Source organism: Zeus faber (assembly GCF_960531495.2).
Source record: "Zeus faber genome assembly, chromosome: 2".
NCBI classification, from domain to species: Eukaryota; Metazoa; Chordata; class Actinopteri; order Zeiformes; family Zeidae; genus Zeus; species Zeus faber.
Window position 1 is genome coordinate 36,066,565 of NC_137189.1, and position 120,000 is coordinate 36,186,564.

General features: G+C 45.4%; 2 protein-coding genes across 6 annotated transcripts; both read left to right on the forward strand.

Annotated features, from left to right (window-relative positions):
• The first annotated feature begins 8,750 nt into the window (after window positions 1-8,750).
• Window positions 8,751-75,387, forward strand: LOC307247971 (semaphorin-5B-like). Its single transcript, XM_080024146.1, has 22 exons — window positions 8,751-8,809; window positions 31,141-31,318; window positions 39,110-39,209; window positions 41,194-41,239; window positions 42,962-43,024; window positions 43,883-43,981; window positions 44,189-44,402; window positions 45,078-45,363; window positions 48,602-48,737; window positions 49,492-49,699; window positions 49,854-50,061; window positions 58,152-58,269; window positions 59,877-60,061; window positions 62,074-62,217; window positions 62,672-62,819; window positions 64,391-64,616; window positions 66,284-66,505; window positions 67,761-67,931; window positions 68,759-68,908; window positions 70,410-70,448; window positions 71,117-71,328; window positions 73,127-75,387. The coding sequence occupies exons 2-22, from the start codon at window positions 31,180-31,182 to the stop codon at window positions 73,286-73,288; spliced, it is 3,276 nt and encodes a 1,091-aa protein (XP_079880272.1). The 5' UTR covers window positions 8,751-8,809; window positions 31,141-31,179; the 3' UTR covers window positions 73,289-75,387.
• A 31,753-nt stretch (window positions 75,388-107,140) lies between these two features.
• On the forward strand, window positions 107,141-116,500 carry enpp4 (ectonucleotide pyrophosphatase/phosphodiesterase 4). 5 transcript variants are annotated; one of them, XM_080024049.1, is made up of 8 exons: window positions 107,141-107,244; window positions 109,781-110,003; window positions 110,794-111,017; window positions 111,568-111,672; window positions 112,336-112,534; window positions 114,390-114,563; window positions 114,643-114,912; window positions 115,712-116,500. In XM_080024049.1, exons 2-8 carry the CDS (start codon window positions 109,814-109,816, stop codon window positions 115,810-115,812), a joined length of 1,263 nt encoding a protein of 420 aa, XP_079880175.1. In that variant the 5' UTR covers window positions 107,141-107,244; window positions 109,781-109,813; the 3' UTR covers window positions 115,813-116,500. The 5 variants fall into 5 exon arrangements, with proteins under 5 accessions (XP_079880175.1, XP_079880173.1, XP_079880172.1 ...); XM_080024047.1 differs by having other exon boundaries at window positions 107,147-107,244; window positions 110,794-111,087; XM_080024046.1 differs by lacking the exon at window positions 107,141-107,244 and adding an exon at window positions 107,629-107,799 and having other exon boundaries at window positions 110,794-111,087.
• The last annotated feature ends 3,500 nt before the right edge of the window (window positions 116,501-120,000 follow it).

Sequence of the window (120,000 nt, forward strand, 5' to 3'; positions counted from 1 at the left end):
CGTCCGCTGTCCGGTGACGGTATCCACCTGGGCTGCGGCCAGGTTCAAGTGGAAAGGAACCCCAACCACCCCCCACTGAGCCGGCGAGCGGGAGGGAGCTGATGGACGTGTGGCCGGGAGGCGGGGGGGGGGGTCACATCTCACAGTACCCGGCCTTGTGCGTTGGCCCACACTTGCTGGCTTCCACGCGTGTGTTTTGTTTGTGTGGCCACCGGTGCGTATTTTTTCTCCGAGGGCTTCCCATAAAGCCCAACTTTTTATCACTTCGGGGCAGGGACGCGAGGCCCGCCCGCCCCTCGCTGTCGAAAAAGTCAACACAGGCGTGCTTGTTTTAAAACTGGCGAGCTAAATGTTTTCAAGTATCAAAAGTCAATATTTCCGTGTCGCATGTGGGCCCCTGGGGGTCTGGTGCGCTGCGCTGGAGGACAAGGCTTCCATTGATGGCGGGCGCTGGGGTAGGGTGGCGGCGGGAGGGGGTGGGCGCAGCCAGGTGGGTTAACCGGGGTCCTTCCCGGACCGGAGATCGGTCCCGCTTCCCAGAGGTTATTAGATTGGATTTATAGGGGATTGGAAAAAATACTAAATATTTTGGGGCACTTTCTTCATGCTCAATCTAACGCTCGTCGTGGGTCGGCGTTTAGACGAGGATGTTGACTCAAATTCTGGCAAGAAAAATGAAGTAGTTGGAGACACAACACGCTACCACAGCTCAATCAGGGGAGACTATATTGAGGAATAAGAGACATTTATTAGACCAAGATTCCAAGACAGCGTTTTGGCATGAGGACTCCATGATGAATCGGTGCCAATACATAAATGAATATATGTTTATAAATGGATGGATCTCGGAGAGGAGCTTGAAGAGATCCCCCCCCCCCCCCCGTGGAGCCCCGACGCTGGCGGTGATGAAGACTATGCTGTTAGTTGTGGAGTCAAAATGTAAATGCCCTTTATCACCGTACAGACTCGAAGGCTTAACATAAAATCGAGAGCATCCCCCGAAACTACCGAAAAACCCCCCCTTGGGAAAACATAGGAAGAAACCTCGAGAGGATCTTCTGGGGAGCCAGGCGAGGCCGGCTACAGGCGGGGACGGGGCGGCGGTGGGAGCGCTTCGGTAGAACGCGATCATGCACAAGCTAACATTACTGGCCGACGGACCGCCGCACCACTGGTCATCGCTTAAGCGTGTTATTTTTTTAGTCGTCATTTCCAGATCGAAACAGCTCTGCGTGCGAGGGCCGTGGCGGCGGCTTATATCATATTATATTTCGTGCCTGTCGTCGAGCTTTACTGACAAAAGGCAAAAACCAAAACACCATTAATGACACAGGACAGGATTTACGCGTTTACGCACAGGCAGATCCACACTCAGATGACAGATGTGCAAACAAACAGGAAGCGGGCTTTGCTGCTGGACGCCGGCAGACTGTTTGGACTGGACCGCCGCGAGCTGGGACCCGGGGGAGGATTGCCTCGGCTCACCGAGATCCCGAAATTCAATAATGCCTTATGCAGACGGAACGGCTTTCTGGTTGAAATTTTTCTTCCCAGGAATCGGACCACAGCAATTTACTTATTTATTTATTTTACCCACTATTTTAATTGTTCCACCACTCCCCACGGCTTGGTAGAACAGCAGCAGAGCCCTGTTGCCGAAACCTCAGCCCGTCTCCAAGCAGGTCCCCTCCCGAGGAGCGCGTGCGTCATATTCGCGAATCTGGGTGGCTCGCTGGCGGCGGGCGACGTGTTGGATCCGGTGAAAAGCCGAGGTTCCGGCAACCGTCTCCGTCCTGCGGTGTGCGGCGCTGGCAGGACAAGGACTGCTTCCCTGGAATAGCGGCCGTCAATGTCACGGAAGACGCCGGGGATCGTAGGTGTCACTCGCTTAAAAAAAGAAATCCTCTGCAGCTGAATTGGTCATGCAAAGGCAGCGCTAGGCTGAAGGCTTGATTCCTGTTCGGGCCACCCATAATAATGATGACAATAATATTACGTCCAGACGCGAGAGCGAGGCGCCAACTCCACTGCGCACGTCTGCTGCGGCTGCCGGGGTTCACGGCGCCGGCGGACGCCGTTTTCTCTGCGACATCGCAATCAAATGGCTTGAATAAAAACCGTGGATTGGTATAAAAGTTGTTTTTTATTGTATTTATTAATTGCACGGAGGCAGATGGAGGACTTGGACGTTATGGGCTTGCGCGGCGCGGCGCGAAATAATTGAGTTGAATATATTTTATTACAGTCTTTGTGCAACCCCAGAGCAATCTCATCACGCGGGTTTCGTTTTGCCGTCGTACATCCCCCCTCGCTCCCCCCCTTTTGCCATTATCCCCTTCCGGTTTCCCCATGGTGAACGGTGCTTGTTCCATTCCATAAGGAAACAGAGTAAAATAAAGTAACCTACATCTGAGATAACAACACACTGTTTTGGCGCGCCGGTCGCGCCTGTGTTGGCACCACCGGTACCGGCGGAGTGCGGGCGCCCCATCGCTGGCGTGCTGGAGGTACCTCTGGTGCCGTCGAGGAGGGAGACAGGTGTGCAAATTGTGGCCAGATCGCTCCCTCTCCCCCCCTCCTATAGGCTGTGGGCTGCCTATAGCTGACCTTTAGCCAGCGCAAAATTGATACGACACAGCAGATCAACATCGGCCACTACCATCTCGCTATCTTATTTGCCGATAGGCCGATGTCACTGAACAAGGAAAACTCGGCCGACACAGCTGATAAATCGGTGCATCCCTCACAAAAGTATTTATTTTCAAAAAAATTCAATTATTTTATTATTATTACAAATGTTTTTACAAATGTATAATTATAATAAATATTAAACTACTAAACTATAAAAATAATTTATTATTATTATTATTATTATTATAATTGTGTAATAATAATAATAATAATAATAACACTGATAATAATAATTCATGAATATAAAAAAAAGGAAAAAAGCAAAATGCATTTCATGGAAAAAAAAAAAAAAAAGACAAATTTTTCATTTTGGGTCTTAAGTTTAGACCTCGACCTTGAAGGCTGTCATCCCTCAGCAAGTGGTCTTCAACCGTTATGTCTCTTGACTTCCTGAATTATTAGCACCCAACGACGCCATTCTCAAAACAATTGCCAAATGGATTCACCAGAAATCACGAAGGAAGATGGTAGGATGAAGCCAAAACGTGTTCTGCTTTCACCTCTTTCGTGGCATCGTCAAAATGAGGGTCTCCGGACCTTTCAACCCCCCCCCCCCCCCCGGGGCCGTGACACGGGGGCCTATAAAAACAGACCCAAGGGGTCATCCGGGAAGTTTGCATAAGCAAAGAGCCCCATCGCCCTCACGGGGGCTGTGGTGCTCGGGCTGTGTGAAAAGAGCCAAAGGAAGATGAATGGCCCGGTCTGTTTTTGGGGGTAAGAGACGGCAACGCACAAACACACACACACACACACACACACACACACACACACACAGAAGAACGATTGGCCTCCGGTGCTCCGCCTGGCAACACAGTAGGGACGACCCCTACGCTCCTTCTCTCTCTCTCTCTCTCTCTCTCTCCCGCCCATGATTTATGGTCGCCATTAATTTCTGTCACAGGCAGGGGTCCCTGCCCTCGTTCCGTGGCTTTCCCTTTTCCGCTTCCGCCCCCTCCTTCCACTCCCCAGGACTGGCACCTCATTTCCACCGCCTCCGTCAGCCCGGACCCGATCGGCCCCCAGACGCCTTCCCGTTGAGGTTCGCCGTCGCCGGCCTGTCACGCTGTCAGATGTCGAGCCGCGCGGGATCTCCGAAGGATCCGACGCGACCTTTTTTCCCCCGCCGGCCCCAACGCCCGACCCCCACCACCACCACCACCACCACGGCTGTTTGGCCAGGTGTACCAATGTTTGTCGGTGCTAATGGTGTTTACTGTCGACTTTGTCCCACTGATTTCATTTCACACGCAGGCGATAGCAACGGCTCCACTCCAACTCAAAACAATTTAGCGCTCCGTCCGAACTGGAATCCGAATCGCCGTGAGTTTGTTGCGCGTAGTGCGTTTAAAGTGCAGATGAAATTGAAAAAAAATTGAACAATAATAAATAAATAAAATTACAATAAAATACGCAAAAAATGAAATAGCCAAAATTCCAGAGGGAGAAGGAGCCGAATATCTAAAAAAATATATATACATCTTGCCGTCCAGGGCGGACTTGATAAATATGGACGCTAAAGAGTCCATAGTGATGGAGTGCGTTCTATATTACCAAACATGAGCGCCACTTGATTTATTGGCTGTGTTATCTGGGTAAGGGTGTGTAAAAGCAAAAAATGTCTCTGTATCTGGCAGGGTAAATCAAGTGTGCCTCAACTTGTTCAAATATTTGAAACAGCTCTGGTCCGTCAGCCGAGCAGGCGAGCGGAGCCGGGGAAGATTAAGCACTTATTTAGCGGCAGCTACGCCGGTAAACATCTCAGGGAATAATCTGGTGTTTTGCTTATATTCATATATATTTAGCATTTAAACATCTACCAGACGACGGTATAACAGATGAAGCATATAAGGAGGAAAAAAAACCAACCTCTGGCGATGGTTTTCCTGGGATGGATGTCCCGGGGAATGTCTAGCTTGAGAACAGATCCACACGCACACACGCACGCACGCACACACACACACACACACACACACGTGAATTCCAGATGTTAGAAGCCTTTTGGATCTTTTTTTGGAGTGAGGTTCTGAGGATGGGCTTCGTTCTCAGGGGAGGATGTTTTTTTTGGCATTTGGAGTCGCGACCCTGTGTCTTTGAACATTAATCTGACCTCGCCAACAGTGTCCGTTGAGCAGGTCCCCGCTTTGAAGGCGTACAGGTAAATATTTGAATTTGTATTTATAAGTCGGCGTGTGGCATTTAAACCTTTCCGATTCCACATTATACTCATAATAGCGCAGCTGCGCCCATATACACGTCTGCGGCCCTGCCCTGACGAGACGTTTGTTTGGATGAAGACAAATTTGCGCTGTTACGGCTCTGATGTCACTTCCTGTTGGTTTTGAGTCCGTCCCGTCTTTTTGGCCTTCGTTGATTGAGGTCCCGATAGGACGGCGTCTCAACGTCACGGTGATCAACTGCCGTTTGAAAGGCCAAGGTTTTCCGTTCAGTTATTCGGGATGGAGAGAGACCTTCGTCCTCGTGCCTGGAGACCTTCACAAAGCGATGAAGATATTCATTAAAGAAATCGCTCCGATTTATTTTTTTTTTGACCTGTGAGCTCTTACTTTTCTCCGCCCTTAGAAAACTCCGTTCGAAAAAAGTCAGATGACAAGCAGGTGGAAAAAGTGACTTTTTGTCGAGGTCATTTTTGGGAGGAAAATCCGGTCGATATCGTACAGATAGAAACGCACGGGAGGTCAACGCCGGGATTTACCGAGCCGAACCCACCAACATTCACCGGGAAACATCTTGGTCCTCTTTTTTGGCGTCCGCCAAACAACGTTGGTGATGCTTGTAATCTGCACCTTGAGCGGCTCTGGGTGACGAAGTGCCATTAATTTTCCTCTGGAGAAAGGGTGGAAATTAAAAAAAACAAAAAAAAACAAAACAGCGGCACTCTCATCAATCTTGGTCGTTCGTGTCGAGTGGCCGGGGTCATAATGGGTTTATTTTGATTTTTTCCTCCAGAGGAGTGTGTGTTTACCCATTATACACACACACACGCACACACACACACACACGCTGATTATATCAGCTCTTTTATGGAGGGAGCCTCACTGTAGCTTGAGCAACATGGGATAAAATGAGACCCAACTCACTCTCACAGGGCTGCTGCGATGATTTTACGGTGGTGACCAGAGTCTCGCCCTGCATTTTTTGTCTTGGAGTTATACACCTAAAACGTATTAAAAATATATATTTTTTGTAGTAGTTGTAGTCTGCCATCAATAACTTCTTTAAATATAATTGAAATGTGAGTTACCACTGTAATTGTTGAAATTGGTCGGTGGGATGCGTTTGTACTGTATTGCATATTACATACACTCAGAGAGCGCTTTATGAGGAACACTGGACTAATACTTGCACCACCGCCACCAGCCTGGACTGTTGACCCAAAGCAGGTTGGGTCCATGGATTCATGCTGGTGGCGCTAAATTCTGACCCAACCACCTGTGTGCCTCTGCATCAAATCGAGATCCTTTCGCTCAGGCTACGTCTTTCCGGTCTTCAACCGTCCACTTTTGGTGAGCCTGAGCCCACTGCCGCCTCAGCTTTCTGTTCTTGGCCGACAGAAGTGGCACCCGACGTGGTCTTCAGCTGTTGCAGCCCGTCCGCCTCGAGGTTCGACGCGTTGTGCATTCCGAGATTTTTTTTCTTTCCGCTCAGCGCAGTTGTACAGAGTGGTTACGAGTGACCGTAGCCTTCCTGTCAGCTCCGACCGGTCTGGCCTTTCTCCGTCGACCTCTCTCATCAACAAGGCGTTTCCGTCCGCAGAACTGCCTCCGACTGGTTTTTGGTTTATCGCTCGATTCTGATTAAACCCCTGAGACTGTTGTGTGTGAAAATCCCAGGAGAGGAGGAGTTACAGAAATGCTCAAACCAGCCCGTCTGGCACCAACAATCCCACGTTCGAAAACACTGAGATCCCATTTCTCCCCATTCTGAGGGTTGACGTGAAGATTACCTGAAGCTGCTGACCTTTATCTGCATGATTTTAATGCATTGCACTGCTGCCACATGATTGGTTGATTAGGTACTGTAATTGCATGAATAATCTTTATCTTAGAATAGAATATTTATCAATAAGCAAATCTGACAGCAGCTCTAGGTCTCTATATAAAACTCATTTAAACGTGTCGCGCTCATAAAAAAAACTAAACATTTCTATTGTCGTTTTATCTTGTGTTTGTATGGAAAAGGCGCCGCGTAAACCGCGCGCAGTTGAAAAACAAAAAAATAGACCTCTCGCGCAAAAAGTGAAAGAAATATAAAACGCTACGAGATGCTGAGAAATGCTACGTCAGGCGCGCGGGGGTCCAACAGCGGATCACCATGGATTCACTGGGAAGCGTGCGCCTACGGCACGCTGCGCCACGCCTGTACGCGGCGCCAGGCGCGGTCCTGCCGTGAGCGGCGGCGGCGGCGGCGGCGGCGGCGACGCCAAAAAGTCTGCTATTTTTTTTTTTTATTCCATTATTTTCTGCTGTATCCCAAAAGCCCCGCATGATCGATAACACGGACGCATTGACATTACCATTAGCCCCGCTCGTACGACTGGTTGTAAACGGTGGTTTTTTTGACGCGTCCTCTCTCTGATGAACACCTCTCTCTCTCTCTCTCTCTCTCTCTCTCGACACACACACACACTCGCCTCCCTTTCGTGCTCGTAACCACGTCATTCCCCCTCCAGCTGTATGCCGCTGTTATATTAAAAATCGCATACTGTAGCGTATTTATTAAATGATTTAGTGGTATTTCGGAAGGCAGCCACCAGTGCAGATCTGCGTGTGTGTGTGTGTGTGTGTGTTTCTGTGTGATTTTGAGAGAGGGAGCGAGAGAGAGCACTGTTTCCCGCGAGTGTAATTGATGAGATAGACATTTTAATCACGGCCTCATTATAGTGACTGTTGATTCCAAAACACTAATAGACATTAGTGTTTTGTCACTAATGTGTCTGCTCATTAATCCAAAGGACGAGCGATCCCTCAGCGCACCGCGTCTCCGCAGACGTGGCCGGGGTGAACAACGGGTCATTGTTCCTTTGGTTCCACCTTCAAAGAAATAAGGAGACGGGCGGTCGGGTCGGCAGAGGAGCAAATAGATGGACCTCAAAAAAAAAGACGGGCAAAGTATCCAAAAACGAAACATCCATTAGAGAGAGAGAGCAGGCGAAATTGTGAAAGGATGTTTGGGCTCGGGCCGAGCCGCAGATGTTTTTGAACGGCAAGAGATGCGCCCTCCCCCCCCCGGCGGCGGCTAAAAATGGACTCAACGAGAGTGTTTTTCGTGCACACACCACACAAACGCAGAATTTGTTCCCAAACACGATTTGTCAACAAGCACAATTGTGTCGCCAAACATGCGAACTCCACGTTGCGGCCAGATGTAGCCGGTGCCCCATTGACCGGCTGTGTCCGCCCGCCGGGGTGACGGCATTCACTGGCGACTTCTCACACAAATGTGGTAAAAGTTTCCTCCAGACGGAAAATTAAAGTGCCGCCGATTCATTGCATTTTTTTAAAGGTAGCACCCGCTTCCTCCTCCCCGAATGGAGCTGCATGGACGCTCCGTTCACATCAGTAAAAAGCATGAAAAAAAACCTCAAGATGCCGCTCCCGTTGAATCAGTACAGGGTGTGGCGCTGTGGTCATTGTTATTGAAAACTCCACCTGCTCCACCTTAAATGTCTGTGGCATTTGGGGAGGCTGTGGCGGTGGAGGGAATCGCCGGCGAATCGGGGGCCAGACCGCCGGCGTTCACTCGACCAGTGAGCTCGCTTTGCCTCTTTGTCTGCCATGTGCTGGGACCCTACGAGAGGGAGAGAGAGAGAGAGAGATGTTTGTTCTTCTGCTCATTCTTCATGCGTGGTTCAAAAACGTTTTTGTTTTTTTTCCTGCCGACAGGAGTGTTTTGGACCCCCTGGTACCCCCCCCCCCCCATGCTGTGAGCGGCTCGCCCGTGTGCGCTGATGGTTAACAAGTTCTCTCTCTCTCTCTCTCTCTCTCTCTCTCTCTCTCTCTCTTTCTGTCTCGTTCTACTCATTGCTCCTTTCCCAGTGTGTAAAGTGTTCGGGCCGAAGTCGCTGCTTGTCCAAACCCAGTCACGTGATGGTGTGCCGGTGAGTTTTCTTTCATGTTTTTTGTCTGTCTGTCTGTCTGTCTGTCTGTCTGTCTGTCTCTGGTGAAGACTGTTTGCTGTCTGTGTGTGTCCCATGTGCAGGTTGTCAATTAGTTCTCTCTCTCTCTCTCTCTCTCTCTCTCTCTCTCTCTCTATCTCTCTCTCTCTCTCTTTCTCTCCCCCTCTCTCTCTCTCTCTCTCTCTCTCTCTCTCTCTCTCTCTCTCTCTCTCTCTCTCCCCCCTCTCTCTCTCCCCCTCTCCCCCTCCCCTCAACCTCCTCCTTTTCTTGTCATTCTGTCTCTCTCTCTCCGGCTTCATTGCCAGGAGTGGATATGAACAGATATTGTCCGTCAGGGGCGTCCGTCGTCGTTTTTCGTGCAGAGCGTTTTCCAGGAGCGTGGTGGACGTTGCCTTTGTTCTCTGCCCTCCTGCGGGGTGGGGTGGGGGGTTGGGGGGGGGGGGGGGGGTAGGTAGGTGAGGTGGGGAAGAGGGTAGGGGGGGGGATCGCCTCCACGTGGATCCGCCCCCCACCAACGCTGGCTAATTTCCTTTGTCTGCCGAGGGTTGGTTTGATGGGGGTCAGCGCTCCGACCTCAAGCACAGGAGCGACCGGTTCCCTCGGCGATGGGCTCTTCATTACCTTTCCTTGCGGGGAAACGGTCGTCAGAAGCACAGACGTACGAAGGAGGTCTTGGAAAGGAGGGTCTCGGCGGGTTGTCGGTTTTTTTAGAAAGAAGCAACAGGCGGCTGGAGAATGTGTGTGTCCCCGTTTGCCGCGCCGCGCTCACCAGCGACCGCCCCCCCCCCCCAACCCCGGCCGCCGACGAGAAATAAGATCCACTCAACAAATATGTCATAAAATGGATGATGCTCAATCTATGGTTCAGACCACAGACAACGTTCACATTTACTTACAGAAAAAAAACCATCATCTTCATTTGTTCTGCATCGGTTGAGTCCGGTGCTCTACCACTCAGCAGGGGGTACTCACTGAGCTAGAAACGCAGGAGCCACGTGCTCCAATCTCCCCCATCGGATGGGAGAGGTGGAGGGAGCGTAGAAACACAGCAAGCAAGCAGGCAGCAAGGCAGGTATAGGGAAGGAGGAACTGGCTGCTTAAATGTGACCCACCACGTACTTTGGGGTCGCATTTTCGATTTTTTTTCCTCACATAATACGGAAGTGGAGAATCAGAGCAAGGTAACACTTGTGGCAAACAAGCAAACATTTAGGGAGCTTTGACTTATACAAGATGAAGGTTTTGAAAACAGATGTTCAGAGAAATCAGGCTTTAAAGTTTTAGAAACATTTCCAGACTATTGCAGAACAAAATACCCATTTAGAAACACAATTAGTGCTTTAGATAGTTACATTTGGATAGTGCTGAACTCCTTCAATACGATAATGTTGCATATGTTTTACTGAAATGAATCATTAATTTATTAAAATATTGGAAAAAGCATAATTCAAGTAAATCCTTAAATTTTTTTTTTCATTTTAAGTTCAGGGAGCATCTCTCCTCTATTATTCTGTAACTTATAAACATTCCCATTTCCTGCCTTTATTGTTTTATAACAATGATAGTTTGAAGAAAGTGACAGTTTTCAGATCGCGTGCATGAAAATCTCCAGGGGACAGCAATTCCCAGAATGTAATTTCCATTTGCATTCTGGGAATAACTGTTGCCGATATTTTCTGCGATTTCGGCGAAACGTCTCAGAGCGTCTGCCGCCCTCGTCTCATATTCCATAACAACACGAGGATCACATTTTCACTGAGAAGTAAGATTTGTTGCTTCCGGTGTTTATATGTTGTTTTGTTTTGTTGTTTTCTTTCAAACATTGCTTACGGAGGTGACGTCAGCTCTTCTTCTTCTTCACGCGAAGACGATGCGATGTAGTCATTCACGATTCGATACACTTTATAACCTTATTTTATTAAAACGGTTTCACTTTCTGACGTGACATCACTCGGAATATGAAAGGATGATCTTGATCTGCATGTTTGCATTAAAGGGAACTAACTGCAAGATCACCGTGTGTTCAACAACTTGTTGGTGAGTAACTCAGCTAATGCAGATGGAGCACGTGTCCTCGACTTTTTAACATTTATCTCATATTTCGAAATCATACTCAGTTTTGAAAATACATAATTTGGACTTGAAAAGGAATTTCCAATGTTTTTCATGCACAGCCAAAAGTACAACACTTCAAAATGTGCCAGGTTGGGACATGGTGGGTCACAAATCGGCCAGCCCATAAGGGATGGCAGCATGTGACGCTGTCAAGTTGTCTGACAGAACCAGCCACAAGCTACGTCTCTTTTAGTCCGCCGACAATAGCTACTGTTTCTCCTGATATTAATGTCTGACAAGGGTCTTCTCCCAAACCTGTTTATGTTTTACTGATTTGAAATATCATGTCACGCAAATACCACATACTACACTGGCAGGCATATCCCACAATGCATTGCACGCAAGACGCCGGTAAAAGTTTGGATGCAGTGTGGTCATCAACCCACAACATGCTAAAAGGAACAGGAGAGGCCATGTGATGACAGAGTAAGTCGAGAAGCCATCTTCTTTTACTCACCTATTAAAGTAAGCTGGACGATAAATATGTACATCGCCCATAACACCCCGAAACAGGCTCCACCCGAACAAGATGACATAATGCAAACGGTCAACATCCCAAGATCAACCCGCTGACACTTCTCGCCGGGTTTGCTCTTAATATTCGATGACTTCTAATTAATTTAATGCTTACATCACCAGCGACTTCACTTTTGTGTTTGAGAACTTTAATTTCTCTCTCTCTCCCTTTCTTTGCCACCTTTTCTTATCGGTCAGAACGCACGCTGATTGGTGTTGTCGAGGGACGCGCTTGCGGAGGGAATATTGATTCCCTTCCGCCGGCCGGCGTGTCTGCTGACGGGGAGATTTTGTAGCGGAGCGACGTAGGGATCCTCCAGTTTTTGAAAAGAGAGAAAGTTGTGAGAAGGAGAGGGGGGCGGGGGTAGTTAGCGCTCTTGGAGATAGGAACCTGATTGTGTTATTATTCCATTGTTGTACGCCTTCTTCAAGGAAGCAAAGCTTTCGGGGTGGCATATTCACTGATAAGAGAAAGGAGACCGAAAAAGGTTTAGGGGAGAGGGAGGGAGGGAACCTGAGCGAGCGGTGCGGTGTGGTGCAGCTGTTGGCCTGTTTAAGATTCCCATCCTTTGAGAACTCTCGCTTCGGGGGCCAAGGCGGCATCATTAGCTTTGGCAAATTACCCGGACCGCCATTGTGGCCCGGCCATGGCACGTTAGTGTGTCTTTTTAACTGTGGCTAAACTCAGTCCATTCACTTGTAAAAGAGAGTGGCCATTGGCAGATATTTGGCAAGCCACACAGGGAGGCCATTCACCCCGGTAGGAAGGAGCTGAGAACGGTGCATCGGAAATGACCCTCCCTGAATATTCCGATGGAGAGACTAAATGTGCCCTCTCGATGCCCATTTGCTCCTGCGAGCTTAAACCCCCGATACATGGACTTATCAGGATCACATTTTCATTTGGTGAACATGCAGTTAATCGGACTCGCGGGTGGCTCTGTCGCATGTTGTTCATCTGGATTTGGCTGACTTTGGCTCTTTTGTTTTCAAAGCTGTTGTTTTGTGACCCGTTTTTTATTGCCCCGGGTGGAATTTCAGAGAAAGAGGGGATGGGGGCGTGGCCCTCGCTGTGTCTCTCAAGGGGTAGCTGGACAGGGTCCAAGTCTTCTCCCCAGCGGAGGGAGAGTGATTGGTCAAAGCGTGTATGCGATATACCGGGGTCAGACCCCTAGCCTCCAGTCTTTAGTTGTCGATGCCAAGGAATGGAGAAATAATTACATTGACTTAATTACAAGAACGTGAGATTTGTAGAGAGCGCTACAAAGGCTGCCTGATCCCAGAAATGACCTTTGTCTAATGATGACGCCACCGGTGTGGCACTCGGGGTGACCCAGTATGGGACTTGATGGGAAAAAACCTTCTGAGATGATCAAAATAGGAGCTAGTGCTGCTTTGAGAGCTACTGCACAGTAGTCGAGTAATATCACGATCAACATCACAGTTCTTAACCGGGGTTTATTAAAAATGAGTAATCTGTTATGATGTTAGTCAATGAAAACAACTTAGAACGTTGACATCAGATTCAGGGATCAAGCTCGTATCTAATTGCAGGTGTGTTTATGGACTTCACTTCCCAGGGAGCAGTGTTGCCTGGGTGACGTCAGTCAGTTGCTTCTTTCCTCCCTCATGGTCGCTTTGCTTTTTTGACAATTTTTTGGACTTTTGTGACTTCATCTGAACGTCAAATTTGATTGCCGTCCCTGCCTTCTCCTTCGGACCCACGGAGAACAAACAACGCAGCCTTCCTCCTGTTAATAGCCGCAATGTATTTATAGATTATTACTCATTCCAGTGATAAAACACTTTTTATTTAAATATTATTACTCATTATAGCGATAACACTTGTATTTAAAGATGATTAGTCATTCCAGCGATAAAACACGTCGTATAAGAAGTACGGCGTGTTACACACAACACACACAAGTCAGTTGAAAAATGAGTCTGTTGCATTAGCTCCACCTACCCTCTCTGGTGGACAAACCACTTCTGGGTAATGGAAAGCGCGTCACAAACTTTGTGCCGCTTGTGATTTTTCCCAGTAACTTCGTTACCGACACCGAGTTCTTGATACTCACAGAATACTGCAAATGCGAGGGCTTTCATCAGTGGGCTATAGGCTCAACCACCCTTGCCTCATTCGGGGATAGATAGTGACTTAACAGACATTTGTTTTAATGAAAATCCTCGACATTTGCACTTTAAAATGTATTGGAATGTATTAGAATGTACATGTTTTAGAACTTCTAGTGACCTCGAGTCAAAGGATAGGCTTTTTTCAGCTTTCAAGTTCCGCTCCTTGAAACGATTCTACTAACATAGAGAAACTGGCAGAAGGGAGCTAGTTTTCGTCTCCTGCTGTTCCACAAAAGGGACATTTCAAAAACATCAGTACCACCTGGTAATGAACTTCCTCGCTATACGCTCCATACAAGGTAATGGGTGTTTGGGGGGGTAGGCGGTTGGCAGGTTGTTATTGTAAGAGCAGGTTAAGGATTGACCTGGCCCGGCGATGCTCTTCTCAGAGCTCAGCGAGTGATGTTAACCAGATACACACTGAGAATCAAACAGTTCTCTGAATCCAACATGGCTCCAGGGAAGACAGAAACCAACCAGGCTGGCTCCCACTGTTTCGGGTCTTCTAAATGGGAACGGAGGGTCTTGGACATGTTCCTACCAATTTCGAAGGACTGCAGAATCCCCCGTTTGATTGGCTGAGGCTTGAGATGAAGGAGGTTCCCATTGGCTGACATTTGTCCGACACAAGTTGTTGTTTTTTTTCCCCCCACATTAGTGCTAAGTCTCAATGGTCATTCAGTCGGAGCGACAGCTCAACAGGCTTTCTTCATCACAAGTGACCGCACACAGAGCTATTTCTCAGCTAACAGTTAGGTGAACAAACTTGTTTTTAAGTTTAAGGCCTACAAAAGGTTACATTGTTAAACATGCCATGGCTCAAGCATACTGTCAGTCCTTTTATAGAAGGCAAGGCAATGCGCTCCGTGGTGACGAAAATGGCTCAGATCTAATAAATCACTATGTAAACAAAAGCCAGCATCGGGGGGAGGGGGTCCAAGTTAGCCCCCGGGTCTGTTTGGATAACAGTCTTACAGGTTTGTTTCAGGCGGAAATAACTCTGTCCCCAACTGCTAACCTAAACATTCTTCTACTGCTCTCTTAACAGTGACATTTTGAGATGAAGACATTAAGAATGGTTGCCCGGGTGTCACCTATATGAATGGCAATTTTAAGCTGTGGTTCTTTTTTCCTTTAATGGTCGATGCATTGACAGTAAGCAAAAGGCCCTGGCCGCGGGCCAGAGCTGTGAAGTGTCGGATTGTTGGTGCATGTGTCATGAATCCTCCCTGATCTCCCAGTATCTATATTTGTTTTCATGTTTTATTTTCATCTGGTCATTTCCTTATGCCATGTCACTAACCTCCATGGTATTTCAGATCCGCCCAGTCTCTTTTGCTTTTCTGTCACTCCCTTTCCTTCACCTGGTTTCTCCCCTGCAGCTCATTTCCTCGATAGTCCCTCAGTATAAATTTCGGTTAACTTCCCTTTGTTCTCTGCCAGATTGTCTCTTGCGTTTTGCTGAGCTTTTCCACAACTACTACCTGTTTCCTGTACCTTCCGTCCAAACCTCTGCCTGATTCCCTGGAGCCTGATTCTCTGCCTGATTCCCTGGAGCCTGATTCTCTGCCCGATTCCCTGGAGCCTGATTATCTTCCTGATTCCCTGGAGCCTGATTCTCTGCCTGATTCCCTGGAGCCTGATTCTCTGCCCGATTCCCTGGAGCCTGATTATCTGCCTGATTCCCTGGAGCCTGATTCTCTGCCTTTTCCCTGCTGGATAAGTTTGCCTTCTCTTACCGATCTGGTTTTGTCTCTTGCTTGTTTTTTGGAATACACCTTGTGGACCTTGACTTCTTACCTGATTGTTTTTGTTTCATGCTTATTGGCTCACATCCATTCGGAGTCAGCTTACAGTGTGAGTGGGCAGACGTGATTTCATTCACTTTGATGAGTGCTATGGCTACGTCTGCTTCCTCTTCCTTACTGTCTGTGCTTCTCCTTCTCTGCCCTCCTGGCTTTGAGACGTTGATCTGGTCTTCACTATTTATCATATATGTTTCGGGCATGGGTTCAATTGGTATTTTGGAGTCAGATGGACCCTAATTTTAATATTTAGCAAACCTTTTCGAAGGTATTTCCCGATTATAGGTCCAACACCTGGAAAACAAAATGTCGGCCTTGGGGTTGAGGTTTTCCATCTTTTGCTATCGATCAAACTAGAGGTAAATGGACAGAATCTATAAAGATAACGTTTTACAGCACCTGTGAGAACCTCACTCACTCATGAATGAGTGATATTGACCGTATCGTAATTACACAAATAGTCATGCAACAGAAATTAAACGGTTGCTAGTAGAACAGCTCACTTTACTGTGGTCCATAAGGCCCATCAATATTGCTTATCTATTTACCACTTTAACCCGTGCTCCCTTTTCCGGGCTTCTCCTGCAATCCCATTTCTCACCAATCATCCATGCTGTTCTGCACAATGCTGCGCTGTGTCCAGACTGGCATACTAGCATACTTTTTAGTACGCCAAATTAGTGTTAAGGGTGTCTGAAACCATAGTATGCTAAGTAAGTAGGTAAATAGTACCAGGGTGACATAGCACATACTTCTACCCCTGGGATGGTTGTATCTGTATTGTGTAAATGACACAGTGGCTTTGGGTTGAGTGTCCGTATTTGCCTTCCATGTGTTTTGGCCTCAATAATGGCGGCCTCATGCACGTTTTGACTCCATTATACCGTTATTACCGCGTCCACTACTGTTCAGGGTTCAACGATTGGAATTGGTGTCCAGGATTGGAACCAGTGATTTGCTCGGTCGGAGCCATATTGGCATGACCCAAACTGGCTAACAAGGGAACATGTGAATTGTAAGAAGAACTTGTGGATTTCAATCCCAAAACGTCTTACTATGAGGCAACTCGTCCATGTTGACGTCAAAGACGGTTTTATCTCTAAAGTGACGGCAATTCCCGTCCGAAGCCAATCGTTGGAGTTCTTGCTTCAAAGTTAGGGATAGATAGTTCATCGTCAGTTGGAATGCAGCGTACATTTTAAAGTTATTATGATAGCATTGTCGAGGGACCAGTTCAATTGTGCAGAGCTTTTCCCGCCGTTGTTTCTTCGCTCGATACAATCTCTCTCCAAGGTGGAAAAAGTGAATTAAAAAGTAAAGTGACATTTTTGTTGAAATCATTTTAAATCCTTAATTAATTTGCATTTTTATCAGTATTCTAGACTATTTTCAACGCCGCATTTATCACTAAAGAAAGAAAAAAGAGAGCCAGGGATGCTCCTCTCTCTCTCTCTCTCTCTCTCTCTCTCTCTCTCTCGCTCTCTCTCTCTCTCTCTCTCTCTCTCTCTCTCTTCAATTCAGTGAAAAATATAATGAAAAAACATACAATAAATACACACAAATCTCTCTCTCCTCCATCGACACTGTGTTACCCTTACAAATGTGAGCGAAGGAAGCTACAGGAGAGTCTGAATGAAAAGGGTTGCTCCTCCACCTCTCTCTCTCTCTCTCTCTCTCTCTCTCTCTCTCTCTCTCTCTCTCTCTCTTTCTCCTTCATTCATCTCGCACTAAAGGGACAAAGGCTGGGACGTAGTGCCTCTCTGCAGCAGGCCCCGCACAGTGAGCGGCTTTCGGTCACAAAGGGCAGGGCCAAAGCGGCCCGGCGACGGTGGCTCCACGCTTGTCGCTTCATTAGGCAGCAATGCGTGGTTCTCTGCCACACACACACACACACACACACACACACACACACACACACACACACACACACACACCCACACAAGCACACACACACACTCACACACACACACACACACACGCACACACACACACAGACATCTTGCTCGATATGTAATTTCCTTCTCGTGTGTTTCTGTCTGGTAAGCTGCAGACTAACTCCAAAACATTCACATTTTCATTTTTCACATTTGGCAACCGTGACGAAACTGATTTTAAGTTGGATGGAAAAAGTTAGTGAGGAATTATCTTTTGAATTTGCGACTGGACGGCAAAATAATTTCTCTTTGGTTACTGGCAAGGAAGCGCAGAACATTTCATATCACCCTGGAAAACTTGGCACTCGTGCGAAGTGATGGCACACTACCACTTGATCAAGACAACGCCTCGGGATTTAGACTCTGCTCTATCATCGTTCCATTCTGGCCGTATGGATGTGATTGTTACCGATCGTTTATCTGAGTGATGATATCGTCTACATCGTGCTACCGATCCAATTAGACATTAGATTCATGTAGGAAAAGGTTTCCGTCTTATAGCTCAACACGTGCGACGGGTTGTCATCGGGTGTTGTGCTGTTGAGAAACGCACCCGCCCCCCCCCTATTTTCGGGAGCAATTCCAATCGAAATGACAGAAGAACCTCACACATTTTAACCATTGGTGACACACTGAATTGTTATTTCTGGTAGTTTACCAGTTTAAGTCGAATTTGGGTCTCGTTTAAAGAGTAAATGACAACGATTTTGTCATAGAAATAGCGTGAAAAGCGGCTGTGCTATACATCGAACATGCCGTTTTCCAGTGTTGGCTCCCTCTGTGTGAATAGTAAGATAAAATAAGACAACTCTTTATTAATCCAAGAAGTAGAAAGTATACCGAAAGGAAGAAGACGGACATCCGCCTCTGCTTCTTCCTCATCCCGCTTTCTAGGACTGCAGGTTTGAAGGAGCTAAATTAGTTCCGGTAATTGATATCCATCACATTGCTGTCTCGCATTTAAAATAATGGAAAAATAGCTTCCAGAAAAATAGAAGAAAACACTCTCCAGTATGCGAAAAATTCCTCTCTAGTACTTCCAAAAGAACATGTCATTGTTTGTTTTTTTTATATATCTTCAGATTTTTAAACTCAGGAAAAGTGGATTAATCGTGTAATTAGTTGATGTGCAGTTGGAATTTCACTTCTGACGTCAAGCGGGCCATTTATTTGTGCGGTCTCGCGCACCATTAGCCACTGCGGCAGTTTTTCCTCTTTCAGAGGCCATCAGCACAATAAGTGCCTCCCATTATCACCCTCTCGTCTTGTCTTGTTGTAAAAACAAACAAATAAGGAAAAGATGCAATGGTGCACATTCAAATGGTAAATGTACATAGCTCAATGAAAGTACACCAAAAGCAGGACATCTATTACTTAGGAAAAACACCATTTTGGATGGATACACTGTCGGATGATAGATAGATAGACAGACAGACAGACAGACAGACAGACAGACAGATAAATAGATAGATAGATTGCCCTGAATCACAAAACAGTCTTACAGGCTTCACAAACCCACATTCCACAGAGAAATCAACGGCACGCCCTCGTCTGAACCATCATCCGGGCAAGGAAAAACTCCCAGAAAATCCTTTGGGGAAAAAGGGGGAGAAACCTTGAGAAGGGGCCACAGAAGGAGGGATCCCCCTTCCAGGAGGACCAGGCTGCAGTGGAGGCCGAGTGGGCAACATTTATAATATAATACCACAAATCATAGGTTATTGTTTTTCTATACAAAATCTATTTGCTGGTGGAGAGTGCCTCAGGACGCCTCCAGGGAAGTGGTCCTCATCAGCTCTGGTCTAGGTTGGTCGGAGTGGTGGTTAGGTTGGTCACTATTGGTGTTCACTGCCTCCACCACCGCAGCAGAGCAGCATCCTCCACATCTGGAAAAGGTCAGTAATTGTAAGAATTTTGGTAAGGGTAAGAATTTTGAACGATTAATACTATCAGTTGAACAGTTTAAATAAGAATTATTACAAGTTTGTGTTGTTGACAAGTGCTGTGGCTGTACCCGACCTTTTGTCGGTCTCATCTGATTCGGCTGTTCAGTATGAATATTTGACTATTTGTCTAGATAATTATTATTTGTAAAAAAGAAAAAAACAAAAAATAAAACGTATAATTTTTTTTCCCGGGGGACAGTGCCTTAATATTTTAATCTTGTCTGGTAACGTTTAATGATCGGTTAATGAGGGCTATCGGTCAGTCTCCCCCTGGCTCCATATCCACAGCAACCCTCCTCTTAGAGCAAGAGAGAAGGAGAGAGAGGTAGAACACAGTGGGTTAACATCCAGATGTCAGATCTGTTATGTTGGACTAGATGTTAATATCCCTTAATTGCACACGTGAGACATCCGTTTTTCTTCCTCTGGAGCACACAGGAAGTACACAGAGTTGTTGCCACTCCTCCGCCTGTCCTGGCTCCCCTCCACTCCCTCCTCCCCTCGTACCACCTGGTAGAGATGGAGAGGGAGCCCGGTCCCTAAGTAGCTCACAGATAATTGGAAGAACCTCGTCATGTACCGCGCCAGTGCTAAGGGGTGAAGGCAGGGTGAGCGGCAAATGAACAGGACGGGCGTGGTTAACCAACTGCAAGACTGATTGATTTAAACATTTCTACAGAAGCAGCAGCTCTGATTTCCGCAGGTAGGCCATTCCAGAGTGGTGGGGCCCGGAGTGCGAATGCTCTGGAGCCTGCAGACTTCTTTGTAACTCTCGGAATCGCTAAAAGACGAGAGATTGTGCATATGGTGCCCCTAAGTCGGTAAGATAGGAAGGTGCTAGGCCGTGTAGTATTTTATAGTTCAGTAGCAAAACCTTCAAGTCGCATCTGACGTAAATGGGGATGGTAGCTCAGGCGGTAGAGCTGGTGGTCTAGTCATCTAAAGGTTGCTGGTTCGATCCCAGGCTCCTCCTGCTAGCATGCTGTAGTGTCCTTGAGCAAGACACTTAGCCCCTAATTGCTCCTGATGGCTGCGTCCGTCGGTGTTTGAACAATTGTAACTCGCTTTGGATAAAAGCGTCTGCTAAATGTAAACCAGGAGCCAGTGCAAGGTGGCAGTATTGGGGTTGTATTGTCAAATGTTCTAGTCCTCGTCAAAGTTCTTGCCGCAGCGTTTTGAACTCGCTGGAGGCTTTTAATACCAAACATCGGAGGGCCAAAGAGCAACACTTTACAATAAGCGGGATGTTACAAATGCGTGGACTATGGTCTCCACATCACTCATCCGTTGAATGGGCCGTATCTTAGCAATATTGTGAAGATGAAAAAATGTTGTTATGGTAATGTTCTTAATATGCATTTGAAAAGAGAGAGTAGGGTCAATTACAACATCTATAGACGTCACATTGCCATGAATTACACCGTGTGTCCTCTGAAAGATACGATCTAAACCAGGAAAGTGCCAAACCTCTAATGCCTATGCACGTATCAAGGCGATCTAGCAGTAGATTATGATCAACAGTATCAAAGGCAGCGCTGAGGTGGAGTACTACCGATGAGGTGTCGGTGTCCTTTGCTAATATACGATCATTAACCACTTTTGTGAGGGCCGTCTCAGTGGAGTGGAGCGCTCTGAATCCAGACTGAAAAAATCATAAATTATTGGTGGACATGTGATCAGCAGTCTGTTGGGCCACAATATTTGAGAATCGAAAATTTTGGATATGAAAGGGAGATTTGAGACTGGCCCACAGTTGCTAAGACTCTCAGGGTCGAGGTTGAGTTTTCTAAGTCACGGTCTAATCATGGCTGCCTTAAAAGCTGTAGGTACAGTGCCAGAGGAGAGTTGAGTTGAGATGAGTTTATAATGTTAAGAATAGAGGGTCCAAAGTTGGAAATAAGATTAGCTCTTTAATGACATTTCCAGGGAGTGGAAACTGAAACACACTTACCAACTGTGAAAAAGTTTCAAGAGACACTGCATCAATGTGTGAGAGGTTATCTACACCATCTGCCTTAGTGCCTGTTTCTGTTTCACTATTGGAAGGATTCGATTGGGGTGCCTTTAATCTCTTCTAAGGTCAATTTTCCGAGTAATGAATTGCATGAAGTCAGTTATAGTCAGTTATAGTGCATGAAGTCAGGCTGTTATAGGCTGTTGTTGGCTTAGCATAGCTATCATATCAAATTAAGTTTTAGGATTATTTTTATTAAGACAGAGTAACCTGGAGAAATACTAAGTTTTGGCTAACGAAAGAGAACTTTGTAGTTCAGCAAACAATTGTCTCATGCATGACGAAACACTTGCTTAAGTGCTCGGGTCTCATCCATAAACCAAGGTGTTGGTTTCCCAACACATGATTTTATTTTTAGTAGTGCCACTGTTTCTAAAGCATTACAGAGGGCCGCTTTCGATTCGTTTGTGAGGTGATCAAATGGGACCTCGGTAAAATGGAAAGGACGCAATAGCTGTGACTAAACAAGACTAGCAGATAACAGTGGATTGAAGTAGATTTCAGCAAAAGCCGGTCCGTACTCAAGACAAACACAAGCTTGGGAGCACTGAACACAAACAAGTAGGTAAACAAGTAGATTCAAAGTGGAATCAAGAGCTACCGTAATGTATAATAAATTAACTTTTGAAGCTGCGATTTGTAAAAATTGTGAGTGAATGTGAAGTAGTTTAAGCGATACAACTTCACCAAATAGCAGAAGTCTACGGAGCGCAGCACTCGTCCTCGCGGACCAGACAGTTACAGTCAGGGCTGCCGAAGTTAACGCGTTGAGGCAATTCGATTTAACGGCCCTAATTATTTTGATGCATTAATGCAACTGGAGAGACATTAAGTTGGAAAAGTTAGTGTCGGGCCCTGCTGTTGTCTTTCGACCCAATATGAATGAATGAATAAATGAATAAACTCTGATCGCTCTTTTCTTTCTTTTTTTTTAGAAAGGTTAAAAATATGGGACATTTACAGGAAAAGCTTCAAACGGGAGGACAGCGGAAGAGAAGGGTAAAATACGGGGGCATCCCGGGGGAAAAAGGGTTGACAGGTATGTGCGCTTATGCACGCACCATATGAGCCCCGAGCGTCATTGGCAGCCTGAGTGAGCTTGTTGCGCACAGCGCCTATGATAGACTCGCCATCGTCTTGACAACGACACACTGATTGATTGACACATGCAGACGAACCAGTGTTGAATTCAGACGCGTGGTGCATTGTAAGGTTTTTTTGATTGGGTTCTGTAATGAGTGGGACAGAACATGATAAATGTCTATGTAAACAAGTGTAATATTATTATTATTATTATTATTATTATTAATAATATTATTATTATTATTTAAATTGTGGTGAAAACCATGATTATTTGGTGGTGAATGTTTTAGTCTTTTAAAGATGTTTGTTGGGCTTGAGTTTGCCACGTTGTGATTTGAGCTTTTTTCTATGCTAAATGCAGTACCTCTAAGGGTTTCTGGACAATATTTGTCACGGTTTTGGGTTGTTAATTTATTTCCAATAAACATGCTTGCATAAAGCAATCATAAATGTGCACTCCCATGTGGATAAGCGTATGAAACACTTGAAAAATATCCCTTTAAGCTTAATTTTGAATAGATTTTGCGATGAATCACGATTAAATATTTTAATCGATTGACAGCCCTAAGTCATACATTATATGTTTTATAAAACAAGAAACTTGATTTTGGATTAATTAGTCCACCTAGTTTCTTTCGATGCGAATGCTATCCACTTTATTAAAAACTCTGCCACTCTCGCCCACTTCCACACATCTATTTTCCGTCTGTGATCTACTCGCGAACAACTCATTCTTTTTGTATGAATCGAAACAAGCGATTCATAACTCGACAGTGGAATTACTTTATTCAAATGAATCTGCATTACAGATCTTGCGGGGGGGGGGGGTCACTATTTAATTAATGTGATTTATGCAAGATGTGATAGGCTGATAAGCAGAATGACATGCAGAGCTTGGGGCTCGTGAGGAATTAGACCCTCGAGCCCCGAACTGATATTACTCAGAATTTTTTCAAGGTGGCTATTGATATGGAATATGAGGACGTGTGCTCTACAAGGGTATTTTATTTTGAATGTATTTTCTCATCTTTTTCTAAAAAATGTGGGGAGGGCTTAGCTATGGGTGGACAGTATAAACAGTATAGAAGGTACCTATGTAAGTATGAAAGTTTGAATTTGCCCTATGGTATGGATTTTAACTATACCGTGCTGATAGGTAGAGCCCTCACGGTTCTAAACTGTGGGTAAGTGTTGTCAAAAATAAAACAATTCTCTACATATAGACTCTGAATATTTGAAATGGTTTAAATACTCACTCATTTTCTGCACTATCGAGATATGCTACGCTTCCTCGCTCTCTCTTTCTGTCTCTCTTCTCTGAATGGAGCTCCCACATAGCCCTGCCTCCTCTCACTCACTCACCATGCTGTCAGTGTCTTCTTTAATGAAGCTGGCTCTCATGAGGACCGCCACAGGAAAAGAAGACCCAAGTTTATTAGCCTTCCCAGCCTCAGAAATCGCCAATTGACTGCACCTCAGACTACAGCCAAAGTAAAGTCCGTGTCCGTTCAGACTTCCGGTCTGAACGGACACATCTCAACATCAACTGTTCAGAGGCGACTCCGTCAATCAGGTCTTCATGGTCCAATTGCTGCAAAGAAACCACTACAGACGGAGACCAAGAAGAAGAAGAGGCTTGCTTGGGCCAAGAAACACGAGCAATGGACATTAAACCCGTGGAAATCTTTCCTTTGGTCTGATGAGTCCAAATTTGACATTTTCGGTTCTAACCGCCGTGTCAGTGTGACGCGGAGAAGGGGAATGGATGATCTCTGCATGTGTGGTTCTGACCGTGAAGCATGGGGGAGGAGGTGTGATGGTGTGGGTGTGCTTTGCTGGTCTGTGTTTCGTTTAGAATTCAGTGCACACCTTACGAGCATGGCTACTGCGGCCATTATGCCGTCCCAACCTGGTTTGCGCTTAGTGGGACCATCATTTGTTTTTCCACAGGACGATGACCCAAAACACACCTCCAGGCTGTGTACGGGCTATCTGACCAGGAAGGAGACCGATGGAGTGCTGCATCTTTTTGGGATTTGAGGACGTGAGGTCAGCGTATGTGGAAACTCCTTCAAGACTGTTGTCGAAGCAGTCCAGGAGATTACCTCTTGAAGCTGGAGTCCATTGGCGTCTGTATCGGTGCGTACTTGCGCAGGACCAGGGAATGAGGATGAGGAGGCAGGCGGAGGCGAAACAGCGCCGGTTGGCGTGTTTATTGTGTAGTTGTTTAAAATCAAACGTCGGCTCTTGGGCCGAAAGGAAAAACTTAGGGGCTCACAAGCCAATATACACATAGTCCACGCGGATCACCGCTTTCTGTTCTCCCACTGTCTGTCCGGCAGCTCGCCTGTCAGGGTGGACTCGCCCCCCGTGCGATTGGTCTCACAGGCACGCCGATCCTCACTGCGTGGACAACCAAACAATTATCCCTTGACGAATTAGCAGAGTCCCTCCGTTGATTCGCCCGATCCACAGCAGCTGAGCGGCCCCGGGATGGGAGCCTGCACAGCCTGTCCGCAGCGGGGGCTTGACCACCACAGTACTCCACAGGAGTCTTTTCAAATTTGGAAAATTCCTCTCAATTCAGACGATCGCCCGCGCGAGACACTCTTCTCGGAGTGACAGGGAAAGATTGAAACGGCTGAACCCAAATGGATATACGGTTCTCCAAAAAATTCACACATTCTCGACAATTGGTGTTGTGTAAGAGTATGGAGTATAGGACAATATATATATTTAATAATGTTTCCGAAGCTGTAAAACAAAAAGATGAAATAAAAATCGTAGTATCTGTTGTTGTGTAGGATATCTTTGTATTGATTCGCCGAACCAAGGGGTGTCACGATTCCGATTCGAAATCGAAAACCGATTCAAATGGGGGCTCGATTTCGAAACTCAGAAATCATAGTCAGGCTCGTGAAATCGTGCCTGGCTGCGGGGCATTTGCCGCCGGGTTGTGAGAACGCAGGTGGCATTTTTTCAGGAGCAATCTCGTTCTAGTCCGAAGTGGAGCAACAGCAGGAGACGGAGTAAATTAAATACATCTTGGGTTTTTATTTGCTTTGTTTGGAGAAAAGAATCGCTTTAGGTGAGTTGTTTAAATATTCTCATATGTTTGTTATTATTTATAATTTTTATTATTCAAATAAAAGTTACTTATCGAGAACCAAGTGTTTTTCTTTACAAGTCAAGACTCGATAGTCAGTGCTGGAAAAAAAAAAGTTTAAATTGAAAAAATTGAATCGAATTGTGTCCTTAAAATCGAAAGTCATATCGAATCGTGGATTTGGAGAGTCGTGACAGAGCTGAGGGTTCGGATTCCGTCATTTGATCAAAATATTCTGTCGGTTCTAGGGGCAGAGGTAAACATGTGCATTAAAATATCCTAGAAATGTCACTTTCACCCATCCAATGAATTTTTGGGATATTCAGCCCTTTCGGTTCGTTATCACTCCTCTGGTGAGGATGAATTGAAATATGACCGAATAATCTCAGTATTATTCGATTAAGTCTGTCAATCCTAATATACTCTGGACTTTATTTTTATGCTGTACGCCGCTTTGTTTACATGACTGCTGAAATTTTGGCAATATCGCCTCATTCGGACGGAAATTGGAACATTAGCGTGCATGTAAACGCACCGAATGTCCCCCCCGAAAAAACCCTCGCCTTCCCGGCGCTGCACAAAAGGAAAACATGTGAAATGTTCCTCGGTGCGACTTCAGATTTCCCCACATTGTTTCCACACATCTCTGGCCTACCTGCTGAGCTGGGACGGGGACGGGGGCTGCACCGTCAGCACATCCCAGCCTCCTCTTTTACCCGCTCCCCTCGAGGGAAATGAGGCTGGAGTGGGGGGAGAGAGAGAGAGAGAGAGAGTAAGGGGAGAAACAGAGAGAGAGAGAGAGAGAGAGAGAGAGGAGCGTAATGGAAATGCAAATGAGCGACGGCCACGGGAGAAAGCAATGGGACCGAGCAGCTCACGAAAGCCACGGGGACAAGAGAATGCGACTCACGCATCTCACTCTCTCTCTCTCTCCCTCTCCCTCTCTCCCTCTCTCTCTCTCTCTCTTCATTGTGTAATCGCCATGCCAAGGAGCCCGGGTGGAGAAGCTGCTATAGACAAGCACATTTGATGTGTAGATAAAAGGGATTTTGGCCTCCACACAAATTAGCTTTTGTGCGGCTGACAGTTCAAAGTTCAGACACTTTGGTGTCATCTTCACCACTGACACCCCCCCCCCCCCCTTTACACACACACACACACACACACACACACACACACACACACACACACACACACACACACACACACCCCTGCTGCCATTGGCCGAGGCTGGTATTTGAATGTCGATCCCTCTGATGGTCTGAGGGCTCCGTCAATGCGACCCCTGAGTCGGGGAGCAGGCATTAGTGCGATTTGGGCGGAGCCCTGTGTCCATTGAGTAAGATCAGCCATGACCAAGTCCTGCTGGGACTTAAATGCTGGGAGTGTGTGTGTGTGTGTGTGTGTGTGTGTGTGCGTGCGTGGGTGTCTGGGTTGTGCGTGAGTGTGTGTCAAACAGAATGAGCCGGCGGTGTCTGGCCAGAGGAAGGCAGCTTAAGTCTCCAATTGGTGAAAAAAGGGGAAAAAGGATGGAGGTTTGGGCACACGGAGCGTCAAGGGTCGTTGTGTCTCCTCGACCAACAAACTGTTCCAGGGGATTTGAAGCCCAGCTGCAGAAGTTTGTTCGAAACTGAAAGCGTCCACTGCCAGTCATGTCTCGAAGCATCTGAGTTTTGTGAATTCAGATTCGGGGGTTAGCGTGGGGGAATACACCCATCATCGATAAAGACACCTGTCACAATACCTGCCTTTTGTTGATCCAGTCAAGTTATTCCCATAGAACTACAGTAAATGGTATATGTTCGGTGTAAGTATGGCATCCTGTGGATTCTCTAGTGTTTTAAATAACTCTCAAATATTTCAGCGCTCATAAGTAAACAAACATATCATCACTTAGAACTATGGAAATGATGTAATTATGTTTCAAAATATCACAATATATGATTAATAAAACATCGCTAACAATGAGTACATATTGACATTGTACCTCAATGTAACATAGATGACACCTTGATTGCAAAACAAGTACCAATTTCCACCATCTGACAGTAGCTTTGGATTTAAAGGCCCCGTCAATTTGCAGACTTCACAACAAATGTATGAGCGCAAACCTCAAATATCTTTTCTCATCTGCATATACATACATCATCCCAGGGATTTAACTGTGCGGGGTCAGCAGTGTGCACTGACGCGTGGAGAGAGCCTGCACTGTCTGCGTTATCAGTTTCACCAAAATTCAAAAAGGACGGTCCAAGTTGGTCGCTGGGCACTCTGGTCACTTCAGCCACTTATTTTACTTATATTCCACAGCAACGACAACATTTGTGGCATTTTTCAAAGCAGTGGACGCTTTGAAAAACGCCACAAATGTCAATCATTTGTAAAGTGCAGTAAACCCCAGATTTTCTGCGCCCCCGTCTTAGCAAATGCCTTGAAGCGCCTGGCACTGTGAAGTTGTCTGACAAAACCAGCTCCTCCAAGCTGCGCCTCATTTGCTTTTAAAAGCTCTTGGAACTCCGGCTTCATTCTGTTTTCATCCAACGTTGTCTGTCCTATTACAGCACAACTCATTTCCGTGTTCACACTTCTAATTAAGAACATTTCTTAAGCTCCCTGTGCACTGGAATGCTCACTTTGCGGCCCTGCATTCTTCACGAAGCTACACGAGACAAGTCAATAACAGCTGCTGTTGGTCTCTACCTGTCCAATGTTACTGACATCCCAAGGATGGTTATTGGCCGTCAAGGTGGTCAAAGGTCAACGTTGGGGGTTTTACCGACCATGGATCGACACCCCCTCCGAAGACTTTTTTCCCCATCTTGTGAAATAGTTAAAAGTACATTTTCTCTTTCTCTTCTCGTCCTGAAAGCGGCTCTAACCACCAACCACATCCAGAGGTGACTGATGAAAAAACAGATTGAAAACCAGGATCACTAGCCGACCGCCCCCACCCATCCCCCATTTCTCTCTTCTGCCCTGTTTTGTGTCAGCGTCTGTTCAGTCTCCCCCACCACCCTTCCAGTGGTGTCAAACCCACGTCCACACACACACACACACACACACACACACACACACACACACACACACACACACACACACACACACACACACACACACACACACACATCTACAAAAACACATTGACAAAACACACACGGACATACACATTTTAGAAACGTAACAAGGCGCCCGTAACCCTCCTTCAACCTTCCTAAATCCTGTCCAGACAAGCGGCTCCTCCCCCGGGGCCTCGACCTGACCAAAGAGTGCCAGCGACTGGAGATAACTGGATTGGATTTAGGAGACGTGAGCGGATGCGCACGCATGTGGAGGTGTATGTTCAAGCCTAATTCATCGCTTGCAAAAGGGCCATTGGCAAAGCGACCCCATCCGCGCTCAGCAAACTGTCGCCGTGAGCTATTTCATCCGGCAAACCGCCACGATACCGAGCTGAAAGGGACAAAGTTTGTTAACTCACACTGCTAGGGAATCGGTTAAAAGGTGTTAATTTGGGCGACTGGTGATATCCACACACTGAACACTATCCAGACCATGTGGAAGGTGATGCTATTTGGAGGGATTCTACAGTAATTAAGGGAGGCGGGGCTGGTCATGATTTTGTAAACGGTCAATTGATATGATGTCTATTATTAAACGCTCACCACGATACTGGCCAATGACTCCTATTTGAGGTACAGCCATGAGTATGGCTTTAACAACGCCATCACCTCATTACAGGGCTGCAGTTGGGAGTGAGCGGGGCGCTGTGCCGGCCCTGCAGGGCTATTTTAGATAGAGGGGCTATTCACAAAGCATTTGAGGCTGAAGCCCCGGGCGCCCACCCTAACGACACCACTGTGTCAATATCTACGGTCGATTTGGTACAAATTATTGCTGTTTAATCCAAAAAGAAGTATAATCACACTTGAACTATCACCCACGAGTTTGAATGTGCGTTCTCACCCACAGAAGCAAGAAGACTTTCATGACCGCCAAAAATATTTATTTATTTGCTTTATTTATTTGTTTGTTTATTAATTACTTTTACTTGGTTTGCTTGTTTGTTTATTTGTTTCTTTATTTATTTTATTTTACTTTTATTTTGTCTTTCATTTCCTTCTCGGTTAAAACCTGAATTGATGTGGGACAAAAGGAAATGAAGGCGCACATACACAAAGTAATTGACATCTGTATGGCAACTGACTGCGATAAGTATGTATTTTCATTGTGGGGCTTTCACTTGAGGAGGAGGCAATGAACTGTCTTTGGCCAAAGCCTGGTCTTTAGGACTAGGGGACGTAGTTGAATACGTTGTGACCTCATCACCTCGACCCCCCGCGCATTGGTACAGTCATGGAGTATTGTGGTGTAATTGCATATTCCCAAGAGGTTTCAGCAACTCCACGTCTATCCATCAACTCCAAGTCTATCCATCAACTCCACTTCTTTCTATCTATCTATCTATCTATCTATCTATCTATCTGTCTGTCTGTCTGTCTGTCTGTCTGTCTGTCTGTCTGTCTGTCTGTCTGTCTGTCTGTCTGTCTGTCTGTCTGTCTGTCTGTCTGTCTGTCTGTCTGTCCGTCCGTCGTCGATAGAAACTTAGATAAGAATTTATGGATTCCTTTCAAACGGCTGAGGCATATAACACTGCTATCCAATTTATTGAATTTACCAGCAAAAGGAAATTGTTCCTTGACCATCATATTGTCCACTTTCATACCTGGTGGCGAAGCAGAGCAGTGGCTCCCAGTGAGGCGTTTGTTTGTTAGAATGTCAAAGGTGGAGTATTAACTCCGAAGGAGTAAAAAGGAACTTGTTTGCATTCAGTTTAAAATAGTAATTAGGTACCTTTTATGCTTTCCAGGTTCATTATTTTTGTTCTCGTGACAAATTAATTATTTAGTTGCTGTTCTTCTGAATTCCTGCAGACCATGATGCTGTCTGCAGTGTTGTGCTGCAGCTGCAGTCTTCCTTCATGAATATTCCTTATTTTTATCTTTGTCTTCAATGTTCCCTTCTTGTCTGCCTGATGGCTGTAATCTATGTTGTTATACTTAAAAGCCGATAGTCTCCAGTGAAGGCATTGGATTTAACACCTCATAGACAGAGACCTGCCTTAGACCCACCTCAGCGACCTGCCTTACGTTATTCATGCACCGTGGCCAAATCCCCATGTCAACAACAACTCAGAAAAAGTAGAAGAAGAAGCAGAAGAATCTTTAATTGTCACCTGACACACCACACTACAACACATGCATGCACACACACATGCACGTGCTTTGGATGGTGGCCGGTGAAATGAGGCCTCTGCATTTAACCCATCATGGCTTGTCCTTCCTCTGGGGGGGCAGCCAGGAGCAGTGGGCAGCATTCGACGATGCGCCCGGGGACCTGGTTCCAAGTGGCCATCGCTGGACACACGATGATGTTGTGCATGTTTTTAGTTGTTTTTAGTAACCCTTACTGACGTTAGATGGAGGGAAACCCATGTGAACACGGGGAGAACATGCAAACTCCACACAGGAGTCAATTTTCGCCTACATTATGGTAAACTCGTGCTCTCTCCGAACGCAAGGCCATTCAGGTGGTCGTCGTCTTCCCACATTGGCTGCTGTGAGCTGTGATTGACGGTCCAACCTCTCTGTGTTCCCACAGGTGCTTCACGAGGAGCGGGTAGAGGCGCGGCGGTAAACCATGGTTTCCTCTGGGTTGGGGGCGGCATCCCTCGTCCTCTGCCTCTCCATCGCTGTCTGTCTGTCCCAGCAGTCCTCTTCTCCGCCCTCACGGCCCGCCGACTGCACCAGAAAGGAGCACCCGATGGTGTCATACCAGGGTGAGTGCCAGGGTTTCAGCACCCATCCACACAGATCCATCCCCCGTGGTTTCCTTGCCAAATTGACCAACAAACAAGCAATTTGGGAGCATCTTCACCATCAAGTTTTTGTCCCCTGCTCTCTACCCCCTTGCTCTTTGGGCTCTTATCTGCCCTCTGATTCGTAGTCCATTCCCTCTTCTATCTTCTCTCAGAGCCCCCCCCAGCTCAGTGAACCGTTATAACCCCTGCGAAATAGCAGATCGATAGACACTTGGAAGCTGCAGCCATGCAAACAGTCCTTACGTGGACAGAGTAGAGAAGAGGCGCCGCCACTGCAGCCATTGTCGTCTGCCGAGTCGGGATGACTGCGCTCGCTGAGGATGAGGGACGGGGAGCGATGTGGAGATAAGCGGAGACAGAGAATGCTTCCCTCGCATTCCGTTTCTTCCCGTGTCGCCATGCCGACTCGCTCTCCGTCTCTGGTTTTCTGTCTGCACATTACCAACCCCCCCCCACCCCCCGGCTTTCTGAAAAGGCCAAAGGCGGCACACAGTTTGGGGAAAGAAGTTCCACCGTCAGCCGCCCAGCGCTCCCTGTCAGCAAGCTGTCAGCCGTCTGTCACTGGGCTCCACGTAACCCTTTGTGTGTGTGTGTGTCTGTGTTTGTGTGTGTGTGTGTGTGTGTGTGTGTGTGTGTGTGTGTGTGTGTGTGGGCGCAGAAATATGTGCAGTGTTTCCCCAACCAAAGGCACTAGTGGGAAGACCGACCTCTAGTTGTGAATATCGTCAGCGATATTTGTCAACTAACTCAATAGTGAAATATGAAAATTTGACCTCAAGGTTATTACGATAATAGCCACCTGATTGCATTATTAGAGCAGATGGCGATACACGGATTCCACAATTATATGTTTCCCACCAAATTTAAGGGGAAGTCAAAGGCCAATGTGGCCACGAATAGAATGCAAAGTTGGTGCATTACATCAATTGACTTTCTACGCCATTGTTATGCTCTGATGTCCAATGTCAGTAAATGTCACTTCTTCACAAGGTGGATATATATTATGAAGCATGTACCATGATAGTGGTATGAAAATTAACAAAAAAGACAATTCGGTTGTTAATTGGAATCTCTTGGCCTGGGGACAACTTTTGAGTTACTTTAAAACGATCTTTATTTGTTTAGCATCATTTGAGTTTGTCAGCTAGAAATCTAGGGGTGATGAGCCTGAATCCCCCCGTTGGATTGAAGAGTAGAGCCCAACAGGTGGATTTAAGCAATGCAGCAACACAGGCAGCAAAGCAGGTAGAGCAGGAGGGACTGGCTGCTTAAAAAAGCTGGCCCATAAGGGTGTGGCAGCATGTGGTGCCGTCGAGTTGTCTGACAGAACTAGCTCCACCAGCTATGCATCATTTATTTGTTTGACATTCAGTTGTCGTTTTCCCTGATGATTGCTTGACATTAAACACAGTAAAAGGTTCCAGCGAGTTGAAAGGTGACTCATCATGTGGTGAGAGTCCCATTCCTCTATCGACCACTGCATAATAACGGCGTGTGTGTGTGTGTGTGTGTGTGTGTGTGGTCTCGTTTCTGGCTGCGGAAATGTCAGTTGTCAAGGAACAACTGGATTTACTTTAGGTTGTGTTTTAAGCCCTATATTATTACTTCTTATTGAGTGTGTCTGTCTGTCTGTCTATCTGTCTGTCTGTCTGTCTGTCTGTGTGTGTGTGTGTCTGTGTGTGTGTGTGTGTGTGTGTGTGTGTGTGTGTGTGTGTGTGTGTGTGTGTGTGTGTGTGTGTGTGTGTGTAGGTGAGGTTGGGTATTTGGTTCGTAATCCGTATACTTCGAAAATGCACTGCCGATATAAAAATACCCTCACAGATGACCATTTACAGCACTTAGTAAGACACACTGGAGGAGGATTTATCTCAATAAGCAGAGCTTTCATAGGGATGCATGAATAGTGACTTTATTCTAATCATATAATCATATAATCATGAAAAAATACATATATGTATTTATATGTGTTATTATATGTGTATGTGTGTGTGTGTGTGTGTGTATACATGTGCGTGTATATATATATATATGTATGTATAAGTATATATGTATGTGTATATATACTGTATATATGTATATATACAGATATGTATATGTATATATGCATATGTATACAGTATATGTGTGTATATATATACTGTATGTATATATATGTAAATGTATGTGTGTATATACAGTATATATCCAATGCTGCAGTTCCATATGGGGATGATTGAAGTATCCATCTATTTAAAGGAATAGCCATTCTTTTAACCTAAACCTATTTTCTGCCCCAGTATTGATAGCCTGCAATACGTAGTACCGTGGGGCAATCGCGACCCCATTCTTCTGTGCTCGCCTTTGCCCCGCTCGGCTGAAGATATTTCTCTCAATAATGGATCATTTTAAAAGATTTGGATGCCAAACACTCACAATTGACTCCAAGTGATTGAAAAAAACAAGGGTCTAGGTTAAAAAATACCAGAGTTTTTCTCAAAGGTTAATGTAATATTAAAGACTCTTGAGTTGTGGAAACCATATCGCTGGCGCCAAGAGACGCTTCATCCAATTTTTCCAGTAATTTGATGGCGTCGGCAAAAACTTTGTTGACGGCTTCAACTAAATTCACAAAATCCCACCCTTTTTGCGATTGTAAAAACCTGATTAAAGAGCTTAGATGGGGTCGGGTTCGACTGGGTGTCGCGCTGGCTTAACATCAAAGCCTCCGTGTGTAAGCCAGGCTACCGTTACCTGGGGTTATCGTGTGGTCTGTAGCACCGGCTGGCACCGGCTCAGACAAGGTTTTATCAGCTGCATGTCGTTTTTTTTATTTTTTTTTATCAAGGTGATACATAAGTGAGCCGCAGCGGCACCTCCAGACATCTTTCATAGGGGAGGTGAGACGGGGCCGCTGAAAACCCTGGGGTGTCACACCAGAACCTTGTTCGCACGTTGTCAGGGGAGGCTAAGGCACCGTCCCACACGGGTATTTTTAAAAACGTAGTATTTTCTCTGCGTTTTGGCCTCCCGTCCACACCGAAACGCTGTCTCCTTCGTGTGAAGCGGCGAAATGGAGGTTTCGCCAGACGATGACTTCGTGAGCTCGATTTACACACGCGCAGTTGTTTCACGCATTGAGCAAGCTGTCATTGCTGAGGAATCGAAGGAAGGTTTTGGGACGTCCAGAGCGTCGCTCTTATGTTTGAGCGAGCTCCTTCGTCCTTACGTCACAAGGGGAATCAATTGGCTGATGACCAAGGTAGCCTGTACGCTTTAAGACAGAGAACACCTTTGGAATATGACCACAGACTGCCTCGAAAATAATCAAGTAGGGGTGGACCGATCTCATGATGGTCGTAATCAGATTCATATGCGAGTAGCCCAATAGACGTGGTCGGATGACGGGAAATGGAAAAACAGGAAGTTGTTTTAAAAAGGCAGTAAAAAGAGCTACTTGTATTTATTGTGGATATAAAAGGGAGGGGACGCTGGTAGTAGAAGGCAAATTAACTTGTACTGACGCTGCCTCCGTCTTCTACATGTACTAAAACGTGACTTGTACGACATGTACTCACCTTACGTAGTCGTGGCGCGGTAGCAGACGGACAGATGTTGTAATAATCCATAATCCATCCAGTGAGTAGTTTCCCACAGCACCACGTTCCTTTCATCCATGTTTGTGTGCGCGTACACTCGCTCCCACGTGCAGATAACGTAAAGCACCGTGACGTGAAATATTGACGTGAAGCAGTTCTGCGCGCAGACGTTGCGACGCGGGGGGCCGCGCGTTCCGCTGTCCTGCCGCGTGCGATCGGATCACATGACGTAGTTGTAGCTGACGTACAGCAGATGGACCGTGGCCAAATCGTGACAAAATCTCAGATGGCCGACACAAACTCAAAATGATTGGGCGACAATCGTAATCGGATCAAACACGATACCCGGAACGGCTGGTCGCCTCATCCAATCGATTCGGCCTACCCATAATAATAAGGCGAGTTTGTAAAGCTATCACAGTGTGCCCGGGCCCACGGTACATTAAGCTGCCTTTCACGCAACCCAAGGCAGAAGATATGTGACAGGGATCTTTTTTTTTTTTTGCCCATGCTGTGCCGCAGTGCGGGGAGGACATCACGGATGACATCATCAGGAAGGTTGTCACTTGAACGTGCAAGACACCTGTGACTACAAGTACAGGCGAAGTGATGTTGCCACGTTCACGACGCTCAGACGTTTGCAAATTCCCAGGAGCTAACTGTGGAAGACGAAGAGGCGCCTCTAATTGTTCTCCTTGGGGGACCTTACGGCCTTCTCTCATGAAGGAGTGCGAGCGAATGGTGTCTCGACCTCTAAAGAACAGTGTTTCGGCGTGTCAAGCGGTGTCAAGCCAGAGTGGTTATTGAATGTGCCTTAGGGAGACTGGAGGCGAGGTTTGGAGCCCAACGAAAAGCAATGGGCATAAACCTCAATGACCTAATTTTTGTCATTTATTTGTTCTTGTAACTATTGCTCGGCCAGTCAAGACGTAGTTGACGACTGACAAGTGTTGGCAGCCATGCAGCTTGACCAGGAACACCAGCCCACACAGAATAATCACTTCCGAACAGACTGGAACCCGAAATGGAATACTGGGACACTGCTTGTGACATGTAAATAATTGATCATTTCCTGTTTTATTATGCTAATTTCAAGTAACATCAACATGTTTTCTCATCTGAAACACATTGATGTGTTTTACCAAGGTCAAAGTAGGCCTAGTGCTATAATTTCCCAAAATAACAATCTCAGTGTGTGCCGTTGTTGAACCTACGACGATGTCGTCTCGTAACAGGACGCGCGTGAAGCAAACCTGTTCAAAACCTTGCCGCGGTAACGCGCCAGGTGTGGTGTGCGGTGGCAGTGGGGGTGTATGTATTTGCCGTTTGGTGTATGTATCCGTGCGATTAACGATAACTATCGCCGCCCCCGCGTTGTGCACGTGATTGAGTGTGTGAGGTTTGCAATGTTAGAGGTTATTTTATGTCAATTTTCTGCGTTTTGCATCATCTGCTGCATCTTCTTAATTTGTAGTCCTTCTTGAATCGAATACTTTTCAGTATTAAGGACAAACAAATTGAAGTCCCATTAAAACATTTGAGTCGAGAGGCATGTTTGTTGGTCATAGTTAGTCATACGTCATATTTGTGATTTTTTTTAACTTGACAATGGAGTTCGGAGGTTTTTGCACGAGCGTTGGCGATAGTCGACTTATAAACGAGAAATACACTGCGTAGTCAATGTATGTAGTTGTGTTTAACTTTAACAATGAACAGCCTGGATGGAGGCAAGGACCCGACAGCCCATACATACACACACTTGCGTGGTCTGAATTAAATGACATTATCTTCATGACAGTCGAGTAAAAACAAGCCAGCAGCAATGGAGTAATATCCAAACTCTATTTTAGGGTAGAGTAGCAAACATGCACTCATGCAATAGATGAAAATTTACCTCTGATGGCTTTTAATTGGAGGAGGCCGAGATATAAATATATTCTTGTCAGTGACATTATTCATGATAACCTTTAATAGTGCAGTACAATACAGCACAATAAAACACCATACAATATAACAGTAATCCCTAAATGATAATATTTTTGAAAAAACAATAATTAGGTTTGTTCTTATTGTTTATTGTTTATCATTAGGTTTATTGCCAAAATGTAATTATTTTCAGGTTTGTTTATTGCCATTTTTTCACTTTTTCTATCGATCTGTCCATCCATCCATCCATCTAGGAATCTATCATCCGTCCAAACAGGTTAACACATTATTATTATTATTATTATTATTATTATTATAAATAATAACACAACCTCAAGTAAATCCCGTTGTTCCTCGACGACTGACATTTCCGCATCCGTCACACCAGTTGCAGATGCAGGGGAAGCAGAATCCAGGGCGACAGGGGAAGCAGGATCCAGGGCGACAGGGGAAGCAGGATCCCGATGAGCGTGGGACGTGGCGCTGTCGTCGATATTGTCATCAATATCGGTGTCTCTAGACCAGATGATAATGGTGCTTGTTGCCGGCGAACAGCCCCAAATTTGCTGAGATGGTTCAAAGTAAAGTAAAACCACGCTCCCCTGTCCACTCCTGCGTCTATAACCGGTCTTTACTGGACCGTCAGGACAATGGCCGGCCCGCAGGGATGCCAGATTGACAGTCAAACCGTGGCCATCGCGCTGCCTTGCCACGGTCTTCGGGCGTTTTGTTCATGGAAACACTTTGAATATGCAGAAAAGGAAAAAAAAAAAAGTTTTTTTTTTGCACGAAACATGGAAGTGTTTAAAGGACCATACCGGTGTCCAGTTGCGTTTCTGTTTACTAGTCAGCGCACGCATTTTACATTACCCCTGACCATTCTGCTGCTGACGGCTCACGATGATATGGTTAGAAAATCGGGATGCAACGGCGCACGGTACGTTATCGAACCGTTCGGTGCGCCGCCTGCGGTTCAATACCCACAGGTGAACGGTATAGGTCTGTGTTTTTCCTTTTCCATAGAAACCGCAGATAAAACCACATAGAAATGTTTTTGTAAAGAGGGCAATCGATCAAGGTATCCAGTCGGAAAATAACCCGCTGTGATGGCAGTGTCCCTCTCTATTACGAACGTCTCGTCATCACGCCATTCACAAACGAGCCGGTTCCTTTGAGAGGGCTCTTTTGTGTCTCTTTTGAGCCGAGTCTCGCTGTGTGATGAGCCCTTCTTTCTTTTTGTTGTTGTCAAGTTTTACACTTTTATGTTGTGTTTGTTTAAGTTGCTGTCTCCTGCCGCCGGCAAATTGCTTCTATTTCAATAAGTTATTTTGTTCATACCTGTTCTACACAAAAATAACGAACTCTAGTACTGGTTTTATTTTTTATTGTGAAACATTTTTTAAATATTATATATATAGCTAAATCAATATTAATGAAAATTAATATTTGAATTATCCACTATCCTGGACACCTCCCGTCCAATCAGATGAACTTATGCAAATTATAACAACCCACCAATGAACTTGAACCCCCGTCTCCCCACAGTCATACACACAGAGCATTACAATATTTGGGCCAGACTACTATAAGGACATTTTTTACACCTTTTAACTTTTTTTTTTTCTTAAAAATAAAGATACCGTACCGTTACCGTGGCCCCAAAACCGAGATACATGCCGAACTGTGAGCCCGCTGTACCGTTGCATCCCTATTAGAAACCTACCTTAAAACCTACCTGTAATAACTAGAGCCATGCATATTTTTGTCTCCTGTAACTTGCTTAGTTTTAGCGTAATGGTATTTGTGTCTGTGCGAACTTGTAGATGGGTGAAAACTCAATTTAAGACGAGGACATATTGCACTTTTTCCTATTATTTACAGTTGTAGCTGCAATACGTTTGGCTTTAACTTGCAATCTTAAACCTCACACTTATAGGAAGCTGTGTGTGTGTGTGTGTGTGTGTGTGTGTGTGTGTGTGTGTGTGTGTGTGTGTGTGTGTGTGTGTGTGTGTGTGTGTGTGTGTGTGTGTGTGTGTGTGTGTGTGTGTGTGTGTGTGTGTGTGTGGCGAGGTAGTACCACCGGGGGAGCTGAACCGGGGCTTAAGCTCGTGCGCCAGCCGGCGTTTTTGTAACGACAATCGTTCCCGCACCTGAAAACCCAACGTTGACGCCACTTTTTCTCCAACCCCTCCCCCCCCCCCCCCCCCCCACCCACTCCCACACTCCCCCCTCTGCTCTCCCGTTCCAGCACTGAGGCCGTGGATGTCGGAGTTCTCCCGGGAAGGGGTGCGGGACTTTTCCCAGCTGGCCGTGGACCTGAGCCGCAACCAGCTGGTGGTAGGAGCCAGGTGAAGTTTAATTAGAAAGTTCGCACCGGAGCCGCTTTCCGGTCCATATCAGAAACCCCGACACTTTAAAAATAGTTGCTAAAGCTGGTAACCCTGCAGCGGCTTGCGGTTGCCCAGACTGTCTAAATGTTTGCCCAATTTGAATCCCTGCATAATTGTACGAGTCATAATGATCAAATACAATTCAAACCCATATTTCAGTGTCGAGGATGTGATACTTGTTATTGTCAAGCCCTGCATTTGCGCTCTGGTTGGGAGAGCTGGCTGGAATAGCGTTCGGCCTTAAGCGCTTTTTGAACTTAATTAACTAATTATGCAGTGTGTGCATAATTCAGAAGGTCCATTAATACAAAACTCCAGGTTCTCTGCAATAACTTGTTGTTTTGACGTCTACTGTTATAATAAATGTTGTTATTTAACCCCAGCATCTAAAATGTATCAAAAATAAGTATAAATACAGTATATACAGTGTATATATATATATATATATATATATATATATATATATATATATATATGTGTGTGTGTGTGTGTGTGTGTGTGTGTGTGTGTGTGTGTGTGTGTGTATATTTCAAATAATTAAGTGATTTTGGAAGTACAAATTAAGATACCGTTACCAAAATGATAATTAATTTAAATGCATGGCGCCAAATGTGACCCCTCTTACACGCTTCGGGGTTAAATTTGCTGGTATGGAAGTGGCAGAGGTGTCAAAGTCTGGAGCACTTCATGAAGATGGTCTCTTTATCGAATGCCAGGGTCACAGCGCCGCCACCGTCGTCGCTGTGCGGTCGCAGCGCCGCTGACGGGACTTCTGTGACCCTGGCGTTTGTGGGCGTTTCGGCTCAGAATGCGCCAAACATTTCAAACCTCTCTCCTTTTCCATATTTAATGTACATTATATAGATAGATGGTGCCGTGTCTACTAATTTTTTTATTTAAATAGTGTAGTTTGTTTACTTGGCAAAATTAATAACCTTGAGGAAAAAATTACGTAAATTATCTTGCCATCCGTCCCTCAAACTGCAACACTGGAATTTCCCTTCGGAGATTAATATATATACTGTATACATTTTTTATCTTATCTTATTTTATCCTAAAAATAAAGAATTGTCCTCGTTGGAGAAACATAGAACAACGTCTTCCTTATTTTATCGATGGCTTAAGTGACGTTTTTCAGTTAAAATAATAGAAACAACGCGGTGGTCCGACCATCTATTTTCCAAGGACCAGCGCCAATGAGAGTGTATCTTGCTTCCTATCGGCTGCCGCCCTGCGCTCGGCGCTGCTCATTTGCATGAAGTCGAAACCTTCTCAACTTTCTTCATCGCCGTGAAGCCGTCGTCACTCCGCCCCTGCAGCCGGATGAAGCTGCGCTCCGTTTGAGATGCAGTGCAGGCCCGTCGCTTTGCAGCGCCCCGTCACCGGCGCTGTGACCGTACCATTACAGTTGGTCTTGTTTGGCTGGAAAGCTTATTTTTCAAAACGAGGTCAAATGACGGATTCCTCACACTCTAAAGACGCTTACATATGATTAGTGGAAAAACGCTTCGCAAGGTGTTGTTGCCACTCATTTCCTACGGAAATGGCAGATTGCCAATCCCAGTCGCGGCACCCAAAGTTCGAATAGTTTGATCCTTGATTCAGGCAGCCCTGACCTTTCAAATCTCTGCAAATCAGAAGGGAACCGCTGGCAGGGGTCAACGTTCTGCAGTCAAAAGGAAAAACAGTTTTGAAGAACTGTAAAATAGATTGACAACGAGGGCATTGTTTGGATAGCCGCACAAAACATTGCATTGAACACCAAGTTTGAGTCTTGTTGTACTTCACGAGAACTAAGTATAATACTAGAGCTAAGTATACACTAAAGTATTAACAAAAAGTACCTGCAACAGACTACATTTTTCTACCTCTGACATGAAAATATATGTGTTGTTTCTCTCTCTCTCTCTCTCTCTCTCCCTCTCTGCTGTCCAACTCTTAGGAACTACCTGTTCCGACTGAGCCTGAACAACGCTTCTCTCCTACAGGTGAGAGCCGCTGGCTCACGTATTTACGGCAGGTGACAAGCATTAAGGCCTGAGTGTTGAAGTCAATGCGGAAGCACTGTTCGTCTCATGGTTCAGCTGATCCAGAAAACCTAAAGACTGAATGGAGGTCAATGGAAATGGTGAGCGGAGGAAGAGTCAGGGGTCTGTGGACGCTCAAGGGGTCGGTCCCACATTTAACCAGAGGTCACATCGCACAGGAACGGCTTCACCTAAACGCTGCACCTCCCCCATTAACTCAGTTGGTATGGCCTCCAACCTGCCTTGAACTGGAATTTAAAACAAAGTTTCATTCTCTACCCCAACGACAACTTCGAATACATACATATGAAAAAAGGATTTAAATGATGCCACTCAAACCAGAACTTCGCGGAGAGGCTCAGAGGTAAATGTGTTTGTCAGTTCGACGGGTTTCCAGGATAGAATCTAATCTCAGGGCTGCCAGAGCGGCGTTCAGCACGGGCCAGATGAAATGTCCCAAAAGACAAAAATAAAATAAAAAATAAACAATAAATTATCAGTATGAACAGTGCCCCGGAGGACACCAAAGCCTTGAATATTTGAGTGCCAAACTATTAATACGTGGTGTAGCGAGGGAAAGCAAATTGAAGGCCACCTCCACATCCTGGAAGCAAAACCAAAAAAAAGAAACAGACAATGCATCACAAAGAAAGTTGGTCCAGCCAACAACCTCGGGCCTTTTCCTCTCTGGTGAAAACAGCCTCCGAATGGAGGGCGGGGTGGGCGGGGCGGGGCGGGCGGTGGTTTATCACCGACGGGAAGGTTTGTCCAGCTGTGAACCTCGGATGACATGAGAGAGGTGTAGAACTCAGTGAAGTAGATAGATGGATGGGTGCCTTTGTGAAAGTTGAAAGTTGTTATATATGATATGTATTTTGGTCAATGCTATCGATCAAGGGGGTGGGGACTCTCACCCCTCTTTTCTTCAATGGGACTCGAGAGGTAGGAATGGGGAGGGGCGGGGGGATCCAGGCGGCCAACAGTTCAATCAAGCGCTGCATCAGTGCACAGTGCCATTATACCATGATTGAAATGGAAGGGCATTCGTTTTCCCAGTCCATTCAGATAGTGGGCCGAGCCTCACAATTGGATTGTCTGGGGTTTTGTTTATGTTTTCGTTTGATTGTTCCTCGTCGTCAGGGGCAACCGTCAAACAGCATCAATGGGTAGTGCATCGCATTCCGAATCCTCTCAGGTCGTACTATCTAACACTTCGTGTTGGGATTGGGTCTTAGCCCTTTCACTAGTCGGGGCACATCTTTTACATTCTACCCCATCGGAACTGCTCCCTCTGTCCTTTTAACCTTTAAAATAAGTCAGCAGTCTGTTCAAAGATGTCACGCTATGTTGTTATTTTTTTCTCTCTCTCTGAATCGCTGAACTTTGAAATATTTGTGCCCTGGCGCGTTTGCCATGACAGAAAGGTTGACTCGTTTATCAGTTGAGCATCAGCAGGCATCGGAGGCGTCAATGTGAAATGGCGGCGGGAGAAAGATTATTAGAGGCAACTCGATCCGTTCAAGGATAACAGTTTCCATTTTTCTTTATCGCAGTTTTTTTTTTTCATTGGCCCGCTCATATTTTGAACTGTTTTTGGGCCGTTGCGCCGAGAAAACCGCGGCACTTTATTATTGTTGTCGAACCAATTCCAATAAATGGTATCTCTGTATCTCTCTCTGTCAGGCGGCAGAATGGGGCCCCGACGAGGACACCAAGCGCTCGTGTCAGAGCAAAGGGAAATCTGAGGTACTGTCCAGATGAGAAGTAGTGGTAGCACATGCTAAATAAAGTAAGAGCTAAAACACTTAACTTTGGCTATTTTAAAAGTATGGGTTCAATATTTCTTACTATTTTTCCATTTTCTCCCGGGCCTTAGTCAAATGTTTGGTCCTCTGTTCATAGCCCGACTTTACTGAGCGATTCACTATTGGGAAACTGCCCGCGCTGCTGCAGCTTCTCACCATGCCCCACTGCAGTCAAGGAGCTGCAATAAGTCTTTTAAGGATTTCTTAAAGCAACTGCAAACTTGCATTATAGTCACATGTGTCTCAGTGTATTCGTTCAACATGTCTCGTTATAACAGAAATGTATTTAAACTACTTTTTGCAATCGCTGCAGTACGGCCAGAGGGTAAGGTTGGCTGCAGCAGGTTGCTGGTCGGAAGCGACTTCCTGTTTCGAGTCTCGTACGTAAGCGAGGATGTAGCCAAAAGCGCAGATTTGCGGTTTACGACCATAAATGCCCCATTGGACTTCATTTGAGCAAGTGAGAAAAGCTAACATTTTAATAACTCCCGAGTCTTTTTTTAACCAACCCTTCAATCAGTTGCAGCCCCTTAGGATATCCGGGGCAGTTACCATTGTCATACAGCCAAAGACAATGCTGGAGACAATGTGTCAAAACATCAGCTTTTTTAATGGAAGGGTATTAGTTGTATGGTGTTCGATAGATATCCTATTTTGGCAAAAGCAATATCCCGAATGATTAAACGTAATCAAATTCAGTCAGAGTGTTGCACAAGGAACAGCTGGATAGCACTGAAAACACACAGTATCAGCCAGACAACCGCAAACCTGTTGGCAAAGTCCCGGTTTCTGTCCACAGGAGGAGTGTCAGAACTACGTCCGGGTGCTGCTCATCAACGGGAGGAGGCTCTTCACCTGCGGGACCAACGCCTTCACCCCAGTGTGCAGCACCAGACAGGTCGGTCGCACTGACTCTCGCTGTACAGGGTTAGGGTCCCAGCCAAGGTGGAAAGGCACGGACACCGGTCAGACGTTGGTCATGCGTGTGAGCCGTCGGTTGTGCGGCTGAAGCACCGTTGCGTCATCCGGTGCAAACATTGTCATCCGTTGACCCTTCTTTTCCAGCTTTTCTTTAATATCTTTCCGCTTTTCCTTTTGCTCCCAGATCGGCAACATTAGCCGGGTGTTGGACACGGTCAACGGCGTGGCTCGCTGCCCCTACGACCCGCGCCACAACTCCACTGCCATGGTGACGGAGAAGGGCGAGCTCTACGCCGCCACCGTCATTGACTTCTCCGGCCGCGACCCCGTCATCTACCGGAGTCTGGGCAACATGCCGCCACTGCGCACGGCCCAGTACAACTCCAAGTGGCTCAACGGTAAAGACGGACGTTCATACCGCGACATGTATCACAAAGCACAAGTTCCGTTCTTACAATGATCTACCTTTAGGTTGGGAGCTAATTTCATAATATCCTCTTTCGATGGTATCATGTTGTGCAATTAAGATGTAGTCACATTGTGGTCCACTCTATATGACTCTATAGTATACTGTATAGTACAGTGAGATGAATCTCAGTTGTATTCTTTATCCACACTGGGACAAGGTTGCCAGCCTTGCAGTTATTGTTGTCTACTTTGGCTACTTTCAGAGAATCAGGTTAGAAATGAATGCATTATCTGGCAACCCTGTACTTAGTGTAACCAATTCCATAAATCAGTCTGGACACAATACAATTTGGGATTTTTGAAATGTGTGTAATAACTTGTATAATGACTATATAATAACTTGAAGTTATTTTACTTCAAATTGAAAGAGAATGTTGAAGTGCTGTTTTTTTGCACCTCTCCCATGTCAGCAGATTTTGTGATATCTATCAATATGCATCTTCATAATAACTTTCACCTTATTGCTCAGCCCTATATTGATGTTAAAGACTTCGATGGACAAAGATTGTGACCAGATGTAATAAGTGCCAGTGTTTTTTCGTTCTGAGGTCAAAATAAATTAATTTGTGGAACAGAATGAATCTCTCCATCCCTCTCCTCCGCAGAGCCCCACTTTGTGGCTGTCTACGAGATGGGCCTGTTCACCTACTTCTTCCTGAGGGAGAACGCCGTGGAGCACGACTGCGGCCGGAGGGTCTTCTCCCGCGTGGCCCGCGTCTGCAAGAACGACGTGGGCGGCCGCTTCCTGCTGGAGGACACGTGGACCACCTTCATGAAGGCGCGGCTCAACTGCTCGCGCTCAGGCGAGATCCCCTTCTACTACGACGAGCTGCAGAGCACCTTCTACCTCCCCGAGCAGGACCTCATCTACGGCATCTTCACCACCAATGTGTAAGTTTCGTTCCCCCGCTCCCATACGTCTGTGACTATTTTAATTCATTAATGGTTATGATTTTTTTTTTTTCTTGTTAACAATTTATTGTTTGAGAGCTGCTATAACCAATAATTTTTTATTTATTTCTTAGATTTTATGGTTTTATATGTCTTTAAGTTATTACCATTATAATTATTATTATTATTATCATTATTATCATTATTTACAATAATAATAATAATAATTATAATAAATTTTGCTGCGGGGTCCGCAGCACAATTTTCCTAGTTTACTTGAAGGCAGCGTGGGCTCCCCCCGGTCCGTCGTCTCCTGGCTGCTTCGTCTCGCGGCGCAAAGACTATGCGGTCTACACAGCGCAACCCTCCTGTCTTGCCCGTCCATGTTTCCCTGTAAACCACAACTTCCCATTGCTATAACTCAGCGTGTTGTCTGTGGAAATAGAGCTGTACTCTCAGAGACGGGTGGCCGTTTGGTGCCGTGTCGGGCATGTCGTTTATTTGTTGACTTTTTTGCTTGGATTACCCTTTCAGTAAGTTACTTTTCCATGAAATAGGAAAAAACGTTGTGGTATTTCCGTGGGTAATTACCGTTGCACGGCTTCTATTTTTCTGACACCTCGCTGGATCTTGAGCACATCACTCAGTCGCACATTTCAGTGTTTTCATGGAACGCACGGACTCTAAATGTTTAGGGATAAGTTTTTATTCTTTTTTTCATTCGTAAAGTAATATGGACCACGGATTTAAAATATCAATCAAACAGATCTGATGACATGTACCAAGTAAGAATCTTTATAAATATACACGTAAATCGATAGTTTGGTAATGTCTAAAGACTATGAAGTGACTAGAGTCTAGACCACACACTGGACACAGTCCAATTGGACATTCTCAATCGTAATCTGTACATTTATGGTAAATAATATGATGACGTCATAAAGTGTCTTACTGTGAATCTCATCTCGTTCATTTTAGAACGAGTCGTGTGACGTGTCAGTTAACCAAGACCAATTGAATATTTTGAACAATAACAATAAGGGGCTGCCCCTAATAATTAAAACAATAGTTGTTATTGTTATATAAATATGAATTATTATTATTATTATTATTATTATTATTATTATTATTATTATTATTATTATTATTATTATTATCAGAAGGAATATGTGTATAGAAGAGGAATATTCACGCACGTTTTGCAACAATTATTTTGGAATTTTACACCAATTTCATCAAATACACAATTCAAATTCCTTTTTCTCACTAGTGCCCTGTTTGAGTCCCCCCTTTTCATTCTATCGCAGCTTGTCGGCATTTTTACGTGAAGGAATTTAATGTGGTAATGTGACACGTTTCTGGACGTCAATACACATATAGTAAATCCCTAAAAGCAGTGACTGTTAAATCAGCCATATTTAAAAATGCCGGCCCTAGCTTGTGTTTGACAAATCAGCGTCGTTCGGTACTCCAAACTCCAAAATGGTTCCCGTTCCTCCGTAAAGCACCAGCTCAGTTTTTTGGGGGACCGGGAACAAGCCAAATGGTTCCTGGTTCCTGCGGCCGGAAAAGTCCCTGAAGTGTCAAGCAAAAAAAGCTGTGCTTTTTGAGGGGATTGACGATGAGATTGAACATTGTTCGCAGCATCAATCTCCCCCTAAACAAGAAAGAGAGTGAGAAATTCTGGGCCCCGGGAGAAGTTGGGCTTAACGATTGTCGGGGAGCGGGAAGACGGATATGATGTACCTCTGAGGATATGTTGATATGTTTTACCTCTCCTCCTTTCTTTCCGGGAACCTTTCTAACTAGTTCTGTCTCCCAAATGTGTTTCACTGTCCCGGCCGTTCACACATTGACCCTCGCCTGAGGACGCCCCTGAGTCTCCCTCACTGCACAGAAAACGCATTACAACGAAAGAGAGTGAGCCAATTGGGCGATAGACTCATGCAATTTCAAAGCTGTCGGCCTAAAAAAGGAGCTGCGGGAGTAGGGGTGGTGGAGAGTGTGTGTGTGTGTGTGTGTGTGTCTGTGTGTGTGTGTGTGTGTGTGTGTGTGTGTGTGTGTGTGTGTGTGTGTGTGTGTGTGTGTGTGTGTGTGAGTAGCTGGTTTATAGATAGGGAAGCCATACATACACACACACACACACGTACACGCCCACGCCCACACTACTCTTTAGCCCTACTTACTCCTATCGTATTTTAATATTGTACTATTATGGGACTTTTCACTCGGATGTGTCTGAGTATGTCTATGATCATTTATCTTTCTACACGCACACACACACACGCGTGCAAAATGTGAACACTGAATATTTTTTCTAATACGAATATGAACAGTGCAGTGTGCAGCTGCTTAAACGTTATGGGCCATGGAGGTCCATGAGAAATTTATATTCAAACCAAACACAAATTAGCTGATTCCACTTATACACCCCACCTCCACACACACACACACAGACACACACACACACACAGACACACACACACACACACACACACACACACACACACACAACACACACACACACACACGTATCCCCTCAGCTTAGAGAAAATGACATTTGTTAAACAGGAACAGAGTAAACAAGACCATTATCCAATTATTTAGCGTTGCGCTCTTCACAGGGAACCTTAGACACATTAGTCAAATTTATTCATGCTCTCAGAGGCTGCGGAGCGGTGCAGTCTTTGCTGGAGCAGAGCGGTGTGTTCCTGTTGGTGTAGGGGCGTGTGTTGGTGCGTAGGTGGTTGGAATAGCCTTTTCGGGGTCATCGGGGGTCGACATGTTTCGACGTGTTTTGTTTCTGTTATCAAATAATATCAAATCCATAATATCAAAACAGCCGCCTCTAGCTGCCCCACCCACCCCAGGCCCCGATCAGAGCTCGCTGAACAACGGCAACCAAACTACCAACACTGTTTGTATGATGAAGAGGTGTAGATGAGCGCTCCTACACCCCTGTGTCTTAGTGCAAACCAAATAGAGCAAAGTAGTACATGACATATACGTATCATCATGTCAATACTGCAGTGACATCAGCGAAGTGATTGGAGTGCGTTTCCGGATTGGGGCGTTTCTTGGGGCGCAAATTCTCTTTCTGGCTTCATTTCGCTCACATCAGTATTTTCTCCGTGTGAATTCCATCCCAGTATACTTCAATACTGTATATTTCTATGTCTTATTGATTCGTTCTGTTTCATCCATCCTTCCTCACCGCCTTCTCTCTCCCCGCTTCTAGGAACAGCATCTCGGCCTCAGCTGTGTGCGCCTTCAACCTGAGCGCCATCACACAAGCCTTCAACGGGCCCTTCCGTTACCAGGAGAACCCCCGCACCACCTGGCTGTCCACCCCCAACCCCATCCCCAACTTCCAGGTGAGTCCCGGGTTACATAATGAATTGAATAAAGTTGGACTCAAGAAGCATAATAACAATCAAATACCCTTTAACAATGTTAAATAATGCTTTTTTTTGACTGTGCTGCATACACAAGCATTTTGTAGGTAGTGAAATGTGGCATCAGGCGTGCAATTCAGATGGTGACGTAGAAGTATTGACTTTTTATATCTAATCCTTATCGCGTGTAGTCCATTGCTTATTACATCATTTGCAGTGCAATTTACACAATGGAAATGGCCTTTCCACAAATCTCTCCTCAAATTATGCACATATAATGCACATGCTCTGGAGAAATTGGAGCATTGGCAGCCAAATTGCCGGGCAGTTGCAGCAGAGTTGCGTTCGTGTCCTTGCTCGAGGGCAGTTGGCAGGAATGGTGGGAGCGCAAACACAGCACAACTTTCCATTTGACAGCCCACAAGCTGGAATTTGTGCGAGGGGATTGAACCAGCCGCCCTCCAGTTGCTGATAACCCGCCCTTCCTCCTGCCGTACGATCTTTATAAACAGTGGTTTTCAACGTGGGTCCGTGGGAACCCAAGCAATGCAGGTTTTCGTTCTAGCTGCATAGTAGGGTTGTTTTTTTAAAGCCTGTTAAATTTAATTAAATACCTGGTAGGATAGAAAACTAGAAGTCAGTGACGTCCTGAGGACTGGAGATGAATAGCACTATGTTCAACCATGTCCAAAGAGCGTTTTACACCACGGCCTTTAACATCTCGGCCCGGCAGTGTGGCACACTGGAGGAGCAGGGCCCCGGCGAGAACCTGACAGAGCGCAGCCTCCAGGACGCCCAGCGGCTCTTCCTGATGAACGACGTGGTGCAGCCGGTGAGCATCGACCCCTTGCTCACCCAGGACAACCTGCGCTTGTCCAAGCTGGTGGTGGACATCGTGCAGGGCCGCGACGCCCTCTACCACGTCATGTACATCGGCACAGGTGAGAACAAACGCAGGGGGAAGGAACGTGAGAACCCTAGTGGAAAGAGGGCTGTATCTTCGGAAGGCTCCATCGCAGCGAGCGCTCTGTACAGCAAACGCATTTCCCCGTTAGCGCTGCCCTCAAAGCCTTTCTACTCTTCCCGCCCAATCAGAATACGGCACCATCATAAAGGCCCTCTCAACAACCAACAAGAGTCTTCACGGATGTTACCTGGAGGAGATGCGGCTCCTCCCAGAAGGGGAGCGCGGGCCAATCAAGAGCCTTCAGATCCTCCACAGTGACAGGTCCTTGTTTGTGGGGCTTGACGACAGACTGCTGAAGATTCCGCTGGAACGCTGCTCCAGCTACCTGACAGAACGGTAGGACACTTGTAACCCTTTCACACCGACCAAATGGCTTAAACCTTGATTTCGGTAATATCCACTCATTTGCTCGGCTCTGAACCAATTCACACCAGCCAAATGCCAGCTAACCGTCCTGTGTAGTCACCGGTCCATCCACACCGTTATGATTGCTACATGGACGGATGCCATTCAGAGATGCTGATTTATAGAAATGCAAAGAAACTCAGTTTTTGCTTGCTCTCCAATTATCCAAATAATGGTTGTTCTTCCATGAATAGCAACGGTGTGTAACACGCTGTATCATCAATATAGGTGCATACTGGGAGCCATTGGGTGCCATTTTCTTTTCCTGCTTTTTCTTGTCTGAGGTACTGGGGGTGCTGGAGCTTCTCCCCGCTGATGTAAGGCAGGGTGATGCCATTAATGGGACGTCACCATTGACTGGGGCAATGGTATTGTCTCAAGACAATAAAGAGTCTACCGTTAGGCAAACCTGCATGTCTTAGGAGGTGGGAGGAAACTCGTACGAACATGGGGAGAACCCTAACCCCGAGATGATTTCAAACCCAAGGCTGTGGAGCTGTGAGAAAACATGTGACACAACCCTTAGACCACTGTGCAAAAAATACACCCCGGAAAAGGTGTATAAAGGGTCTTGAGGCGTCCATTTTGAACGGCAAAAAAATATATTTATATTTATTCAGTCCCCTGTCACTGGGTCTATCCACCCGGATGTGTCTGCATGTTTTTATTGCGGTATTTCCTCACCAGTCTCAAGGGCCCTCTCATGTCTCAAAGGCTCCATCTTTCAGGGAGGTACTTAAAGGTTTTTCCAAGAGTGGGGCCCCCATTTGTTTTCCGTAGAGTAGTTAAACCTTTGCACCGAGGGTGCAGCTGCCGTTTGCCTCATTTCTAAAACCCAGAGCACCGTACTCTTATTAAGGTCTCTAGGCAAAAGCTGCCTTACTTCTGAAAGTGTTCTTACGCTCCATGCAGTCACCATAAATCACGACTGCCAGCGCATATTGTCACAAGTGTATGCCATTACTCAGAATGGAGCGCAGTGAACTGCAAACATTTCTGCGCTCAATTTCAGGTCCTAATTTAATAAAATGTGAGTGATAGACTCAGTCGGGGAGTAACGGAATTTCGTGAAATGCCAGTTGATAATTTCTTAAGAAATGAATGGTGTCTTAAAGCATTAGTTACAGAATAAACTATGGTAACTATGGTAGATTAGGTATGTATCTAAAGTGTTACTTTTCATGGGCGGGATTGAGCAGCGAGCATTTCAGATGAAGCCCACGGCAAAGTATAGAAGAGGAGCATTGTATTTCATGTTTTACATATTTATAAGTCCACCTACGGACTTGGTGGACCACATGTGATGTAAGAAAAATAACTAATTCTTGCTTGTCGGTCGTCTCTGCCAAAGGCTCCCTCTTCCACTTCAACTCTCATCAAACTTTGTCCACTTTGTCCACTCCCTGGCACACTTCACACGCAGTGATTCACGTAAAAAAATTAATAGCTTTTTCCCCCGCATGAATTATTCAGCTCTTAATGCTTTGTCAGTGGCACTTCATTGCAGTTAATTTATTACCAGTAAACTTAGTTCAGTAAACCACATGTGAACCCCCCTCGGTGTCCGGCGTAGGCTGATGGCTTTGATCATGCGCGTCTGGTCATGTCTATAAATGTACATAATATGTGTATGTGTATGTGTCTATGTCTGCCTGTTGGTTTCATATACGCACGTTCTTCTGCGTCCGCTGTCGAGAGTCACAGTCTCCCAGATGCTTTTATTCGGTGACTCATCACTGTCAGTTGTCAATGTCCTCGGAGAACGGCGAGTGGCGGAGCTCAGACGACACGGTTCATGTCGCCAGTGTCAAGCTCGCTCCTTAAGTTGTCAGCGAATACGCCCCTTCCCCCGAAGCAGTAAGTGTAACCATCAGTGACTTATTTATCCATTTATTTATTTTTAGAATGACCCGATCCACCAACGCCGTTAATTCTTGCCCTGGAACGTAATGAGTCGTAGCACAGAACGCCCAAAATAGCTCGAATTGGAAGAAATCCTAGGGGTTTTAAGGGTCGCGGGTGGTGTCACGCTTTTTTACACATTATACATCGCAGGTGGATAAGTAGGATGCGTTCGGAGGTGAAATCCCTTTGAATGTGGCACAGTTGGTTAGTTGGAAGTGTCACCGTTTGTCGGCCGGAAAGGAATCACAGGATTACTCTTCATATTGCAAATTCCAACGCATTTTGTTCGTCCCGAATGGAAGCCCCAATGTGGTGAATAGCATGCTGTCCTTGGAGTTGTAAACTGAAGGTGATGCATACGTTCTTTCATTAAGACCTTTCTGACGATACAAAGGAGAACCACTGTAAAGACTGTGGTAGTATATAGTGGAGAAAGTACATAGTAAACGGGAAATATGAAAGTTTGAAGAAGTGAGAAAGTCTGGCCTGAAGGTTTGTTTTCTAATTACTGTGTGTGTGTGTGTGTGTGTGTGTGTGTGTGTGTGTGTGTGTGTGTGTGTGTGTGTGTGTGTGTGTGTGTGTGTGTGTGTGTGTGTGTGTGTGTGTGTGTGTGTGTGTGTGTGTGTGTGTGTGTGTGTGTGCTTACAGTAGGTAGTGGACTGTGTGAGTGGTGAAGTAGTACCACCGTGGGAGCTGAACTGGGGCTTAAGCTTGTGCGCCAGCTCCCATTCTGTATAGACAATCGTTCCCGCACCTAAAAACTCAACGTTGACACATGACATTCATAGACGTTGGCTCCCACTGTTATGGTAGTGAAATGGTAGGTGATGATAGGTGAATTCAAACGAAAAGTTTCTGTGACTAAGAAGGTCTGTGACTGTTTTCGCAATGCTATGCTCCACAAACTCTTAGATGGACAGATGTCATTATTCCTCCTTCCTTCTGCTTTTGAGGTGTTGCTTCGCCAGTTCACCAGAAAGGCATTCAGAGTCCCAAATCCAATTCCCAATTCCCATTCGATGAGAGCGGAAAGATTTGGGCACAAATTGGACGGCAAGATTCGGGAAGGCTTTCACGTTGCCTGTGGACATTTGAAATATAAAAATAAAATAAATTCCTGTCGCCTGAAACTACAATTTATTTTCAAGAAACGTCGGTCATGGCAGTTACTTAAAGTGGTAATCTGTAAGATTATTTTATGAAATAAAACCACGTTTGATACATTTTTTGAAAGAGCCATTCAATGCATTTGCGTTTTGCATGCGCTCCTCTATATGCCGTTTCAATTGTTGGCGGCGGGGGGGGTCCGCCTTTGCTGGCGGGAATGCAAAGATCAGGCGTGTGCAAGAAGTCAGAGGTAGCCGGTGAATTCGATAAAGCAGCGTAGCTAGTTGTGGTCAGTGAAGTGTCTATGGATTAACGTTCACGGATTAACGGAATCAGGCAGACAATCCAAGGGAACAGGCAGAGGTTTGGACGGAAGGTACAGGAAACAGGTAGTAGATGTGGAAATGCTCAGCATAATGCAAGAGACAATCTAGCAGAGAACAAAGGGAAGTGGACTGGTATTTATACTGAGGGCCCATCGAGGGGATGGAGCTGCAGGCAGGGAAACCAGGTGAAGGGAAGAGAGTGACAGAAAAGCAAAAGGGAGTGGGCGGATCTGAAATGACATGGAGGTTAGTGACATGGCATGAGGAAATGACCAGATGAAAATAAAACATGGAAACACGTGGCGTGTGGTAGGCAGAACTACCACAGCCAGGTATTACCATAATAGAACCTTGGGGATAAACGTCCAAAGCCTATCGTTGCGGCCTATGCGGCCACATGATGGGCGTTTGTTGCTCCGTCGATTCAAACTTGAATGCGAACGAGGCGCATCCCCGTGCCTCTTTTCTAACACACCGTCCTAATAAAGACAATGTGTCTTTATTTTGCATGTATTTTATTGTGTTCCGTTTCCTTTGTTTAAAGGTTTCCCGAAACAAAAACACTCTCTTACCCCACCTGCCCCCCCCACTACGTGGTACAATCTGGCGCCGTTGCCTCATAGTCATTGAAATGTCAAGGTCCTCACAACTACTGTAATCCATGCATGTGTGTGTTTGTGTGTGTGTGTGTGTGTGTGTGTGTGTGTGTTCGTGGATGGCCAGTATACAGCCAGGAGAGCAGCCCGACCGGCTCTCCCTCTGTTTATGTGAATAAAGCCTAAAATACAACCAAATAGCACAAGCATGCGGGACAAAGTAGTTTTTCTATAAGTCAGGTGTTCCAAAAAAACAAGTCATGGCATTTTTCTTTTCTAGATTTTGAGTCTATATCTAGGATGAAGTTTGAACTGTCAAACTCTCAACCTTCCCAGAGAACCCTTGAAATCAGAGCCAGGGGGCCGTAATATTTCAGACAGAGTGGGGCTGTCAACTGGGGCTGTATATTTCTCTGTCTCGCATCACTTGTGTGTTGGCAAAAGCGATACAAATGCCCAACACTCATTCAATATTGCTTACATTAAATTTGGCACATCTCAAATTGCATAGCTGTAGGTATTGAAGCTGGGTACATGACTGATGTCTCTAGATGCTGAACGCTACAATTTCCTTCCTTAAGCTTTGAGCACATTGCTTACAACTGGATGTTGCCCCCCACGCAGAACATATGCTGTTCAATAAGAGCCATAGACACATTTTCTCACTGTGCAAGGGCTTGAAATACTGTAGTAACAAATACACACGCCGTGCGGAGCCCTTTAATGGTCGAATAGATGTATGACTATTCAATTAAATGAACAAGGTGTATGTCAACATTATGTGTTGGAAATGTTCAGCGTGCTTTCTTCGGTCGTGCAGGAACTGTTTCTCATCTGGACGAACTGTTAACGTCTCCTCGAAAGAATGCATCACCTCGTTATAGTATTATTAAAGTGACTGTTTTTGGGTAAAACCACCGATCTGAGTGTTACCACTGCCTGTCTAAGCCGTCTGATAGGATCTTCCCCGCCTTCTCAGTTTTCACCTTCACCTTTTTTAGAGCCCACAGCAACCTGTTCATCCATTGCGGTGTTTGGCAGCTGATGTGGACTGGGTAATATATCAGACAGGAAGAGTAAATTCATGTCCGTCCACTCATCTTTAATGACTCCTCATTCCTTGACTGCTATGAGTCATTATTTCACACACTCTGAGCAACAGCTTTGATTAGCTCGGTCGCACCCGGGATTAAGCAACACGCGTTGGCCGGGGATCTACTCAACTCTGCTGTCTGAGCCATCTCAGCCCTTTGAAAGAAAATACACTAGTATTGTCTTATTATTAGTTTCTTATTAGTATATAAGTACTCTCTCTATTAGAAATTGTTTTGTGGGTCCAAACCCACAAATTTGTGGCACATTGTACATTTAAAAACATTGAAAATTGAAGCGTCTCTACTGGAGGCGTTACCTCCCATATGACTATAAGTTAGATGCAGTATACTATGTATATAACCTCGCAGTCTTCATATAATGATAATAACGTTGCCCACTGCTCATCCATAGCAGCCTGGCCGTCCTCGAGGGGGGACGGCCTCTGTGACGCCTACCTTTCCTAGGTTTCTTTAATTTTTTTGCCCCACTGTTTTCCTCCGGGATGCCGTGGATTTACATGTTAAATTTGGACTTTGGAAGCCCTTTGAGACTGTGATTGTGACTGTGATTAAGGGATACATAAATAAATTGGACTTGACTTGAGCCTTAGCTTATGTTAAACAGTGCTAATCTTTTGTACACGGTTGTGTACGTGAAATTTGGCTGAAAAGTGTGGTTCAGAATGTAGTGTTCAAAGTAAATAATGTAAATGTTTTGGTAATGGAATGACAGCTAGAAATTAGGTGTCGCTTGTGGAGCTGGCTCTGTCAGACACGCTTCCGCGCCCTTATGGGCCTGCTTATTTAGGCAGACAATCCCTCCCGCCCTGCCTGCTTTTTTTGCTTGCATTGCTGAGTTGCTGCGCTTCCTCCACCTCCCCTGCATCCACCTGTTGGGCTCTACTCTTTCCAACGGGGGGATTCATTACTCCTGTATTTCTAGCTCACTAAGTACACCTATGTGTGCTGTGCACCTCGCCAGGAGTGATTAGCAGCAGAGACCGGACGCCAGCCTTGAACGATGCAAAAACCATAAATAAAGATCATCATCATCAAGTAAATCGAAGAGTTCTGAGTCAGGAATAGGTTTTTGCTTAAATTTGAACTTCTTCCGTGTTGAACTTTGCTCACTTGCCGCTTCGACAAACACTCACTCACACTACTCATTCAAACACACCGCGACACCCCAACGACGAGCCCCCAGAACATCAAATGTGAAAAGGCACACCGCACTACTTCAGACAAGCAAAGATATTTCGACCTCCTCTGAATGATAAGTGGGTCAAAGCGAGGGTGTTTTGACAGACAATTAGATCGTACTTAGAATCCTTTGCCTGCTTTCTGTCCTCACAGAGGTTTGAAGAACAGCAGGGCAAAAGCTGAATTTCAAACTCGAAAAGTATAGGTCGCTGAGGCTGACGGCTGCGCAGCCAAAAACTGCTCATATATGGTGTGTGTGTGTGGAGTCCTGACAGCTTGCACTGCGTCACAGCCAGTAAAGACCCTTTCTGTCAGGCCAGGAATGCTAGGAAACAGTGCAGACCGAAAAAGTGTGAGTGTGTGTGTGTGTGTGTGTGTGTGCGTGCGTGCGTGCGTGCGTGCATGTGTTTGTGTGTGTGCGTGCGTGCGTGCCTGCGTGCGTGTGTGTGTGTGTGTGTGTGTGTGTGTGTGAAGGGGCCTAACAAACCTTAAGACAACATGTTATGCTTCCCCAGGTCTGAAAAAGGCTCACAGGCGTACAAACATGTGTACAGTATTGATTTATAGCATGTACATACACAGATGGAAAGGCACTCCCAAACGCCAACACATCAGAAAAGGACCCCTTTCATACGGCCAGTGCCCCTTACTTGCGTTTGTTGAAAATAAATTACATCTTTATCTCCATCTGCGACTCCCCTGCACCCCGGAGCGCTCAGTGGGTTTGCATTCATTGCGATTTTTGTTTAGACTTGTTTCATAACATGGTCAATTCTGCATTCACAGTGTTGGTTGTATTTTATGGAAATAACTGATAACATTTGTATTTAATAATTTTGCATTTAAGAAAATATATATATATTTATATATATATAAAATATCCGTAAATCAATCACTTAATGTCAATTTTGTTAAATCAAATCAAGCTTATTGTGCTATATTTACATTTTATACGTTAGAGTGCACTGCACTTTATATTATAAATGATATTTATAATATCAAACAGTTATCAATTATGAAGTACTTATTTAACAAAATTATATTTAAAAATAATAATTAATTACTAAATAATTAATAATAATAACAATAAAACACAATTAAATGGACAGCACCACCCGCTGAGGGACGCTACCTGCTGCTGCCACAGTGCCGGTCATTGAATGAAATTAATAAAACACTGGTCATACAACAAACTTTTGCCCAAACCAACCTTAAGTAAGGAAAAATGTATTTATTTAGCACTTTTTTAAAACATATGGCTACTAAGTACTGCACGTCAAAGTGGCAGAAAAAAGAAGATATAATAAATATATATACAGTGGTACCTCGACTTACGACTGCATCTTCTTACGATTAATCCAAGATACGAGCAGCGATAGTCGCGAAGATTTGTATCGACTTGCGACCGACTGCTTTTGATTATTTTCACCCTTCATGATTTCATCATTTATATGGGAAAAATTGCTTCGACATACGACTATTTTAACATACGACCGTTCTTATAGAGCCAATTAGTCGTAAGTCGAGGTACCACTCTATATATATATATTTAAACTATATATATATATATATATACACTGTATATATCTAAACAAAATAAGCATAAAAACAGATTAAACTTTATAAAAGGTCCCATGTATAAAATGCTGACAACACAAACACAATGAAAAATAAATTCAAAGACACAAGCATATTTAAGCAAAATGTACTTTTAAGATAAGATTAAACAAAACCCTTAAAGTTTCCTGTTTCCTGTTCCCGTTTCCTGTCGCATCCCCGGGGGCGGGCTGCAGGCACTGTCTGGAGGCTCGGGACCCGTACTGTGGCTGGGACCGGAAGCAGAGACGCTGCACCACCATCGAGGAAAGCTCCAACATGAGCCAGTGGACGCAGAACATCACAGAGTGCCCGGTAGGACCGCGCCTCCAGAGGCTCTCAACCTAGGGCTCGCGACCCCACCTGGCTTGCACACGGGGCCCGCGGGACGTTTGCCCGACTGATATATCGACATTTGATTATCATGGGAAAAATGAAATACTCATTGTGTTTTTACTTTTGTACTTGTTGTTTGTTTGTTTTCTTTACACTGTTTTGGTTTAAATTTTTCTTCAATCGTGTCTCTCTTGTGCCCCCCCCCAACTACTAGTAAAGCGCTTTGAAACAGTTTGTTTCAAAAAGTACTTCATAAATAAAGATTTACTTACTTACTTACATACTTACTTGCGGACTTACTTACTTACCTACTTACTGACTGACTTACTGACTTACTTACCTACTTACCTACTTACCTGCATACCTACTTACTTATTTACTGTACTTACGGACTTACTTGCCTACATACTTATGTACTGTACTTACTTACAGACTTACTTACTTACGGACTTGCTTACCTACATATAGTACCTACTGTACATACTTATTATGCACTTAATTACTTACCTACAGTACTTACTTATGGACTTACTTACTTATGGAGTTACTTACCTACACACCTGGACTTACTTACCTACAGTACATACCTACATACATACTTACACGCTTACTTACTAACTTACTTACTTACGGACTACTCACTAACTTATATACATACCTACATACTTACTTACACGCTTACTTACTAACTTACTTACTTACGGACTACTCACCAACTTATATACATACCTACATACTTACTTACACGCTTACTTACTAACTTACTTACTTACGGACTACTCACTAACTTATATACATACCTACATACTTACTTACGGACTGACTTACTTCCTTACTTATGGACTTATTTAGTTATGGACTTACTTACCTACATACCTACATACTGTACTAACTTACAGAGTTACTTACTTACTTACTTACGGACTTACTTACCTACATACCCACTGTACATACTTACTTACCTGCTCACTTACTTATTTACTTACAGACTTACTTACCTACATACCGGCTGTACATACTTACTACGGACTTACTTACTTATTTACTTACGGACTTACTTACCTAAAGTACATTCTGTACCTACATACTTACTTATGGACTTACTTACTTATGGAATTACTTATCTACATACCTGCGTACTTACTTGTGGATTGTACTTAGTTATTTCTTACTTACTTACAGTACTTACTTTATTACTGACATGAACGATATATGAACGATCTGATTCTTTTGAATGGCTCCAAATACTTTTTTTTTTCCAAGGTTTACAGTTTAATATCGTTGTTTGTTTAAGTTTCTGTCTCCACTACTGTTTTGTTCCCAATCACACTGGAGCCGTGACACGCCCTTTTTTCCGACGTGTTCACGACGTCGAACGTGACGCTCTGGGAAACGACCGCATTTCTCCTGGCAATGGCAAAGGTGTCAATTGCCTATTTTTAGCTGGCTGACCTGGGTTTTTTCCACTAATTGTGGTGTGAACAAAAGGTATTGGAGAACCACTGACATAGAGATACTAACCAAAGACCATCCCTGAAGGCTGCCGTTGTTAGCATTGTTTAATGTCATTTTTTTGCATTCTGTAGATGAGGAACCTAACACAGGACGGCAACTTCAGCCCCTGGGCGCCATGGCAACCTTGCAACCACGACAATGGCGAGGGGTCCAGCAGCAGCTGCGCATGTCGCTCCCGCACGTGCAGCAGCCCAGCTGTGCAGTGCGGCGGGGTGGCCTGTCGGGGTCCCACCATCCAGGTTGCCAACTGCTCCAGGTGGGACTTTCCTAAATTTGTTACGCCAAGTCACCTTGGAAAACGATGCTGTGGCTGAGGACCACCACTCGAAAAATAAAAAATGTTGTACATACATAATCTGACCATGATATACTGCTGTATGGTTTATGTTTTAACTTAAATTGACAAAAGTGACAAATCCTTAAAAAAAAAATCCATCATTAGTAGAGACGAGTAATTGTAGAAAAAACACATTATCTAAAATATTATTTTCAATACGTTTTTTTCACAAAATATATTTACAGCTAATATTTTTTTCAATTTTTTCTTTTCTTTTTGTTGATTTTTTTCTTCACAAAAAATACATATTAAATAATAATAAAATAATATTTTTTAAGGGGTAATAATAAATCTTACCCCTGGGTGTTAGGGTTAGGGCCCCCCCCCCCCCTGTACTAATCATCTAAATGGATATATCAAACCTTATTGATGTAATATATTGATATGATCTCATATAATGTTTATAACTGAGTACAGCTCTTTTCATTTATTTTTTTATTTTTTGGGCTATATATCCTTTCACACCTTGGAGACTTATCGCAGGATATTGTTGGTGCATTTCTTATAATTTGGTTCCCAAAATTTAATGGCCGACACCATTTTTTATCCTGCCAATATATCCCCAAAAATTCTTCCAGGAGAGGCATTCGGATATACTTTTATTCTACTTTTCACTTTTTGCAGTATTATCAGCCTTTCCCTCCCAAAATTCCATTAGCCATGGTAGCAATAATGTGACAAACGCACAAATTGGAAAACTCGGGGGGAAAAAAATTGTTTTTAAGGAGGTCTGCAAAGATTCTGACTGCCTGAAGCTATACATGAACAGCACGCGCACACACACACACACACACACACACACACACACACACACACACACACACACACACACACACACACGCTGATATAGTACCATAGTTACATTTTCTTAAAATCATCACAAAATTCAATATTATACACAATTCTAAGTCTTATAATGGAATTGACTCCAATTTACTTTATAATATTCAGCACACATCCAGGTTTTTATTTTTTATTTTTGGACTTTCTTGTAATATTTGATATTTTGGATATTTTAAAGGGTTTAGCTGTAAAACAAAAGAGAAGACCTGTTTCCCTAAAAGCATCTTTTATCCACCTTTTGCATTTTATTTTTATTTTCCACCACTCGGCTGTTACAGGATATTAAATGCATTCACTTGTGGCTTCGCACGTAATGGTCTGTCTTCGAATGACGCAGTGTGGGAGGAGGAGGAGGGGTGAAGGGGCTCAAACTCTATTGTGTCCTTTACAGGAAGCGTCGATTTAATTAAGGAGCCATCAGACAAGAAGCACTCAGACGAATTGAGGAACTCAGTATTGCTTTATTTTTTTTTATTTACAGCCGGGTTTTCCCATCTCGCTGTTCCTGGAGAGGCAGAGAAGAATATATATATATAAATATATATATAGTTTTAGTTGCAGACTCTTTTAGTTCAAGTCCATTGAAAGGAAAAAAACATTTTATTCAAATTGGGCGACTTTCCAGCGGTCAGGTTGAGGAAAATAAATGGTCTAGCTGATTTTTTTTATGTCCTTCAATGTCCATAAGTAGCTCTTCTAAATCCGGATTCGGAATTATTACTATTATTTAAAGTTTTATTTCATGCTGTTATTATATGCTGACATTTTAAAAAAATGTGTTCCAATTTGAAAAAAAAAAATGCTTTAATTTACAAAGACCTCAATTTTGAGATTTTCTCAACTTAAAATTGAGAAAATAGGAATAACTTCTGAGTTGAGAAAACCTTGAAAAATTGAACACGTTAAAGCACTAATTTTAAGTGGAACCGATAAAGACACTGTAATATTTTATTTGAGCGTGGCGGCATAAAATGAACAAAACAAAATGTAAATAGTTCATCGGAAGTCATCATCAACCAAGAATTTCTGATCGCCCCACTCCCCTCTCCCTCACCCACTTCCCTCTCTCGCCCCTCCCTCCCCTCCAGGAACGGGGGCTGGACCCCCTGGTCGTCCTGGGGCCAGTGCAGCACCAGCTGCGGCATCGGGTTCGAGGTGCGGCAGCGCTCCTGTAACAACCCGTCGCCGCGCCACGGGGGACGCATCTGCGTCGGACAGGGCCGAGAGGAGAAGTGAGGGCCGGGCGGGTGGGGTGAGGAGGGTGGGCGGAGGGCTTACTTTGTGCAGGTTCAGACCTGAGCTGCCGATGCTTAGCCTTTGATAAAAAAAAATGTGGTTAATGATTTTTTTTTTTGTTTGTTTGTTTGTTTGTTTTTTTTATTATTTTCTATTCCTTTTTATACACTTTTTTAAACATTTACTATTGGCTTTCATACTTTTTTTTTTACTTTTATATTTATATTTCCTTTTTCCTCCTTTTTACAGTATGTGTTTTTATATATATATTTTCAAATCTTTATTATTATTATTAGAATGTATTATTATTGTTTTTTTTTATCATCATTATATTATATACTGTTCAAAGGTATGTCTATAAAAACAATCTGCATGAGCTAAATACTCATCCCCCACCTCCCCACCCCTCTCTCTCTCTCTTTCTCTCTCTCTCTCTCTCGCTCTCCCCAGGCTGTGCAACGAGAAGACCCCCTGCCCCCAGCCGGTTAACTGGACAGTGTGGGGCCCCTGGGTCCGCTGCAGCGCAGACTGCGGCGGAGGGGTCCACTCCAGGACCAGAACCTGCGAGAACGGCAACAGCTGCCCCGGCTGCGCCATGGTACGCCGTCCATAAAGCCCTTAAAGTCCCCAAATTGAAAACGTTGACCCCGAACAATCCTGGGAACAACAGACTTGACTGGGATCAGCGGTCATCATATCAATTGTACATCTATAATTTGGGGGAAGAAAAGAGGCTGAAATACCTTTCTATACTTGTGTCTCTGGAGCTTGCCTTCAGCTGGTGTCGATCGTCTTTTAATCTCGGTGAAGATATTATGGATTCATCACATTTTGCCCACCTTTTTCATTCTCTCTATCTTTACAATTCCCCACAAATTATTTATGCGCATGAAGCAATCCAGTCGGATTTCTCTTCCTGCCTTTTGTTTCTAAATTAGCTGAGCCAGGAAGAAAAGTTAAGACTAATTGCTTGCTCAGACTGAGCAGCACATCTGTTTTTCTCACTCTGTGGCTGGCACCCAATTGGATTCATTATGTGGCTGTTCGCAGTCTGTCCACCCGATTCAGGACGCGCCAAATCCTACCAAATTGTGTTTGTGCTATTATTATTTAGTCATCCAGCTTGGCACATTTTTTATATATATATACCAGATACCATCGGTTTATGTGTATAATTTGTTATAAGGTATCTCACATCCAATGCACCTTAAAGTGACCTCATTCGTGCATCAAAAGTGTTGAGTTTTGCACTCAGGCCAGTTATATGTACTGTATACATATACATATACATATATACATGTATACATATACATGTACAATTTGTGTGACTTCTTTCTTCCCCCGAATAAATGGTATACAATTGCCCATTGCTGCTCACATTAAGTAACTTCCCCCTGGGATTATTAAAGTATTTCTGATTCTGATTCTGATTCTGATTCTGAATCGCATATAAATGCACATGTGAAACCCATGTCTAACCCTAACCCGAGTTTTTTTAACAGCTCCGTACATGGGGTTCTCATTTAATACACATGGGATCGACGGGTTTCACATTTTAAATCGTGTGACTTTTTTTTTGTACGGTACCAATTCCAATTGGATATTTGTAATTTTTACTTAGTTGGACAAAATGCTGACTATGACAATTCTGCTGTTATGGCAGTGTGGTGGGTCGTTTCTTGCCAAGGCCGGGAAATGAGAGAGGGGAGGCCGTCGGAGGCATTTACAGCAACGTTCTGCCGTGTATTGTAATAAATAAACAAAAATCGCCGCGCCGGGCGTCTCTGCGACGCAGCCAGCAATCCCTTACTGCGGAGAAACAGCGGTTATAATACTTCCTGGTTCGGAATCGGACGAATCAGGGGATTGAATCGCCCGGTTCCCTGCAGCTGGGCGGCCCTGGGAAGGGATCCTGCACCGCCTGTCGGCTCGACCACGCCCCCCTGGTCCGCCACAGGCTAAATATATGTGTTCTTTGCATCCTCACTGCGATCCAGACTCGCTAACTCTGACTCACGCCCTTAGAGTGGTGATTTTTATTTTCATGTTAGCCAGCTCTCATAATGTGTCCAGCGCTTTCGAGACCTCCCAGACACCACGACCGAAACGATGCATACCTCCCGTGGGACCTTGAGAGCATTTGCCTTTGCGTTTGTGTTCTTGCCGCAGGAGTACAAGGCCTGCAACCTGGAGGCCTGCCCTGAGGTGCGGCGCAACACGCCCTGGACGCCCTGGATGCCGGTCAACGTGAGCCAGGACGGAGCACGCCAGGAGCAGCGCTCCCGCTACACCTGCCGCGCCCTCCTCCCAGACCCCCACCAGCTGCAGATGGGCAAGAGGAAGGTGGAGACACGCATCTGCCCCAACGACAGCTCTGGGGCCTGCGAGACTGACTGTGAGGCCCGTGATGAGTGTTGTTTTGTTTATTTATTGATTTGTTTGGTTCTTTGTTTGTTTATCTATCTATCTATCTATCTATTATTATTATTAGTAGCAATGGTGGTAGTAGTAGTAGTAGTAATAGCAGTGGTATTTATTGTTATTATTATATTTATTATTTATTTTTTATTTTATTTTTTTTTATTTTTTTTTTGGTTTTTAGGAAATATCAACATTTTTAACACAGTGTCATCCGCTGTATGTCCCTGTGAGTAATGCGTATAAATTCAAGACCTCACTCTTTTCCACCATCCTCTTTTTCCAATTTGTCCCTTCACCGACACAGAATAACGCACGATGTGGCATGGAATGTGGTAAAAATCCAACATGAAATCCGACGTGACGGTTGTGGAAAATCTTAATTCCATATCAGCCACAACATTAAAACCACTGACAGATGACTGACAGTGCTCATCTCATTCCAATGGCGTCTGTCAAGTGGTGGGATATATTAGGCAGCAAGTGAACAATCAGTTATATATTATATATATAACTGATATATATATATATATATATATATATATATATATATATATATATATACTTTATATAATGACATTAAAACCCATCTAGAGCTGTGTTCTTTATGGTTAAAACTTCTTTATCTAGCACTTATATGGCTTTTCAAACAAAACAAAAATATGAAACCTGTACTGTTTGAAATATTTCTACCAACCTCATTTAAAACCACTGGGATTTACACTAGATTTCTATGCAAAAGATCTATATGACAAAAGTAAAAAAAAAAACTGGTTCACTCTCTTACGTGAGCCATATCGCATTTCACAAGTACATCTTTCATTATAAGCTTTTTGCTGAGCGGCGCAAGAAATATGATAATACTCTGCAGTCACGAAAACAACTGCAAACGTATCTGATATAGACTTTTTTTTTTAGTCACAGGCTCAGTCAGCAATTGGAGTTTGGCAAAGAATGTTGACCTCGATCCATGTCTAAGTACAGAGGAGCTATTTCTTTAACCTGACATTAACAAGGATAAGAATTGCGTTGTTATTTGAAACATAGGACGTACCGAAACACAAAGTGCAACAATTGCAGCACCATTTCCATTGCATTGAGCCCCTTGATGTCCTAATCCGTGAAATTACTTTGTTTAAAGATCACATATTTCATACTTAATTTAGTGGGCAATTTTTTTAAGAAACAACCATTCAATGTATTTGCATTGTGCATGTGCTCCTCTATATGCTCTTTTCATCGTTGGTGGTGGGTGGGTTCGGCCTTTACCGGCCGGAATGCAAAGGTTGAGAAGAGAGATCAAGAAGTGAAAGCCGGCCGTGGTGAATTTGAGAAAGCAGTGTAGTACGTTGTCCTCAGTGAACTGTGGAGATGGATGAACATGAACAAAAACAGAACAGCACCCTGGGTTGAAAAAGTATCCCCACCGACCGCAAGGAATTTTGGAACTTGTCGTTCAGTCCACCCAACACAGAAAATCTGATGGAGAAGCTCTTTTGAATTTGGTCTTCTTTGTCTCCTCTGGCCTATTTTCAACAGTATTCAACAACAGAGTCGGTTGAGAAATCCAGAGTTTCATAAATGTGAGGTAATCTACTGTATATTTACAGTACATTGGGGTGTTTGTGTGTGTGTGTGTTCCAGCTCTGGTGGAGGACTTGGTGAAGATCAGCGGTCTGCCCCTGGTCCGTCCCAAGGGAGCGCGCTGGTCGTCGTGGGAAACGTGGTCCAGCTGCTCGCGCGACTGTTCCGGAGGCTTCCGCACCCGCAAGCGCGCCTGCTCCTCGCCGGAGGGCAAGGCGGCCCCCAGCGCCTGCCTGGGGTCCCCCGTGGAGTACCAGGACTGCAACTCCCAGCCCTGCACGGGTAAAACGGTCGAAATGGAATCGCCACGATTTTCCGTTTTCCGCATCAACTCTTCATTTGACTTTAAAATTATCTTTATTTATTTTGCATCATTTGAGGTTGGTGTCTGGGCTGTATCCCCCCATTGGATAGAAGAGTGGAGCCCAACGGTTGGATGCAGGAAAGGCGGAGGGAGCGCAGCAAAGCAGGCGGGGCAGGAGGGATTTGCAGCTTAAATAGGCCACCGTATAAGGGCGTGGAAGCGTGTGGCGCTGTCAAGTTGTCTGAGAGACCTAGCTCCACATTCTAAGTCTCATCATCGCTCCCAAAGTTTCCAAACTGCTGATTGCCCTGAATACGGTCGCTTCAGTTGACTTGGCTTCCAAAGCTGCTCAAACTGAATAACTTGGCGAATGAAACTTCAAGATCAAGCGAGTGAGGTTTCGGAACTCGGGAAACGGGAGATCAGCATGACCTTCCTCAATAAAGTCAAGGGTTTTAAAGGGTTTTTGTCAGGTGTAATCTTGAAATGACATATTCACAAAATATGAATCCTAAAAGAATTAGGATACGTATTGAATCGGCCGGAGGATTTTGTTGTCTAAATGAACTGGAAGCCACTTCCCTTCCTCACCTGGTAACAGGGATACACCTGGAATTCCTCCCTTCCTGGGCAGTTTGGATGGTCGCCCGTGTTACAAAACCAAAACAAACTTCTGTGGAATTGTAATTTGGAGTGATTAACTGGGGTGGAATTTTGGTAATATTTCTGTTATGCGTAATAGACGTGTGTACCGCATACCTTTTGTGCTTTTGGAAGTTACGCTTCCAATACTCGCACTGTAAATATTTCCCCCTTTCCCATTTGAAACGTGGTGTAGCATGACAGGAGTCCAAGCCGTCAGACACAATGTGACGCACCTTCTGATCTGACCAGGCTGTGAGTGTGTGTGTGTGTGTGTGTGTGTGTGTGTGTGTGTGTGTGTGTGTGTGTGTGTGTGTGTGTGTGTGTGGGTGGGTGGGTGGGTGGGTGGGTGGGTGGGTGGGTGGGTGGGTGGGTGGGTGGGTGGGTGTGTGTGTGTGTGTGTGTGTGGGTGAGTGGGTGTGTGCGTGAGACTGTTTGTGGGTTTTGGCATGTGCACAATTTGCTGCTGCCATGTGTGTGTTATACATTATATGCCTTCATTCTCATACCATGTCTATGTGTGTGTGTGTGTGTGTGTGTGTGTGTGTGTGTGTGCGTGTGTGTGTGCACGTGCGCTTGTGCGTGCTCCAGTCGGCGGCTCCTGGTCGTGCTGGTCCTCGTGGTCGCAGTGCTCGGTGGGCTGCGGGGGAGGGCACTACCAGCGCACTCGCACCTGCAGCAGCCCCTCCCCCGCCAACGGAGGAGACATCTGCATCGGCCTGCACACCGAAGAGGCGCTCTGCAACACACACACCTGTGACGGTAAGCGCACAGCACAGCACGTCATCACATAATACACACACAGACACACAGGCCTAACAGTCACAGGAAAGGGTTAAAAGAGAACACCAAAAAGTCAATGGCAAGTAACTAGATGCGTTTTTCACCTGTGATAGGACTTGGAGCATAAATAAAATGAAGTACTTTTACCTGACTTATTTTCAAACTTATATCTGAACTTTGCATCGTCATCTATTTTCGATTTGGATAACAGTCACACAGTAAGTATTTTTATATCAATCTGTATATAGTCTTAATTTAATTGTAGAAATCAAGGCAAAATTTGAATTTAATTTCCAGATCCAATCCACCCGAAGCATGCCGGGGGCTGTATGCTGGACGCAGATTTGTCAGTAAATAAATAAAAAAATAATAAAATAAAATAAAAAAAGACAAATTGTATTGTATTGTATTTATTGTCCACGTTATTCAAATATGGGTTGTATCCAACACCAACTCGAAAAGATTGTGTTCCCCCAAATACGCGGGGTGAAAAGGGTAATTATAAAGTGTAACTAATTATTTGTTGTTTATTATAGGTCCGACTTATATAAGTATATTTTGCTTTACTTTTTTGACCTCCTGTAAATGATTCCCAATCCATCATTAGATAAGATAAGATAATCATCTGTGTGCCCTTTGACCCCCATCAGACCCCCTATGGTGAACCCCACCTGGGTCCAGGGTTCATGTTCATTCTTCCATATCTCTCTTTCTTTTCTAAATCGCATTTCCCTCACGACTCTCTCTCTCTCTCTCTCTCTCTCTCTCTCTCTCTCTCTCTCTCTCTCCTTGACCGTGTGCTACAGGCCGTGGCGGGTGGTCGGAATGGGGGGCTTGTGACGACGAGGGGGAGCAGCATCGCAGCCAGCTCTGCGGGGAGGCCAGGGAGGCGGAGGCCGCCCCGTGCCAGGGCAACGCCACCCAGTCCCGGCCCTGCCAGCCCCACGAGGTGCCAGGTGAGGCTTGTCCTGCTGTCGGTTCCCCGAAAAAACTCAGAGGAACATGCTGGCGCCCAGTTGAGTGTCAGGCCCGTTTGCTAGTCGGTACACACATTTTCTTGCTCGATCTCTGTTTTTCGGATTTTGGAATATGCGGATGATACGGTGAGAAACCCTCATTAAAAGCATCTCCTTGTCATATCGGTCAGACATTACAACATAGAGTATGTTTTATTGCTTATGCCTTTTCAAATGGAGTTAACAAACAGAAAATACGGCAACATTAAGTATCTCAGTGTTACCGTACAGCAGTTCCAATTTTCACCTAGACTGAGACCAAACCCCGAAAATAGAGGCGATATCAATCACATCAGGAAAATGTTCAGGGGTCATGTAACGTGGGTTTACTGTCTCGTAAACCCAGGCACAAACTCACTTCCACACCCGTGAAGTCCTTTAAAGTGGCAGTAATTGATATATAATATGCATTATGACATTTCTTAAACACAATATCGACGTTGTGTTATCAAATTATGGCTGTTGACCTGGAAAGTGAGGGGCTTGTTGTGGACGTTGTGTTATCAAATTATGGCTGTTGACCTGATAATTACGTCCACTAAGTAAGTACATAGCGAGTTAATGCACTTGACCTTTGTCTTGTAATTGAAGCTTCTTTCATCTTGCTTGGTAAATCCCCGTGCATCTACCGACTCACGCCATCTCTCTTTGTTACAAAATGCATCGCAGCATGTTCTTTGTGTAAAAGTACGGCAGACAAAGAAACAAAGGACTATTATTTGACTCGCTTTTACAAGACGAACAAGGGCTTTCGTCTGTGGCCTGTTTTGATCGGGTTATGATGAACTGGCGCTCCCCCTAGTGGTCAAAAAAGAAGAACTCTGAGGAGAAAAGCAGCCTAAAGAAAAGATTGGATTCCCTGAATGGGTAACGTTGTCCGTAACATGCTGTTATAAACTCATTGTGAAGCCAACTTTGTTGTGAAATTAGCTATTGATTTTGAACCCTCTCACCTTATTCTGTAGCGCTCTTCAACTCGGGCATCAGATCAGATATTCAGGTGCCGCGCTTGGTCGGCTAGTTTGCCTGATGGTGACTTATTTGTTTTCCTCTTGAATCTGCGCTCTCGACGACCACGCCACACAAACAAGCCCCTCACTTTCCAATCAGAGTTTACTGCAATTGCTGTCCGATAAGAAGCCCGCGTCCTCCCCTGTGGCACCGGAAACCCGTTTCTGCGAGCACAAAAAGGTCGTGCACCTACGAGATGGAATGATGACTTGGTAAATTTGGGAGCAAAATAAGCCGCGGGCGCTTGCTTTGAGGGAGTTCTTTTGTATTTTTTTTTTTTTGCGCCTAGGTTAAGCTTGTGGATGGTTTTCTTTCGACGTGTGGTGTCTCTCGCTTTGTGTCTGTCTCTTCTCTTCTTTTTTTAAATCCTTTCTTCTCTCTCTCTCTCTCTCTCTCTCTCTCTCTCTCTCTCTCTTCTTTCTTCCTGCAGTCGTGTTGCCCGGACAGGAGGATGAGCAGAGCTGTGGGAGTGAGTTGAAACAAGGAATACCCACTATCCATCTCACTCACTCACTCGCTCATTTCAATCTCACTGTTTCCATCCTCTCCCCTGTCAGACAAGTGGAAATCCATGCCACTTTAATTTGGCACAGCCCCTGTCTCCTCCGCACCCCCTGTCTCGCCAGTTAGAGACCCACCTGCGGGACATGGAGGTTGTCTGATGTTTTTGGGGGAAAACAGAAAGCCGAAGTCGCAAAGCGTCCGTATGAAAAGCGGTCCAGAAGTGTCCGACTTACTCCACGTTGCAACTGGAAATGACACAAAACGGAAAGAAAGATTTTGGCCGTTGCTTCTCAGACTTTGTATAGCGGTGGACACCTTCTCAGGGACAATTTGACCCGTTTATTTAACTTCATTGAACAAATACATTGTTTTTCTGACATGGAGCCCATAGCAGGTGCTTAGGACCACTGGAGGTCCGCTGACGCTTGTTTGCTCTCGGATCCTTTTTCTACTTCGGTTTCCTTCCATTATTATCACTAATGTACTGCTATCTTACCACACTTATAGTTATATATATATTTTTTATGGCGAAACATTCCACCACACCAAAACATACCAGCATAACAAACTACGGGATATTTCAACATACAATCTGATACTGTGCTACTCCACCCTCTCCTGCCCCTCTCCCAGCCTTCACCCTCTTCCAGTTGGTGGCTGTAGGGGGCGTTAGCTTCTTCACGGCGGTGCTGCTGTCCACGCTGGCGTACGCCTACTGTCAGCGGGTGAGCGGGGCGACGGCGGAGTCGGCGGTGATCCACCCCAGCACGCCCAACCACTTGACGTACAGCAAGCAGGGCAATGCCGCGCCCAAGAACGAGAAGTACACGCCCATGGAGTTCAAGGTGGGACGCTCTCCGACCCCCAACCCCCCCGGGCCGGGTATCAACCGAAACTGCGTCGATACAATCGAGTATCAAAGTAGCCATTGGAGTCTAATATCATATTTAAGTATTTTAATAGTTTAGCTCAGTTTTAAATCCCTTTTCTCGCTTTTGCCTCAGACGTACCCGCTTTTCCAATGAAATGTTAAATAACATTTTAGAAAAATTGATCCAAATATATTTTTGCAGCATTATCACTTATTTGGAATGTATATTTTTTTAACTGTGAAAACATTTTTAATTCAGTTTCTAAAAAACATTTGCCTGAGAGCATGCTTATGGAACTGGCCAAGCTGGTGCGGTGTACCACCGTGTACCACTGCTGGTGCTGATCTCCCTGTGTGTGTGCGTGTGCGTGTGCATGTGCTTGTGTGTGTGTGTGTGTGTGTGTGTGTGTGTGTGTGCGTGCCCGTGCGTGCATTCGTGCGTGCGTGCACAGCGTGCATGCGTCATCCATTTAAAAAATGTTACCGTAACATCAAATCACACACCACCCGTCTCCGAAATAGTTTCTTTTCACAGGCAGTCAGGTTGCTGACACACCCATATGCACTCCACCATCGTATAGTATGTAATGTTGTCATGTACTGTATTTGTGTCCATAATGTATATGTATGAATGTGCTGTGTACATAGTCTATGTAGGTAGTGTCTTTGTTGTTTTGGAGTGGTCAGTCCTTTGTGCTCAGCCCAGTGGCTAATACATCTCGTATCTGGCATGTCACGGCAACATGGTGGGGCGTACCATAACGGCGAACAGACAACGTTTGTTTTAACACGTATAATGTGGTTTTGAACTGCAGAGAACCGGGAAGGGAGTGGGAGCGGAGCCGGTCTGGAGTGTGCGCATGCAAGGTGCACGGGGGACCGTGCGCGACACTGGCTTCTCTCGCCTTCTTGCGTTAATGCACTTCACCAATTACCTGTCAGATCTGGGGCGGCCACAGGGGTGGCCAATAACATTTTAGTATTTTATTGTATTTAATCGACATGACAATAGAGTTGAACTTGAACTTAAGCGATGATCACAGCCACATTATTAGACTCACTCTTACTGACTCAGCCTTTGGGAGGTTGGAAGGTGTATTTCCCTAAATACACAGGAGCTCGGTCAGTCCATTCCCTCTGCAGACTTGCATTCAGCCAACGCAGTTAGCATCCGCTCTATCGCTAATTCGGCCCTGGACACACAGGCGTGATGGGTATTTAATTGCGGTTGACCTTCTCGTCTGAATCTCGGCAAGAGTGTCCCTATCGCCATTCAATTCGGCAGCTCGAACGATAAGCTACTCGAATAACCCGGATACTTGATGGACATGGACTAGATCGCAGTGAGGTGTGTCCAGGTCCGTGTCCATCCCGGAACACTGTCATTGAAATACCTGTCCTTCTCCCACCTGAGGACAAGGGGCACTAAGGGATACGAGTGAGTGATCGAGGGTCTCCATGCAGACTAAAACAAATTCCCAAAATGTTTTACCGATTATTTATTATATTATAATCAAGCCGATAATAGCGGGAGCACCTCTTCTCCGAAACGTATTGATTTTTGATTGGCTGGTCAACCAGAAGGTTCTTTCCTGCTGCCAAGTGGACTGAGATAAACAGTCTCTTACCGTTCTGCCGGCGGCTTTTGCCGTCCAGATTCAGCCTGTCGAAAGAAACTGTGGACAATGTGACTCCCCTAATGTCTATCCCTCTGCCTTCTACCCTTTCCCTCCATCCCTCATTGTCCCGACCCCAACCCCTCTCGAACCCAGACGCTGAACAAGAACAACCTCCACGTGAACGACGAGACGTGCAACTACTTCACCACGGCGCTGCCCTCCACCAACGTCTACACCACCACCTACTACCCGCCCAGCCTCAGCAAGTACGACTTCCACCCGGACTCCCCGTGCAGAAACTACATGCACAGCTGAGGAGGTCGGCTCCGGACTCCCCCCTTGGGAAGTCTCTCCCAAAAAAGAAAGATAAAAAGCAAACAACCAGACCATTTTAGCTGGATAACCCACGACCTTGGACCAACCCTAACTACCGCCCCCTCCACCCTTCAACCATTCCCCCACATTTTTGAGAGCGTTCTCGCTGCAGTGGGCAGTGGAAGTATTTTGGTTTGTGAGGCTCCAGACCAGCGGGATGCAGCCGCTGCTTCCTGTTGCCGAACTTCATAAAAAAAAAAAAAAAAAGGTGTTGACCAAAGGTGTCGACCCACCATCTACTCACCTCACCCGCCCAATTCGGAAGGTGTTGTGCATTTGACTCGGTGGGCCATGGAAGAGGGGCTTTTTTCCCAGCACTCCTGTCAGACTCTCGCCCAATGAAGAAGAAGGGGTTGTTTTGCAACATGACCTCTACTAACAGTCCACGAACCGGACTATGAGTAGCCCCTGTCTATGAACTGGACCTTTGAGCATTCCATGAACTGGACTGAAAAGGTCTATGAACCAGGCATTTGAGGAGTCCGTGTCCAAGAACCGGACTGAAAAGGTCCATGAACTGGACTTTTCTCAATGAGAACCTCCTGTTCTGCACAGTGTTCAGAGGACTGCGGAATACCTTGAACGGTACAATAGGCAGCTTGGACTCATTTCTGGTCCCGCATTCAGGAGCGTGCACCGAAGGACCCGTTTAAGGAGGGGGGTGATAAAAAATAGATGGTTTCCCGGGAAGAAAGAGAAAGCAAAGGAAAAAAAAAAATGCAGAGAAAGATTTGTCGTGAGAAACTTCATCCCTGAGTGAGAATGAGTGGTTCAAAGAAATCGTCAGGGACATTCAGACGTTTTTTTTTTTGTCGTTTTTTTTCTCGCCGGGCGTGTTTCAGCCCGTTGGCTTTAATTTTATTCATGCTCGGCAGAGTACACGGAGGAACGTCCACCACCGACTTTTAGGGAGGTTTGACGAAGAGTCCAGCGTTTTAGTCATCAAGCCAAGATCCATCGGAATCCCTTTTGATACGCCGCAGGCGGACCGCAAAACTCCCTCGTTCTTTACCCTAAACCTAAAGTCATTTGATAATTGGGAGTCAACCTGAGTACAATACGTGGTACAATTGGAAGCTATTCCCTCAATACCGGATACATTTACAAGACTGTTATGATTGTGATCACTCAGGTTGGTTCCCAATGATGGAAAAAAATGAGGTTTAGTTTAAATAATACCGGAGTCAGCCTTCAAAACTGGCATTTTTAATCTGTTTTGAGCTCACCCGATTGTCAGATTTGTCCAAATTGTTTTTAGCCAAATGTACAATACACACTGAAAACACTGATGGGGAAATATATGCGTCATCACCTTATCGTGACGAGTCCCGACCCCCGAACTATCCCAAAAACCCATAAGAACTTTATTTGGTGGGGAAGGGCCACGGGTCAAAGGGAACTTGTCTTTTTCTTCTTTTTCTTTGCCTCCTTCTCTTTTTTCGTCCACATTGTCTCATTTTGCTCCCGGTAATATTCCCGTTCCGTGTAAAAGAAGTGTGAACCTACGTTTCTAATACTTTCATTGTAAATATTTCCCCCTTTCCCATTTGAAACGTGATGTAGCATGACACCAGTCCAAGCAGTCAGACACTATGTGACGCACCTTCTGATCTGACCAGGCTGTGAGTGTGTGTGTGTGAGTGTGTGTGTGTATGTGTGTGTGTGTGTGTGTGTGCGCGCGTGCGTCTGTGCGTGCGTGTGTGTGTGTGTGTGTGTTGGTAGAAATGGAAGTCCTTACACTTTTCAAGAGGTGGGGGAGTGTGACTGTTGTGGCAGTGCCTCCAGCCTTGTTGCATGTGAAGTTCTCATAACCCCATTCTATGCAATGGACCCCGGCCGCACCCTTACGTTTGAAGCTCCTTGTCGAGTCTACAGTGGATAAACATGTGCATTTGCTTACCCCCTGACAAATACACACTTCTGTTGAATTTTATTATGTACATTTTCTCACTGCCATTTTTGGACACTGTGAACTTTTGGTACTCTATATTTTTGTATATTGTACACTTATTGTCAAAAAAGGTGAATAAATCAGAACTTTTGGTGCCAAATATCGAGACAATATTCCAGCTGGGCTGAAAGCCCTAAAAAAAATGTTATATGTCATATGTTACACATTTATTTAGCTCAATGTATTTGCGTTATGCATGTGCTCCTCTATATGATGTTTATATTGTTGGTGGCGGGGTCCACTAAGTGCAAGAGGTGAAAGTCAGCCGAGGCAAATTTAATAAAGCAGCGTAGCTAGTTGTGGTCAGTAAACTCTTATGAATGTTTTATGAATGAACATTCACAAAGATAGAACATCACCCCGGGATGAAAAGGACCCCCCACCGCCTCATGTGGCCGACAAAAATAAATAAATCGATCAGAAGACGTGAAACTTTCAGGAAAAGAAAGTGACCGTCTTGGGTCCGACCCGGACGTCGGACAAAAAAACAAACAGACAAAAAGTTTCCGTTTCCAGAACATTTTCACGCTGTTCGCTGCCCCCATTGGAGGACACCATGAAGACAGCAGGGGGTCCCAGTGTTTCTTCAAATTCGAGTTCACTGATAAAACAGAGAGAGAGTGGTGTGTGTGGTGTATAGACGAAGATCGGCCACGGCGGTGATCTTTGAAGGCTTGATCTTTACGTCTTATCTGAGAGAAATTTCAAGGGCCCCGGCCATCCATAATGAATGTCCACTTCGCTCCTCAAGAAAGGCCTGGTGAATTTATGAGACCCTGCGGGGGATAACTTGAAACGCCGACGAAAACGAGGGCGCCCTTGTTTGTGCACAAAGTTCAGCGCGCCTTGAAGCAGGACGCGGCGAAGCGTTGCGGGCTGTTCTCCATTTCCACAAGAGACCATGTTTTGCTTTCGCAGCGCCGCCTCACATGACGGATGGCGGTCCCGCCAAGAGGTAGCGCGCGGTGAGTGATCGTGTTATTAGCGCGGCTGTGTAGGCGCCGCTCTTTCCACTGTAACCACCGGTGGTTGGGCGAGAACGGAGGACAGGACCGGTCGATGTGGAAGGATCCATGATCAGGATAATCGTATCGATCTTAACGTACCTTCTTGTCTACGTCAAAGCTCACCTGTTTAAGAATGAATCGAATGTTGTTGTTCATTGCATTGAAGTGGATGGTAATATAAGCTATCGTCTGAGGTCGGATCAAATCTCTTGGAATAAAACTTTAACTTATAACCCACGCTGCATTCCGTTGACGTCGGAACGCGTGAGGTCCGACCGCCACCTTGGAAAAGTGAAAAAGAAGACCCGTTTAGGTCGCAATTACATATCAGAATTTCAGGCCAGAGCCCGAGGCGGTGCGACAAGATTGCCTTTGCGCACGTTTTTCGTTTGACATCTTCCATCTGAACTACTCTGGGGTTTTTGTGCCGGGGTGGCATACCTTTTTTGCCGTGGCTATTCCTATCCTTTTAGGACATGATTACTTCAATTGACCTGGATGTCAGATGGGTGGGAAGCTGCCAGTGTGAAAACATACAATCCTGGACATCTCTCTGTCTATGTATGTATGTAACCAATGCACGATAGAAGATACAGTAATATTCAATTATAGGTGCTTGTGACTTCCATGCAAACCCAGGGGCGGTGTTCACTCCTAGTGCTGCGCCCTACGCCGTTGCGAGCTTCATTTTACCCTGCAGCTGACCCGAATTGAAAGGCAAATCTTTTTTTTTTCCACCGCAAGCTTCATTTTATACGTCAAGGGATAAATTCATCCACGCTGCGTGTGTGAGCAGAACAGCAGGAGGAGCATTTAATGGGCCGGTCGCCCGCCTCTCGCAAAATAATGCACGGCAACAAAAAAAAAAAAGAAATGAACGACAGAGCTGTTCGGGGTGATATTGCGACGCTGTACGAGACACACTTATCTGGAAGGGACAGAAGCGGAATGTGTCACGGGTACAATCTTTCAATTAATCATTCACCTCGTCAGACGCGACGCTGGCGGCTCCGGGGCTCGTCTTTTATGAGGGAAGACTCTAGTGGCCCTAATATCCTGTGTAATCAATACCGGCGACAACAGACCTTCGACCAGAGTGAACATCCAATATCGTAACTATTGGCCGAATTGATTATTGGCATAGTTAGGTGAGAATGCCCAGCTGCTCTGGAAAGATGCCGCTTATTATAAAGATCATTTAGCGGTGTCCAAGGTCCTCGAGTCTCTGCATCTCCTTCTCTGCCAGGAAAGAGAATAAGGGCGGTGCGGGCGACCTCTCTCGCTTCCGCCGTGTCCGACAAGCGGCCCGCTCCAAGGTCGGCCGAGGATTCGCTTCGTCTCGCCGGCGTCCGGGAGAAACTGGCGGGGAACAGGAGGGACAGATGGACGGTGATGAAGCGCGAAAGGTCATCTCATTTGCAATTCCGCTCATTTAAACAGCGGCGGTCACGGGGCCCCCGGTGCCTTAATTTGAGCGAGAGTCGCCGCCACCGTGGTGTAATGGGCGGCGACAGTCCCGCTCCCCCAGTTTAACGCCGCACACTCGCACATGCCGTACACGTGCGTGTCGTTACGTGTCACGCGCTACTGAAATGAGAAGCTGGGCGAAGTTAACGGAGGAGTTGGACTGGAATTTTGGGTTTCAAAATGACACTTTGGAGGGTGTTTTCGGAGGTTACATTTGTCTTCGTCACTTTCTTTAGCGGCGTTGCTATCGCGGCGGCTCGACAGGGGGTGGACTGAATGCGGCCTAAAAAGCCAACCGCTGAGTCATATTTTGGACGTGTTCTGGCGCTGACACCGTTTCCCAACCGTTCGAAAAAGTCATCGAGTGGCGGACAGACTGTCAGGGAGACGCGGGGATGCAGGAAGGGATGCAGGAAGGCGAATTCATGGGAGTCTAGCGCTGCGTCCGGGATGGCGCGCCGTCGCAAAATATTCAGCGTGCCAAATTTGTGTTTGGTAAGTCCTGTACTTAGGATGACGTCAAATCCGGATGACCGACTCAAAATGCAGAATAGGAAAACACAGATCTACTTTCTGAACCCGGGAGTTCCACCTGCCAGCACATTCCGAATTCGATCTCAGGCCTACTGGTGCGCATGAAAGTTGGTGTATACGTCTACTTCAACATTTAGCACCCCCAGCCCTCACTTCTTCAATAATTCACATCTCCTAAGAGAGCGCAGGTATGGAGGTAATGTTTGCTATTTTGGCCCCCGTGCCATCCATACAATATTTCGAAATCCATATTTTTAAAAGCGGCCATTTGTGTAGATGTTGACACTTAAATAATAAAAGAGTTGAGGCACACTGGCACATGGCGGTGTAACCTGGGAAAAATGTGAACTAAAAGGCTATGTTCACTGCGATTTTATATATATATATATATATATATATATATATTTTTTTTTTTTTTGTTTTTCAACAAAAACGCTGAAATGTCTTACTGATAGAATGTATGCAAACCCATTTCACGTCTCGTGCAAACGAAAGCAGAACTTTATGTCAGCAGGAGTTCACAGACGGCCGTGCCAAAAGTCTCACATGTCAACAAGCTTTCGTCCGTGAGCGTGGTTCCTGGGTCCCAGCTGGAGTGACCCCGGAGTGGTTCAAACAAAATCACAGAGCCTTGATCAAGTCCGTCGGCTTGTCTACTGTAAAATTTGGCTAAAGCCCCTCGCTGCCGGTGGGATTAACGCTCCCGTGGGATGAAAAGAAAGTGGCTGGCCCAGTTCTCGGAAATCCCGCTTTCCTCGTTCGAGGCTGTAATCCCTGTGTTTGTGTTTCCCCCATTGAGGCTGGCACAGGTGGCTTAGCGCTGCCCGGTCCAGACACAGGCATTCGCTGGCAGACTGGCTCTCATGCACTATGTTCACTACACTTTGTCACATAAGTTTGAATAAGTTTCAATTTTTTTTTTTTATTTTAGGTGGGGGGGGGTCCTGTCATGTGGTCCACCCGTGTACTATGGCCACAGAGAGCACAGAGTATAAGAAGTGCTCGGCTGTGGGCCAGCCCCAGGCTGTGAGGACCAGTGCAAGGCTGTCTATAAAGCCAATTATTCCCAAAAAGTAAGTGGTATTTGTGAAAAGTAGGGCCAGACATGGTAAAGTTAACTGGGTCTACCAATTAATTTCTACATAATAGTTCTTCTTTACCTCATTGTATTTGCAGAGGAAGGAAAAGGGTCGGTAGGCTTCGATGGCTTCGTCTGTCATTTAGAATTCGGTCCTGTATATGTTTATCTTTCCTCAGAAGGTCTAACAGGACGATGAAACGTTAAAAACATATGGCCTAAAGACCTACACCAGTTCATCCATCTCGGGTGGGTTCTCCCACTGTTTGTTCACATTTCATATTTTATACGACGGAAAATAATAAGTCATACCGTTTGTATTTTGATTGTTCCAGCCTCATTGCATCTCACAGCTCAGCTCTCTAGCGCCCAGACGGCGGCCAAATGCACGAGGCCTCTGCTTGTCTATTTGGCAATGTGCTGAGTCACGCTAGTGTAGGACTGGAATGTATTCACCGCCGTAATTTCAAAGCGGGTGCCAGTGCAGCTGTGGCTCCCGTCCCAGCCCGCTGCAAATGTCAGCACCATCCAGATAAGGCAAGGTGAAAAGTGTAGACCTGCGTAATCTGACTTCCACACACTTTTGTTGTGGCCTTCCTTAACTTTCCAGCGCTCTGTTTTGTATGCGGAAAACTTGCTCCTGTCTGGCACTGGAAATGACTGGAGTTTTGCATATATTTTTTGTGGTTACGTCAGGAATTAGGTGAGAGATGTTTAACTTAAGGTATAAGATGGTTATGCTGGGGTATTATATTACCTGTCAGATATTTAAGTTGGGGCATAAGGTTGGACAGATTAACACAGAAATGTAGGGAAATGCAAAAACATGAAGATTAATTAACAAAAAATGTGCTTCAAAGCAAGAAGTAATTCTAATTTGGTAACGCGTACAAACTTAAGCAAACCCTAGTGATAAAACATTTAACTCCTTGGAGATCTGGCTCTTGATGAGTGGCTCAGTGAAAAGATTTGTACAATTTTACGACTCTTTGTCCAAGACTGTAAATATCTATTAGTCACATACATATTGCACTGTACATACAACACGTAGTCAAATGATTTTTAGCAACCTCCAGAGACTGTGCTGGACAAAGTACAAATACAAGAAAATAATAAGTAAAAGAAGATAAGATCAAAAAATTTGAATGAAAATACGAGTAAAGAAAAAAATACAGCATCAAAACCCCAAATTACCGGATCTACACAATTATGTACATTGCGCAATATTCTTCTGCAATATATGCTGTGCAATGTTTGCGAACTGAGAATAATAATAATACATTTCAAAGAATATAAATGTGTGCAAAGTATTACAACAGTGAGGTGGACACATTATTTGTGAGGTGAGTCCTGGGTTGTGACGGAGCTCAGTGTCCTCATGGCTTGGGGGAAGAAGCTCTTCCTGAGTCTCTCTGTTCTGGTCTCGTGGGTGCGGAGTCTGTGTCTGCCTGACCGCAGCCACTGGAACGGTGCACGGTCGGGATGGTGGGGACCCTTAACAACCCTCTCAGCCCTGGTCCTGCACCGGGGGTCCTGTCGGAAGGGTGAGCGTTGTCCCGATGGTACGTTCAGCCGAGCGTACCACTCTCTGCAGGGCTTTGCGGTCCTGAGAGGAGCGGTTCTCACACCAGGCGGCGATGCACCCTGACAGGATGCTCTCGATGGCACCAGAGTAGAAGGCTTTCTGGCTCTGTGGAGAGACTCTGAACTTCCTCACTTGTCTGAGGTGATAAAGGCGCTGCCTCCCCTTTTTCACCAGTGTCTGCATGTAATGTCCATGTGAGGTCCTCAGTGATGTTTACACCGAGGTACCTGAAGCTGCTCCCCCTCTCAACTGGGGCCCCGTTGATGGTGAGAGGGGTGGAGATCCTCTGCCGCGTCCTTCTGAAGTCCACCACCAGCTCTTTGGTTTTACTGATGTTCAGGTTGAGGCTGTTGGCCTGGCACCGCCGTGCCAGGTCCTCCACCCCTCCCAGGTACTGCAGGCCTTCTCGTCGTTGTTTGGGATCAGACCCACCACAACTGTGTCATCAGCAAACTCGGTTGTTGGAGCTACTCTTGGCTACGCAGTCATTAGTGAACAGAGAGTATAGCAGAGGACTTATGACGCACCACCTGGAGTCTGTCGGTCTAGGACCCAGTTGCACAGGGGTCCTAGGGGTCCTCCGGACAGTCCAAGTTCCCTGAGCTTGGTGACCAGTCTGGGGGGGACTATGGTATTGAAATCTGAGCTATAGTAAATGAACAACATTCTCTCATACAGTAATTCCCCCCGCCCCGCTGTCAAGGTGGGATAGGGTGGTGTGCAGTACGTGGGTGGTTGCGTCGTCGATCGGCTGGGGCGGTAGGCAAATTGTAATGGCTCCAGGGTGCTTGGAGAGAGATATGCAAGGATAAGGATTGCAAATCAAGGATGGCAGATGCAATCCTTAATCGGTCTCTCAAAACACTTCATGACCGCCGAGGCGAGAGCGACAGGACGGTCATTCACAGTCATTATTCAGTACTCAAAATGAAGACTCAGGGCTGAGTTTTGCGAATATTATTGCAAATATGCAATTGCAAATGTATTGTTCTGTGGGTTGGCCATTGGGACTGACTGCTGTCCAAATCAGCCTTAACTGAACCGTGCATAACGGGGACACTCTCAGACACTCTTGTGTGTTTTTTTGTTTCTTTTTATATTCCTTTGTTAGGAATTTGCCTTGTATTTGTTTCCTTGTTTCATTTACTTGGCATTATGCAGTATTTTTCTTCCCTAACAACACGTTCCCATTGTTGAGTTTGCTTCAGAGGTTTGTATGTTGTTTATTTTCCCCATTGTTTCACACTTTTGAAGTACATCTGTGCTTGTGGGGACCGTCTACAGTAGCTATCAGGTTAGAAGTTTAGGGTTAGCTCAGATTTTTGGAAATGGTCATTTTAAGCTATTACGCTATGTTGTTACAAACTCTTTTCCTCAAGGAGTTGAAAAGTTCCTTCAGGCTCTTGAACGTACCAGTGTCATGTCCATTGTTTTTCATGCTACCACATTTCCCTTTCATACACTATTTGATGCATACTATGGTTTGGGACAAACTACAAGTACTTGCATACCGACTTGGCGTTCTACATAGTATACTTTCTTTCTATGCTCGTGGGTTTCGTCTTTGTTTCCTGTGCATTCTGGGTTGAAATTTGCACACATCAGTGTTACACGGATGTATGTTTGCAGACACCCGGGTAAGAAGTTCCCCGGACGCACGGACTCAGGAGCATGCCTCCGGGTCTTCGGCGCACAGGTCTTCAAGCTGGTCCGTCCTCAAATCTAAGCTTGTCGCCTCAGGGACGGAATCTCGACCTCGGCCTCACACAAAACGTACGCGCGGCGCCGCCGTGGAATGCAAGCGACGTCAATCTGGCGAGAGAACAGACATCGCCGGGGTTACAGGTCGGAAGACAAGACCTCGAAAAATGCCTCCGCTTAACTTGTTTCTACTCTGTGCATCCCCTTCAGCAATGAAAGAGAGAAAAAAACAAACAAAAAAACAACTGGAGCACGAGTTCATCAATATTAAACCCGACCCCTGAAAGATGCACTCACGTTTGCTGGAGCAGTTTCATTCATTCATTTTTTACCGGTTACGGGGCATATTCAATTTTGCTCTTCCTGTCGGAATAAACCGGAACGTAGATAACTGTGTATGTATGTGTGTTTTTATGTTATGACACTGCTCTCTAGATCCAGTCACATTGCGCTGGCGATTCTGTTGATGTTCCGGAACGTCGCTCTTGAAATGGCGGACAAAGCGCCTTTAACATGGTAATCCATGAGATTGTTTGTTTCGGGTGGATTTACACCGCGAGTCCAGGAATTCCATTTCAACATCCAGGTTTGCCCTCACCCCGCTCTGAGACAATCACATTGTTTTCTCTGAAGTATCCCTTCATCCGACTCCTCTGTTTGCCGGGGAAGGTGGGACCCCGCCACCAAGAATGCATTACCACACAAAGTGGAGCAAATGCAGAAATTGCAGGCTGTTTCAAACACGGCCTTTTGTTTTTGGGGAAAAAAAGATTATATCACACCCGTGGCTATAGCTGATTTCTCAGGGTTGGACATGAGAATCTACGAGAAAAAAACAAAAAGGACAGAAGTTGAAATCACAACCGTGCGCACTACGGTGATTGAAGCGCTGGTCTGCCAACTTTTCTTTCCCGTTGATTCAAACAACTTCTGGAAACAGAACACGGCGCCAACGCGTCGCGAACGCCAAAGCTCGACCACAATGCATAAACAACAGCACTGATTTATTTATGAGCTGAAGCCGGATATCAAATCAGCAGAACCCTCGGCTTGGCTGCCCATGGAGCGAGAGAGAGAGAGAGAGACAGAGAGAGAGAGAGAAGTACGGGCAGTGATTGCAATTTGGCTTTTCACATTTCCCATTAGGAAATGAAAAGATCCACTCATCAATAAATTCACCCCTGAGTTTATTGATCATCCCTTCCTTTTACTTTCCTTTCCCGGTGTTTTTGTCTCACGTTGAGGCTTCCTTCCTTCCATTTCTCTCCTTCCTCCTCGCCCCCCGCGCCCCTCCCTCTGCGTCGCATCCCTCCTTCCTCTTTGCTGCAGCGCGTCCCTGTGTTGGACGGTGGGCCACGGCGGTGAGTGATTACTGTTTGGGCGGACGCCAATATCACGGCCGAGCACGCCGCGACCCAAGGGGCCGCGGCCTTTATTAAATTCAGTCCCCGTTCTCGGCCGGGCGCCGCGGAGATCGGCCTCGATTCATCGTCGGATGGTGGCGGCCCCACCGACGCCCGGCGTTCCACGCCTCTTCTCCAAAGTCATTTTGATCAAAGGGGGATTTGGAGCAGATTCATCAAATTGTTTAAACCTGTTATCAATAGAGGCCGGTTTATTTGGAGCGGTGGCGGCTTACGAATAACTGTAGCAGTTCAAATTTGGCTTCCGAGGTTGATTGAAATTAACTCTTTGGCCATTGTTTTCCAGCAGGGTGGAGGAGCAACTACGAGGATTATAGGATTGCACCCTGACAAAAAGGAGGTGGTTGGTAATTAATCAGAAAACAGCGAAAGTCAATTCAAGCATCGGCCTCTTTACGTCCCTTATTTGATTCCTTTTTTGAGCTGCCACTTTTGAAAAAAATCAGACGTGCAATGTATTTGCGTCACGCTCGTGCTCCTCTGTATGCTGTCACCGGTGTTGGCTGGGGGGCGTCCGCCTCTTCCGGCAGAAAGGCAGCACAGCTAGTCGCGGTCCGATGGAATTCCGGGCCTTGGAGCGTAATCCCTCCTCACACAGACGCGCTTATTTCCACTGGAAACAAGATGTTATGTAATGTATGTGTTACGTAAGCAAAATTAAGAAACGCCGCGATGCAAAGTGCAAATGCAGGCCGGTGTTTTCTAAGATGGTCCTGAGGACCCGGGACGTCCTCCATGACGGTTCGACCCCCGCCCCCCACCCGCTCCCTCCCCCCACCCGCTCCCTCCCATACACACTCTGTAGAGGAATTGTGGTTACTTGATATACCAGGGAGGTGAGTTCTGCAGAGGGCGGAGGACATCGATTGATTTCGTACTCAAAGCACACGTATCACTCATTTTACTCTGTTTTCTATCTGTATCGTATTTTTGTTGTTATTTATTTATACAGGCTTTGTTCAAACATTCCATTTGCTGGGATAGCTATGCTCACCGGGGCTTCCCCATTAAAAGGGCAAAGGTACAACATTAACATGTTAGAACGCAGAGTGATTACTCTAACGGCACTCTAAAGCTCTGAGAGGGAACAAAAACAACTTAATCCCACCCCCCCACCCCCTCAAAACATGCGTTAATCCACGGCACACAGCATCCGTTTGTGAGCGGATTTGTCTGATCAAACTTTCCCTTAACATATGATGACATAACACCCTGGAGTGGAGCTGTCGGTCGGTGGTCTTTTCTTTTATTTGTGGGCGGTTATGTCGACAGGTAGCGCAGAGGGATTCTGGTCCACTTCGGTCTGATGTTTGAGCATTTTACAGAAGACAGTCTGACCTCAAAACCGGACGTTTTTTTTTTTTGTTGTCGTTGTTTTCTAACAAATTACATATAGAGAGGAGGACGCAGAACAAATGCATTGAATGGCTGTATTAACGCTTCTTCATCATCTTCTTCTGCATTCATTGTATTGACATTTCTTTCACAAAATACAAAACAAGTGTACGTTAAGAAGCCAATGGTTGAATTTTGTTTGTTGTTTTCTAATTAATCCCATAATGTACATAGAGGAGCATATAGACCACATGCATTGTATGTTTCGTCATTGATCATTTTTAACAAAATAATCTCACGGTTTACCACTTTGATGCAGTTTCAACCCAGGGGAACGGTACTTATCACAGAGGCTGACGGTTGAATTTAGTTTGTTGTTTTCTCATAAATAACATACGTAGAGGAGCAAATGCCCAACGTGAATGTACTGAATGGCTGTTTCTTGACATGTTCCGGCTAAAATAAAGTATCAAATGTGGCCATTTTGAACAAAACAGATTACCACAGATTACCACTTTAATGAAGCTATAACCCAGGAGAGTGGTGCTTATCATATGAAATACAATACGAGTGCCCATTAGGAGGCTGAGGGCTGAATTTCGTTTAATTACATGCGCCATGCAAACCAATTGCACGACGGTTTGACATGCGACATTTTCTTTCGACAAAATAATCTCACAGAGAAACCAACTTCAAGTTTGAGTCACAGCCCAGAACCGCTTTCTCCAATTTGCCCCGTCACAGATTCCAGCAGACCTAAATAACCTTTTGAGAGACGGGGAATCAACTCACTTGCCCCGTGTTCATCTCATTTGGGCCAAAGCAGCGCGCGGATCGCCTCCGCTCCTCAAAGTCTTGACAGGCCGCTAACGACACCTCCGAGGAGCCTGTTCGGAGCGATAGCGTGGCGGCGGTGTGACTCCGATACGGAACATTCGCTGCAGAGTCAATAATGAGGCCCGACGAAATCCACGGAGGAAACGGAACAAGACCTAATGAACTGTCAGCAAGAAATAGCGGGATCGTTACGGACACTCCTTGCAATTAAAGTGTGATCTTTTGATCACCTTGGTTTCAGGGGTGGACGTTGACCGAGTCATTTTCCTTCAGCGCTGTATTCCAGTGCAGCTTGGGGCGTATTTATTTCCGCAGGTTTCAAAGCAGATATCTTACTTTTTACCGCTTTACATTTACTGACACGCAGGGGGAAACGGTTTGGGCAGCCAAAACAGGATATTCACTTCCACTTTAGCTCAGCCAATCGAGGTTAATGTATTCAGGAAGAACTGTGTATTTAAAAATGAAACATAATATACAGTAATCTAATAATTACGCAGTATGTTGTTCAAGCTGAGCAAGTATGTTGATGGGTGTTTGCATGTATACTTTGCATTGTTGGTCTCATCACATCTTGGAGGGTCGTGCAGTTATTGCCATTTCTTTCTTCCGGTCATTCCCCTTTGCTGTGGAGCGTTGACGTTGTGTTTGTGGAGACAATCTGGGGGGGTTGATCTCCGGCGGGAGGGTGTAAACGTGACCCCAGACACTTGAAACGGTGTGGAACACTGGAGTCCTCTGTGCTTTAATGACAAGAGGACTTTACCCACGTTCATTACGCGACGCTATACTATTTGACTCCGAAGCCCAGTTGCTGCTTTGCTTTGTCGTGTTGTTAGTTGTGGCAAAGCGTCTCAATCCGCTCGGCTTTGCTGACGGAAACAACCACTGAGAACTTCGGTTCGAACTAATGTATCCCAGAGCACTCGGCACCGACCTCTCATCACTGACTCAGTTCAACCCGGCCTGGTATTGCACCTCAATTTCGCCACCCGTCCTGTTAGTTTGGATCCAGCAAATTCTCTGTGCTGGTTAGGACGGCCTGTTCGGAGTCCCTACAGCTGGGGCCACATTACGTGATTTTTTTTTTTTTTTTTTTTTAATCGTGAATGACAATGAAAAGATCGAGCGGCGCACATTTAACGACTGACATTTACAGATTTTCTGTCTCTTCGGCACACACATAACAGCTGCTGTCTTGGTTTCCGGTGGCACAGTGCATTGCACTGCTGCCTCACAGCAAGAAGGTCCTTGGTTTGGATTCCCCGCTGGGGTGCTGTTGGCGCCGTGCTCCGGTGGGTTATCTCTCAATTAGGGTCCGTTCTGTGTGCTCACAAGGGGTTTCCTCCTTGTAACATCAGTAAGGACCCCCACCAAAAACATGCACAACATCGTCGTCTGACCAGCGATGGACACTTGGAATTGGCCCCCGGGCGTAGAAAGGAATTTTCTACTTTTTATTTTATTTTATTTTTGTACTTTTTCCTAGGACTTATTGTGTGCTATCACCGGGTGCGTTGCATTACATTTCACTGCATATATGTATGGAAGTATGTATATGTATGTGACAAATAAAAAAAAAATCTTGAATCTTGAATCTGTATGCTGCCCACTGCCCACTCTATGGTACTTTACGTCACAATATTTTGACACCAAAACAAACATGATGACATACGCTGCTGTGCTTGTTTGTGCAGCAAACTTGCAGCGCTAAGCCGCTCCTCCATTCCGGAAGGCCACACTCGCCCACTTGCTGCTTTCTTTTGGCAAACACACCAAAGGATTTTGGAAAGACTAGCCTCGATAAAATCGTTCTAAATCGATGTTTGATTGAATTGTGCACTGGCCGACTGGGATTCTATTGAGACAGATTTGATTCTTTCACCCTCACACACACATGCTGATGACAGCTACGGTCCCGCAGCGCGACTACCCCGGCCTACCGCGGCTCCACCCGGTCTCAAGCGGCTGCCGAAAGTCTTGAAAAGGCTGAGCTAAAATTGCCCGTACAGTAGGTGTGAACCGTGTGTGAGCGCACGTGTGCGAACTTGAGACCCGGAGATGAACTCGCGTCCCATTCTGAGACAAAACACTCAACGGAAATGAGCGGGAGAAGGAAAACAGGTCGATCAATGAATGTGGAATCTTCAGCCATCTGGAGAGTTTTTACACTTTCCTGCCTACTCTGAAAAATAAAACCTCTTCTATTAATGGAAATCGTGCCAGTGGACTATGTTGTTTGCCCTCAGCTTCTCTGTTCTGCGTAGCGCTATCTGAGTCACTTAACGTGAGAGGGCTATTTCAAGTTATTTTTTGCTTAGCTAGATCGAGGAGGGGAAAAGTCGATACCTCAACATGCACAGGTTCAGGCGTTACACAGAAGGAGATGCCTATTTCCAGCTGCCTGGCTGAGTGAGTTGCGGGACATCCATTTAACTTCCCAATCACTCAGGTGAATGAAGCACCACTAACGCCGGGCTAAAAGAAAAAGCCCGGAGCAAACTCCGACCGCTTGGACTGTCTCTCTTGGAGAACAGGAGTGTTGTTAGGGGGAGATGGATCTGGTTGCTTACCCAAGAGTACACAAAACATCTCCAAAGTGGGGCTGAGATGGGGTTTTTTTTCGGTCCAGCGGCTGTGGAGGAAGAGAAAACTAGTTATAACAGTGCCACTTTTAGCATTCCAGCACGACAAGGAGGCAGAAGATTGGAAGTGAGAGCTTTTCTGGAAACATACCGAACATTCTTCTTCTTCTGCTGATAACACGGCCGTAGTCAGTCCACGGTTTCTACTCACACTCCAAGCTCGTAGTATTGCCGTTTTTTTGCCACACTGGGTTGGATCCGTTTAAAGGCCAAAACGAAATGGTCCTTCTCATGACACGAATCCAGCCCTGACGTGGGTGTGGATGTGGCTCAGCCTTGATCAGGATGGATGTGATCGAACTTGGGCCTCAGCAGGCTCCAGGGGGGAGGCTGATTGATCTGAATGTTGTGTCACGTGGGATTGATCACTCTGAAAATAGAGAAATCCTCAAGCGCCACATGTGGACCCACCGCTCCTTATTGTGAGAACGTCTGTCCTTGTTCTGCTGCATGTTTCAATACGCGTTAGGTCATTAGTCTTTGCGTCATTAGTCTCAATACTGGCTTATGACTTCTCACGCTGATGTATTTGCAGGCAGACCTCCTCTCTGAGTCGTTATGTCTTCAATTCAGCTTGGGTTACTTTGAGGACAGGTTGTACATACTTGGAATCCCTTCCACTTTCACAGAACACACTAGGCTTGGGCAATCGTGCAAAATTCCAATCGCCCATCGCTGGGGGGGCAGCGATCGGCGATACACGATTTTATCGGGGGTTCGCGTGCGCATAGAACGTAATGTAATGGTGCAAATGTGTTCTCCCTTTTCCAGAAATTGTGGATTTACTGTTTGAAAGTAAAATGTTTACACAAAAACATCAATTTTTTACTAAATTAAGTCCCAAAGCAACCAAAATCAACGGGGAGACGTGCGCCTCAACAGTGGGGACGCGCTGGGATTTTTTGGAACAGTACAGAGTAAGAACTTGGACGGTCCCTTAACTCTCACTTGTGTTGAAAATGTTTTCATACATGCAGGAAACAAACAATCAATAAAAAGTTCTAAAATTAAAAGACAGGCACCGGAGCCGGCGCGCACTGCTGTCTGGAGGAGAAACAAAAAAAGAACCCTGCTCCAACAGCTGTGCTGCTCCGTTTGACCAGACCGGCAAAATGCCGAGAACCGGAGCTGGGGGTCCATGTGCCCTTTTTTTTTTTTTTTTTGAGCACCTGCCCCTCAAAGTTTCTGTACAGGACTGTAGAGTAGTTTCTCAACAGCCCTGAGCGGAATGGACGATGGCCTCCCCCCTCTCTGCTCCAGTTTCAGAACATGGTAAACTGCTCGTACTCTGTTTCAATTTTCAGATTTTTCCTGGTGGATAAAAGAAAACAAAAAACCGTCTGTCATCAATGTCAATCACGATCGATGGAGGCGATCGCTGATAGACGATTTAATTGTAAATCGGCCCAAGTCACATCGGCACAACTACTTGTCAGCCGCTCTCCTTATCTTCCTACCTCGTTTTGCCAAAATTGTCTCTCGCTGGTGTAGCTGGATATAAGTATCAAACCACAAAAATTTGCAAAACAATTTGTGAAATAAACACAAACCTCAAGTCTTCCTTCTCTCCATAGACTGATCAAATAAAATTTTTTTTTTGCCAAAGGCTGAATTAGTAGAATACTAATTGCCACATTAATAGTGGCTGGGTTATAACAGGCCTTAACAGAGGTTATAGTAGGCCCAACACCATATTTGTCTCAATGATGGCGTCACGCCCGCAGCCTCCTAGCTCCATGAGGGGCCGCTCATTTTCTATCATGGACACGTCGCCTGGCGCTAACCCCTTCCTGGCCCCCTCTGCCGCTCCTTCCCCCTGCACCTTCCCACAAACCTGAGGTCCATCAATCATCAAAGCCTGGTCTTCAAACCACTCGTCGCCAGATCGTCTGCTAATCTTACTCAGAGAAGAGAATTGTGTGAATTTGTGTGTACAGTTCCTGTACTAACCTGCCTTTCTCCCATTCCCATCCTGCCTTGCCGAGCCTGGTCGCCTGTCCCCCCGTCTGAAACCTGGATCCCTCCTTCCTCGGCCACACCATCCCTGCCCTGTCTGGCCTCGTCCCGTCCAGGTGGCCCGGCCTTCCAGGACCCGTCCGCCCGATCCTGCCCTACCAGGTCTCACCCCTCGTCTCGCCAGCGTCTCACAATAAAACTCCACTGTTAACCCAGTCTGCCAGCTGTCTCTGTGTCGTGCGTTTGAGTCCCCCCTAGCACTGGTCATAACAGATTTGGCCTTTGTGTCCTTGACCAAGACTCTGAACTTCTGGAGAGCTGAAAAGGAAGACTGTGGTCAGGCAGCTTCCACCCAACATGTGTCAAAAACAGCTACGTGATAAAAAAAAATAATTCCAATATCTCTTGCAACAGCAGACAAGCGCTCACAGAATTGGACGCTATATCATCTAATCTCTGGACTGCATGTCGAAAGGTTCGTCGCTTTCATCTAGAACAGAATAATTCTAACAACTGAGTGCTCCAGCCTCTTGGTCCCCAGGAGAAAATACAGTTTCTGTGAACAATTTACATGGGATATTGTTATGAAAAGCAATTGCATGCGCTACGTCAGTAATGGCTGATACAACACCACCCTCTAGCCGTGCAGCATTGAAAACACACCCAGTTATGGGCCCGTAGAGAACTTGTTTTTCTATCAGCCTTGGGAATGCTTCCATCTTCTGGACACATGGAGCAAAGAAAATGTGAATAATATCTTAAATAAGGTAATTAGGTAAGTTGGAGAAATTGCGTATGACGACTTTGACATATTGCATTTTAAATAAGGTTGTGTCATGATGAACCATTCCCTTAAATTGATATTGGGCTGACTCTGTAAAACCCATAACATCATAGCAATGCAATTCAGCATTGCATATTTGTGGACAACCGGAAAAACAAGTTTGTCTCAAAAGGTAACAACAGGTGCCAAACTTGTAGCCTGACCAAAACATGCCCCTAAAGTGATTATGCATTGTTTGGTTGTAGGGTTGGAAATGGTTTGATTTAGGCAGGAGGTTTTGCACAGTTATGTTTAGGGTAAAGATTTGACACCAATCACCATCTTAGCAATACAAATTTTGCAAACGCTGGCACACCTTCCCCTAGCCTGCTTAGACTATCTGGAACACATACTTCGGCATCAGCAAGAAACACGGTTGAGGTGTCATTTAAACCGCTATGTAACAAGGATCTTGTGGGTTTCAATTTTGTCCAAATCAATCCACATACGGAGCAGATATGAGTGAAAAACCTAACAAATTTGACCCAAAATATTCAATTGGTCTTGGTTAACTGACAGGTCACACGTCTCGTTCTTAAATGGAGGAGATGAGATTTACAGTAAGATGCTTTATGACATCATCATACGATTTACTATAAATGTACAGATTACGATTGAAAATGTCCAGTTGGACCTTGTCCAGTATGTGGCATGGACTGGGTCACTTTGTATTTTTTAGATGTTACCAAACTATCGATTTACGTGTATATTTATATAGCTTCTTACCTGGTAGATGTCAGTAGACCTGTTCAATTGATATTTTAAATCTCTGGTACACATTACTTTGCTGGATTAATGAAAAAAATAATAGAAAATAATCTAGATAGTAGACAATTGAATAGAACTAGATAATCTAATTTAAATTAAAATGTCGTCAGCGCGTTCCTTGAAAACACTAAAATGTCCAATAGAAGCCGTGCAATCGTAATTACCCACAGAAATATAACAATGTGTTTTGTAATTCATGGAAACGGTACTTACTGAGAATGTATCCAACTAAAAAATTCAACTCAACTTTACATCTTACTGTTATCGAAAGTTGACATTAATACGTCATAATGGACGTATACGACACACAACATCTATCGTCACAGAATCTCCAGATGTTCTTAAATGCAGCAGGGTAAGTTATAACAATGCCAACATATAGTTTAAAATAAAAAATTAAATACTTTTTTTTTGGTAACAAACATCATGTATAAACATTGTCCGATAACTACACTTATACTGTAATGAAAAGGCAGAAGCTGTTTGTGATCTTGATAAATTATTCCATAATAATTCTAATTGCATATTAATGTTAAAGTTACATAAATGGTATCTGCATTACAATATGGACAAGTAATCTCAATTTTACAATTGTTCATTATTACAACAAAAAGTACAATAAAGTAGTAATTAGTAATAATTTGTATTCATATATTTTTTAATTAAATGTATAGTTATTGTTATGAAAAGTAATTACAAAAGTTATTTTTGTTATTCTTACAGATGCCTAAAAAAAGACAATAAAAAAAGCCATTGTCCAAAAATCGAGTCTTCAAGGTCAGTCACAATATAAAAAAAAATAATACTGAAGAAAAATCGGATGAATAAAACGCTAATGGAAAAACTTTCACTGTAAGTGTTGATTCCCCAAACGTCTCAGTCAGAGGGTCATTTCACCAGGAGGATTTACAATTTGGAGACAGAAATAAACAGTGTAGAGCTATGAGTTCAACAGCAGTTCTTAAAAACAAGATTCGGAATGATTGCACATGAACACAAAATGACCTAGATGATGTTTCGATGGAAGGAAATAATCTTTATCAGGATATAAAAAAGGTCTGGTCGAATAAATGATAATGTTCCAGGAAGAGATTATATTGCAATAACATAATTGCCAACAACACAAATTAGATTTAATACAAAATTCCAAAGGGTTGCGCTGGGTAGACCACAAAAACTAGGAGACGACAGACCGGGGGGAGCCCCTACTGTGTTCAAGAAAATTGTGCTGCCTTTCAGGGAACCGGGAAAACGTACCCAACACGACTAAACTGGACCCCATGTATTGCTGTCTGCAGCTATATTTAACTGTACATTATGGTGATTGTGTTAATAAGACTATATAGACTAAATAATGCAATTTATTAGCATTTAACTATGCACAAAATAACAGTTAACTATGCTTTTATTATTACAAATACCATGACGTCTCCCAACAGTCATGGTATTTGTACACTCGAAATCGAGTGTCCCTTCCAAAACAAGGGCTGGTCCAACTGCAACCACCCTCACCCTCATCTTATTAACACTGACTTACTGTGCGTAACCAATGCAATGGAAAGAGTAACACCCTACTTAATGTGCTGCCACGCAACAACCACTACAAACACACACATTCACATAACTCAACACATTCGTCTTGTTTCAACTCAACACATTCGTCTTGTTTTAACTTGTTGACCTTGTTTTTCTGCTATTTAATTATAAAACCGTCACCAAGTGACACAAAATATAATGATAGGAGTTAGTTAGTAGTACAGGAAGTATTGCTTTCTCAGTGCTGAGATGACACTTGCACTGATGTTATGCATAAAATGTATTATCATAATCATTGGCCTTATTCATAACATTGATCACAAAGCTAAAGGATTCAGTCGGTCCATGATTTAGTTCAGTGATTTTCAATCTGTGGGCATTTTTTTATTTTAAAGTAAAAAATCAAAGCTAATTTCATGTTATTCTTCTTCAAAATTTCAAAAATCCATCACCACTGTGGTAAACTTATAGATAACAATTGAGAACAATGCTTTTCACATTTTTGAGATTTTCCAGTGGGCCTTGAGTCAGAAAAGGTTGGGAACCCCTTATATGAGACAGCCTAGGGGCTCGGAGACAGTCTAGGACCTAGGACACATATTAGGAGATAGTCTAAGAGCCAAGAGAAACTATAGGATCTAGGAGATAGTCTAGGAGCTAGGAGACAGTCTAGGAGCTAGGAGGCAGTCTATGAGCTAGGAGGCAGTCTCGGCCAGGGGTGTCAAACTCAATCACTGAATTGGCGGTATTAACAAGTCACAACCAATTTGCGGGCCAAACAGGGCCTATATTTATTGCACTTTTGACCCCAACTGGTCATTCTTTGATCAAAATATTATTATTATGATAATTACACAGATACTAGGGCACTTTTGGGTAAGCATTCATATGGGTTAGGGTTCTGAACATGTATCTTCATTGGTCCAATTACTTGTGTCCCAGAGGAAGCCTACGTCAAAACTGTAGCTGCTCTACTTGTAGTAACTCAGCCAATGATGACGCATTTGTAGTCGACCAATGAGGACAGGTTCAGAACCATAAGGCTTGAATATTCATAGTTTACCCAAAAATCTATATAATCACACCTGGGCCAGTATTAAGAGAAAATCACTAGACATATGTGATCTAGGGGCTAGGAGACAGTGCAGAGCTAGAAGATCGTTTGGGACCTAGGAGACAGTCTAGGAGCTAGGAGACGGTCTAAGAGCCAGGAGACGTCTAGGAGCTTGGAGATGGTCTAGGAGCTAGAAGACCGTTTGGGACCTAGGAGAAAGTCTAGGAGCTAGAAGACGGTCTGAGGGCCAGGAGACGGTGTAGGAGCTCGGAGACGGTCTAGGCCTTGGGTCTACAAGTAGCAGACTATGGTTGTACTGGGGATCTCCCAGTGTCCACCAGGAGAAGACTCTGGTTTGGGTGTGGCTGCATGAATAAATATTCAATAACTGATGCGTTGGGATTAAAGCGATTCCAGAATGGCGTCACGCTGAAACAACACCTTCAAACAAAGCCGCAGTCTAGACATGATCTGCGCTTTCCTTCTCAAGCCCTCTTCCCTTCCACACCTCCCTCCATCCTACATTCCCCCCCATCCCTCCCTCTATCACCTTGCCTCTCCCTTCTCCCCTCTGTTCATTACCCTTCTCTCTCTCTCTCTCTCTCTCTTCCTCTCCTCTCACAGATTGAGTTTCTCTTAATTTTCACTGTCAATCTCTCTCCTTCCTCCTCGTCGCTTCCTCGCTCACCATGTGTTCCGGGCTCACGCTGTGGTCGGTTTCTCTGCTCTTCCTCCCCGTCGCCTTCCTGGGGGGGGACAATCACGTCCCAGCGACTGGAGGTCAGTATTGCACTTTTGCATCTTTTATGGTAAATGCTATTCAGTGTTATCAGTGTTCAGCAGACGGCATATCACGATTGCTGTCTTTTACGAGGCTCTGCCGGCAAGAATAGTTTCTCGCGATTCCTCTGACAAGCGGAAACAAAGTGTGGTCAGGCAACACATCAAGAGTTTCTGACACGGCAAAACTGCTGTATGAATATATACAAATATCTAAATGTAAAGCTAAACATGTCGGCCTATATGCGGATCTTTATGAATATTAAGCATGGTGCTCAATATGATATTATTATCAGCATATAAAGATAATTACACAACAGGTAAATCCGGTGGAGTGATTTGAAGGTCCTCTGGTGAGTCACACTGTTTATTTAAGATACAGAAAGTGCTGAGATTTGACTCCACTTCTCAGTGTGGAATGGTGTATGGAGGTTGATGTGGTGATGTGTGGCCAGTACAGCTGGGCGAGGCTAGTTTAGCGAGGTTAGCAGTGAATGTTCAGATTGCTCATGATGTAACATCATTGACTTAATATACATAATATTAATGTATTCTTGTACTTTACTTTGGCGTACCCCACCCTGACCATATTGTGCTGACAAGTTCACATCCAAATACAAAACAACAACGTCAGCTATACGAATAAGTGCTGCTCCCTGTACACTTCTGTCTGTTTATATGAGTACTTGATTTTAATAATAAGGTTTTATTTTATAAGCCTCGGTATGCGAGGTCATGAAAACCGAGGAATTTACCACTTATTTTTGTGATGCGCCTTTACTCAATTATTTCAGTCTCTTCGACTCCATCCATTTTTAGCGCCGCCAACACTTGGTAGCGGCGGTCCTCGAGCATCGTAGGCCAGATGGGATAATGGGACAAAGCGCGCGGGGGACGTCAGCGCCGAGCTCGCCCCGCGGTGGCTGCGCCCTGGCGCCGCAAACTCTCCTTCGTTTCCCCTGGAAAATCTCTAATATCTTGTCTCAAATGCGAAGGACCCGTCTAATGCTTCGTCTTCACTTTAAGATTGGGTGTCTGTTTAAGCTCCGCCCCTCTCTGGCAGGATTCCCGCTCCCAGAGCTGGAGGGTTCCGCTGTGAGCGACCCCTGCAGGATTCTGCCTGTCACTACACCCAAAGCAAAAACCGCCAGCGCCCCCGACAGCCAGAGAAAGGTACTGTCTTCTACACAACAGTTGCTTCTATAAAGAACACGATTTTATTCGTTTTAATATTGTTTTATCTGCATCCGCCTGTTTGTCATGTTACGGCAACGCCTTAGGTCCTTATAACATGCTTATTAGGGGTTCAGCACGCAGGACCTCTGATTTTTGAAATCCAGAACTATTTGATACAGAAGAACGGCCGAAGCTACGAACATGGTTTATGTCTTCTTTAAACCGCCATGCCACAAACATCTTGTGGTTTAAGTTTCAAATCGAGCCACATATGGAGCACAAATGAATGAAAACCAGACCAAATTTGACCAAATGCACAGACACGGTCCAATGCATTCAGCGCCAAAATATGTCCAACACGGCTATGTCACAAGCATCTCCTGCTTTAGGTTTCATCCAAATAGATTCACATACTAAGCAGAAATTAGTGAAGAACCGACCAAATTTGACTCCAAGTATTCAGCTGGTCCTGCTTGACTGACATGCCAACATTCATAAACAAAATGAACGAGATGAGATTTACAGTAAGATGCTTTATGATGTCATCATACTATTTACTATAGATGTGGAGGTTCTGATTCAGAATGTACATTGGCACCGTGCCCAGTGTGTAGACTCTGTCCCTCTGCGGTGGTCAGAGATTACAAACTATGCGTTTATGTGTATATTTATCTACCTTCTTACCTGGTAGTTGTCTGTAGATCTGTTCGATTGATATTGTATCTCCGTGATCCCTATTACTTTGCCCGATTAATGAAAAACACGAAAAAACAGTAGTCTACAAAAATGGGACCATGGCAAGTCGAGTCCACTCTAATGTACAAGTGAGTGATACGTTCAAGATCCGGCGAGGCGTCGTGATATGGTAACTACTCACAGAAATACCACAAAGTATTTTGTATTTCATGGAAACGTCACTTATTTAAAATGTAATTCAAGGGAAAAAAAGTCACCACTAAAATTACTGAATGACTGAGTCGGTGGGTGGCCGCACTGCATCACCCAGGAATGATCATAATTCTTAAAACACCGTACTTCAGGAATGTTTAAACTGAACGGTAGAAGAAAAACATGCAGACATAAGCCCATGTTGATTGGCCCAGAACTAAGTCCACGATGTTTAACTTTTGTAACTTGTGATGCATTTCACAGAAACCAAAAAACTGTAATACAGCCGTCAGGAACATCCTTTATTATGCCCTTCAAATTCTGTTTGTTTCTAATTCTATTTATTGTATCTTTATTTGTATTTTGTTGTTTCTCGTGTGAGCTGAACATTGTGACTCAAATGCTGATGTTTGTATTTATATAGAATTTTCAATGATAAATACATGGTCTTTGAAAATAATTGAAAATGACTATTACACAGTCATCACATAATATTTATTAGCAACATAAATGTATGTATTTCTAATTTAGTTGCTTAGTTTATTTGAAAGGAACAGTATTAATAAACATTTCAGAAAATGTATACTTCATTATGAATTTTTTAGCATCTAACTATTCGTTTTGTCAATATAATACTCTTTTTATTGAGTCCATATAATATCTGCTAAGATGCTCGAGAACAAAATGTGCCTTTCTGGCTCTGATATATTTTCTGTAATGTTTATCACATTATCTTTGTTCACATTTTATCAATTTTGACCGCATGTCGTGCTCATTCCAGACGGGGGCGCTGCGAAAAGCATAGTTAACTGTTAATAAATGCACAAGAAAGGATTTCTTAACCTTAATAAGGCACTGTTTAGAGCTGCAAAAGGCTTAACGAACTGAGCGGCTTATTTCACCACAGGTGTTCTGAAACAGACAGCTCTCAAAAAACTTGAGTGGATCGTCTCATTTCACAGTTTGTGTGTTAGTAGGCCCATCAGAGACCCAAATGTATGTGCATAAGCACCGAAAAAGTGAGTTTTGCTTTAGGCCCCCTTTGAAGTGCTTGGTTTGAATGCATTCATTAAAGTACTTCACGTCATTTAGCAGGTACGCTTTGTCCAATTCATGGGTTTGAACATCATTCAGCTTATATGAGACAATGTATTTTATTTATTTATTTATAAGATACCAAATAAGTAGAGCGATACCACTCTGTTTACGGCTCTCAAAATGAATTGAAATTAACTCATATTTTTTTTACATTCAATAGCCCCTGGTCCAGCTCCCCTTCTGGAGACCAATCAACACCGGCCTTTCCAGCCCTGGCTCCCACCTCCTCCATGCTCTCCTGGCCAACAGCAGAAGGCCTCTGACCAGCTATTGGCTACTTCCTAACACCGGAGTCGTCTCTCGGCCAGTAGCCGCGGCTCATCGCGGCGCCAACACTGTGGGATCTTCAGCCTCCTCCTCTTCCTCCTCCTCCTCCGAGGAGTTTTGAGACAGACAACATCCGTTTTACACTGTTTCTGATAATCGCATACTAGCACACTATATAGTACATCAAGTTAGTGTGTGAGCTTTTTTTTTTTTGCATGTCTGGAACCATAGGATGCTCGATTAGTAAGTGAAAAAAGTACCAGGATGAAATATCAAAGTAGGCAAACAGTGGACGCGACGCTGGCAAGCGCCCACATGATTTTATTTTGTTACCAAACATGATGTGAGGGCGGGTCAGTCCAAAGTGGCGGATGGTATTGTTTAAGTGTCAAAGTGCCGAGAGGAAGAGCCACAGCTATATACTGTACGTATGATGCAGTACGTCCAAAAATACTTTTGACTTTTTATTTTTTAATAACATACGAAAATACGTTGGAAACACACAGTATGCGATTTTGGTTGTTTTTTTTTTTTTTACTAAATTTTAAATTAATTTCAATATATTTTCAATTAAAAATAGTTAGCATTATTTTCGTCATTATTTTATATACATTTTTATCTTTTTTTTTAATACAGTATCATCGTTTTTATTGTTTTTCATAGAAAATGTAGGTCAGCTATGTTGCCTTTTGGGTAACATCTGGTTGGAGACCAGTTTCAAAGTTTCAAGGATTTGGCATTTGGCAATTTGGCGAGTCCAGCATTCGAGCTCGCAAGTGAAGCCAACGTCTCCCAGAATCGTAATCAATGACTTATTCAGTGTATTACTTGAATCTTGAATCTTAAAATAGATATCTTTGACTGGGGTCGCCCATAAGGGGGGAAAAGGGGAAAGCTTTCTGGGGCCCAGCCGCTTGGGAGGCCCATGGAGGCATGTGGGGAGGGCCTTGATCTCTGCTTGAGTCCTGCTCTGCTGCCTGATCAGAGCGTCTCCACCCTCGCAACAAAAAAAGCACTGTGCTTAACGGCTTTCTCAGTCAACGCCCCCCGGGCACACCTGTCTTTGACTCCGCCTTTGTCCTGAAGTCTGGGCATCACACCCAGTATTGTGGGATATCCTATCTGGTGAATCTGGCCTTTAAAGCGCCACCAGTTCGCTATACATTTATTTAGCTCACACACTATACCAAATGAAGACATATTCCATTCAGAAAACCCCTATATGTACTTCTTGAAACAGTAAAAAGTACATGTGCAATTATATGAAACAATCTTGTCATTTGTGCTGTTTGACATTAAAGCATTTAAAATCACAACATTGTGTCTCATACCTCATATGGATGTATCTTCTATTTTTTTTTATTTCATAAAATAGGACGGTACAAGTGTGTGACTTAGTGTGAGTGTGTGTTAATATTGAAGAGTCAACCCGGGCTCATGATTTTAGTCTAACGTGCTCATAGTCACGAAAATCAATCTATTGATTCGTGTCCCGCACCATGACTGTCTGACTTTTTTTGTGCTGTACAAAACTAAATTTTAACTAATTGATGCGAATGAGGAGATTTTCTTCGACTTAGAAGCAGGGGGCATGGGGAAGAAGGGGGGGGGGGCGCAGATACATAAGATAAGATGAAAATACTTTATTAATCCCCAAAAGGGAAATTCCATTGTTGCAGCAGCAGTTCCATACATGACAAAACACACAAAATTTACAAAAACACAAATGTTTTTGAATCAATTACTACATACATACATACATACATACATACAGATACACACACGTATACACATGTGTATATACATATACATATAAAATAACTAAATAATGTCTGTCCTACAAGGAGGAACTCTCCAGGACCAAGATCAATTACTACTCGACCCTTATTGGCTCTCAGCAAAACCACCCCAGAACACTATTCCCCACCATAAACCGTCTGCTCCGCCCCCTTGCTGCCTCCCACACTGCCGATGCCCCTGACCTCTCCAAGTTCCTGGACTTTTTCCTGGCTAAAGTGGACACCATTCACCAACAACTCCTGGTTCCTGCCCTTTCTCCTCCCAATGTGTCCCAGACACTGGGCAGTGTGCCCTCAGCTGCCCCCCTTCGCCCCCAATGCTCTCTCTCTTCCTTCTCCCTAGTGGATGTTTCACTAGTCTCGAGGTTGGTGACCAAAGCCAAAGCCTCCACCTGCTCCCTGGACCCTATGCCAACGGCGCTGGTGAAAGCCTGCCTTCCTACCCTGCCCCTCCATCACAAACATAATCAACTCCTCCCTAGTATCTGGTACAGTTCCCCCCGGTCTCAAAATCGCCTCCATCACTCCCATCCTGAAGGAGCCTGGTCTGGACCCTGACGATCTCAACAACTCCCGGCCGATCTCCAACCTTCCATTCCTCAGTAAGGTCCTGGAAAGAGCAGTGGCCACCCAGCTCCATCAACATCTGTCCAACCATGAGCTCTACGAACCCCTGCAGTCAGCCTTCAGAGCAGACCACACCACGCCCTAATCAAATCACCAACGACCTCCTCCTCGCTGCAGACTCCGGTAACATCAGTATCCTCATCCTCCTGGACCTTTCCGCTGCTTTCGACGCCGTTTCCCACACAATCCTCCTCAAACGCTTGGCATCACTGGAACAGCTCTGTCATAGTTTCACTCATATTTATCTAACAGAACTCAGTTTGTCAAGATCAATGGCTCCTCCTCCCCCCACGCCCCAGTTAACCATGGCGTCCCTCAAGGCTCTGTGCTCGGTCCAGCACTCTTCACCATCTACCTGCTCCCCCACCGCCAGATCATTCGGCACCATGGTCTCAACTTCCACTGCTACGCTGACACACAGCACCTTTATCTCAGCACCTCACCATCCACTCTGCTCCACCCACAGTCTCTAGTCAACTGCCTTCATGCCATAAAAAGCTGGATGACAACAAACCGACTCCAACTAAACAGCAAAAAGTCAGAGCTCATGGTTGTGGCCCCAAAGCCGCTGCTCCGGAAGGTTGGAGATCTCCTCCTCCTTGTCAGTGGCTGTTCCATCAAAACATTTCCCGAGGTCTGAACCTGGGTGTTATCCTGGACTCCACCGTCTCCTTTCAGTCACACATCAGATCCATCACCAAGTCCGCCGTCTATCACCTCAAAAACATCTCCCATCTCCGACCCTCACTCTCAGACTCTGTGGCTGAATTCCTCATCCACGCTTTCATCACCTCCCGGCTGGACTACTATAACAGAGTCCTGTTCGGGGTTTCCCGCAAAGCCCTAGACAGGCTCCAGTATGTGCAGAACTCAGCTGTCAGGGTTCTCACCCACACCAAGCCCTGGCAGCACATCACCCCCACCCTCATCCACCTCCACTGGCTCCCGGTCAAGTTCCGCATCTCCTACAAAGTCCTCCTCCTCACATAGAAATCCCTTCATGCACTCGCCCCCCAATACCTGTCCGACCTCCTCCACCAGCACACTATATCCCGGAACTTGCGGTCCTCAAACATGGGTCTGCTGTCCATCCCCCATACCAGATTACGAACTTTCGGGACAGATCTTTCAGCGTGGCAGCCCCCACCCTTTGGAATCCGTAATCCGTAACGCCCCAACCCTGGACACTTTCAAAACAACCCTCAAGACCCACCTATTCACCATGGCCTTTCTGCCTTAGTTAGTTAGTTTAGATATTCTTCTGTTTAGATATCCTCTCCCCCTTAATCTGTCCCCCCCCACCCCCTTGCCCCTCTCCTGAAATGTGACCTTGGGTTCTTTGAAAGGCGCTATATACATTTAGGTTATTATTATTATAATTATTATTATTATTATTATTAAATAAATAAATAAATAGAATATGAACATATACTAAAACGAAATCTAACCGGTACGCCACTGCATGCCACGCGTCTATTTAAACTTTAAATGCATGGGTTTAAAATTTTGTTCGAACAAGCACAAAATAAAAGCGGGATGCTGGTTGTTTTTGATGCCTTTTTCTCTATAACATATCTTATTGAATTCAAGGTTGGGCGAGATTCGGGATATACAGTCATACCCTCAGTCTGAATTTCATTCATAACAATATAACAGGATATAAGTATCACCGTTTCTGTGCCTGTGTACCCATCAGCCAGTGCCGTAAACATTTTCATGGGAGCCTAGTCCATGTCCACTTGGACATGGACTAGGTTTCCTCAGGGCTTCACAGACAGTCCAACTGCTTTCCACACCACCTTAGCACATAACCTCTATGCACCTATGTTTACATCTCCGTCTGGTTCCACTATTTTGCAGTATGCAGATGATCTCCTCGTTGCCATCACATCCACACAAAAATGTCACACAGATACACTCGCTCTCTTACACTTTCTTGCTGACAACAGCCATAAAGTCAGCAGCGATAAGCTTCAACTGGTACAGCAGCAGGTCACCTATTTGGGTCACATGTTCCCTGCCCAGGGGAAATGCTTGTCCTCAAAACATGTTTCCGCTATCCAAGCTATTGATCTCCCACACACAAAACGCCAACTCATGTCTTTTCTCTGCACTACTTCATACTGTCGCCAATGGTTTCCTGATAATGCATCACGTGAAGCTCCACTGTCTGCCCTTGTCCATGCCTCTGGACTAAGTCCTACTGATGCGGTGACATGGACTCCCGAGGCTCGGGCAGCCTTCACTGATATGAAACATTCCCTTACCGTCGCACCCACACTCGGCTTCCCTGACGATAGACTCGCGGTTACTCAGTTTGTGGATCAAAAGGGTGGATATATGTTATCGGTGCTTTGCCAACCATATGGGGGAAAACTCCGCCCGGTGGCAAATTTTTCTTCTAAATTAGACCCAGTAGCAGCTGGACTCCCGGTGTGCTTACCTGCGGTGGCCGCAGCGGAAAACGCAATAACAGCTGCCGCGCCATATGTGGGCTACTCGCAGTCCACACTGATGGTGCCCCATGCTGTGGAACTGATCCTACAAACTGGTTAACCAGCACAAATGACACCACAAAGACTTTTGCCTTACTATGTGCGTCTGCTTGACATGCCAAACATAAAAATCCAACGGGGCTCCCCACTCAACCCAGCCACAGTACTCGCCCCCACTGAGGTCACAGAAAATGAAAAAAAACACACGACTGCTTACGAGCCATCAAAATTGCGTGGAGGCCTCGGGTTGACCTCCATGAGGACGATATTCCTGACGCAGACCTCACACTCTGTGTGGACGGATGGGCTTCACGATGCAAAGATGCAGGTCAATCAAATGTGGGTTTTGCCGTTGTTTTGATGGAAGACATGAAACCGCTTGAAGTAGGAAAACTCCCAAATCATCTGTCCGCGCAGGCCGCCCAATTCACTGTACTGAACGAGGTGTGCAAGCTGGCTGAGGGACAAACGGTGAATGCCTACTCGGACAGCCTTTGGTGTGGTGCATGACTTCAGCAACCTATGGGAGCAGAGGGGATTTATGACGTCATCAGGAAAACACATCGCTCACCACACACTCGTGAAAGAACTCTTAGCTGCAATTCAGCTCCCCATGGAAATTTCTGTTATGAAATGTGCCGCACACACCAAAAACACAGACCCCGTCACATTGGGGAAATGCTCTGGCTGACGCATGCGTAAAAGAAGCCGCAGTCACGGGCCAGGTGCATTTGTTTGTGGTGACGGACCTGAACACAAAAGCCACTGAAGTGGCTACCGTTACCGAGATCCAAAGGTGCGCCACAAACGCAGAACGACAGAAATTAGCAAATTAAGGGTTCCACGTTCTCCAACCAAATCTGGTGCGGGCCTAATGGTCTCCCCTGTCTGCCTACTGCTGTGCACCTCTGCTCAAGCTGCTTGAGAGCACATCTCTGATCGGACCCTCGTACGAGTAAAAACCAGCGACTGTCTGCCTCCTTATTTAAAACCACCGATTGAAAAAACGGCAGATAGAAGCGACACTTTCATTTCTCTAAGAAGAACAGTTGGAATTCTCGTTTGGGTCCGTCCTTTAGTTTTGTAACCCAAAAGGTGAACAGTATTGAAATGACTCCTAAATATCCCCATTTTCGATGGGATGCCAAACTTTAAGGCTTGGATAGCAAACCTATAGGACAATAGATTGGGCTGTGACCTCCGGTAGGTGGGGAGAGGTGAGAAAGCACTTGAAATGGAAGGGAAGAAGAGCTCCACAGCCTCGCCTCCTACCCGGTGAACAATGAACCCCTACTCTGGTGACGATCCCCCCACAACAAGTCAATTGGACATCTACTCCATATCTATTTAAACTTGTACATGAATCCACTCGAGAATGCCTGAAATGCATGGGTTCTATGGAAAATACAGAACTTTTGTGAGTAAATGAATGCCCTAGGAACTCATTCTCCTTGGTAGAAAGTTTCAAAACACACAGCGGTGTGTGTTTATTTTTTTAACATGTCAAAATTGGCAACGGGGGCAGCGGCGGTTCTAGAATGGACCCAAAACTGCTATCCTGAGACAAGCGTTGTCGAGCCCTGCCAACACAAATATTGGGTGATTAAGAATAAAAATGAAAATTTCCTGTCCGGACGGCCTGGTGTGATAAGTCAGACAAGTGAAACTTCAACTGAACTTCTCCTTTGGGTCACGAGGCGGTTTTAACAGTTTCAACTGTGACCTGCAGTACAAAATGCTAGTGTTGTTAGAAAAGCAGATATGGGGTTACAAGCAGGCAGAGGGTTAGTTCAATAATATCGAGCTAACCCTCTGCCCGCTTGTAACCCCATAAATAAATAATAATAATAATATAATAATAATAATAATAATAATAATAATAAAACCCCATTTGTAATGGAATCATATTACAATCCATCTGTGTTTAGGTAAATGTACATTGTACACCTGTCTGTCATCTATCTATCTATCTGCGAGCGAGGCTTCGTTGTTTCAGCGAGAACAGGAGCTCCAGATGTTGGCTGGTGACAACTGTGTTAAAAAAATAAAAATAAAAATGGACGCAGTGTCCTTGACAACGCTTTGTTGGTTTCTGAAGACATGATCTGAAGCCTCGAGTTTGGCTTTCATGCTCACCTCCATCTTGGCAGGATGGAAATATACATATATATATTTTATTTTATATTTTATAAATAGCTCTTCTCATTCTTCCTCCTTACTAAACATGGAGCTTGACTTGGAGTGATATTGATGATAGATATATTAAGGATAAATTGACAGCCGTACATAACAGTAAAAAGTTTATATAAATTAAAAAAAAAAAACCAATCTTGTTATCGTGCTGTTTGACATTTAAGAAATCTAAAGCAATAGATTGTACTTTTTTTTTAATAACGTGGGATGGAACAATCTGAAGGTAAAGGTGAAAGGCTTCAAATATGTTTTTCAAAATAAGGTGGGACAAATGTGTGTGTGTGTGTGTGTGTGTGTGTGTGTGTGTGTGTGTGTGTGTGTGTGTGTGTGTGAGAGAGAGAGAGAGAGAGCATTCTCGTCGTTCCTTTAGTGTTTCACCATAAACACACGGATTGATTATGAAAGTTTTAACCAAAATGTCCACCAGAAACACATGTCATCATTGTATGTATTGTGCATTGCAGTCGCCCGACGGGCAGGACAAGGGCGTGCGTCAGCATTTATCTCCAAGTAGGTCATGGCTGCGTGCAAAGTGAAATGCGTCTCAAGTGCAGGGAAACTGGAGAAGGGCATGTTACAATAGGCATGTGTGAACGCCACAGATGCATGTCTTGTGTTCATGAATGCAGGCTACGTGCGGTATGTCTCCAGGCTACGTCTCCTCGGTCGGGTCCGTCCGCAGTTGAGCGCGGCCGCCGGGCGACGAAGAAAGGGGCGGTTACCAACGATGCGTTCGAATAGAATCGAAACTCGGGTCAAAAGCGGCGTACGAAATGTCCAAAGAACCGCCGCCTACGTCGACTCGCAGGTCGGACGACGCCTCGGGCCCGAGTCAATCACGATAACAGACCTGACGTTACGGCACCACGGAGGTACACACGGCTAACGGCGAACAACGTTGCCTTTGCGTCGGTCTTCATCCGGACAGAGCCGCTGGAACGCGCTGGGAAGCGGGAACTAACGACTGGAGTTAAAAAAATAAAAAATAAATACGAGTCAAATGGAATGCCGCATGGTGCATTCGTTTGGGAGGGGGACACGTCGTTCAAATCGGGGTTTCCCTGACTTTCGAGCACGACGCGCTCCGGCGCCATGGACGCTCGTACCAAACGTGGGCTCGTCTGGCGCGACTCGTCCTTAAAACGTCGTCACCGCAATCGGCGTGTGCCGCCATGTTGCCCGCGGAGCCCAGCGCCGTCATCGCGGGGGAGAGCCGCGTGTTCCGGGTTCACCGCGGTGCGGCGTTGGGGGGGGGGAACCCGCCCCCCCCGCTCGGCGCGTTGATTGGCGCCGGGCGGCTGTCACTCCGCGGCGCGTCGAGCGGGTCCGCCGAGTCCCGCCGCGGGAAGACGCCGCTCGCCGCGGTTACCGGAGCCTCCCCACGGCTCGAACGCGCGTTGGGAAACCTACCGAACCGGGCTGGACGGGTGAGGAGCCACACACCGGCCGTGCGCTGCTGTTACGACCGCTTAGTTGTCCACCCTGGTGCGCGCAGGGGATGTGGCCGTGTGTCCCATACACCTGTGTGTGCGAACTTCGACAATTTCCTGTTTGTGACAGTTCGTTGGACGGTAAAGAGTTTGCGTTGTGAACGTTTGGCTCAGTTGTGTATTTTCCATTTTTTTAAATTGTTTGTTTTGGTGCGTTTTTTTTGGGGGGGGTTTATCGCGTATTGCCATTGTTTATTTATTAGAACTTAAACTACTTCTGTTCTGCCTTTGACGCGATAGCCAGGGTGGTTTTCAATGTTGGGTCAGGAGTCTTCCAAGAGGTTTCAGGGGGGTCCCCAGCAAAAACAAACAAACAAACAAACAAACAAACAAAAGCCATTGAACCTCCAAATGATTTGATGTACTGGACGTGCATGGAAGCATTCCATCACGGAATGTAGATTACTTTTTCGTTTTCAACCTTTTAGCTTATTAAGCTATTCATGTTTTATCAAATGTACAAGCATATATCCATTGCATTTTTTCCTTTTCTTCATTTAATAACCGAACCACAAATAACTAATAACAAAAAAACGATTCATTAAAACACTTTATTACAGAAACAGCTGAATAAATACACACACATCTACGTTGTGGAAATCTCCTGCATCCTTCTCTGGTAAAATGGGAAGCACCCGTCACCGCTGCCCTTCAAATAAGGAGGAAGATGTGTTCGAAAAGAATACGCCGGTTGTAAATGTCCGTGGCTCGGCCTGTGTACTAGCGACTCAAGGCGTGGCTTTACAGCGGGTCGATAAAACCCAGCTTTTGGGAGTCACCATTGAGGCCCAGGTGACGTGGTCTGGGTCATGTGTGACCCACCGCAAACTTTAGGGTCATTTGGCGGCTTTTGGAAAACAAAAATAAACGAAATCGGCATCGTTGGAAGGTGGAGAACCAGAGCTTCCAAACACGGCGTCGCTTGCGTAAATCAAGCAAATGTTTTTAAAGCCGTGACTTGTTGATGTCAAGGGTGTGGCAAACCGAGTTTCTGAGATAGACTCTACTCTCTGATAGACTATCAATAAAATGAGTCTCAGAAAATCTGAAATCTGAACTTCATCACGTCATCAACTCCTTCCGTTGTAACAACAGCGGGCGTATCATCGGTCTCCTCCGGTGGTTCTTGGAAATATTCCGTTTCATCGTCACATTAAGTTTGAAATCCGCTGTTTGAAATGTTCTCCAACTCCGGAGTGATATCAGATTCAGCAACGCTGTCGTTCTCTGCGTCGCTGGCGGCTTCTCCTCGTCCATAACAAGGAGACGCAAGTTTTCACAGACAAGTGAACCCGAAGGATCCTCGCCTTGTTTTCAGAAGTGACGTCAGGGTTTCTTCTAAGATGGTACACGTTGGTACACGCCCACTCCACCATGATGTCTCTGTGTGTGTGTGTAAGAGTAGTACGATTTAAAGGTTGAACTCTATCAAAACGGTTTCACATTGTGACTTCACATCACATGGATGAATGATCTTCACCTGGACGGTAGCTTTAAAGAAAACCATCGATCGGCGTTGTTCAGCCTGCGTGCCGTACTTGAATTAAACAGGTTTGCATTGGTGTTATCTAGCTATCACTGGCACTCGCTCACGAGGTAGAACAGGTCGTCTATGATCTGAAGGTTGCCGGTTCGATCCCCGGCTCCTAGTAGCGTGCTGAAGCGTCCTTGAGCGAGACACTTAACTCCCAAAATGCTCTCGTTGAGCTGGTTGTGTGTGTGTGTTTAGTATAATATACTAAGATCTGTGCAAACAAGCCCAGAACAAAGTGGCGTGGTTAGAGAGTGTAGAGAGAAGCTCTTGGTTTGAAGGCACAGCTTTCCTTACGCAGTGCTGTTAACATTGACCGAATGTCTCAGTCTTTCTCTCTTCCTCCCTCCGACGTCCTCCCTTTATTATTTCATTTCTTCTATCCAGGATGCTGTTGCGAACGCTGACGCTGGGCTTCCTATGCTGGCTCGGCTCCTTGGCCCACGCCGGGCCGCCGCCGCTCCTGCTCGTGTCCTTCGACGGCTTCCGGGCCGACTACCTCACGCGCTTCCCCATGCCCAACCTGCAGCGCCTCTACAGCGAGGGCGTCCTGGTGGACCAGCTGACAAACGTCTTCACCACCAAGACCTTCCCCAACCACTACAGCCTGGTTAGTCGTTGGGTGATCGAAAAAAACAAGCCGCGTGTGTGGTTGTACGACATTATACTGTACGCACCCATTTATCAGCGTTTAAAAGGGCCAATCCAGAAGGAAGCCGTAAGGAACTACGAGCATAGTGGTAAATGTGGCTCCTCCTCTATGACCCCAGACCTCTCTGCCCGTGAACTACGGTGACCTCAACCTGACAGAAATTATGAATGAAATTAGAGAAGGAATAAAGTCAAGGAAAAGAGGCAAACGGCTAGCTCGTGAGCACACTAAAGCTCCTAAAGTTAGGTCGCTTACCTGCCCAACAGCCAAAAAAAATACCTCCACATCTGTTAATACGGGTTAGGGTTAGGGTTTTTGGGGAAAGTCCTTCCAGGGTTCCCTCCACCTTTGTACCTTTGTAAGCTGTAGTAGTTTGTCTGGCACAAGAACTGAAACTGGTTTGGCAATATGCACGTTCCAAATTATAATAATTTGGAATGTGGTGTAAGCCGGGCGCAGTTCATGGGGCAATTGAGCAGAGATGGGTGTGTCCATCCAAACAGAGAGTCCGTATCGGACGGCCAGTTTTGAGAGCAAGAAAATAAACTCGTACTGATCGGTCCCTTAACATTTAAAGGCAATAACACCAATGTTATTATTTTTTACGGAATTTGTAAATCTCGAACGTCAATTCAATTTGTCATGTTGCCCACGGATGCCAGGTAATCCACATCGGGCATTAAAAACCACACGTAACGCCTCCAGGGTCTTTCCGCTAACCTCCGACTCGGCGGTGTTTGTCGTTCAGGTGACTGGGCTGTACGCCGAGTCCCACGGCATCCTGGCCAGCACCATGTACGACCCGTCCAGCCACAGGCGCTTCACCTTGGACCACGACCAGGACCCCTTCTGGTGGAACCAGGCGCTGCCGCTGTGGATCACGGCGCAGGACACGGGTTACCGGACGGCGGCCGCGATGTGGCCCGGCTCGGACGTGGCCATCCGCAACCGGTCGGCGACGCACTTCCTGCGGTACGACTCCTCGATTACGTTCCGAGAGCGCCTGGGGAATGTGACCAGGTGGCTGAAAGGGACGGAGCAGGTGGGGGACGGCCGGCTTCTTGGTCATTTTAGAATTGATTTTAGAATTGTTCTATTGTTTTATTTAAGGCTCTGCACAGTCTATTATATCACTATATGTCCACTCTGCTGGTTCTGTTCAGTCTTTTAACACCCTTCAAAAAACCCACATTTTTATTCCCTTGTATAAGTGACTTTTTACATATCTTTATACACACAATCACCATCTGTATGCACCTCATTTTGTTTCTGTTTTCTATATTTTTAACTTAGTCTTTTTTTTTGCCCTTGGAGAGCACTTGGGTGCAATATAGTTTTTGCTGTTTTAAAAGTGCTCTATAAATAAAGATTTTGCACTTATCAATGGTCACCGTGGTTGAAATTGATTAGTATTCCGATGGCGACGAAGACGTGGAATTTGGCGGTGTGCCTGCGTCTGAGACACTTGACACTTTGATAGAGGCTCTATTCAGAAATGTCTTCACAAATCCTCCCTCCCCAGGAGAGCGGGGTGATGTTCGCCGCCCTCTACTGGGAGGAGCCCGACCGCTCCGGCCACCTGTACGGCCCGGACGACACCGTGGCCATGGCCCGCGCTCTGAAGGAGGTACTGTGCCGACCGGCTCCCGTCAGAGCGCTCTGCAGCCGATCCCGACGCCGTCGGCGGCGTTCGGACGTGTTCGGCCGCGTACGCCACTAGGCTCAAAGACGCCTCCGCTAAATACGCCCCCCCCCATTTTTTCTGACCCAGGCGTTATTCAAATGTCAACCTTACGGCGGCCTGTCTTCACCGTTGAGAAACGTACCACTCTGCCGCAGCTTCACACCGTGCCTCAGTCCAGTCCAACGGGGCCACGTGTGAAGCCGCTTGAAGGTGTTTTGAATCAGATTAGAATCACAGCTTTAAAACCACTTCCTGCTTCAAGAGCATAATGTTGGCTGCGGCAGGTCGCCAAGTGTCACAGCTTCCTGTTTCTAGTCCCTCACGTGATGGCAAATGGAGCTGAAAGAGCTGATTTGATGAAGTGCAAAAGTTCCATTGGAAGCCGGAAAATCCTGATTAAAATGTGAAAAATATACATATTAGACATATTTTGACATATATTGTGGGCTTCTCATTTTCCGGCCAAGAGATTTAAAGATTTTTTTCGGCAGAGCGCTACGTTTCTCACCAGTAACGGGTTCAGCAGGGCTGTGCTGTGACCAGTTGAAAACGATGGGAACCAACATTGTACCAACCAACATCACCCCCTATGGATGTACCTCCCAGGTGGACGACAACGTGGGCCTGCTGGTCTGGGAGCTGAAGAAGGCGGGGCTGTGGGGCGGAGTCAACCTCCTGGTGACCAGCGACCACGGCATGACCCAGTGCTCCGCCCAGCGCCTCATCAGGCTGGATGATTGCCTCCACCCGGACAACTACACGCTGGTGGACATGGCGCCCGTCACGTCTCTCATCCCCATTCAAGGTGCTTGATCCTCTCATTCCCCCCCAAGCAGCACCAGACAGTGCAGGCAGATAGATGGATAGATGGTTAGACTGATAGATGGATAGATGGTTAGACGGATAGATGGTTAGACGGTTAGATGGTTAGATGGATAGGCAGATAGATAGATAGGCGGTTAGACGGATAGATGGTTAGGTGGTTAGACAGTCAGACAGATAGATGGTTAGACGGATAGATGGTTACATGGATAGATGTTAGACAGATACCGTAGATGGATAGATGTTAGACAGATAGATGGTTAGACAGATACAGTAGATGGTTAGACGGATAGATGGTTAGACGGATAGATGAATAGATGGTTAGACTGATATATAGTTAGATGGTTAGACTGATAGATGGTTAGATGGTTAGACTGATATATAGTGAGATGGTTAGGCAGATAGAGGGATAGATGGTTAGATGGATAGATACTTTATTCATCCCAGAGTGAAATGACAGAGCTGAGATGAGTTAACCAGCCCTACCAACCCGCACTCATTTTACTCTGCGGCCCGGCTGTCAGCGCGGAGCGTCTGCTCTGGTTGTTCCTGGTGCAGAGCTCCGCCCGTGATGAGAAGTTCAACTCTTTCTTTGAAACTCGGTTCTTGACGAGTAACTTACTAAAACGAGTCGTTGGATTTGATTCAGTTGGTTAAATGGACGATTAGTGCCAGTTAATGATTTTTTATTTTTATTTTTTTGGCAAGTACCGTTTACACACCAAGCCGCTAAAAATAGGCGATTGACACCATTCCCACTGCCAGGAGAAATGCCGTCTTTTTTCCTGGCTCGTCACGTTCGACGTCACGAACGCACCTGAAAAGGGGCGTGTCATGGTTCCAGTGTGTAAAAACTGTAAAAATTGGGGGGGGGGGGGGGGGAAGTATTTTGAGCCGATAAATAATAAATAAATAGGTTATTCATCACATTATTTGCAGTGTTGCATGGGCTATATTTCTTAGCGGCTGCTTTTAAGCCAGTTTAAACCAGTCATGAAATAATTGTAAATCAATATTCCACATCAGTGTATTCGTTGGCTCAGGGTTCGGCAGACGAGCATATTTGGTATTTGCCGATAGCGACGTGTTTCAGAATTAAAGATGGGATGAGGTCACACTTTATATGTCCCTGTTTTCCATCTCGGACCTCAACAATATAAACTCAGTGGGAACCGCTTCTGAAGATCACAGTGACAGTGATCAGCCGCTCATATGGACAAAAACGCTTTAGACTAAATCATTACGATACAAATGCTGTTTAAATCATTTGCTTATAGTACTCAAGTAATCCGCTTACATTGTTCATTTTGGGTCTTCGTACATGACAACATATGGATTTATTTTTAAACTACCTGTGATTCTATTTTATTTTATTTTTTTACTTTACTCCCATGATCCTGTGCCTCATGGTGACCCGTCGGCAGTGGCAACGCGTTGCAATTTTACATTTTCATTGAACACTTAAAATCCTCTCCGACGGTTACTTTAGGTTTAAATTGTATTTAAGAGTGATCATTTGTAAAACAGGGGCAGGCGTAAATGGGTGCTGGGGAGGGAGCGATGTCTGCTCCCCTGCTCGTCCCTCTTTCCCGTTTCTCCAAAAAAAAGTGTTTTTATTTTTTCGATATATTTCTTTTCTTCCATTTCCTCATTGAACAAAACAAAAGTAAGTGTGTGTGTGTGTGTGTGTGTGTGTGTGTGTGTGTGTGTGTGTGTGTGTGTGTGTGTGTGTGTGTGTGTGTGTGTGTGTGTGTGTGTGTGTGTGTGTGTGTGTGTGTGTGTGTGTGTGTGTGTGTGTGTGTGCGTGCGTGCGTGCGTGTCCCCGTCTGTCCGTTTAGATGCAGACCTGGTCTACTCCCTGCTGAGCCAGTGCCACCCTAACATGACGGCCTACCAGAAGAAGGCCATCCCTGAACGGCTGCACTACCGGAACAACGACCGAGTCCAGCCCATCATCCTGCTCGCCGACGAGGGCTGGACCATCGTGCAGCGCGGGAACAAGCTCCCAAGGAGTGTGTTGTCCTCCACGTCCCTATGACCATAAAGTATCAAGTCCATTTCACGCTCACCAACGTTTCTTCCTTTCCGCAGTGGGCGACCACGGCTATGACAACGCCCTTCCCAGCATGCACCCCTTCCTGCTGGCCGTGGGCCCCGGCTTTCGCCCAGGGTACCGCCTCGGCCACCTGCGGAGCGTGGACATCTACCCGCTGATGTGCTGCCTGCTGGGCGTGCGCCCGGCCCCCAACAACGGCTCGCTGGAGCAGGCCAGGTTCATGCTGGTCGGGGAGAGGTGCGCCGGTACCCCCTGGCTGGTGGGCCTGGTGGCCACCACCCTGCTGCTGGTCGCCGCGGCCGCCGGTGAGTCGCCGGAATTCTGTGCGATTATTAAATTTAATTATTAATTGTATTTTTTTTTTTCTCTCAATTAGACTCATTTTTTTAATGCATTTAGCCACAGCCACATAAAACCCGGACATTGAACTCGAACATGATGTAATGGCCAGTGTGTTCCAGATGCAAAAATAAATACCCGCAAACTTAAAAACGTTTTTCCTGCAATTTGCACTTTCTACCCTTTAAAAAAAAAAAAAAAAAAAAGCAAAACAACTCAAAAAACATTCTCCATAAGCTCAAGGTTGTAAATTAATCAAAAAAAAAAAGATTCCAACAAAAACATTGCACCAAGCTCGTAGAAACGGTTGCCAGTTTGCGACGTGCATCAGCTTTTAGTTGCCAAGACTGACAAAATGGTTGCCTAATTGAATTATAATTCTAGTAGGATTATTATTACTTAAGATGTTTCAGCCTTTTTGTCCGTATTGAAATATAGGTTATAATTATACAGATTTATTCGATATAATAATATATCATATTTCAATATAAAGAAAGGGTAAATATATTTAACAGAATTTTTGGTGGGGTATATATTTTTAACTTTATTCAACCATTAAATTTTGGTCTTGTGTTTTAATTAGTTTAAACTGCTAAAAAGTTTGCTAAGGTTTGCTGATCTTCGGGTCTGTTCTCCTTGTTCCTGCTCTGGTATGGATCTGCTCCTCGGGAGAACCTCGCCCCGTCTCGCTCCTAGCTTTGAACACCGAACAAGCACCAATTAAAAAAAAACAAACTAAAATGACGCCGTCTCCCCCCCCCGCAGGCCTGTACTGCTGGCTGCGGCTCCGTCGGCCCCGGGACGAGCGGCCCTTCCAGAGGCTGTCGCTGGAGGAGGAGGACGACCGGCACCTGCTGTCGGAGTAGACCGGCCGCGACTCCCACCAACGCCTCCCACCAACGCCTTCCCCCGTCTCTCAGCGGGGGGACGGCGGCGGCTTGCGCTGCGGGTGGAGGTGTTTCTGAGGGGCATCACCACTAGGGGCGCCGAAAGATTAAAAGGAGATCTGGGTGGAGGGTCTGAACGGAGCCACGTGGGGGACGCGCCCCAAAAAACAACTGAGGTCCACCGCCGTCCACAGCTTTACCCGCGTCGAGAGCCCTCTTTCCGGAAGCTGAGTGGACGCACCGTCACGCTGCAGCACCACCCACACATGGAAGACTCAAAGGAATAACCAGGGTGCAGACCGCGTTCTTATTTACCCCCATTTAGGATGGAGTCTTGAACACATGACGGGAGCGGAAGCGGTGCTTGCCACGAGAATTAATTGCTTGGCTCTGTTTAAACTTGTTATTTCTTTTATTTTTTAAAGGGCAATCAGGGACCGTGATATCTATTTATCGATGTATTTATTTATCTTTGGGAACTGGACTTGAAGACCCGCGTGTGTTTATTCTGCCCTCGGTGTGACACCGTGAGGCCAGCAGAGGACGCCACGGTGACACACCTGATGGCTACGGGTCCTGGTAGTATCCTCGTTTTCAGACAAGGTTCAACGTTGGTTAAGTTTTTCCTGTTGGAGCAAAAACAAAAATAAAATCGCAATATTTCATGTGTGATTTTTTTTTTTTTTTTTTTTTTTTTTTTTCCAAGTTTTTTTTTTTTCAAGTACAAGTATCAAGTATTTAAGTAATCTCTCTTTAAATCTATTGAATTAAAATACATTGATTCATAGCATATGAGCTTCCGATTTCAAGATTCCCTTTCTAAGACCAGATCGGTTTCATTTATTTTACCATCAGAGACTTATCTGTACAGCCATCGACCTAGGAGGTACTGTCCAATTTAACTGTGTGTGTGTGTGTGTGTGTGTGTGTGTGTGTGTGTGTGTGTGTGTGTGTGTGTGTGTGTGTGTGTGTGTGTGTGTGTGTGTGTGTGTGTGTGTGTGTGTGTGTGTGTGTGTGTGTGTGTGTGTGAGACACACGGCACGATACACTCCGCACACAATGGCAAGGACAGAGCAACACACCCTTTAAAAAAAATTATTTATATTCCTTTATATATATCTTTTTTCCTTCATTGCAGTCACAACATTACACTGTAATAAAATGCTAAATATATAAAATTGAACTTAATACTTACAGTACGCATATAGTACATTTCTGTATCTTGTTCAAAAACAAAATGACCTGTACACTGTGTCGTATTTATATCCGTTTTACATTGTTTTTAAATATGTCGTACTTTATATGTGGTCATCTGTATATCACTGTAAATCTTTACTTTTTTTTGTTCTCTTCACAGATAAATAGACTTTATTTTTCTTGAGATATTGTAACAAAAATAACACCTTTTTTTTTTTTTTTTTTTTTTCTAACGCTGACCATTTTAGCAGCCTTGGAAAATATCATTTGATTTCCCCTGCACCCCCCATGATCTGATTCTATTATAGACTTAAAACACACAAAAAACAAACGAGCCCCGGATACAGAATGTCACCACACACACAATTGCATGTGAATGTTGCTCAAAACTGGGGAAAAAAAACCAAACAAACCCAAAAACATAAACATAAACATTCGCTGCCGTCCAATAGGAAGACAGCTTTGTCGTGAGCCTGGACATTCCGAGGGAGCACCGTCACGTGCCGATGGGAGGCCTTCGCGCACCGAGAACGACGCCGGTAGAACGACACCGGATCGCGGATGCGACGGGGCCTTCGCGCCGGGAGGACACGGCGACGACGCTTTGAGAAGGTGGCCGTGACGCGGCCGCCGCCGGTTTCTGCGCGAACAAAACAAAGGTGAAAATTCCCAGCCAGCCAATCGGACGCCCCGGTTTGACGGCGGGGAAACCGGGACTCGTGTTCTGTTTGAAGGGGGTATGCACTGGGTGAAAATGTCCATCTCGCCAAGCAATCCGAGGCTGCGCCCAGTTAACTGTGTCGCCCGTAGCGTCGAAGCCAGCGGCAGTTAAACGCTTAATGTGGCGACTCAAGGTTCGCGTTAGTTGCTGAGGTGGCCATTTTTGTTCTGAGAGCAAACGGCAACCAAGTCCTCACGGGGAGGACCAGGACCACCGGGTGTGATTCACCGAACCCGTTCTCTCCCACTGCCCTGCACTAGACCTCTGTTTTTTTTTTGTATTTTCTTTTGTTTTGTTTTTTTTTAGAGGGAGAGAAACCTGAAACCCTAGTTCCCGATCTTTAGATTTAAGTCAAGTATTTTCCAAACCCCTAACATCGGTGTGCTTATAATCGGGACGACACAATGGCACAGACTCCTACGAAAAAACACAGCGACTCCATTCAGGCTGTATTACACCCCACCCCCCCCACCCCCCCTTCCCGCCCTTACATTCTAGATATTATTAAGAACATCTACTATCGTTAACATTACAAAGAGCCATTTAAGCAAACCCATCGAACATGGAATCCATTAGAGGAAGAAGGAGCAGAAAAAGGGTATTTACAATAAGAATGCCAACCACGAGAAAGTAAAAAAAAAAAAAACCCAAACATTACATTTTGCACGTCGCAGATCCTCTAACGCTACTTAATTTTTCCTAAGCGAATAAACGTGGGACAGCCCTAAATAGCACGTCGTCTAGAAAAACGTGGCCCCCTACGAAATAACGCAGCGAACAAGCGTAAAGTATAAATGCTCGTCGTAAAGCCCGTGGTGAAATCGTTCAAAATAAATCCACCCCCAGGTCTCGTTCGACCCCCAGACCCTGTGCTTTTAAGTGTCCAGATCCGAGGCGAAAACCGCCGCGGAATCATCCCGACTGTCTGGACTCTGATTGGGCGGAAACCGGTCTAAGACATGAGACCCGGACCCCGAGGGCCCCCCGGCCTCGATTTTTTCCGACAAAATAACGTCTTTTATTTTATTTATTTTTCTTTTCCGCGGGCGCAAATTGACGGCTCACAGCTCCATGCCAACCAAACGGCTGGACATAGAAGCGTCTGAACCGGACCCGTGCCGACGTCGTGCGGCGGGGGGGGGGGGGTTGCAAAACCCGCGTTCGGAAAGTGAAAACTCCACTCCGGGATTTTGAGTCAACCGCGTGGATTTGGCTCGTTGGGGCGAACCCTTGCGAGTGAAACCGGACCAGAGCAAAAACACGGGAACTGGACTTTTCACTTTTGAGAACCCCGGAACGTTCCGCAACCGGAGGCCCCTCCACGCTTACCAGACCCTGAAACGGTAGTTCGACATTTTGTGCATTCATCGAAAAACAACAAAAACAAAACAAAACGAACCCCCCCCCCCCCCCCGACTTATGATTTGACACAAACAGATACACATTCCACCGTCGGGACAGCTGGATTCAGGCCAACCTTCCCGTTTAAAGGTACATTACGCTGCCTTTATGGGCTCCCGTTGGACTCTGGACAGCTTACAACTCAATAAGACACGTGAGAAAATCCTAAGCAAGCATTACAAATACACGTTCAGGTGTCAATGTGCATGGCATCAAAGAAAATATTCAGACATTCGAAGACATCTCATTAGAAATCAATAGAAATACCCGACACATACAAACGCCATCATACGGGATATGAAAACGCAAGGAAAACTGCAGAAAGGAGGAAAATGACGGCGGGTGCAGAGTCATGCGTTTGCATCCGGACTTTGCACGTTAACACCTTCTCCCGTGCAAAGTTGCCGGTTTTGATTTTACCGTCTGTATTTTGTTTTGTGCTTGCGCGTGTGTGCGAATGGGAACAGGAAGCGGTTCGAGCAGGGCGTTAGAAGAGCCGCCCTCGTGTTGCGTGAGCTCCCCTACGTCGCCCGGGCCGAACTCGACCTTCGTCACGGGCGCCGGCTCCACCGGGCTTGTTCGGGGTCGATGCGAGGGGAAAAAAAAAAAAAAAGTCGTTTTCAGGACAAAATCGGAATCGTACGTTCCCGCTGCTGTGTCCGAGCTCTGACTCTTGACAAGTGTTCGAGAAGGGAGCACGGTCCGAAAGGTCCGAAAGTACCGGAGGGGTGGGCGGCCTTTCTTGGACCCGATACAATCGAGGACGTGAAGGACGTGCGGTGCCGCGACTCCAACGTCCCGCGTTTAGGACCGTGTGTCCGCCCCCATCGTAACGTTATTTAGCAGGT

Bases quoted from the DNA above. Each gene is read 5' to 3' on its own strand.
- enpp4 (XM_080024047.1), top strand. From the start codon at position 109,782: ATGCTGTTGCGAACGCTGACGCTGGGCTTCCTATGCTGGCTCGGCTCC. The intron at 111,088-111,567 runs GTGGGGGACGGC...CTCCCTCCCCAG, and splicing joins GGCTGAAAGGGACGGAGCAG to GAGAGCGGGGTGATGTTCGC. The intron at 114,913-115,711 runs GTGAGTCGCCGG...CCCCCCCCGCAG, and splicing joins GCTGGTCGCCGCGGCCGCCG to GCCTGTACTGCTGGCTGCGG.
- LOC307247971 (XM_080024146.1), top strand. From the start codon at position 31,180: ATGGTTTCCTCTGGGTTGGGGGCGGCATCCCTCGTCCTCTGCCTCTCC. The intron at 44,403-45,077 runs GTAAAGACGGAC...TCTCCTCCGCAG, and splicing joins CAACTCCAAGTGGCTCAACG to AGCCCCACTTTGTGGCTGTC. The intron at 64,617-66,283 runs GTGAGGCCCGTG...TGTGTGTTCCAG, and splicing joins TGGGGCCTGCGAGACTGACT to CTCTGGTGGAGGACTTGGTG.